The 106821-nt window shown below is 45.3% G+C and overlaps 4 protein-coding genes across 6 annotated transcripts; 2 read left to right on the top strand and 2 right to left on the bottom strand.

Moving 5' to 3' along the window:
• Positions 1–7174: 7174 nt before the first annotated feature.
• IDH3B (isocitrate dehydrogenase (NAD(+)) 3 non-catalytic subunit beta) lies at positions 7175–12077 on the top strand (the record flags this gene model as incomplete). 2 transcript variants are annotated; one of them, XM_084248050.1, is made up of 12 exons in its annotated part: positions 7175–7210; positions 7344–7424; positions 7548–7646; positions 7747–7867; positions 9576–9636; positions 9714–9846; positions 9951–10084; positions 10176–10278; positions 10364–10510; positions 10724–10818; positions 10924–10984; positions 11948–12077. In XM_084248050.1, the coding sequence occupies 12 exons, from the start codon at positions 7175–7177 to the stop codon at positions 12026–12028; spliced, it is 1152 nt and encodes a 383-aa protein (XP_084104176.1). In that variant the 3' UTR covers positions 12029–12077. The 2 variants fall into 2 exon arrangements, with proteins under 2 accessions (XP_084104176.1, XP_084104175.1); XM_084248049.1 differs by having other exon boundaries at positions 11641–12059.
• Positions 12078–12132: 55 nt separating this feature from the next.
• NOP56 (NOP56 ribonucleoprotein) lies at positions 12133–18168 on the bottom strand (the record flags this gene model as incomplete). Its single annotated transcript, XM_084246633.1, has 13 exons — positions 12133–12545; positions 13241–13378; positions 13570–13691; positions 13925–14073; positions 14426–14526; positions 14681–14832; positions 14916–15103; positions 15481–15679; positions 15830–15991; positions 16636–16750; positions 17107–17196; positions 17298–17622; positions 18119–18168. 13 exons carry the CDS (start codon positions 18166–18168, stop codon positions 12174–12176), a joined length of 2163 nt encoding a protein of 720 aa, XP_084102759.1. The 3' UTR covers positions 12133–12173.
• A 9231-nt stretch (positions 18169–27399) lies between these two features.
• Positions 27400–73590, bottom strand: TMC2 (transmembrane channel like 2; the record flags this gene model as incomplete). The annotated part of the gene is made up of 20 exons (XM_084246806.1): positions 73434–73590; positions 72805–72852; positions 68099–68411; positions 65820–65972; positions 63220–63310; positions 58025–58106; positions 57572–57678; positions 54445–54543; positions 53480–53622; positions 46906–47053; positions 44538–44726; positions 41543–41722; positions 40054–40203; positions 37643–37771; positions 36114–36181; positions 35161–35400; positions 29429–29554; positions 28864–28942; positions 27923–28040; positions 27400–27617 (listed from the first exon to the last, which is right to left on the bottom strand). The coding sequence occupies exons 1-20, from the start codon at positions 73465–73467 to the stop codon at positions 27400–27402; spliced, it is 2715 nt and encodes a 904-aa protein (XP_084102932.1). The 5' UTR covers positions 73468–73590.
• A 23029-nt stretch (positions 73591–96619) lies between these two features.
• On the top strand, positions 96620–102004 carry SNRPB (small nuclear ribonucleoprotein polypeptides B and B1; the record flags this gene model as incomplete). Of its 2 annotated transcripts, none has more annotated exons than XM_084247533.1 (6): positions 96620–96771; positions 98534–98645; positions 99863–100015; positions 100555–100693; positions 101011–101136; positions 101967–102004. In XM_084247533.1, 6 exons carry the CDS (start codon positions 96641–96643, stop codon positions 102002–102004), a joined length of 699 nt encoding a protein of 232 aa, XP_084103659.1. The 2 variants fall into 2 exon arrangements, with proteins under 2 accessions (XP_084103659.1, XP_084103658.1); XM_084247532.1 differs by having other exon boundaries at positions 96641–96771; positions 101820–101969.
• Between the last annotated feature and the right edge of the window lie 4817 nt (positions 102005–106821).

Consider the following 106821-nt stretch of genomic DNA (forward strand, 5'->3'; position numbering starts at 1 on the left):
TAAATTATGGCACAACACAGTAAAGTACATGAGTACCACATGTGGATCTCAAGAATCTGGCTCACACATATACATCCATGTAACCCCGTCCAGATGAAAAGAAAAGCCATTTCCAGAATTCCAGCAGCATCTCTGCTCCCTCCTCGCCATCATTACATGTGCTCAGGGTAACTCTGATACTGACTTCTGGCACCAAAAAATAGTATCTTCCGTTCCTGGAGTTCATAGCTTCCTGGGGTTCATGGCTTCATGCACTAGGTCATTTTTTGTATCTGGCTTTTAGTCACCATTATCTCTGTGACATTTACCTACGTTGTGTGTGAGATTATTTATCAGTTCATTTATTATTTTTATTTCTATTTAGTATTTGTAGTGCTTATTTTTCACTTTAACTTAAATTTTTTTTTAATGTTTCTCATGCCTATTTTTGTCTCTCACCTGTGAAACTGTGGCTCCCACAGGGTGGCCCTCCTGGCCACATACTCAGGCATGTAGTGCTTGGTGTCTCCTTGGCCCTGATGCATCCTCCACCCTTCTCCACCGCCTCAAACATCTGTCTCACCCTTCAGAATCCCTTCTCCATGGTTAGCTAACTACCTCGTCTTCTCAGCATTTCTTTCAAAGGTTCTTTTCATCTCAAGCCATAACCAAGACCTGATGACACCTGTTATGACTGAATGCATGTATCCCCCTGAAAAATATACTCCAAAGCCCTCTCCTCCCATGTAACTGTATTTGGAGATAGGGCTGAGGAGACAATAAAAGTTAAATGAGGCTGGGGGCCCTTCCACAAATATACATGCAAATATTGGCAACTTGATTTTGTCCCACTTTCAAGCTAATAAATTCACCTGTTACTGTTTCATGGATGCTGGCAGAAGACATGAGATTCCTGCATCAGAGATGAGAAACTGCCTCACAGCACAGCAAGTTGCTAACAGCATCACTGTTGCATCAGTTCCCCCAGCCACTGAGTCCCACAGGGCAGTATGGAGGAGCCCCGTGGGTGCTGTGCACACAGGGGTCTGTGAAGTATCTGCAGAACAGGAGGCTGGGAAACCACCCCTTTTATAGAAGATGATAAGTGAGTTGTCATGGAGAGAGAGATGACTTTATTCCTTGCTTACTGCACACACAGGCCTGAGAAACAGCCCAAGCTGATGCCCATTGAAAACGTGAGGGATGCTCAGTGTCTCTGGCAACGTGCCTCCCCCAGCAATCAGCTCTCTGCATTCTTGGCCGAACTTGAATATTCACATGAGCAAGCCATTCCATCCACCACTCTGATTAATCTGATCGATGGCGACTGGAGGCCAATCTGTTCAGACTGTTTCATATAGAATTAAGGCTACTATCAGTAGAACTTCATTATTAATTAAGGCTACTATCAATAGAACTTCAAGCAGCAAGATGAGGTCAACCTGAGGTGTTAGTTTCAACCATTCGGCCCAGGGCCCAGACTTGGTCATCTGTTTGTGTAAGTCCCGTGGGGATCAGTAGGTCTCATTTCAGAGCCAGGTATAGTCTAAAGCCAGGCAGTCCCCACAGGCGATTTTTAGAATAGCCTGATAATCTTGGATGTCATTGTCAATAACCAGAGGGGGCAGTAGGATATGAGCCAAACAACTCCCATCCCTGATGGAGATGTTCCATGGCTTGGATACACATAACCTTGAGGATCATATTAGTCCAGTTTAAGGTCTGTTGTTAGCCAATTTGGATCATCCACCATTATGCTGGTCTGGTTGAGCCATAGGGATTGTCACCAAATAGTTGCAGCTTTGCTTGCCATATATGATCCAAGGCCACCCAGATGACAGGACAAGCACCTGCATTTGTGCTAGTCAGACTGGAACCAGACTGATGTTTGGACATGCGTGGGGGAGGGGAACGTACCACACTCAGGAGCTGCCATTTATGGCAAAGGGCGCAACCAAGTAGTGTGAGGTGAGGCACATCCACACGAGCCCCTCGGTTTCCACAGCTTGTGTCCTCTAGGAGGACAAATCTAGAGGGACCAGGTTCCAGCTGCAGCTACTGTGTGACTCGGATGAACTGGGGGGTGGTTTTGTTAGGCTGCAGGGCTGGATCTAAGGGACAAGGAGAACCTTAATCATCCCCCTCCTTGGGCCTGCTGGCATCCAAGGTGTCTTCTCCCTGGGTCTGCATTGCCACAAAAACAGTGTGATGATTTCTGTGGCTATAACTTCACCTCAGCTCCTGTCTTTCCTTACTCATACCTGGAGCTTGTGTCAGCAGGGGCAGGCTGTGAGCTGGACAAAGTTTACAGAGGCCCATTATATCGACTACCTTGACCTGTGTAGTCAGTGTAGAGGGACACGGCAAGTAGTGTACTCAGCAGCTGGTCACAACCTAAGGTGCTGTTAATCCATCAGAATTCAGGTGGCGCATCCGGCCCACTTCTGCCAGGCTGACACCAGGAGGTATGCCAGTGGGGTAGTTGAGGGTTGTTAGGAGGGGGAAAAGCAGCACCACACCCAGGAATACAATCCCCAAATTTCAACATAGATTCATATAACCCTCCACCCCTGTGGTCCTGACCACACCCTAGGAAACGAAGAGGAGATGCTCCTTGTCTGCGGACGGCTGCATCTGGTGACTACACTGCCTCGCGGAGATGTGCAGGCTCAAAGGAGATGAGCGAGGTGGTCAGAGCTTGTTAATTTTTGAGACCACTGCAGTGGCAGTCACACTGCATGTGTGCAGATGGTGGGGCACAGCATGGCCATCAGGTGCCTGGACTATTGGCCCATTGTTAGGTAACTTTTGCAATAAAAGGTGCATCTTTGTCAGACTGTAGATGGCCTGAAAAATCAAAAACTTGACATTGATTAGTTTCAGGGGTCACAGTAGTGTGACCAGAGTCTCCTGATTAGACTAGAATAGCAACACTACAACCTGAAAGTGCCCCACAGCAGTGGGGCACCAATGATAACCCAGGGAAGGGGTGAAAGTTCTGATCTAGTAATGATCTAGGAGCAGGTGAGAGCCATACCCCCTGCCCTGTGGCTTCTTTACAGAAAGACAACCAGTGCAACTTTGCAGAGGCAGCACAAGTCTGGTCTGTGGTGGTGGCTTCTGTACAAGAAACGTACAGTTCTTTGCTTTGCGTCCAGCCCGTGATATGGATGTGGTGCCATGTCTGGTGTGATGGACCCAGACAGAGGGGCTGCTTGTACAGGCAGTGCAGGCTGGCTCCGAAGCTTGATTCCAGTTCATCTTATTAGAGAAGATCCTTTACCATGGGCATCTCCATGAGTGACCCATATTGTTTGATTGGCAGTTGAATTTTTTTCTACAGTTTGCAGCTCCAAATGAGAATGTCTTTAATCTTCCAGTTTTGCAAACAAGACAGTGAAGCCATTGGCAGCGGCACAAAAGGTAGTAACAATCTAGAAAGTTCTGTTGGGGAGTATAGACCAGGACTGCACTGAGTTCTGCCCACAGAGTACAATGCCCACTCCTGCTTTTGATTCTGCAGAGCTGGTGTTGAGATGGAAGGTAGACACCACTGTACATCAGTGAACCGGGCAGGCACTAGGGGATCCGCTGTGAACTGAGGGCTCCATTGAGCTAGCAGTGTTGTTTCAGGTGAAGAAATGAGGAGTGAAGTTCCCCTGCAAAGATTTTGCTGCCTCTCTTTCATGTAAAGTCCAGATTAATGTTAGGGCTAGCCCAGCTGTGCTCTTGATATTGCATTTCCCTTTGATTAGTTAAGCCTTCTCTTGCTAGCACCCAATCAAGTTGCCCCATCCCTAAGTGGAGATCTTAGATTGGAGGCTCAAGGGCCTCTATGGATAAGTAAGAAATCAGTAAATTCTTCTTAAAAAAGGATGTACTTGGTGGATGTGTCCAGCAGGTGGCACTGTTGTGCAGGAGCATGCCCTTCCAGTAATCTGGCAGCCCTTGCGTATTTCTTTTCTCCTTGGAAGGAAACTTGTGTGGCCTAATATATATGTGGGCATTTAGTACTTGCTAAAGGAAGGATTAATTATATGGAGGAAAAGACTCTGGAATAAAGTTAGGTATTTATCTTTTAGCTCATTCCAAACTATAATTCTGATAAATTAATGACCTAAACCATAGAAACACACAAAACCATAATATTAGAAAAAAATACTGGAAAATGGGCCTCCCCAGGTGGCACAGGCAGTTGAGTGCAGCTCTGTGAAGCTGTCCGCAGCCTCTGCAGCACTGGTTTGATCCTGGCCCGCCAGCGAGGGTCCCACATGACGCAGCAGACCTCTCCTGTCTTGCCCAGCTGCTCCCCTCAGCAGTGTATTTTGTCAGTCAGTCTGTTCTGTTCCCCGCTCTGTCTCTGGTGAATCCTCTCACCCTCCCGCACATCTGGCCTGTACCCCGGTTCTTGTATAAATAAATAAATAAATAAATAAATCTTTAAAAAAAATACTGGAGAATATACTTACCATCTTATAAGGCCTTCTAAAAAGAAAATTGCTTTGAAGAAAAAGACACATTTCTATAGCACATGGGATATAAACAGAAATGGTGTGTGCAACTTTCAGAAAGTGTCATTCAAGGGCTGGGCACCTTCCCTGTCCTTCTTCTTGCTGACTGGAATGCACTGGAATAACTTTGAATTCTGAGTGACCTTGAGAATGAAGGCCTTGCAAGGTGGGTCAACAAGGTAATGGAGTCCAAACCTCTGGCACTATGGAAGGCCAATTCAGGCCTGAACCAACTGTCTTTGTCCCTTAATGTGAGCAGGAATTAAACCTGTCTCTTGTTGGAGCCCCCCTGGTGGCACAGGGGTTAAGACACAGTGCTATCAAGCTATGGCCAGCCACTGCAGCACTATTTCAATCCACGGCCAGGGACCTGACCCACATGGCAAGACAGACCTCTCCTGTCTTGCCCGCTGCTCCCCCCAGCAGTGTATTTCAGTAGATCTGCCTGTTCTGCTTCCCACTCTGTCTCTGGTGAATCCTCTTACCCTCCACACCTCTGGCCTACACCCCAGTTCTTGTATGCATAAATAAATAAATCTTAAAAAAAAATAAAACTGTCTCTTGGATAGGCAGGTGGAGTATGTGTTGCCACTCACAGCTGAACCTAATTGTGATATACATGCCCAGCCAGGATAAAGGATCACGACTGTGTAAACCACAGCGTTCTTAATGTGGTGAACTTTTAGAGCCATCTAAGGAGCTTTGAAAAAAAGCCAGTGTTTGGGCTCCAATCCAGATCAATTACATAAAAATCTCTGGGGTCTAGACATGGGTATTTCCTTTCTTTTTTTTTTTTAAGATTTATTTATTTATACAAGCACTGGGTACAGTCAGAAGCGCGGGAGGGTGAGAGGATTCACCAGAGCCAGAGCGGAGAGCAGAACAGGCAGACCGATGAAAGAGACCGCTGAGGGGAGCAGCGGGTGGCAGGAGAGGTCTGTGCGCCATGCAGGACTCTCGCCCGGTGGCCGGGGATTGAACCAGTGCTACAGAGGCTGCGAGCAGCCTCGCAGCCCAGCGCCCAAACGCTGTGCCACTGGGGAGGCCCTAGACATGGGTATTTTCAAAAAGGTCTCCAGATGATTCTAATATATAGCAAGGTGTAAAGAATTAGTTTAGGCCAATCAGGACAAATCTCCCTTCTTTCCCAGCTTCCTTTGCAGCAGGACTGGTCATTGACCTAGTACTGGCCATGACACTTACATGGAAATCTGCTTAGGGTGTCTCTGAGAAAGCTTTAAAATTTCTGATAAAAATAAGCAGATATGACTTTCCAGTCTGAAGGCAGAAGTGATGTCCGGAGCTGTGGTAGCTATATTGCGAGGATGAGGCACCAAAGCTGAGAATATCAGGCAAAACACTAAGATTGGCAGAGTGTAAGAATGCCTGGATCCAGGCGGTATCGCTAAGCAGCTAAACCAATCCCAGCGATTCTTTACCTTCAGAAGTGTATATGTGTGTGTGGGGGTGTGTGTGCAGGGGGGAAACCAAACCAACAACTCTTACTTGTAATGAGTTTTTTGTTAACTGCAGCAAAAACACATTTAAAACTGAAACATACACATGGGTTTGGGTGCTTTTGGGACACTTTGTGACATTTATCATGTGTACAAAATACACTGTATGGGGATACACATTACAATATTGATGGTAATGGCCCAAACCAGAAACCACTTAAAAATTCATCAACTCAAAAAACTCAATAAGTTTAGTTCATGTATCACTCTGCAGCAAACTAAAGAGTCTGCTTATCCTCTAAGACATGGTACCTTTCATCTCTAAGGCATAGTGCTGAGTAAAAAGAGTAAGAGGAGACTACAGGTGTGATTTTTGAATTTTTCTCATCCAAGTTCCTAGCACTAATTTCTATTCATGGACACTTAAGGTGCTGTGTGAACCCCCAGGGAAGGATCTCTGTAATGGAGGATTTTAAAGTCCAGGAAACTGCCGTTTAATTCACCCAGAATCACACTGAAACCTCACATATGATCCCTAACATTATAACCTCCCTCCTCTGCTCAAGAAACTGGTTAAGATTTCAAGTGCTCGGACTGACTTGCCCACTTCCAGACAGTATCAATGAGAGATACCTTCCACAAGGTCACGAAGGCCAGTAGAACTTGCCAGGCTTCTGGAGAGAGCACAACAGCTTCACACAATGATGGTCTCAGTTACTCATTCGAGTCAACTGATATCCTTCGTTAGTCTCTTTCGCCCTGCAGACAGTCACACTGCGTCGTATCCGCAGATGTGTTTTTGAGTGTCAGGGTAGGCTCAGATTTGTGCATAAATAGTTAAAAGAATAACAAACACGTAGATACGAAAACATGAAAAGACAGATCTGCCAGAAGTGCTTCTCAATTTATCATGTGTACATTAAACTCGGGTTATTAAGCTCGGGTCTTCGTCTGATAAACACGAAATCTCATATTGCCCGTGTTATTATGAAGTTTCAACGTAAATATGGTGAGTGCTACAAAGTAACAGAAATAAAGCAATAGTGTTACGTTAACGCCCAGGGGAAGGAGTGAGAGGACAGAAGAGCATACACGAAGTAAGGAGCAGTCGGTATATAGGTTGGAAATAGAAAAGAACGCGGCAGAGTCCCCAGAGACCTACAGGAAGTCAAGGTGCCTGGCCGCGCCCGCTTGACGTCACTTCCGCCGCGACTTCTTGGTGAGAAGATGGCTGCCCTCTGCGGTGTCCGCTGGCTGACCCGAGTGAGGCCAGGGGCAGGCCGGGCGGGGGAGGGCGCGGGCGCGGGAGCGGCGGGTTTGAACCAGGTTCACTGTAGTATTCAGGGTTTGGGAGGTCTCAGGCCCGACCTCACAGGCTTGTGTCTCATTGTTGCAGGCCCTGTTCGCCGCCCCGAACCCGGGGCCATGGAGGAGTCTGTGCACCTCCACCGTGGCGCACGCCACCTCGCGGACCCAGGTAAGTGCAAATTCGTTCTGGGCCAAGTCTCTGTCCTTAGCTCCCCTAGCATCTCCTTCCCGCCCCCCTCTCCTCCCACCCCAGCTCCCGCTTCAGCGGTAGCTCTACTGGGCCCTCTCGCAGGCAGAGGACATGAAGGTGGAGGGCGCCTTTCCTGTGACCATGCTGCCAGGAGACGGCGTGGGACCTGAACTGATGCACGCTGTCAAGGAAGTGTTCAAAGTGAGTGGGCTGGGGGAAATAAGCCAGCAGGGACCATGGGGTGAGTTAGAAGTATCTTACTTGGTCCTGACCCTCTGACTTTTGGACCCGGTCCCCGAAGGCTGCTTCTGTCCCAGTGGAGTTTCAGGAATATCACCTGAGCGAGGTGCAGAATATGGCATCTGAGGAGAAGCTGGAGCAGGTGTTGAATTCTATGAAGGAGAACAAGGTGGCCATCATTGGTATGTTTAGTCTGTTACCACCCATCCATATGTCATTTGGAATCAAATGAGCAAATGTTTAAGATTCCCTGTCTACATACTGATATATTAACTCCCTAGAGTGGCCATTTTTTTCCTCTGCCTCCTTGGGGACCCAGGAGTTGAGTCATGGGGCTCATTGTAGGTCATCAAGTCTTGTGTTTCTAGAATGCCACTTCTAGCTGTCTCTTTGGTCATCTCTTCTACTTTTTCTCCTTTTTTTTTTAAAGATTTATTTATGCATACAAGAACTGGAGTACAGGTGAGAGGTGTAGGGGGTGAAAGGATTCACCAGAGACAGTAGGGAACAGAACAGGCAGATTGATTGAAATATACTGCTGAGGGGAGCAGCGCAGCGAGTCCACATGCTGCGCCATGTGGATAGCTCCCTGGCCGGAGATCAAACTTGTGCTGCAGTGGCTGTATCTTTAACTCCTTGCGCCACAAGGGACCCTGCCCCTGCAGGCCATCTGTCACACCTCCTGTCTTGGAAGGACCAGTATTATTTTGTCACTCTCAGGCTTAGCACAGAAAAGTAAACCCATTATAAGCATACCCTCAGTTTTTCTGCCTTTGTTTCCACAACACTCGTGGTCACATGACACTCTTAGTCCCCAAATATATTGCCTTAATTATGCTTTTCTTAGTTTCCTTTTCCACAGAATTATCATTGGATTTAGATCTCACCCTAATCCAGGATGTTTCCATTCAAGATCTTTATTTTATTATTTTTTAAAGATTTATTTATTTATGCATACAAGAACTGGGGTACAGGTCAGAGGTATGGGGAGTGAGACAATTCACCAAAGACAGAGTGGGAAACAGGACAGGCAGATCTCCTGAAATACATTGCTGAGGGGAGCAGTGGGCAAGCCAGGAGAGGTCTTTTGCGCCATGTGGGTTTCTCCCTGGCTGGCTGGGATCGAACTCTTGCTGCAGTGGCTGCGGTCAGCTTCATAGGTTGCGTCTTAACCCCTTGCACCACCAGGAAGGCCCTCAAGATCTTTAAATTATATCTGCAATCATTATTTTCCTAATATTTACATATTAAGGAGACTAGGGCATGAGCATATTTTGGGGGTTACTACTCAATTTACTACACTTACTTAATCTAAGATCTGGCTGAAGTACCAGTTATTCTGTAACACTTTCTGATAGTGGCAGAGGGAATTTCTTGTCTCTGTTCCTGTGCACATCATTAATATCACTCTCATGGTATGTATCTTGTCTTTCTTATTGTTTGTCTTCTCCAATGCATTGTTTGTCTCTTGAGGGTGGGGTTTTATTTTTTGGTTGATATTCAGTAAGTGTAGGTTGGAAAAAATGTCAAAACCGAAACATCAAGAAAGGTTATAGATTCTCTGGCACCATTAATCAACCTTTTAAACCCAGGCTTTTTGATAATATGACATAATCTTTGTCTTTTTAGGTTATTTAAAGTTTCAGTATAAATATAGTGACTAGAAATAAAGCAATAGGCAAATATTTCTGGTTTTGACATTATTCTTCTTTGCTCCTGATCTCAACTGCTGCAGACTGTCTTTTCTCAGTATTTCTGGCCTGCCCCTCTCTCCAGGCATTTAGGGGTCACTGATTTGGGAGTGGGAGCTGGGAGTCTGGGTTGCATTATGTCCATGATGCAATGGGAACCTGTCATCTCACTTCCCCCACCCCCACTTTGTTTCTGCAGGAAAGATTCACACCCCGATGGAGTATAAGGGGGAACTAGCCTCCTATGATATGAGACTGAGGTAGGTGGTGGGGGTCATGGGTGAGAGGGGTGTTGGGGCACCAGGCACAATGCTGATGGCTCTTACCCCACCCCCAGGCGTAAGTTGGACTTGTTTGCTAATGTGGTCCATGTGAAGTCGCTTCCTGGGTACATGACTCGACACAACAATCTGGATCTGGTGATCATTCGGGAGCAGACGGAAGGCGAATATAGCTCTCTGGAACACGAGGTAAGGCCCCAGAAACTGGGAACTGCAGGGGTGGAGGTAGGTACGAGGCTTAGTTTCTTCCCTTCTTTCCCAATGTTACCGGGCTGCTGCTTTATTCTTCCCAGAGTGCAAGGGGCGTGATTGAGTGCTTGAAGATCGTCACTCGAACCAAATCTCAGCGGATTGCAAAGTTTGCTTTTGACTATGCCACTAAGAAGGGGCGGGGCAAAGTCACAGCTGTCCACAAGGCCAACATCATGTGAGGGACTTGGCTTTTCATGTGGTAGGCTCCTGGGAAGGTAGCCTGTTTCTACTGTTTACTGAATCTGTTCCCTTTGTTCCTTGGACAGGAAACTTGGGGATGGGCTGTTCCTGCAGTGCTGTGAGGAAGTTGCTGAACTGTACCCAAAAATTAAGTTTGAGACAATGATCATAGACAACTGCTGCATGCAGGTGAGGCCCTCATGTCTGCACTCTCATGGTGCACAGGGAGGGTGGGGAGTCGAGTTCATGTCTCATGTCTGCCTCTTGCCCCTAGCTGGTGCAGAATCCTTACCAGTTTGATGTTCTTGTGATGCCCAATTTGTATGGGAATATTATTGACAATCTTGCTGCTGGCCTGGTTGGGGGAGCTGGTGTGGTCCCTGGTGAGAGCTACAGCGCAGAGTATGCAGTCTTTGAGACGGTGAGTGACGCCATCACCTCCCTCAGCCTTCTCTGTGTGCCCTTCTGACCTCAGCGCTCCCCTGAGAGTTCCCCCAAATCTTCCTTTGTGACCTTGGCCTGTTTCTGTTTCCCCACCTTTTCTCAGTGACTCTGACCTGCCTTCCCTCCCATAATGCTCTGTCCTGCATAATGTCTGCTCCCAGTGACTCTGGCTTGCCTCTTCTTTCCACAGGGCGCCCGACACCCATTTGCCCAGGCGGTGGGCAGGAATATTGCCAACCCCACAGCCATGCTGCTGTCAGCTTCCAACATGCTGCGGCATCTCAAGTAGGTCATGGCTGGGGAGGAGGTCAGACACTAAAGGGGAAAGCACAAGATGGAGGAGTGAGAAGGTGTGAGGGGAACCTTAGTTTCTTCTGTTCACGTTCACAGTCTCGAGTATCACTCCAACATGATTGCAGATGCTGTGAAGAAGGTGATCAAAGTTGGCAAGGTGAGTTTGGAAAGGCTCTGGATTCAGGGCCTTGGAACTCTCTGAGAACCTGAGTTGGGGCCTCCTTCCATCCAGGTCCTCACCCATCTGCTCGTTGATTGTCCCTTGGCTTTCTGGGCTGTTCATCTTCCTCTTGGCTGTTCCTCCCCTTCATCGCCTTTGCATTTTACTTCCCATCTGCTCTTCCCTTTCCTGCTCCATTCTTTGGCCCTTTTTTGGGTGGTCTTATTGAAGAAATTGCAATTCTCTGTGTGGGGGGATAGGGAGCAGTACTGGGGAGTGGAGCAGAGGGAGATAGCAGGCTGAGGCATTGGTATCACCTTTTCCCCACCTGGAAGCCATTCCCATATGTACCCCTCTCCCCCATCTACTTCATCCCATCTGGCTCTTACTTCCTCAAAGTCCTCTTCATCCTGTCTCAGATCACTTCGTGCTGTCTGCCATCCTGCCCAGGCTGCAGCGTAGCTTGGACAGTGGCTGTGGCTCAGTAACAGGAGTGGATGTCTGTCTTCCCAACCTGGCCACCTCCTTGCATCTCTGCTGTCTCTTCTGGTCTCACCAGCTGTCCTGGATTCCATTGCCTCCATTATTGCTGTCCTGCCTCCCTTCATGGGCTCTCTTTTCTTCCCCACCACTGTTGCCGGTGGCCGCTGTAGGTTCGGACTCGAGACATGGGCGGCTACAGCACCACAACCGACTTCATCAAGTCCGTCATCGGCCATCTGCACCCCCATGGGGGCTAGAGCCCTTTACCCCTTCCAACCTCACAAGGACCATACTACCTACACATCCCTTCAGTACAGTGGACCATCCAGAGAAGAGCCCTTAAACCTAAACCACAATCTCACCTGGGCAGAGCCTAGGTTGTCCTGGGGCTGGCTTCCTTAGGGGACTGTTGGTGGCTGGGGTGGGCATTAGGGAAGGGGCCTAGGCCACAGGGATGATGACAATTCTCCCCTACAGGTTCGAACTTCTGACATGGGTGGCTATGCCACCTGCAACGACTTCACTGAGGCCGTCATTCAGTCTGTGGCCCTCCCTTAGGTCCCACCCACACCTGTGTTAAGGTGTCAAATAAAACATGTCTATCAGCTCTTTTGGTCAAGTTTTTGGTTTTTATTGGGGTATAGGGAGGATAGGGTGGGAAACGTCACCATGGGCTACACCCCATAAGGGGAGAATGTCCCAGTTAATCTTCCTGGGATACTTTTGACAACTTTTTCTTTTTCTTGGAGCTATTGCTCTTGCTGCTAGTGGCCTCTTCAGGTCCACTGCTGAGTGGCTCCTCCTTGGAAGAGAATTTCCTCTTCTTCTTGGAGACAACCCTGTTTTCTGCCTCTTCCTGGTCACTAACAGGTTCCTCTTTGGAGCAAGATTTCTTCCTCTTGGGAAGATTTGCACTGCCAGCTGTCTCTTCAACATCACTACTAACTAGCTCCTCCTTGGAAAAATTTTTCTTTTTCTTGGGTTTGGAGGAGACAGATGTGTCTTCCATTCCATTCTCCTGAGGAGTCTCCTGGAGTTTTTGCTTTTTCTTCTTTTTGGGTCTTTCATTTGTCTCCTAGAGGGAGAAAGGGCACAAGAGCAGCATCACCCACTGTATGAGTCCTCCCCTCCTCCCTCAGACTCTAGCAACTTAAGTTGCCAGGGCAGAAAGGCTGGCGGAAATGCTGTCTAAAATGACCCAGTAGTTGGGAAAAATCTGTGATGCTTATGGCTGTAACTCTGGAAATCCATCCCACACGTGACTCCCACCTAATGGGTAGAACATGTAAGTTCATCTAAGCTCATTAACCCGAGAAGCCCACCAGGCCGGTCACAATTTGGTGTGGCCGGTCACCATGCCAAATCCACTATATGACAAGTCAAACACTGTGAAAAGTACAGGAAAGAGGATTCTGGCCTAGCACATCGCCCCATCCCCACTGTGAAGAGCTACCACATCTGGACACATGAACAAGCAGAGCGGGGATTTATACTACCCCCAGTTGAGGACTCCTGGGAAGCAGCCGAGGACAGAACACACTTGCCCGGGGAAAAAGGGTTGTGCTACAACCAGCTCTCTGGGCTCTTGAGCAAGTTCTCTCAGCTCCTACCTCCTTCCTACAGAATCAAGAGGTGGTTTAAGATGTTGCACATCCTCAATTCACTCCAGAAGCCTGGATAGGACATGACGGCTGGATGCAGCACATCCTTTTGTCCTGTTGAGAATCCCACAGCCTAGGCCCTTCACCCAGGGCTAACCTGCCTACTGACCTCCCACTCCTCTGGTGTGCTACTGCTGTTTTCTGGGGATGCGAGGGCCATCGCAGCCAGCCGTTTCTTTTCCTTCTTCAAGCGTTTCTTCTCTTGTTTCTCCAGCTTCCTAGTAATCTCAGCAGCCGCTTCCTCTGCCTGGCCAAAGAAAAGTACTGAAAAGGCTCTGAAGACCTCTGGCTCTCCAGACTTCCTTTCTGGCTTTATTGGATCAGGCTCATTAAATCAGTTTTTTTGCCTCCACGCCACAAAGTCAGGCTAAGATAGTTCATCATGTCCAACAAGCAGCTACCTGCTTTGCCCTCCCATCCAGCAAAGCCCAAACTGACCTGAACCATTGCCTCCTTCATGACATCTAGATTCTTGCGTGGAATCTCTCCAGTCTCATAGAAGGATAGACGCTCCTCAACTTGCTCTCGAAGCTTCTCCCCAAATACACTCGTGGGTACCTCTGGATGTGTGTGTAGGGATAGACAAAGCCTGTCAGCAGCCCCTAAAGGACAAACTAACCACTCCCCACAACCAGAATCCCTCTACCCTCAGCTTCACTCAGACCCAACATATCAACACTCACTAGGTGAACTGCTGTTGACGAAAAATACTGACATCATTGTAGAAGCCAAGGTACTCCACCTCCCCACTCTCACAGCCCCTTCTCACAAGTGCCAACACGCCCACCCATACCAGAGAAGCAATCGATTCGGGAGGCAATACTGCATTTGTTTGCCAGATATCGGGAGATGCGCCCTTTGTTCTTAGCAGCTGCTCGACCAATGAAAGTAGAGTGGAAAATGAGTCCGTATTTTGGGGTGTTACCCCTTGTCTTCAGAGCTCTGGGAGAAGAATATTCAGTGCAGAGTTTGAGATTAGAAATTTCGACCCAATAGCCTAGGCAGCTCCTTTCCCTCCCAGTCTCAAGTCAGTTATCAGGCCAGGCAGGGTGTCTACCCCACCTCATGCCAACCCACAGCACCCAGAGGCAGAGGGAAGGCATCCAATGTCGCTGACCTGGAAACTTGGTCCCTTTGCTGGGCCCTGGGAACCACTCAGACACCAGGACTGGCCATCACCCCATAGCAGAGGCCTGTATAGGTCAGGGAGCCCTGGTCAGCCATCACTGTGATCCCCAAACAAGCAGTGGGCACCAGAAGTGGCACCTGAATGGGCAGGTGCCCTCCCTGGTACCTGAACAGGGCCTTTTCAGCCCCAAGGATCTGCACTGTGGATGCTGGATACTTGGCGAGGTTGGTGAGACTGCCAGCATGAGCAATGAGACGCGCACCTACCTGGAGAGGGATTCAAAGAACAAATCAGAGAAGTGGACACTACCAACTCACAGGACCCTGCTTCATCTCTTCCCCACCAAACCCAAAGAGGAGACATGCTGGGCGAGGAAATAACAGTACAGAAAGGGAACACTCCTTAGTCCCCATGACGCACCGCTTCCCCAATTAGGGCCGACAGACTGGGGGCTACTTGGCTCATCTTGGATCGTAGGTAAGTATGCAGGCTCTGGCGATATTCTGACAAAGATACCACTCGACTGGAGAAGCTCTCGATGTTTATCAAGTCGATGGCGGATATGTCCATGCCTAGAAAATACGAAATGTGAACAAAGGAGAGCCAGGTATCCAGAGCTGCATGACTTATTTTGGCCGCTAAGTTCTGTACTCACCCATGGAGGACCGCGAGGCATCCAGAATAGCCTTAGCCTTGGCCCCATCCATTGTCAGCTCCTCCAGCTTCTCCAACTTTTCTTCATTCAGTTCCCTTCGGTTTCCAATGAATTGAGCAAGGCGGCAATATGTAGCATTGTCGTTGATGATCTTCACGAGCTCAGGAAAGTGGTATCCATACCACTCCCTGTAAAGAACCATGATCACCTCCTGGCACAACTGTCTTGGTTCAAATGCAACTACAGCCGCAGTGCTCAACACCTCCACACGTTGCCCATAGAAAATGGGAACAAGTAGATTTTCAACCTCCCCACAACTACATGTTCCCCCATTCACAATACAGACCAGGCAAGGGGCCTGGACTGAGGTGTATATGGGGTGAGATTACTTTGCCTCCTCTATCTATACAGTCAGTGTAAAAAACACAGCCTGTGGTAAGCACCAGGAGGCCTAGTCCCGCCCCACATGGCTCTACCCAAAGGAGCCACTCCTGAGCTCAGGATTCAAAATTTGCTAAACCACAGGTCAAAGAGCCTGCCCTGAGGACTCATCCCTGAACCTTACCTGACACGCATAGAGAAGGTATTGATGTCCTTGTCCAGCTGGTCCAGAAGGCTAATAGATTGGATGATCATATTATCTACTCGGTTCACATTAAACTTCACTTTGGCACGAGAATAGCTGTGTCCCAGGCCCAGTTGAGCTTTACAAGCAGAGAGATCAGTCAGGCCCTTTACCAGGTTGTGGAAGTGCAGTCGGACTCCTGAAGAAAGGGAGGACTGTGAGCAGGGAAGGCTGAGCTAGCTCCTGCACCCATGGGCACCAATCAAGCCAGATGGCTTCCCAGAAGCACCCTACCTAAAGTTCCCAGAAACCCCTGGAAGATGTCAAGAACATTAACAGATGATCTCACCTCGCAGGATCTCAGCTATGACACCACCAGTCTGGCAGTTGTACCCTAACTCCTCCTGTATAGCAGCACCAATCTTGGGGTCCCCAACCCCCAAGAGTACTTTTTTCTTTTTGGATGGCAGGTGAGTCTCCAGAAGTAGACGGAGGTCCTCATGAACAACACCTCAGGACAAAGAACAGAGGTCCCATTAACATGCTGAAGGATGCTTAAATCCTAAAAAATACCCTGTTCCCTCAACTGCTTACTAAGGTGACAAGTAAAAAATGGCCCTGCACAGCATGATGGGATGGCCTGCCCAGACCCCTCCCTCCAGGCTTTGCTCAGAGACATGGTGACATCAGAGACTGCACTCAGGGGATTGACAGAATCAAGTCATCACTGCAAAGCCTGCATCAACCATGGGAGGAATAGGTCTCCGGCCAGTAAGTTGTTTTTTAGGTGCAAACCTTTCTCTTGGCTTGCCTGTATCAAAACTTCCCTTTCTAACCAAGGGAACAGAGTAGCAGAGACACACATTTGATTTGGTTTAGCATAAACCCCCACCCCTTCACTTATGAATCACATCACTACATTGACTACAAGAAAATAAAGCCTACTCTCTGGATTGTACATTTGTAACATTTAGCCTCCCACAACCATGAACTCTGAAAACTATTTTATATTCTATTCTGTATGTATCAAATATCTCCCAACACATATCAGACTTTAAACAGAGTAGCTGAATAAAGGCAAATGCTACCCACAAGCTTCCTAGCAGGAACTAAATCTCTCCTCTCCCCTAAAACATGTGCGGGTAGCAGACTCACCTTCAGACACAGCATTGGCATTTTCTAAGGCAACCTGGGATGAGGCAAAAGGACAAAAGGCCACGAGACGAACGATGTTGTGGAACTTGCCCAAGCTGAGCACGCACTCCTCCACCTGGGGGACAGTAAGAGGATGAGCGGTTTCCTTCCCTGCCTCTTGCCTCTAGGGTGGAGTAAAGCAGTGGTTCTCGGCCCTGGACGCACCTGACCAACCGAACCACTGAAAAACGAACCAACGATGAGTCCTAGACTCATCAATACGGGCAGATCCTGGAGGCTTAATTCCAAACTCTCCGATGGCGATTCTAATTACGAATCCAGATGAAGGACCCCGGGCTCTGGAGCTTTCGGGTTCAGGGCACCCCCCCCCCCAACGCGCGGTCGGCCACGTGGGAGCGCGCGGTGCATGCTGGGGCCCGGGCGGTCCGAGGGGCTGCTGCGCGGCCGGGGGAGCCCACCGATCCCACCCACCTGCGGCAGCAGCAGACTGATCTCCTCCACCTCCTTCAGCGCCAGCAGCGCGTAGCCGACCGCGTGCTCGAACAGCACGTGCAGCAGCACCTGGAACGGGAGCCGGGGCGTGAGCGTAATTGAGATCCCTGCGTTCCCTTGACCCCGCTCCCAGGGCGGGCCGCGGACCGGGCGCAGGGCCCAGCCGGGGCCTCCACCGCGGCCTCGGCCTCCACCGCGGCCTTGGCCTGCTCCGCATCCCGCAACCTGCACTCACCATGGCGCCCGCTCCCAGCCCGACTCGCACTGCGGAGAGCGGGCTCTGGCGCGCGGAACCGGGCTCCGGAGGCCACGCCCCCGCGCCGCCAGCCAATCAGGGGCCGAGGACGGTACCATTCCGGGCCTCGAGAGGGGTCGGCCGGGGTGGTGTCGCCCGGAGAGCGCGCGGGTGGCGCGAGCGCCGCGCGCCGGCCTTTTCCGGCTCCCGCGGCGGCGTGGGCGGGCGCGGTTGCCGGGGACGCGCGGACGCGGCGGGGCCTGCGGGCCGAGGGTCGTCTGGAAAGGCGCCTTCGGGACAGTAGTCTTAGCCGCCTGCCTCCTTTATGTCTGTTCCGGGCGGCAGCGCCCGGTGACGCCCGGGGGTTCCGCGCGGGCCGCGGCCTCCATCTCAAACTGCTGCCGCGTCCGCTTTCCGCAGCCTCAGGCCCGCACCCCGCCCTTCGCCCCGGGGCCCCCGCCGCCCCCGCCGCCCGCGGCCACCATCCTCCCGGGAGCCCCGGGGGCGCGCCCGTCCCTCACCCGGACCCGAGCGGGGCCTGGGCGCGCTGGGCCGGCCCTCCCGGAAACGGGACCCCCCGGGTCTGGCTCGAGCCTTTAAGTTGTGTATTATTTTTTAAAAATGAGGGGGGCAGGCACTCAAGTGGAAAAGCAGTGCGAGCCCACCCCCCATGGCCGCTGCTGCCCGCCCGCCCCAGCCGCGCGCCTGCGGGGCCACGTGTTGCGCGCCCTGGTGAGTGGCCCCAAGTTCTGGCACCCGCTTAGCTCCTGGGGCGCTGAGCCGCTCCCCGCGCGGGAGGGCGGCATTTGGGCGCCCTGGCGACTGTTTTGAAATAGCTTTTCGAAACTTAAAATTCATCATAGAATTTTAAGCCCCAAACGAGTATTTTTAAGTAGTACATATCCTGGTAAAATTTTAAAACTCATTTAAAGGAGATTTTTATAACTAAAATCCAGATAAGCACATATATTTATTCTTAGTCACTGGACAAAATCAAGTACTGAGCTCGCTCTTAAAACTTGGTATGTGACACTTAATCTTAAAATCTCATAATCTCAATATTGCGTACTAAAGTGGTCGAATTCTGCTATGTGAACTCGGCCTCCCTGGTGGCCTAGGAATTATGTCTCAGTGCTGGGTCACCTGTCACCTGGGTTCCAACCCAGGCTAGGGAGCTGACCCACATAGCGCAGCAGACCTCTCCTGTGTTCCCTGCCGCTCCCCTCAGCCACATATTTCAGCAGATCTGTCTGTTCTGCTTCCCACTCTGTCTCTGGTGAATCGTCTTGTAACTGGAAGATGGGAGTTCAGGCCACCTGTCACCACTAAATGACAATAAAGTAGAGACAGGAGTTGAATCTTTAAAGTGCGCTTTAATCAAATAGCTGGCAATCTGGAAGGGGGTGGGCTGTTAACATCCTAAAGAAATCGCCTTAACATTTCATTTCCAGCTGCCATTTTTGGGGAAAAAACCCAAAAGATTTATTTATTTATGTATACAATAACTGGGGTACAGGTCAAAGGTGGGGGGTGTGCGGGAGAGGATTCACCAGAGATAGTGGGGAACAGAACAGGTGGATTGACTGAAATAAACTGCTGAGGGGAACAGCCAGTGAGACAGGAGGGGTCTGCTGCGCCACCTGGGTCAGCTCCCAGGCGGGCAGGGGACCCAACTCACTGGTGCTGAACTGTCTAGTTCAGCAGTGAGCAGGCCTTCACTGCTGCCAGGAGACTGTGATGTCCAGGCCCTGGTGCTCCTTTTTGCCCTTCTGGACACCTGGCCTCAGGCTCCTCCCAGTGTGCTGAGGCTGATCTTCAGATCGCACTGGCTCTCCACACTCCTCCAGATGGGCTGGAAAATTGATGTAGAGCAGACAGGCCGTAAATAATATGTGTGTGCAGATTTCCTGCTATACTAGCTCACTCCCTCCCTGGCCATGTCACTCTCACCCCCTGCATCTCTGGCCTACACTCCAGTTCTGCACATAAATAAATAAATCTTAAAAAACAAAGACAAAAACCCACTTATCCTGAGTCTGAATCAGTTACTCCTCATTTTAAAATGGAACTGCAAAATTCATCTATTCAGCATGTGAAATTCTCTTAAACATTATAAACATTAAAAATGCTAAAATGGATGATTCCAGATGAGTCATACTTTGGATAGACTTGAGTCCTCTGGGTATAAAGAAGCTCTGCAGAAGCAGTTTGCTACTTTATAGAAGCAGCTGAAGAACATGTTCAACTGGTGAGATAAAAACTTATGATTAGATGGGGGATATAGTTGAAACATTAAAAATATTCCCTTGGCTTCGGTACCTCCATCTTTTTACTAAAATAGCCTCCCCTGATACTTCATAATTCTGACTGAAATGGGCATCTCTGCAGTGTTAGAGACTGTCCTTTCCTTCCTCCTGGGCTATTTTCTGGCTTCATTGCTCCTGCCTAGCCTCAGATCTTCACCAACAAAGTGGTCTTTCCCAAAACTTTTGATTTTCCATTTTTCCAAACTGACTTCTCCACTGCCAGGATTACCCACCTAAGGCAGAATATTCAGTCATATATCTGTGGTTGCTCATTATGACGTGAAGTAATGGGAAGATTGTAAGGGTTTGGTGTCTCAGGATCACCTGCAGTAGCTAGTCTGTAAAGGTGACCAATGGTCCATGCTTCCCGATAGTAAGTCTTTAGTCCCCACCCACCATGAACTGGGCTTGAGACTCATTTTAGCTAATGGAATGCTGCAGAAGTGATTCTGTGCCAGTTCCAGCCCTCAGCCTTTTGCATTCTTGGGGTCCTTGAGTAGCCTTCTAAGTTCTGCTACTCTGATGGAGAGTCCGTATGAAGAGGGAGAGGCCCTGAGGCTTCATGAAGAGGAGTAGGCTGCCTTCCCAGCAGCCCAACTGAGTCGAACCTTCTAGCTGTCCCTCCACACAAGTTAACAAGTCAATGAAGCCATTTTGTGTGTTCCACCCTGTAATATTGGGATGTAATATTGGGATGAGGCCAGAGGGGCAGGGGTGAAAGATTTTACCAGAGATAGTAGAGAACAGAAAAGGCAGATTTATTGAAATACCCTGCTAAGAGAAGTAGTAGGTGAGACAAAAGTCTGCGCCTGAAGGAGTTTTTTTTTTGGTTAAAGATTTATTTATTTATTTATACAAGCACTGGGTATAGTCAGAAGCGCGGGAGGGTGAGAGAATTCACCAGAGCCAGAGCGGGGAGCAGAGCAGGCAGAAGGACCGAAGTACACTGCTGAGGGGAGCAGCGGGCGGCAGGAGAGGTCTGCGTGCCATGTGGGACCCTCCTCTGGTGGCCGGGGAGCAGCTGGGGATCAAACTGGCGCTGCAGAGGCCGAGGGCAGCTTTGCAACCCAGCGTTCAACCGCTGTGCCACCGGGGAGGCCCTGAAGGAGTATTTGAGGCTGTCTTTTATACTTGGTTTTCGTAGACTTTCTAACTTGGGGCACCAGTTTGCACCAATTATCTGCTGGGATTTCTGGTCTCTTGCACCGGCCTTTGATACAGAAACATGTCCTGGCCTCTGCTTCTGCATTCCTGGAGCTGGGCTGGTTTTTCTGGTCATGGTGGTCAGTTTTTCAGTCTTGGCCCCAAGGTAACCTTATCAATTCCCTTAGCTATTCAAGCCTCCCAAACCTGTCTGCTAGGCATGGAGGGGAGGACTAGTTTTCAACCATATTATGGTGTCACCTCCTGACACCATTTGACGTGACTACATGAAACACTTCAAATGAGATGAGTGGAAGAACCACCTAGTTGAGCCCCATAAACCCAAAGAGTCATGAGAAAGAACATATTGTGGTTTTCAGTTAATTTGGGGATGATTTGTTATGCAGCAATAAATATGTATTAGTTAGCGAACCTGGATTCGGACTGCAGCTCTGCTACTTATAGTGTGTCCTTAAGTCCAAATCATCGAACCTTCCTTCCTGAACTTTCATTGCTTCTGCAGAGTGAAGATTCATTCATCCCTTCAACAAACATCTATTGGACATCTGGACAATAGGCCAGGGGTGACACTTATGTGGTACCTGGCACATAGTAGGGATTCAACCAATGCTAGTGGTCTTTCATCTTGTTGTCTCCTTTGTTGATAGACAGCACAACAGCAGTTGATATTACCTGCTCTCAGTTAAGTCCAATTCTCCTGTCACTTTACATAGACTCTACCAAATTTATATATATACTACCCATTTATATATATATATATATATATATATTCTCTACTCATTTATATATATACTCTCTTCACCTGATTGATTACTATCTCTTCAGTCATTAACTTATACATGTAGGCAGATGATCTGAAAACAGTTAAATTTTTCCTGGTGAAACCGTTCTACATCCACTTTCTAACTTCCATTGGCAGCAGGTGAACAGCTTATTGTCAGGTTGATTAAATGTTATTGGAAACTGCCAAAGATGTTCAGTGTATGAACTTGAGATTATTGGTATCTTGGTAATTTTTTATTTTATTTTATTTTTATTATTTATTTATTTTTTATTTAAATGTTATTTTTATATTCCCCATACAATTACAATATCTTGGTAATTTTGGGTGTAAACAGTCTTCAGATTCCCTTTCTTCTTCAGCTTTGTTCAAAATGGCAGTTGGGTTCAGGGGCCTAGTTGCAGGGGAGGTCCTTGGGTCTTGGGCTCAGGTTCCAGTGCTGTGTGCTGGGACCATATTAATCCCTGATGTAACGTGACCACGTTGGGCCTGTGCACTCTGACCTCAGAGATGTGCTAATGCCAGCCAGATGCTCAAAACCTCTGAGCTCTGGGTGTCCCTCCCCCGGGTAATGCCATGTGGCACCCTTGTATTCCCTCCAGTGAAGCATGCATGGTCTTTGGGATTATCTGCTTGCCATGTTTAGATGGGGGTGGGGTTGGGGTGTCCGGGATCATTACTAGAGAGACTTTTATTCTAACATCTCCCTTATGAGCGCTTGTGTCAGCTTTCTTGTGCTGTATTGACTTGCTTTGGATCATGTGTGGGGCTTCTGGTGCAGGGTTCAGCAAAATGACCCAGGGGTCAAGAGCTAAGACTGATTTTTCACATATTTTTCAAGAGTTGTAAATAAATTAATATGCAACAGAGGCTGTACATGGCCCACAAGTCCAAAATATTTACTATCTGACCCTCTATAGAAAAAGATCACTGCCCTTATCTTTAGACTCACAGCGTCACCTGTGCCATGGCCAGGGGAGCAGGGCAGAAATGAACGGATGTGCTACTTGTAGAGTGAAAAACTTTGAGATTTAAAAGAAATGCAATGACTCAATAGTAAATGAGGTACAACTGAAGAGAGTATTTATTATGTCCTTCCTTTTACTCATTTGACCTTATTTTGCTTTTCTCTGTTTTACTTCTTAATATTGCTGTTTGGCTCATTAAACTTTTTTTCCTTAAGCATGCATTTCCTGTAAATACTGCTTTAGCCATATGCTACAAATTTTCATGTGCAATATAATTCAATCCCAAATTTATTCTAGTTTCTATTATGATTGCTTCTATGACTCACACCTTGTTTACATCGATGATAAAAGTTGATGAATTGCCTCCTTGCTTCCAATTGCTGCTTTTAAAGCATTATTTCCTTCTCTTTCTTTTTGAAAACCCACGGCCACCCATCATTGCCTGGTAACATCTGATTTTGCACTAGGAAGCACATTATTTATGTTTTGGAAGAGGCAAAATGCTATTGATCAAAACAATTTTGGGCTGACTCAAGCTGTCGAGCCTGCTAACCCCAGATTTATTGTTCTGATGTGTCTTCACAGCTTCTACCAACTTCAGCTCAATTCTGTAAGTGCTGGTGTGGCCTTGGCAGCTGGCACCATGCATGTGCATTAGGTGTAGGGGGCTAATTTTAATTTGTAGATACTTAACAGACGTGAAGATTGGAGCATCAGTGGGTAACTGGAGGAGTGAGCAGACAAAGGAGACCATAGCTACAGATATTCATGTCAGAACCTAAATTAAGCATATCAGTTCAACTGTTCTTTCTTGAGTCACTGAGAACAGAGGTTAAGTTTTGAGTGGAAGGCAACTTAGAGACTGTATGATCCAACATTTTCTTTTACAGTTGAGGATTCAGTTGTCAATGCTTGCTGTTCAGGAAGCTATAAAATCAATCAATTCCATTCATTAAAAAAAAAAAAAAAGGTTGGGGCCTCCCTGGTGGTGCAAGGGGTTAAACACAGCATTATGAAGCAATCAGTAGCTGCTGCAGCCCAAGTTTTATCCCCAACCTAGCCAAGAAGCTACCCACATGGCGCAGCAGACCTCTCCTGTGTCCCCTGCTGCTCCCCTCAATAGCATATTTCAGCCAGTCTGCCTTTTCTGTTTTGCACTCTGTCTCTGGTGAATCCTCTCACCCCCCGCACCTTGGCCTGTGCCCCAGCTCTTGTATGCATAAATAAATAAATCTTAAAAAAAAAAAAAGCTTTTGTGTGCCTCTTGTATGCTAGGTATCTAAGTGCTGGGGATACCATATTAAGTAAACCAGGTATTTGCCATGATGGAGTTTACATCCTAGGGACAGATAGAAAATCAGGTAAATATATAGTGCCTTAGCTGTTGATGATTGTTAAGGAATATTGCACTGTTTTATAGAGGCTCTCAAGGAAGAGGTGATATTTGAGCAGGGATCTCCCTGAGGGGAGTAGGCTGTGCAGAGAGCGGGGAGACTAATAAACAATGGCAATACTAACTCATGGTCTCTGACTTCAGAGATGTTACACTCCTGGGAGACTGAACATAATGCTATGCAGAAATGCCCTAGTGTGGGAGGCTGACCTGAGGACCATGTGGACCAGCTTCATTGGTAGAGGGATTTTGGGTATTCATAGAAGGATGTGTGAGTGGAAGCAACTTCCAGAATAGAAGACATGCTGGAGGTGTAAGGTCCATCTTGGTCAGTAACTGGAGAAAAGACAGAAGGATCTAGCTAGAATATAAGAAGCCTTCAGTGGAAGCAAATGGATGAATGGCTTGGATCTGATGAGACTCTGTCAATGAAGCAGTGTTTGATTGGAGATTAGTTTGGAGGTGATGTGCAGGACAGGTTCTCCAAAGAGTTCCAAATGAGAAGACGCCCTGGGCAGCAGTTCTGAGGAGGAGCTTCAGCCTCGGGCTTTAAAGCCAATTGCAGTGGGGCCTTTTCTCTCAGCAGATTCACACTGTTTGCCTGTGGCAAGGATCACACACTGTAGCATCTATTCCTTTTTTATTTAGCTCTGCCCATGGTGCACTGTGTCATTTTGGTGTAAATTAAGCCAGTAGGTTTTACTCAGGGCAACGTTAATGAACCTGTGGAAATTGAATGTGCTATTTAAATTTGGGGGACTAGAGAGAGCTCCAGGACAGGAGATTTCAAGAAACCACCACAAGATGGCGGCGCTGCACAGTCCTGTAATGAATGAAGACCTCTTGTAGAAGTGGAGACTCAACCCTCTTCTCAAATGTGGAAAGAAGCCCTGTGACAGCCTTTGGTAGTGAGCTACATGTGCACGCAACACTTCTTTACATAGACACTGAAGACCGAAATGCATCTGAGGAAGACTGCCCTTATCTTTTGGGTGTTGCTTCTGAAGCTCGAAGTTCATTAGGATTATGGGGGACAAGTTTTGTTCAGTCGATGCCCTTGCTATTTATGTTCATAACCTGAGCCCCAGAATGTTTGATTGGATCCATCCCTGTGCTAGTACACACACACACACACACACACACACAATTTTATTGAGCACTCAGTACAATGCTTGGCACTTAGTCTTACCTGCATCTTCCCAACAGAATTTGGAGGTTGGGTTTAGACAGGGTAAGATGATAGAGATTTCCATATCCTCTGCACACCTTATCTGCCCCAATTATGAACTTGGGCCTGTCTTCACGTTTTGCAAACTAATGGTGCATCGAAGAATAAATTCTCTGCACAGGATCTGGGAGCCACCAATAACTAATCTTTTGCCAGATTCTCAAAAAAGTTTTAAGAGTTTTCTTGGTCGAGTCTTATAACTATTTGAATTAGGAAATTTCCCATTAAACTATGTCCAAATAGTTCTTTGATACCCCTCCTTTCAAAAGATGAAGCCTAATTTCCTGCCCTCCACATAGTGACTCTGATGTAATGACTCAGTTCTAATGAATAGAAAGTGATAGAATAGGGCCTCCCCTGGTGGCGCAGCGATTGAGCGCTGGGTTGCAAAGCTGCCCGCAGCCTCTGCAGCACCGGTTCGATCCCTGGCTGTTCCCCAGCCACGGGAGGAGGGTCCCACATGGCGCACAGACCTCTCCTGCCGCCCGCTGCTCCCCTCAGCAGTGTACTTCGGTCCTTCTGCCTGCTCTGCTCCCCGCTCTGGCTCTGGTGAATTCTCTCACCCTCCCGCGCTTCTGACTGTACCCAGTGCTTGTATAAATAAATAAATCAATCTTTAGGGCCTCCCCTGGTGGCGCAGTGGTTGAGCACTGGGCTGCGAAGCTGCCCGCGGCGAGGGTCCCACATGGCATGACAGACCTCTCCTGCCGCCCGCTGCTCCCCTCAGCAGTGTATTTCTTCGTCAGTCTGCCTGTTCTGTTCACCGCTCTGGCTCTGGTGAATTCTCTCACCCTCCCGCGCTTCTGACTGTACCCAGTGCTTGTATAAACAAACAAACAAACAAACAAACAAATAAATAAATAAATCTTTTAAAAAAATCAATCTTAAAAAAACAAAACAAAATAAAACGCACTCAAAAATGTTAAAAAAAAAAAAGAAAGTGATAGAATGGATGGATGGTATAACTCCTGAGACTAGGTCTTAAAACGTATGTGGCTTCCTCCTTGCCTTCTGGCTGTGTTGGGAGGACACCCAGCAGCCCCAGGGAGAGGTCCACATTGGGAGTAATCAAATTCTCCTGGAAATATTCAGCAAGGAGCCGCTGCCCTCTCCCCAATTCGAGATGGCAGCCCCTCCCAAGCGCCTCCCAAGCTGCCCCACCTCAGATCTTGACTACAATGCCCAGAACAAGAACTGCCCAGCTAAGCCACTCCCAGATTCCTGACTCAAAGACACTGTATGATGTAGTAGATGTATTGTTTCAAGTTGTTCAGTTTTGGGGATAATTTGTTGCTTCATATATTATTATGTTTCAACAGAAGAGGACAGGTAGTGTTTGTGGTGGGTGTTTACATTTATTGGTGATCCTGAGAAACCTGACAGTACTGGGGGCAGGGGGTAGTGATGACTCCGGCCCTTCCCCAGGGGTGGCATGTCCCCAGGCAGGATGACTTTGAAGACCAGGTGGCAGCTTGGTGGCCGTCTTTGGGCCTTCCAGTCCTGATGGTTGGTTAGATTGCCTGGGCAGCTGCATTAAGGTCTCAGGGAGGGTCAGCTCCCCTACTGCTAGATGACCCCAATACTTTTTTGGTGCCTAAAGGTATCTGCTCCCCTTGGCCTGACTTCTGGACTGTTGCCATCTCCCACTCACCATGGCTGGACATTGGTTCATTTACCTTGACTTTCACAGGCTTCTTGTATCTTTTATTTAAACTGCCTCACCTCCTTTGGGTAAAGTGCTGGTCAGAGGCATGGGCCCCTTGCATCCGCCTCCCAGTTGGTGGAGCTGCCAAAAACCTGGATCCCAACATGGGCACTGTGAAAAGGCATGGCCCTGCCTTCCCCTGCCCCCCAAATATGGAGTCAAGGGAAACCACTCTGAGTTCAAGGTCCAGAGCTGCCTGATCCAAGAGACTGGGAAGGGTGGCAAGTGGGAGGGAACCCAGCTCTCCTAAAGGGCAAATGAAGCCACTGTCCTCCCTTTTCGGTAGCCAGCAAGGGCCTGAGACCACGTAGTCAGTTTCCACAAAAAATGAGAGCAGAGAGAACATGTGTGTGTGTGTGTGTGTGTGTGTGTGTGTGTGTGTGTGAAAGAGAGAGAGAGAGAGAGAGAGAATGAGGAAAGGAAAACAACAATTTGAGGGTGTCAATCTGTGAGGCTATCAGCCCCAGGATGGGGCTCCTGTGAGTCCAGCTGTCAGTGGGGAGTTCTCTGAGCATTTTTTCCAGAGCCTGACCTCCAGGGTTGAGACTGAGGCTGGGCTTGACCAGAATCTGGACTGACGCCAGGGGCCCGAGATACAGGGAGGTGCTGGGAGACCCGCAGTGCCATGCCGCCAACAGAACTCGAGGTCCCAGGGCTCGGTGCTTTCTTGCCCAGGGTCTGGCTTTGGTTGGCAGAGTGAGGTGTGGCCCCTGGAAAAAGAACCAAGATAAGAATGAGAACGGAGGATTTTGCTCCAGTCTCATTTGATGATGTGACGAGGTCAGGTCACTTGTGCACATCTAGGGGCACCTTGGCTCGGCCTTTGATCAGCAGATCAGCACCATGGGTTGGTGCCTGATTTATTCTTTTTTTAACATGTCCCACTTCCCATAGCTGAGAAAGGTCAGCATTCTGACTCCCATTCTGCCTCTGAAGAGCCATCTGATTTCATGACATGCCCTGTTTATGCTTCTCTGTATCACCTTGTAAAAAGTAACCATGGAATTGGATTTACCTTCTTTGGTGAGTTGGAGCTGGGTGACATTTTTTGAGCTGCCTTTACTTGTGTCCTCGGAATCTCTGCCTGTGGCTCTGCCTTTGACAGATTTGTGGTTCTTCTCATCTTCACGGAGCTGTAGTAAAAAATGAACTGTTGGCCTGGGTGAGGGAAATGGGTGAGTCTCACAGCCAGGAATGGTCAGGTTCTTGGCAATTACCTTAAATACCCTGTTTTTGTCCTCCTGACTGATCAGAGTGGGCAATCCAAGTCTCAGCTTTGCACAGCATTTTAAAGTCCCTCTGACCAGTGGAGATAGAAACCGTATAATCCTCTGTTCTAATGCTTTTTGTGATCTGGGGAGGAGCTCAGGGAGAGTAACAGAGGACATGCCAATGGGATCTGTCAGTGAGGCAGATGAGATTAGTTCCCGAAGAAGGGGTGAGGACGCAAGAAAGACAGGGCTTGGAGAGGGATAGGGTCTGCCCTGTATCTCAAGTGAGGTGGGGGTGGGAGAGAGCAGTCAGAAATCAGGGGACCAGCTGATGTTGAGAGAGGCTGCTGTGTGTGAGGGGGACTTAGATAACTTCTTTGGCCATGGAGCACTAGCAATATATTGTTTTGACAATACTATTTTCTTTTAGTATTTTAGTATTAGTTTTAATCTATAGGGCTTATTGTGGGTGCTGGCTTTATTATGTCTGAACATGGGAGAATCCTTTGAATGTCTCCTGTTCTTTGGCAAATCCCTCAACATTTAAGCCATTATTGTTAGGTACCTGCAAATACCCTGAGAATATAAATGCAAGGCTCCTTCCTGTAATACAGGTCTTTTTGGATTTGGTTTAGAAGACAAAGCCATTAAAGAGTACAATGGTGTTCACAGAGCAGATTAGCTAACAAAAAGCCCAGGACATCCTTTTACCCTCTAGAGTGAAACTCTTGACAAACTGACTCACCGCTTGGATTTTCTTTCTCAGCTGTGCATTAGCTCGGGAGAGGCTTTTGGAAACTGAGTTCAGGTAGTAGATGGCCAGGCTGCAAGAGAAAAGGGGACCCTGTGGACCAGGACTTCGGAAAATGACAAGGGCTGAAGGGTTTTCCCCAGGCATCAAGGGAGGCTGCTTGGAGAGGCATCGAGGGTTTGCCTGTGGGCAGGTGGGGTAGGAAGGGGTCCCTACTTCATGGGAGAAGGCCCTGGATATCCCTGTTCTCTCTGTATTATACTGGACTTGGAAATGATGGACTCATTTCTAGCTCTGAGTGCTTAGCAAAGCTTGTCTAACGGAACCAGTGTCTATGGGAAATCAGAGGGAGGGGGCGTGGCAGGGCCTCCAGGCTACAGAAGCAGCTGCTGCTTCCTGGGCACCTGCCTTACAGATCGGTATCCTGGACTTCAGATAGGTTAAGTGATTTCCCCAAGGTCACCCGATCCGTCAGCACTCCTTGGAGACCACACTGGAAGCCAAAGCTCCATAGTCTCCAAGTGCCAAGAGAAGCTAGTGCCGTCCCCAGCTAACTCACAACATCAGCAGGATGGCTGGAATGATCAGGCCTGGGTTGGCGAGGAAAGCAAAGATCTTGCCCAGGAAGGTCGGGAAATCATTTTCAATGGTCTCATAGATGACGTCATACATTCTGTTTTTCCCACTGGAAAGAGGAGGGGACAGGTTACCACAGACTGAAGCTCATGTGACACATACAATGCTCTAAAGCTGTCACCTGACACTGCTTTCCTGGAAGCCCCAAGCTCTGTTCCAAATCGAGTGCCAGTAAAATCTGCCCCGCGAGGGGCTGCCACTTTGGCCAGGCCTGATAGGTGGGTCAGCAGCTTGGCTGGCCAGTTTCATGGCCTTCACTACACTGGTCTCTTGTGCCTGGCATCTTCCTTAGCAAGAGGGAACTGGGCTTTCTCCTATAGGGTCTTGGAAGGAAACTGTTGGGTGTGGCTATAAGAACAACATGGGGCTTGTCCCCACCAGAGAAAGAGTTGATGGGATGGACAACCTCAGGGTGCCCCTCAAAATACTCCACTTAGTCTTCAGATTCTAATTCCAGGAAACTGGATGGCCTACGACAGGCTCCCGGACGGTTCACAAGAGTGACTTTGATTTTCTTTGGATACCATCATGCAGGCTGACTTCCACAGAAGCCCACAAACTACTGGCTGTTGCTACCCTTTGCTTAACAGTTTTGGTGCCAAGACGTGGCCTCTGGGGTTTGAAATTCCTGCTTCAAACACTTGCTTCTCCATTTATTAGCTGTGGGACACCATGAACAATTTACCTGTTCTTTTTCTACCTGTATTCATCCCATCCCTCTCCCTACCAGCACTGCATTGCACAATGTAGCGTTAGAAATAAAATAAAAATTATGGGCCTCCCCGGTGGCGCAGCAGGTTGAGCTCTGTGCTGTGAAGCTGTCTGCAGCCTCTGCAGTGCGGGTTTGATCCCGGCCGGCCGGCGAGAATCCCACATGGTGAGGCAGTCCTCTCCTGTCGCGCCTGCTGCTCCCCTCAGCAGTGTATTTCTGTCATCTGCCTGTTCTGTTCCCCACTCTATCTCTGGTGAATCCTCTCACCCTCCCACGCCTCTGGCCTGTACCCCAGCTCTTGTATAAAAATAAATAAATCTTAAAAAAAAAGAAATAAAATAAAAATTAAATAAAATTAAAAATTCAATTTCTTTGCCACATATTTCAAGTGCTCACTAGTCATGGGATGAGTAGTTACTGTACTTGAAGGGCAAATACAGAGTTTTTTAAAATCATATGGAAAGTTCAATTGGGCTGCAGAGTTTTGATACCTCTGTGCCAGATACTAAAAATTTCTCTGCCCGATTCCCCACACCTGTAAAATATAGTATAATAATAATAATATAGAGCAATATAGTATTATAGGAATAATACTAACATTTGCTTTAGAAGATGTTTTGAGACACAGACGTGAGTTCATGTAAAACATTGCATGGGGGCTATCAAATGATAAGCGCTTCCCAAAATGTTGCAGCTGGGAGCTGCATGGCCCGAGGCCAGATTTGACTTGCTACTTGTTTTCACATGGTTTGTGAGCTAAGAATGACTTTTACATTTTATTTTTTATTTTTTTAATTTATCTTTTTTTTAATTATTTATTTATACAAAAACTGGGGTATAGGCCAGAGGTACAGGAGGGTTAGAGAATTCACCAGAGACAGAGCAGGGAGCAGAACAGGCAGACAGACTGAAAACACTGCTGAGTGGAGCAGCAGGCGAGACAGGAGAGATCTGTCGCGCCATGTGGGTATCTCCCTGTGCCGCCAGGAACCGAACCTGCGCTGCAGAGGCTGTGGATAGCTTCACGGAGCTACTCAATCCGCTGTGCCACCGGGGAAGTCCGACTTTTACATTTTTAAATGGGTGGAAAATATCAAAAGAAAAGCAATACTTTGTGGCACATACACATTGAAGTATGAAATTCCAACTCGTGTCCATGAAGCTTTACAGGAACGTGACCACGCTCACTTACTTCTGCACTGTCCATGGTTGATTCCATACTTTCAGGCAGAGATGAGCAGTTGTGTCAGAGACCACTGTGGTCATGGCAAGCTCAGTGCAGCCATGCAGCATGTGGCAATGACAGTCACAGCACAACAGCATTCCAGCTGCCATGCATATAATGTATTGTGGCATTTAATTTATTTTAAAAATGATCTGTGTGGTCCCATCACGTAAAAACAAGTAAAGAAAGGTGAACTTTGTTATGCTTTTAAGTCACAGCGGTGTGTGGAGCATTTTGTGACTGAAGTATTAGATGACGTTTCAGTTTCCAGTGCCTGCTGTAACAAATGACCACATTGGTGGCTTAAAACTGTACAAATTTACTCTTTCACCGCATTGGAGGCAAAAAGTCTGAAATGGTTTCACTGGGTTGAACCCAAGATGTTAGCAGGGCCGCGCTCCCTTCAGAGGGAGAGAATCTAGCAGAGAATCTCTTCCCCTGCCTTTTCTTGAATTTTTAGAACTACTTTCCTTGTATTGCTGGGCTCACGGCTCCTCCCTCCCTCCTCAAAACCAGCAGCATAGAATCTTCAAATCTCTCCCCGCTTCCATGGTTACATCACTTTCTGTTCTTTTATAGTCAGATCTCCCTCTGGCTCCCTCTTACAAATTCACTTGGGATTTAGAGCCCTAATCACAGGATAATCTCCCCATCTCAAGATCTGAACTGAATCACATTGGTGGAGACCTTTCTGCTATGTAATTAACATCCATAGGTTCCAGGAGTCAGGATCGGGGTAGCCTGGGGAGCCATTATTCAGCATACCACAGCCTGCTCTCCGGTTCCCAAGGATTCACAGTCATCTCACCTGTAAAATACCTTCATCCCCACTCCCGAGATTCTCAACCCACTGCAGTATCAACTGAAAGTCCCAAATCTCACCATCTAAATCAGATACAGACGAGACTCTGGTATGATCCATCTTGGGGCTCTATGCTATTTCCATCCCATGTAGGCAACAACCTACACTGTACACAGGAAATGAAGTAATTTGCCCAGGGTGACCCAGCTGGCAAACGACAGCTGTCTCTAGAGTCAGTGCTCTAAATCAGGGGGCTGGCCAATTTTATCTGAAAAGGGACAGATAATAAATATTTTAGACTTTGTGGGCCAGATGGTCTCTGTTGGGTACTACTCAATTCTGCTACTGTGGCTAGAAAGCAGCCATAGATTATATGTAAGTAAATGGGCATGACCGTCTTCCAATAAAACTTTAATTACAAAAAAAGGTGGTGGTCTGGATTTGGTCCATGGGCATAATTTACCGACCCCAACTTTTAACTGTATGGTCCAACCCTCCCCCCCCCCCAGACATATGTTCCGAGACCCCCCGTGGATGCCTGAAGCTGGGGATAGTATTGAGCCCCACATACACTATGATTTTCCTATGCATACATATCTATGATAAAGTTTAATTTAACAATTAGGCACAATAAGAGATGAACAATTATCTTGCTTGCAATCTACAATATACTGTGATAAAAGTTATGGGAATGTGACCAATTATATGTAATATTTTGAAACCGTGGCTGACCACAGGGAACTAAAAGTGTGGAAAGCAAAACCGCAGTCCTGGGAGGGGATGCTGTCTGCTGTGCTGTGCTGTCCCCCTTAATCGTGCTGCCTGCCTGGCCCCTGCAGGCACATGATCTGGGCCAAACCCTGAGTTCCCTCCCTGTAAATGTCAGTTTCTGTGAGATGAAGGATCTGATCTGAGCACCCACCGTAAACCAGGTGTTCTCTTCTAGACTCTGGGTATAAAGCAGGAAAAAAGGAAGCAAAAACCGTAACAGCAAGCTTGTGTCTTGGTGGAGGAGACAGACAACAAACAAGATAAATAAGCCAAAGGAATGGTGTGCTGGGTGGTGACAGGTAGAACAAGCAGAAACAATAATACTGCGTGTGCATGTGTGTGTCTGAGTGTGCGACGTTTTAGTTAGGGTTTCCAGGGAAGACCTCACGGGAAGGTAAATGTTGAGTCAAGACCACCTCCCCTGCCATCTGGGGGTCGGCTGCCAGGGCCTCTCAGGAGTGGGTGGAGCAAGGGTAGGCCAGGCAGGGCCTGGGCGACTCGTTGACCTGCCTGAGGACAGGTGAGCAGCCAGAACAGAGGGGCACAGGCATTGGCACGAGAGCCTAGCCTCAACCCTCACTAAGGAAGAAGCCCAAAGGGGCTCCCACCACTTCTGCCATGTGGTTTTCCCTTCAGCCCAGGGTCCTGCATCTTCCATGCTGAATCTAGCCTCCACTCTTTTCCCTCTGTCAGAACCCTGTTCACCAGGTAACACTCTGCCCTGTGCATTCTTGCTAGCGTCTCCCCTAGCTCCCAAGGCATTTGCCCTGATTAAACCTCAGGGCTTTCACTTCCTAAGTCTCCTGTAAATGGTGAAGTACCAGATGCACATTTCCCAGAGTGGACCGACTACACTGGTCGGCAGGGCTGCCCTGGAGCGAGGTGAGTGCTTTCCCCGGACAGGGTCGGGCAAGTGCTTAATCGCCTCACCCAATCCTGGTCTGGATGGATGTTACACACTGAGAAGGTGTGTGGTCACTAAGGCAGGGAATACGTGCTCACTTATGGCCTCTTATTGCACAGTTCTTCCAAGCCGTTCATAAAGGAGTGTGCATCAAGCATTTTAAAGTGAGAAGGGCAGATACGAGGGGCAGCAGGTTCCAAACTGCCTTAATCACAGAACCTCTTTTTACAGAGTAAGTGGAGGGCTTTGTTTTCAGAGGGTCTCGCATTTGGAAAGAGCAGTAGATGCAGAGTTCCTTAGTCTACCCCCTGACATAACTACTTATCTCTCTGCAATGTCCAGTCTCCCGAACTGTTCTGCTTACACCCTGAACGCCAGTGCTGGCAAATGCCCTGTAGAGTATGGGGCTGTAGTCAAGGGTCTCAGTAGCTGTTTTATATCCAAATGGCACTGGATAATCACCTACAGTCATTTCATCTTCAGATTACCTCCCCCCCATTACTCACCTACACAGGGCTGTAGACTATTCATATGTAAAAGGTGTGCTGTCCAATATGGTAGCCATTAACCACTTGTGGTTATTAAAATTAAAATTAATTAAAATAAATAAAATTAGAAATGCAATTTCATAATTCTTTTTTAATTTTTTTTTACAATATTTGCTTTCTTTTTAGTTTCACAATTCTTTTTCTCTTTCTTTTTTAGATTTATTTTATTTATACAAGAGCTGGGGTACAGGCCAGATGCACAGGAGGGTGAGAAGATTCACCAGAGACAGAGTGGGGAACAGAACAGGCAGACTGACGAAACACACTGCTGAGGGGAGCAGCAGGTGAGACAAGAGAGGCCTGCCGCACCATGTGGGATTCTCGCCGGCTGGCTGGGATCGAACCCACACTACAGAGGCTCTGAACAGCTTCACAGTGCTGCGCTCAACCGCCTGCACCACCAGGGAGGACCAGTTTCACAGTTCTTATGTCACGTACTCAACAGACTCTTGATCTGGTAGCTACCATATTGGATGCTTAACAACCACATGGCTGGTGGCTACCATATTGGATAGCACAGCACAGGACATTTCTGTCCTCACAGGAAACTCCACTGAACAGTGCTAATGATTTGCCCAAATCTCTACAGCCTTTTGTAGATCAAATGACATCAGATCCCCAATCCCAAACCTGTGCTCTCTGAGCAGACAGCCCCCCAAAGAGAACCTTCTCCACGTGACCAAGACTGTGCACCTGAATGGCCCGCAGTCAAAGGAGGGTGGGAGGGACATGATAGTGTAGGCCACCGGCAGCAGGCTGAGGAAGAGGACCAGCAGCAGGAGGCCCATGTAGAAGTTGTTGGAGCGGGAGGCTTTGAACACACGCTCATGGGGGACGTTGCTGCTCATCACTGCCCAGCACTGGAAGTACATGGAGGTCAGCAGGCGCAGCACGTTGATGCCCACGAGTCCTGGGGCGTAGAACGAGCCCATCCTGGGAGGACAGAAACCACATGTGTGGTTGGCCCAAGGCAGGAGAAGCCAGAGACAGTATGACAGAAGGAAAGGGGGCTGATGGGTTAGGGGCTTGAGGTCCAGCTGCCTTCTATGCGGACCCCAAGGAAAGGGGCCTCCATCGAACCCGGATGTTTATCACCCAGCCATAATCATCCTCTCTGAGCAATAGTGCCTTAGATTCTGGCCAGGCTTTTATCACTGCCTCACCATCAGGCTTCTAAGCAAATTACGTGGCCTCCTGCCTGTTTCTCAGTGTTCTCCAGAAGACAGTAATGCTGCTCAGAAAAGTATTTGAAGTCCTTGAATTAAGAGAATCGGACAATGGCTTGCATGGCGTCCTGCTCGGCATCTTGAAAGCCTTTGCCTGTGGCGATGCAGCCTCCTCTAACTCCTGTCTTCTTTCACTTAGCATCCTCCACGCCTCCTTCTTTCTCTTTCCTTTCCAGCCCCCCTTCCTTCCCTGGCCCTTTCTTTCTCCTCCATTGTTTTCCACTCTTCTTTCTTCCTCCCTCCTTTTGGTCCTCTCTTCCTCTCTGAGTTCATGACAGGCTCTGCCCCACCTCTTATCTCGCCCTGCCTTCTATTTTTTCATGGGATAGAAGGAGCTCAGAGAGGTCAGATGATTGTCCAGCTTTCCCCCAGACACTTGACAGGCAAAGCCTGGGATTCCAGACAAAATAGATAACTCACCAGATCATTCCTTGGTTGAAGATCAAGCCAAGGACATTTCCACTAATATCAAACTCTGCGTATGAGGGCTGGGGTTGGGCGGGTGGGGTGGGGGGAGGTAGGGGGAGGAGAAAGAGGGAGAGGGAGGGAGGAGGAGACTTGTGTTAGGTGGTGTGACAGCAGAGCCCTCCTCTCACTGACAAAGCCAGGCCCATCCTGTTCTAAGAAGCCTGCTCCAGTGGCCAGAGAGGAGCTTTAGATTTAGATTCTGTTTCTTTAGCATGTTTTCAGCTTTTAATAAAAAGGTATGAAGTTCTTAAATTTGCAACTTTTTTTAATTAAAAAAAAGTGTGGTTTTAACCTTTCAAGGCTGAAGTTTCCCTTGCTGCTAAGATGAGTTGAGGAGGCTTGTGTAAAACTGTGTAGTGACTAAAAGAAAAATAAAAGGATGGAAATATGTACTGGGGTTCTGCCTGGGCCACATCGCCTACAGCTGGCCAGGGTAAGGACCACACAGGGGAACAAGACTTATAGGGGAGACCCTCCCCAAACACCAATGAATATTGGGTGGATGCATCATGTATGGTAGAAATACACATGGGACAGATGAGGCCAACGTTTCTGCCAAGTGATAGAAGGTCACCATGGAGAGGAAATGACACCATTCAGGACAAGCATTTTAGCAGGGAGGTGAAGAAGAGGCGTATCCTAGGTGGAGGAAATAGGAGTGAAGAAGTTTCTCAAAGCAGAATCCAGAACACAGGACTGTGGTTTTGTGCTGCTGGTGTGCTCCAGCACTTACTGAAACTTTCACATCCACATCTGCTCTCCCCCACCCAGGATTCATTAATGTCTAAAAAATTAAGAACTACCATGTTTCTTTGTCCATTTTTACATGGCTCCTGTGGCTTGCACAGCATGGACCTCAAAGACTCGTAGTCTTTGCTTTCCCTAATGAGAGCTGATGCTGCTGTGGCATTGTTATACCTACCATCTACACACTGAATTGTGTGGTCCACGATTCCCAAGACCAAACACTTCCATTTACCAGAAAAGAAGGTTGCCTTGTTAGTTACATTGGAAAAAGGCAGAATTTTCTCTAGAAGGCAAATAGGACAGTTAAAGGAAACACTGATGGGTTACTACTTCACAGGGCAGAGACGGGCATTAAGCATCTAAAGAAATGCACAGGGGCCTCCCTGGTGGCACATGGTTTAAGATGCAACCTATGAAGCCATCCGCATCCACTGCAGCATGAGTTTGATTCTTGGCTAGCTGGGGAGCAACCCACATGGTGCAGCAGACTTCTGACTCGCCTGCTGCTCCCCTCAGCAGTGTGTTTCAGTCAATCTGCCCATTCTGTTCCCCACTTTGTCTCTGGTAAATCCTCTCACTAACCCCCCACCCCCCACCTCTGGCCTGTACCCCAGCTCTTGTATGCATAAATAAATCTTTAAAAAAATAAAGAAATGCACAGGAAGGCATCTGATTATATCAAAAAGGATGGTTGAAATGCCTTTCCGTGCAATGCCCACCAAGCGGTGACCTACAAATCCAGCCTCCAGGTCCCAGCACCAGCAGTAGTTCATGAACCGGACAAAACATGCCCGCAGGAAGTCCCCCAGCAGGATGGTGATGTACGTAACCAGCATGTCAGACACAGTCAGCCTCATGAATTCCTGCCAGGAGGAACACAGGAAAAGAGAGGGGTCAGGCTCTGACTCTGTCCACATCTCCCGACTGCCTGCAGTCACGCAAATATCCCTCCCCACTACAATTCTTCTCTGTGACCCCCTGATTCTTGGTGGCAGGATGGTTGTGCAGAGAAAGAGCCCTGGGCTTAGGAAAATGCTTCATTAGATCTCAACTCTACACATCACTAATTGTAGGGCTTTGGAATCATCTCTGAACTTGTCGAAACTGATAATGATGTTAACTCTGCAGGGTAATTGGGAAGCTTAATGCTCATGTATGCAAATTGTCCAGCACATCGGAATGCCCAGTGCTGGGTTATCGGGTCTATTGCTCAGATCCGGGATCTGGGCTCACCTTTCCTTCCTGCAACTTCTCGAAGTGCCAGCTTCCTAGCTATGACCATCATCACTGGGGACAGCAGTTATCTTCTGCTACTTGAACTTTTTCCTTGGTATATAGATAAAATAAAGCAGCATTTCCATTGAGGTACACAGCACAAGAGCCCAAAGGAAAGCTTTCTTTGCTTTTTAGAGTATACCTCATTTCTTTATTTTTCTTGAAAATGTGAGAAGACCTGTCAGACATCACAATCTTTAAGACACCTCATAGACTTGGAGCTTCCAAAGTTCAGAGAGATTGCGTTGTTCATTTTTCTGTCCTCCAAGATGATTAATAAATGTTTGCTGGATGAACAGCTGGTGAGTTTTCATAGTTATTCCTCAATAAGAATTCATGTCAATGCTCCTAAGCAGTGGACAAACCGACAGCTCTCCACTCTGCAAAGTGATTCTCTGGGACTGCGGGTGGAGCTCAAGGGGGTGATGAGTGAGCAGGACATAACACCTCAAACCCCTCATTATTTTCAAGCCCAGAAAGAAACAAGCTTTCACCAGTGATAGGAACAGTGATGGGCACTCAGGGAGGAGGGCAAGAGAAATGTCTGCCAAGGATTCTAGTGGGCAATGAGAAAGCCCATAGCAGAATACACCAAGAGAATCCTAGAGCTCACAGACTCTCTTCCACCTGCTAAAGGGGGGGGCGTTTAGTGACTTAAAGACTCTGTTACTCACTGTGACGAGTTCCCCAGGAGCTGGGAAAGCCCAGTTGCCCCGCACGTCAAATCAAGGAAGATTTGGAGAGCATGGAAGAAGCAGGTTTGGGGCAGTCTGAGCCCTTCATGAAGGAAGTGGGGTCCTTCCTCTGTGGTACTCATCTTCCTCAACTAAAAACACCATTGTCTAACGTTCCAGCTGAGTGGATTCTTCAGGGAACCCAGGGAGAGCTAATAAGCACAGCACATCAGCGGAGCTGCAGGTGAATCTAAACCCTATGCAAAGAGATGCAGTGGGGCAAAAGAGGGCAGCTGACCCTTGTGCTGTCCATGAATATTGCCCGTGTCTGTCTAGGGCAGCAAAGGGCCCTGGGCACCAAAGGGCCCTGGGCACCGAGCCACACTGTAGAAGCTGCAGAAATGGTGGTGAGAGTGGGTAAGGGGAGGTGGTAGTTTTCTTTTTGAGATTCTAATGAAAACCAATCATTATCTTTATTAAAAAATACACAGATGCATTGTAGGGTAAAGAAAATGTCAGGTTTTTCTGCCCTCCCGCCATCAGGATAGATGATGGATCCTTGAGGTCCTGAATACATGCAGGCAGGCACCTGGAGTAGGGTGTGGGCATAGGTAGATGGGATTCAGCTGGGCTAAGACTGTGCTTTTTAAGGGCGGTGTCACGGGGATGCCAGCAGAAGCCGAAGAGAAGCCAAGAGAGAAGCAAAGAAGCAGAAGCAGAGAACGCCAGAGAGCCCAGAGAGAGGGAGGATTTGCTGGGGGCTGGGAGGACGGCCAGCCTCCCGGCCCCCCAGCACCCCTGCCTGCTGTGTACCTGGTAATCCCAATAAAAACCTGCAAAAAAACCACTGAGGACTCTGATTCCTCCTTTACCCGGTCTGCATGGGATCAGAAAACCTGCACTGTGTCATTCCTGCCTCCTACATGCATATATCTACAAAATTCTGCATCCCATTTTCTGGAATATTCACTCATGATTTCCAGTGACATCTGCAGTAAAACTCTACACCTGGTGGTATTAGGTTGATATACAGGGCATAGAGAGAAATATGTGGGACACTGAAAAAAATAAAAGGTGGAAGTTTTAAAAGAAATTTTAGCATGATATTTTGGTGGTTTAAAAATGAAAACATCTAGGAAGGAATGATAAAGAGCTGAGAACAGGGATCACCTTTGCAGGAGACGGAAACTACTCACAATGCCCACGGCTGTCTCCCAGCAAGAACCCCGGGGCACATCTGCCGGGTGCAGGGGTGGCCGGGGGACACTCTCGTTCCAACCCGAGGAGTTGTAATAGTTAAACAGAGTCCAGTGAGTGATGTTTCTTATGGTCTCTTCATTTGACAGCTAGAATGGAAGACAGGCATGTGGGATTGGAAGGAGCCGGGACAGTTCAGCTATTTGCACAGAAACAGTTAGTCAGCATAAGCCACATCCTTACCCAATAGCCTCTGCCCTGCCCTGCAACACAGTCTGTCCAGAAATGTCTTCCTCACTCTTTATCCTATGCAGGAGGGGGGGGGGCATTCTTCTCTTGAGAATATTTATTCAGGATCTATTCTGGGCATATAAAGTGAGGGTCATACTGAAAAAGAGATGGGGCTTCCCTCAGAAAGTTCATAGTCTAGCAAGTGACAAAAATGAACAGACAGAATTACAGACCAGAATGATCAGAGCTGTAGGGAGTTTTCTCCGGGAGCCTGAGAACAGCCGCCTCAGACGATGGGGGCCACAAAGCATTCCTGGAGGCAGCGCCATAGAAGCCAAGGCCTCAGGGAGGTTGAGTCAACTGGTTAAACCTGAGGAGAAGGGTGAGAGGGAGGCAAGGGAGCATTTTGCCCCTTGGGGAAAATGTGAGGCCCAGGAGGCTGGAACAGTGACTGGAGTCAGAGGGAAGCCAGAGGGGGAGGTGGGGAGGTAGGCAAGAGCCAGCTCCAGTCACCGCCATGCTTAGAACCTTCTGATGGCCTCCTGTTAACCTCAGGAAACAGTTCATGCAGCTCACTTAGGGGGAGGGAGGTGTGGGGCCGGGGAAGAGGGGCATCCTGCCGAGGTTCTTCCCGGTTTCATTTCCCCTTCTTTCCCTGCGCTGTAATGGTCAGCCACCCAGCTCCCTTCTTGCAGCAGCGATTCCCTCGCTTTCTCCAGGGTCTGCTAAGATTTTGCAGGGGGCTCTGGAGCCCCCTATGCACCTCCATGCTGCCCCCATTGTAGCACGAGTGCTCTCCCTGCCCACAGTGCATATACCCTGGGAACAGGACTGTGTCTTGCTCTCTGCTGCACCCCAGGGCCACACATTGTGGGAGCTCCACAACCACCTTAAATGGTGGCAAAATATTAAGTCAACCACGATGCATTGTCTCAGTGGACACTTCTTCAGCTGGTACATATTTATGGCAGCTATGAAACCAGACAGGAAAGGATGCAGATAAAATATGGATACCCAGTAACATGTACATGATGTGAGAAAAGACAACTTAAAAAAAAGATAATCAAGAATTGCAGCAAAATGTTAACAATGGCTGTCTCTGGGGTATAGGATTCTAGGGATTTTTTTCCTTCATTTTATCTTTCTGAACTTTCTAAAATGTATTTAATTAAGAAGAATTATGCCTAAGGAAATTGCTATATTTAGAAAACGATATATGGGGAACACCAGGGGCTGGGGTGGCCTTGTGGTCTTTACCTTGAGGTGGACATCATCCATCAGGGCCAAGAGAAATGTGTAGAGGTTTCCCAGAAAGAGTGCAAAGATGCGTCCCAGCTGCCACTTGAGTCCAATGCGTGGGTGATAATTCTCCAGGGCAGCAATGGTTTCAAACAAAGGGGGACAAAACATTCCAAGCAGGGACATCACAATTTCTACCTGAGAAATCAGGAAAGCCCAGGTTACTTGTGTGATCACTATCACTTGCTTGGCCCCACGTCTGCATCCCTAGGTCCACACAGCCCCTTGTTGTCCCCTCCTCTGCCACTTGCTGTGTGACCCTGGGTAAGACACTAACACACCCTGAACAGGCAGCATGTCCCAGCCATTGTAACTGCTCTGCACCTGGTTGCTGTCATGGTAGAGATACTATTAGTGTTGATAAGAAACCGCACTTTCTTTGAGAAGTGAGTGAGTTAACCCTGGGGCAGAGCTTCTTGTTCTGTGTAGTTGGGAGCTAGGTAAGAGTCCCCATGATAATCCCTATCTCAGGAGCCTGGAGCATGGGCAACTCAGATCACAGATGGGAAGAAACAGGAGAGGGACACAGTGATGAGTGTGGCATCTGGAATGGGCTCTCTGAGTTGGAGATCCAGCTCCATCACTCGAAGGCTTTGTAACTTACAACTTCTCTAAGCTTCTTGTTTCTTCACATGTAAAACAGTGTTGTGAGAGTCAAAAGAGATAATGGACATCAATCCACTAGTCCAGAGACTGGCTGTAAGCATTTAATTCTGTCTCCAATTTTGGGAGAATCCTAACTAAACCTGACCTCAGTAGACATTCTCTCTGCAACTAAAATGACCCACCCAGTGGAGAGTAAATTCTTGAACTACTGACCAAATTGCAAGATGGTCAACACTTCTGGGCTGGTCCTGACTCCCACAGCCTCTCACTCTGCCCATCAGTCTGGCTTCTCATTACCTTCATACCTCCATACCTGCACACATAGTTCTTCCACCATCACTACACCAAACTCTACCACTGCCCTTCTTTACATGATTGTCTAATACTCAGACTAATTCCTGCCTTTGCCACAAAATCCTTGCCTCTCTAACTCACGTGACAGTTGCACCTGCAACACATCTATAACCCAAAGCATTTCATCTGAGCATGTTATTCCTGCCAATTGTTGTTTGTGCTTTGTTTTATTCTTGGCAAGTCTGCTTCCAAGGAAACTGCAATTTGCCTAAGGGCAGAATCCATCTTGGGCATCTTTTGTATCCTGCTTATAATTTACTGACCTGATGTTATAGGTGAATTCATTGCAAATTGCATGCATCAAAAAAATTCATTATTATTATTGCCTTAAAACTATAGTTTTAATCTATTTATATTTATTATAATCAGTGATATATTTAGATTTAAATCTAACTCCTTTTGTGTTTTATATTTGTCCTACCAGTTCCATATTTCTTTTCTATCATTTCTTGCTTTGTGGGAGGAGACAGATTCTTTCTTATGATTTGGCTCATGATTCTGTGGTTCAATATATATTTTTTAAAGATTCATTTATTTATGCATACAAGAACTGTGATATAGGCCAGAGGTGTGGGGGTGGGAGGATTCATCAGAGACAGAGTGGGGAGCAGAACAGGCAGATGTACTGAAATACACTGCTGATGGGAGTAGCAGGCTAGACAGGAGAGGTCTGCTGTGCCATATGGGTTAGCTTCCTGGCCAGGGATCAAACCAATGTTGTAGTGGCTGGCAATAGCTTGATAGCACACCACCAGGAAGGCCCTATGATTCAGTATTTTTATCTGGGATTATCTTGGTGGTTCTTTTGTAGTCTTACCTGAATTCATTCATTTATCTATGGTCAGCAGATGGTTGATGGCTTCATTCACAAGCTTATTGGCTGTCACCTAGAAATGATGAGCTAACTGGGCCATGAGTCTCTCATCATTCAGCAGGCTAGACTGGGATTGTTCTCATGGTGGAGGTCTCAGGGTTCCCAAGAACAAATTCCTATATACAAGCAACTTTCAAGTTTCCTTGTAGCACAGTTATCCCACTGGCTAAAGCAAGTCATATGTTCAAACCCAGCTGGATTCAAGGGATGGGAAGCAGATCCTACCTCCTATATGCAAAGAAATGTGCATACAAGGATGGGAAGAATTTGTAGCCATTTTTGTAAACAACCACAGATGTCAACTTCCCAGAAGAGATTTATGGATCCAATACAATTACAATAAAACCTTAATGAGTTTTATTGTGCATCACAATGAGAGAAATAACAGATATCAAGACATACTATGATGACATAGTATATACATCAGTGTGTTGTTAGTGCTGGAGTAGACAAATAGACCAATGGAACAGAAGAGAGTCCAGAATCACATCCATGCATTAATGGACCCTGGATTTACAATGTATGGCACTGTACAGCTATAAGGAAAAAATTCACCATGTTAATAAGGGATGTTAGGATAACTGGTTATTCAGTTGACTTATATGCTAATTAGGCCCAACTTTATCAAGCTATGAAAGCCCATTAACAGGTGACTCTTTGCTCAAGATGCTCATGCCACTTAACTGGAAAGGGATGGAACTTGACTTTCTAAAACCAGACTTCTGGCCTCCCTGGTGGCGCAGCGGTTGAGCACTAGGTTGTGAAGCTGCCCGCAGCCTCTGCGGCGCCGGTTCGATCCCCGGCTGCTCCCCGGCCACCGGAGGAGGGTCCCACATGGCGCGCAGACCTCTCCTGCCTCCCGCTGCTCCCCTCAGCAGTGTACTTCGGTCCTTCTGCCTGCTCTGCTCCCCGCTCTGGCTCTGGTGAATTCTCTCACCCTCCCGTGCTTCTGACTGTACCCAGTGCATGTATAAATAAATAAATAAATCTTAAAAAAAAACAAAAACCAAACCAGACTTCTAATCCAGACTTTCAATAATTCAGCTAAATGACGCAGGGACCAGTGTGATGGCAGTATTTGCCCGAAATATTCTCTTCAGCAGAGGATGCTGTGCTTACCTCATTCCTTTCATACCAGCTGACGTTCTGCATTTTGGAGAACTCCTGGGATCGCTTCACAACAAAGTAAATGAGGTACCCACTTCCACACAAACAGCAAATGATGAGAAAGTTGGCCAGAACACGGAGAAATCTTGTCAGATGGATGTTTTCTTCTTTGTTACTCTCTTGCTCATCCACTATGGATTCCTTGGTGTGTGAAAATGAGATGTGAATAATGACAGGCCAAGCACCCACAGGAGCCACGGCTGCTGGATCCCAAGGTGACCACTTTCTATGTTTCCACAGATGAAATAATGCAGAGGAAGTGAAGAGCGCACTGCTGCCCTACAGAGATTCGTTCTTTTCTTTAAGAAAGTATATTTTTTGTTATTGTTATTTCAGCACATGGAACAACAACAGCTGAGACTTAATCAAATACTCACTATGTGCCAGATGTGGTGCTAGGCACTGGCCATGGGCTACCTCTCTTATCCCCATAACAAGCCAGTCAGGTAACTACTATTATTTCCTACATCACAGATGCTAAGGCCCAGAGAGATTTCAGTAACTGACTAGGATGGTTTTAAATCTATAAATCAAACAGATTAAAATTGAATCTTAACAGTAGTGAGTCTTCTCATCCAAGGGCTGGCAAACTTTTTCTATAAAAATATCAGATAGTAAATATTTTTGCCTTTGTAGGGGTCACACACAACGGTCTCTTGTCTTTGTGCCATTGTTGCAAGGAAGCAACCACAGACAATATGAAAATAAGTGCGCGTGGCTTTCTTCCAATGTAATCTGATTTATAAACGTAGGCAGCAGGCCAAATTTGGACTGTGGACTATAGTTCTAATCCATGAACATGGAATAGCGCTCCATTTATTCTGGGTTTCTCAGTTTCTTTCAACACTGCTGTGTATTTTTTGGTGTAACTGCCTTGCACTTTTTTTTGCAGGGGGGGCTTAAATTTACTTCTAGGAATGTCAAGTAATTTATGTAACTTTATTATGAGTGGAATTAAAAATTATTTTCTAACTTGCTACAAACTTATAATGCAACAGATTTTTATTCATAATTCCTGTCTTCTGCATCAGTAATCTCTGTGAAGACTAAATAGCATATGGCGGAGCCAGGATGGAAAGTGAGGTCTCCCAGACAGCATAGCACCTGGAAGGAGACTGAATATAGTGACCACCTTCAGGTTCTGGTTTAGCTAACGCGGCTGGCAGTTAACAATGACAAATGCACCCAGTTCTCCCGACATGTGCCTGCTCTGTAAGGGGATTCTCTGTTTTAAACAGACTTATAGGAGCTGTTTCTCCTTCCCAGATGTTCAAAGTGCTTTCTAGTCATTGACTTTGTCTCTCTCTGGGTCTGGAGGAAGAACCAAAGTCTCCACTGATGCTCCCACTCTGTCCTTGGATGCTGAGCCAGAGTCCCCCTGCTGTAAGAAGGAAGCAGGAAGAGGATGGAGTCAGCTTCCTGTTCCATCCACTGCCTCTCCGGCGACAGTGGGTTCATGCAGCCCAGGGAGAGCTGCTGAGTCCACGCCCTGTTCCTGGTGGGCGTGCCTCCCCCTGCAGGCCGTGGTCAGCGGGCAGCAGCCCACTTCTCCAGGAAGGACTGGGGGAGGGGAGGGGATAGAAGACAAGACAGCAAGCACAGCTAGGCTGCTAATCTGATCTGCTAGATCCTAGGGGAAACAAAGTCTGGCTTATCAGACAGGAGAAATACTGAACTATCAAGAACTTTGGAGAGTTTTTACAGTCATGGAGGAAAAAAATCAGATTGGTAATGCTTCTCTGTTGCAGGCTCCATCTCCATTCATCTACTTTCCCTCCAGTTATTTTATATTCTGTAGGTCACCTCTTTTGTGATCTAATGCATAAGTAAGTGTTTACTTAATTGAGTCCTCTATTCCCCCAAACTGGGGCGGGGGGTCCTCAACTTTTTCTGGGTAATCTAATTACTTAGGACACTTCAAACCAAACCAAACCAAACCAATGCCAAGACCCTACGCAGACCAATTATGCCAGAATCTCTGGGGGTGGGGTCTGGAAGATTTTGAAAGTTCCTTAGGTGATTCAAGCATACATAGACAGCTGAGAACTGCTGTTGCAAATGAGTCCTTCCACTTCCTTCTGCAGAAAACAACTCTACAGGGATGCAGGCAGGGCCTGGCCCGGCATTCCTGGGTGTCTGCACCTTAAGAAACAGATGGCGGGGGCAGCCCATGAGCATTTCTTCCCAGAGGCTTGAGAGCCAGGTTCCCGTTTCTGGTAAAGCTCTTGCTACAAATTATATGGGGATCTTATATCCCATGCCCCAGCTGGGAGAATGACTAGTGACCTCACTTTGACGGGAACTGCCCTGGGGTGACTACCTTGAAGCTGGTGGTGATAGAGGCATATTTGTTGTCTGCCGTCTCCGAGTTCCCGATCAGGTAGTCCCAGCTGGTGAACATCTTGAAGCTGAACGTGAAGTTATCACTCTCCCCTTCGCTTGTGGTGCCCTGGGTGTTGCTGGCCATCCTGCAGGGCACATAAGGCTATTCTGTGTGCCCAGCTTCTGCTGTGGCAGCCCCAGGGAATCTTGGTCTGAGCTGGTCTCCGGCATAGATCTCAGACATCCAGTGAGGGGCATGAGCCAGCAGGGAGGTGAGCCAAGACAGACTTGAGTCGGTTGACAACCAGAGCGCCATCCCCTTCCCACAGCTAATCACAGCTGCCTTCATTTATTTAGGCTTATTGTTTGTATCTTGCTAAGTGCCAGACTCAGTTCTTCCACACAAGCTGAGGTTATACAGGAGCACAAGAGTTTTCGTGAGGAAGATGAGCTCTGGGGAAGGCAGAAGCAGGCCTCACAAACTTCTCCAGCCCTGCATTACGAAGTGCCTTGCCCCACCTTAAGTCATACTGACCTTCTGATAGCAAATACTCACTAGGGCATCTATGCCCTAGGGCCCTTGTACATGCTTTTCTTGGTCTAAAATACTATGCCCAATCCCTGTCCCACGGGGTGGAAAATCAGCTCCCCAAGGGCTCTAGGAGAGATCTCTGGTGCCACCTAGCGACTTGACCCCAGCACAGGCTCCTGAAGGAGCGAGTGGCCAGCTGGGGAGTTAGCCCACACCGGGCCCCTTCTGAACAAGTAGTCTGAGCCCACAGGGAGAGCGAGCACCCACAGCCGGGGCAGACCAGGCGCGCAGAAGAGTGTGCCTGAGACCAGAAGCGCAGGGAGTGTGTCCCACATCACCATTTTAGAACAGGGACATTTCTTCAGTAAAGACTACCTGCAGAAGGCTTCCTCAGGAGCCAGAGGTGAGCGGGGGAAGTTCGCCCACGCCAGACCCCCTCTGGCCTGCAGTCCAAGCCCAGAGGGGAGCAGGAACCCACCGCCGGGGCAGACCAGGCGCACAGGGGAGTGTGTCCCCACATCGGCATTTTAGAACAGGGACCTTTCTCCAGTAAAGGCTGCTTGAAACTGACAGATGACTCCTGGAAGAACCAGAGGGGAACAGAGAAGCCCACCCAAGATGCCGGCAAGTCCCAACAACACAGTGTCCCAACGCATACGGCAAATTAGAAAACAGACAGTAGGGAGGAGAAGAACCACACGCAACCTAGCAACTCTCCAGAGAAAAAGCACACCACAAAAAGAAAACCAGCCCCCAGATTGCAACGACAATAACTTGGAAGAATTTCTGAGCCTTCCAGAAAGAGAATTTAAAATTGCCGTGATTAAAAAACTGACAGAAGTCATAAAGGAAAACAATGATAAGGGAAAAATAATCAACGATCAGAAGAATGCAATTGAGTCCCTAGAGAGGGAAAACAATGGTCAGAAGAAAGAAATTGAGTCCCTAAAGAGGGAAGTAAAAGCAATGCAGGAGATCAAAGAATTAATGGAAGAACTAAAGAATTCTGGGAAAAGCAATGAAAGCAGAATAGATGAAATGGAAGAACGAATAAGTAATCTTGAAGACACAGAAATAAAAAGAACCAAAACAGAAAAGGAAAGAGAAGTACGAAGGAAAAAGAACGAAGAAAGACTTCGGGAACTATCTGACTCCATGAGGAAAGGAAATATAAGAGTTATAGGAATACCAGAAGGAGAGGAGAGAGATGTAGGAACAGAGAAAATATTCAAAGAGATAATTGAAGAGAACTTCCCAAATGTGAAGAAGGAGCTGAAAATTGATATACAAGAAGCAAGAAGAACACCAAACTTCCACGACGAAAGGAAAAATACAGCAAGACACATAATAGTAAAGCTCCCAAGAATCCAGGACAAGGAAAAAATAATGAAGCTGGCAAGAGGGAAGAAACAGATAACATTCAAAGGAAAACCAATCAGGCTGACATCAGACTTCTCCGAAGAAACACTACGGGCAAGGAGAGAGTGGAGGGACATAGTCAACAGACTCCAAGAAAACAGATGCCAACCAAGAATACTCTATCCCGCAAAGCTCTCCTTCCTCTTTGAAGAAAGAATATGGACCTTCCCAGACAAACAGAAACTCCGGAATTTCATTGCAACTAAACCCCCACTCCAAAAAATACTACAAGGAGTCCTAAAGCCAGAACCTCAGAGCGACGAATAACAATGAAAGAAGGCCAAAAAAAAAAAGTTATTAAAAGAATAAATAAATAAAATCAAAGGAAAGACAAACACAATGGCAAATACAGATGTTAACATATCAATATTAACTCTAAATGTAAATGGACTAAACTCTTCAATAAAAAGACACAGAGTTGCAGCCTGGATTAAGAAACAAAACCCAACCTTTTGCTGTCTCCAGGAAACACACTTAGCTACAAAAGATAAAAATAGGCTCAAAGTTCAAGGATGGAAAACAATCCTACAAGCAAATGGACCAAAAAAGAAAGCAGGAACAGCTATACTTATATCAGATAAAACAGATTTCAAACTCAAAAAGATAAAAAGAGACCCCAATGGTCACTACATTATGATCAAGGGGACAATACTTCAAGAAGAAATAACACTCATTAACATATACTCACCAAACGAAGGAGCACCAAAATATATCAGACAACTGTTGTCCTCTCTGAAAACAGACATCAGAGAAAACACATACGTAGTGGGAGACTTCAACACACCACTATCAACAATGGATAGATCAACAAGACAAAAAATAAGTAAAGAAACCAAAGCTCTAAATAAAGACCTAGAGCAATTGGGCTTAACAGACATCTATAGAACACTAAACCCCAAAAAAATGGAGTACACATTTTTCTCAAGCGCACACGGATCATTCTCCAGGATCGATCACATACTGGGGCACAAGACAAACATCAACAGATACACCAAGATTGAAATCATATCAACCATCTTTTCTGACCATGAAGGCATCAAACTAGAAATAAACCATAAAAAGAAGGCAAGGAACTTTCCTACCTCATGGAGATTAAAAACCACACTACTGGAAGACCATTGGACTAATGAGGAGATCAAAGAAGAAATTAAAAAATTTTTTGAATTGAACGACAAGGAGGACACCAATATCCTAAATGTATGGGATGCAGCAAAAGCAGTAATAAGAGGAAAATATATAGCAATAGAAGCTCACATCAAGAACCAAGAAAGAACGCAAAGAAACAACCTAATCTCGAAGCTCAAAGATCTAGAAAAAGAACAACAAAAAAACCCCAAAACCAGTAGAAGAAAAGAAATAATAAAAACCAAAGCAGAAATAAATGAAATTGAAACTAAAAAAACAATCCAAAAGATCAATGAAACCAAGAGCTGGTTCTTTGAAAAAATCAATAAAATAGACAAACCCCTAGCCAGGCTCACAAAGGAAAAAAGGGAGAAAGCACAAATAAACAGGATCATCAATGAAAGAGGAGAAATCACAACGGACACAGCAGAAATCAAAAGAATAATCAGTAACTACTATGAACAGTTATATGGAAACAAGTTTAACAATCTAGAGGAGATGGACAAATTCCTACAACTCTACAATCACCCAAAGCTAGATAAAGAAGAAATAGAACACCTAAACAGACCAATTACAATTAGCGAAATTGAAATGGTAATCAAAAACCTCCCCAAAAACAAAAGCCCAGGACCTGATGGATTTACAAATGAATTCTACCAAACATTCAGAGACGAATTAGTGCCTATCCTTCACAAACTCTTCCAAAAAATTGAGAAGGAAGGGACAATACCAAACACGTTCTATGAAGCCAACATTACACTAATACCAAAACCGAATAAGGACAACACAAAAAAGGAAAACTACAGGCCAATCTCCCTAATGAACACTGATGCAAAAATCCTCAATAAAATTTTAGCTATCAGAATCCAACAATGTATCCATAAGATAATTCACCACGACCAAGTTGGATTCATTCCAGGGGCACAAGGATGGTTTAACATCCGAAAATCAATCAACGTTATCCAACACATCAACAAAAAGAAATATAAAAACCATATGATAATATCAATAGATGCTGAGAAAGCTTTCGACAAAGTGCAACACCCATTCATGATAAAAGCCCTTGAAATTCTTGGGATACAAGGAACATACCTCAACATCATAAAGGCCATCTATGACAAGCCAACAGCCAGTATCATTCTCAATGGTGAAAAGCTGAAAGCAATTCCATTAAGATCTGGAACAAGACAAGGATGTCCACTCTCACCATTGCTTTTCAATATAATACTGGAAGTCCTAGCCAGGGCAATAAGACAAGAGAAAGACATCCAAGGAATCCAAATAGGAAAAGAAGAAGTCAAACTATCACTATTTGCAGACGATATGATATTATACATAGAGAACCCCAAAAACTCCACAGAAAAGCTAATTCAACTCATCAATCAGTTCAGTAAAGTGGCAGGATACAAAATCAACACGCAAAAGTCAGTAGCCTTCCTATACACAAACAATAAATCTGAAGAAGAAGAAATCAAAAAGACCATCCCTTTTGTTATTGAAACAAAAAAAATCAAATATTTGGGAATAAATCTAACAAAAGAGGTAAAGGACCTATACAAAGAAAACTATAAAACACTGTTAAAAGAAATAGAAGAAGACACAAAGAAATGGAGAGACATCCCCTGCTCGTGGATTGGAAGAATAAACATTATTAAAATGGCCATCCTTCCAAAAGCAATATACAGATTCAATGCTATTCCAATCAAAATTTCAATGTCATTCTTCAAAGAAATAGAACAATTATTGATGAAATTCATATGGAATCACAAAAAACCCCGAATAGCCAAAGCTCTCCTGAAAAAAAAAGAAGGGAATGGAGGCATCAGACTCCCAGACTTCAAACTATACTACAAAGCCATAATCATCAAAACCGCATGGTATTGGAACAAGAACAGACATACAGACCAATGGAATCGAATAGAAAATCCAGAAATAAACCCACAGGTTTATGGTCAACTAATCTTTGACAAAGGAGCAAAGACTATGCATTGGAGCAAAGAAAGTTTGTTCAATAAATGGTGCTGGGAAAACTGGGTCGCTACATGCAAAAGAATGAAGCTTGACCACCACCTCACACCATACACAAAAATCAACTCAAAATGGATTAAAGAACTAGACATAAGACCTGAAACCATAAAATATATAGAAGGAAATATAGGCGAAACACTACGTGATTTGCACATCAAAGACATCTTTACAGACACATCACCCAAAGCAGTGATAGTGAAGGCAAAGATAAACAGCTGGGACTATATCAAATTAAAGAGCTTTTGCACAGCAAAAGAGACAATAACAAAAACAAAGAGAAACCCCACCAACTGGGAGAACATTTTTGCACCCAACACTAATGATAAAGGACTGATCACAAAAATCTGCAAAGAGCTGATGAGTCTCAACAACAACAAAGAAAATAATCCAGTCAAAAAATGGGCAGAAGAGCTAAAAAGAAACTTCTCTGAAGAGGAAATGCAAATGGCCAACAGGCATATGAAAAAATGTTCAACATCACTTGTCATCAGGGAAATGCAAATCAAAACTACCATGAGATACCATCTTACACCAGTGAGAATGGCACATATTAAAAAAACTAGCAACAACAAATGTTGGCGAGGGTGTGGAGAAAAAGGAACTCTTCTGCACTGTTGGTGGGAGTGCAAACTGGTCCAACCACTGTGGAAAGCTGTGTGGAGATTTCTGGACCTACTAAACATAGAGCTTCCATATGATCCAGCAATTCCACTCCTAGGTATTTACCCAAAGGACACAGAAACATCAATTCCAAAGAACACCTGCACCCCTATGTTTATAGCAGCACTGTTTACAATAGCTAAGCTTTGGAAACAACCCAAATGCCCAAAAATAGATGACTGGATCAAGAAGATGTGGTACATATATACCATGGAATATTACTCAGCATTCAAAAAAGATAAACACATGCAATTTGCTGCAACATGGATGGCGCTGGAAGGGATCATGCTCAGCGAAATAAGCCAAAAAGAAAAAGAAAAATACCGGATGGTCTCACTCATAGCAGGAATCTAGAAAACTTAAATAAGGGACCAGGAAAATGAATAACTATAAGAAAGTGAAAATCAAAACCAACAAAAAAACTATGAACCAGAGACACTTTTAGGGGGGCGGGGGCGGGAGGGGAGGGATTGGGGTCAGAATGGGGGGCTGCAATTGTATGGGGAATATAACAATAAAATTTATAAAAAAAAAAAAAAATACTATGCCCAAGACTTTTAGTATGGCTGGCAGTCCTCAGCCTCAGCAAAAGGAGTTTCTATTCCACTTCCCTGAATTTACCATATTAGCCTGTTTACATACCTTACGCCACATAATACAATCCACATTTGCTTTGTTTCCTTCCTTTCTCTCTAAATCCCTCCTCCCCACCCCCATCTCTCTCTTCTATCTCCCAGGAAGATTAGCAGGCACACAGTAGCCCTGGGAAGAAAAGGAAAAAGCCTGTAAGTCAGATAGTAATACTTACGATCTAATGACAATCATCAGGCTGTAGCCGAACACACTGACCCCCACCATAAAGTAGGCCATGGGCAACCTGTACCTCAGCCACCCGATGGCCCTCTGGTTGTTGTAGTAGCCGTAGAAGAGAGCAGAATACTTGATGTAGCCCTGTGGGACAGCAAAGGCAAATGCTCTGGGTTTGTAAGTTCAGCACAAACTTCAGACACTTTCATGCTACCAGGATATCCTTCTCGGGGCTTTAATGGCAGTCTGAGCGGGGAAGGAAGAGTCCTGGATATCCTCCTTCTTTTGTTTGTGTCCTCCATATCTCCATGTCTCCCTCTCTTTCTTTCTACATTTTCGAGTTTTCCATTATGCAGAGTGTATCGAGATACAGGACAGAGAGGAGAGTGTTGTGAACACTCAGGATAAAATGTGGGATGCGAGGTGTGTGGGCGCCTGCAGGTACACGCACCTATAGCTCCTAATTCTTTTGGATGTGGAGTGATGGGATTGAGCAAGAGGATGACGTCCAGGTTTCAGACCTGGATAACAGTGGCTCCAGGGCAGAAGGTGGGAAAAGGAGATGTGGGCTTGGCAGGATAGATGCTGAATCTGAGGGCCAGGTAGAACATTTCATTGAAGATGAAAAACTGGGGAAAGGTTAGAGTGGCGATAGTCCTGGGGGCTTATGGTAGATGTGGGGAGAGAAAACCACCTGGCGAGATCACCTTGTCAGAGCTGGCAGAATGGGGGGAGCCGTGGCCTTATGGGGGACTCGTGTCCTTCAGAGCCTGTGGCTGGAGAGAGATCACACCCAGAAGGGAACCGAGGACGACTACCAGGAGACAGGTTGGCTAACTCACTCTGCAGAGTGCTCCCATCCTATGGATGCTTTTTCATCATTAAATGAGACATCTCACACCTATCTGTGCAATCTTTAGGTCTCATAATCACGACATGGAAGCGGCTGGCATGCTGGAGTGGTACCTCAAAATCCCACAGGACAGAAAAATCCATGGCTTTTTCTTCCTCAGCCCGAGGCACTGTCTTTCTGGGGATACTTCCATAGGGCACACCCATCAGGACCTGGCGAGGGCAGAGCCGCACAATTTCACATGAGAAAGTACAAATGCACCAGATGTTCTGGATTAAACACTTTTCTCCCCAGAGGAAGACACACTCATTTCTTCTTTAAATAACATCAATCACTTTTCTGATTTTATTTTTTATTTTAAAAGATTTATTTATTTGTTTATTTATATATGCACTGGGGTGCAGGCCAGAGGTGTGGAGGGTGAGAGGATTCACCAGAGACAGAGTGGGGAACAGAAAAGGCAGATTGACTGAAATACACTGCTGAGGGGAGCAGCGGGCCAGACAGGAGAGGTCTGCTGAGCCATGTGGGTCAGCTCCTTGGCTAGGGATCGAACTCATGCTGCTGTAGCTGCGGATTGCTCCATAGTGCTGACGCTTAACCCCTTGTACCACCAGGGAGGCCTCTTTCCTGATTTTGAAAGTATCACATTCATTGTAAAAATGTGAACTAGTACAGAAGAACACTAAAAAAAAAAATTTCCATCTCCGTATCCAGTGATAGGGCTGTTAGGTATTCATATCTTTTCTTTCTGTTGTTTCTGAGTTTTATAAATATGTGTATATTTAACCTGGTTATTTTGCTTAATATTTTATTACCAATTCCCTATGTCATATGCTATTTTTCAAAATGAAATGACTTCAAAATATCTAATCACATATGTGTACAATAAACTTGCTTAACAAATCCCACCTATGGTTGAACATTATTTCTATTTCTTCACATGACATAATTTTGTTATTCTTTATATGCCTTTATTCACATTTTTTCTCACTAAAGTAGGAATTGTATTAAATTTACATATTGATTTCAGAAGGATTGGCTTTTTTATGTTAAGTTTTCCTTTCTGAGAATGTGTCCTTCCATTTATTCAGTCTTAATTTTGTCCTGGAATTGACCAACAGGGAATCTCCTCCACTTTATTTGCAATGAATTTGGATGTGTCTCATTCCTATGTGGTCAATTTCCCATTATCCTATTTAAGAAGGCATCTAGGGATACTCCACATCCTCCACTGCTGTCATCCAAACTGTCACCAAGTATTGTCTCTTCTCTCTCTCTCTTCACTTCTATCTCCTCTCTATTTATACATTTCCATTGCTAATACCCCGAGCTACTGCAACAGGCTCCTAACTGACTTTTGCTTCTTCCCTTCTCTGCCCAGCTGTCCCACCTTCCAGCCAGCACCCCCTGCCCTCTCAGATCTCCCCACGCTGCTCCAATCACTAATTCTTCCATGTTTCCATATTCCCTGATATAAAAATGTCTATAAATCATATCAATTTATAAATATATACAATTTAATGCTTCCCTTAAGGAAAAAAGTCAGTCCTTAAAATTATTCAACTTCCCCAAATGACTGCCTTTCTGGACCACTGTATAGCAAAATTTTAGCAATGTCCCACAGCTTTCAGCCTTTAAATATGTCTTCTTCTCATGGAAATAAATCCATTTGGAATCAAAACTCTCAGGAAGAAAGAAAAGAGCTCTGTGAAGGTAAATTTCCCAGTGGCTACTGGGGAAAATGCATACTTCCTTAACTATGGAGGGAAGAATGAAACTTGCAGTTAGCTTCTGATAATATTTCCCCCTTGAGGAGAACAGACCTGGTGCAAGAATGTTTGTGCACACTTGCCAGAAGTTTTAAAATTCTTATATCTGTGCCCCAGAGTAATAACGGTTTAAGAATTTCTATCAGACTAAATGGAATCATACGTCTTGATTTCCAGGCATGTATATAAAGGAGTACAAAGTCTAGTTAATGCCATATTTATAAGTACTCTTTTTAGGTAATGCAGAAAAGAATTCAATGGTTTAATAACAACACAACACTCCTTTGCTACAAGTGCTATTATAATATACCATCAATCTCTTCAACTAATCTGATTTAATTCACATTCTATGGAAGTCTCAATTTCCTGAAAAGTGGATATGCAGAAAGTTTCTCAAGGATGTCACTATAGGTGGATTCCAATATGCTCACAGGTCCATTTATAGTAAAGTGGAATCAGCAAGCTATTACAGAACCAAGTAATAAAACCGAATGGAGGAAATGCAGGGGCATCATTCCCTTAGAAGCTGCTGAAGTAAATCCTCTGGGCACTGAACACCAGCACCAAACAGCGCAGGGCAGGGCTGTGGCAATTACTGTGCTCAGAGCCTAGTGAGCCACAGGTGCCTTTGAAAATCCCAGGTCAACACTCTGCAGACCTGGATCTCAGCTGCTATAAATTTACTGGGTAACTTTGCACTCATTACCTTTTTTTTTTTTTTTAAGAGGCATGTTATTTATTTGTTTGTTTGTTTGTTTGTTTTGTTTATACATGCACTGGGTACAGTCAGAAGCGCGGGAGGGTGAGAGAATTCACCAGAGCCAGAGCGGGGAGCAGAACAGGCAGAAGGACCGAAGTACACTGCTGAGGGGAGCAGCGGGCGGCAGGAGAGGTCTGTGCGCCATGTGGGACCCTCCTCCGGTGGCCGGGGAGCAGCCGGGGATCGAACCGGCGCTGCAGAGGCTGTGGGCAGCTTCGCAACCCAGCGCTCAACCGCTGCGCCACCAGGGAGGCCCTGCACTCATTACTTATTCCTTTTTATCTCTCAATCTACTCACCTATAGTGAAGATTATATCCATACCCATAATAAGATTATATCTGGGACAATAATGAGGAGTGATATTCAAGTGTAAGTGTTTTTTTTCGGGTAATAATTATGATATAATACTTTCTGTCTCTTTCTTTTTTCTTCCCCCCACAAGGGTAAAAGAACAAAAAAAGCACTGAGATACTTATTTCTCCACTGATCTTAAAGAAAATGAATGGTAGAAAAATGTGGGATTCATTTCTTGATTCAGAAATGCAAGGATTTTGGCTCCATTCTTTATACTGAACTACCTGGGCCATTGATGTAAGTATAGAATTTTAAATGAGTGACTGATTCGATGTATTTGACAGAGATAAATTAAGACGGGGGTCATGATAAGTCTCAACACTATCCAAAAATATCGGAGTTTCTTTTCTTACCTCTGGGATTATGACCAGACCAAATATTAAGCCAAAAAGGACAAGGTTAACTCCATACATCCACCGGAGAAAGATGAAATATGACGCCACTGAAGAACCAAAGTGACCTGGAGAGAGGAGATGGCGGATTTAAGCGTTGCAGGAGGAAGCACCTTATGCGTGTGACGGATTCAATTTTCACATCAGTTGGTGGAACAGACACCCTGATGCCCATTTTCTTTTTCCAGATAAATAACCTGAAGCTCCGTAGCATTACCTGACCTGCTGAGGCTCCCACAATCAGAAACTGAAGCAGCACAATATTAACCTTGGCCTGACCAGCCCAAAGTCTGTATTTTCTTTCTCATGCAACAGAATCTACGAAATAATCTGGTCAATTGTTCAAGAATACTCCGCAAGCTCTTGGAAAACTTTTCAGTAAACCCAATAAAAATAATGACAAAAAATACTTACTTTCAATGTCCTTGATCTTCATTTCCCAGGGAATACACTGGGTCTTGAAATTATCAAAATCTCTCTTAAATTTGACCCATTTCTGAAATTAAACAAGTAATACCTTCAGTTCATTAATTGCTGCTTTGGGGCCTGGAGGGGCATGTTGAGGGCACATGGATGTTGATGCATCAATAGGAGGTCGACATGTGGGTGTGGCTGCCATCTGGGGGTCCTTGAACCTAGACTGCTAGACGTGGACTTCCAAGTCTTCATTTTCCAAAGACAGGTGTGAAGTGAAAGAAAAGCCAAGGTAACATAGTACCTTGCATTTGGCTACAGTGTTGTTGGAATTTCAGATGAGGGCAATTTATATAATAATTTAGAAATTTGGTGTATAATTAGGGCTTGGAGGATCGAATTGGATCAGCAACTTCTGATACAATTTACTTTATCTTAAACCAAAATTCAAGGGAAAAGGAAATCTCACAATTTTCATGGTCACATTTAGTAGACAGCTAAGTGCCGGAATTGGATTTGAATTGGTGCTAAACTCTGATGCTGGTGGAACTGATCGACAGGCCTCAGTCCTTTGCTTCCCAATCTGCTCCTGTTTTTTCTGAAAGGCGTTAGGAAGGTGTTTTGCCTTTTCCCACACAAGGATCCCCACTCCAACACTCAGAGTTTGTACCAATCAGAAACCTGAGTGGTGGTCTGTCTGACGGGTGGAAATTTGTCAGCTCTTCAAGGGACTGGTTGCCAGAGGCTCCACCCTACATTCATTTGGTATTGAAAACACAGGGAAAAAAAAAAAAGGCCAAGAGGCAGTATGGAGACATTTTAAGATCAGCTTTTAGTATCACAAAGGTCTTCTAAGAACTTGCTCATGAAGGGGCCTCCCCGGTGGTACAGAGGTTTGAGCGCAGCATTGTGAAGCTTTCCACAGCCTCTGTAGCGCCGGTTCGATTCCCGGCCAGCCAGGTAGATACCCACATGGCGCAGAAGACCTCTCTTATCTCACCCGCTGCTCCCCTCAGCAGTGTATTTCTGTCAGTCTGCCTGTTCTATGTTACATGAAAGAATGAAATAGGCCTCCAGACCTGAGCACAGATTATATCTGGATCAGGAAATTACTATTTAAGGAAGGAAACCTGGTAGAAGAGGGAGCTTATCACAGATGTGGGGAAGAGGGAACCATAAGCAAAATGCTAGTTGACAATAATGGCAGATGTCCCTAGGACAGAAAGGGAAGGGTGTGGGGAATGACAGATGCTGGACACTAGATATTCTAGTCCCATGGCCTCATCTGCCTTTCCTGAGTTCTGATTCTGGTCTCAAAAGTCACCTTTGACTAATTTGGCCTAAGACGTAGGACTGTCTATAAGGAAAGCAGTTACCTGTCCCCTGAACTGTGATTATTTTGGTTTTAGTGGCAGTGAGTTTTCATTTCAAATAAATGGATTGGAATTGGGTTTATGGTTTAGCTTCCCATTGTAAGTAATTTACTGTCAAAAACAAAAGGATTACAGATGTGGACTTCAAACTTTCCTCTTTTTGCATAAGTTACTTCTCCTTGTAAATTAATAATCTAGCATTTGGTTTTATATGTCAGTTTCATAAGGTTTATTAATGTGAGTCCTCCCCCGAGGGATGAACCTCCTGATGGGATGCTGATAAAATCGGTACAAAATATAGGCTTGTATGACTAAGGGCCAGCAGGGGTAATGAGTGTTGCTAAGTGAGGCCCTTGGAGACATAGCCTGCCAAATGGTTGCTTAGCAACCACTCAACAGCTCTTCAAGGCTGTGGGCACCTGGACAATGATGCTCTGGAGGTGGGGGCAGGAGCAGAGAGAGGCCTGGGAGAAGCTCTGCATTGAAGTTCTTATCGCTTGATTCACAGAATCAGAATGCTGGGCTGGGGTGTGTGTGGCCAGAAGACCTCTATCCCTTCCTTGGAGCTGTGTGACATGTAGCTATTGATCTGGGACTGGGTTATCAGTTCTGTCTTTCTCTCCAGTTATATATAGAAAAAAATATTTCAACCAGTAGTCTAATGAAACATAGGCAATCTACACATTCTGTCTGTGGATAAGATCTGCATCTGAATGACTAAAAGCAAACTGTGACGCCTTAGAAACAGTGCCACTGAACGAGGGAAAGAGGACACCATTCTTAGAAAGTTTTGGAAAGCATTTCGCCTGGGACATAGAAATTCTGGGTACTGGTTTAGCATTTTTTTTTTAAGAAGTTTCTTTTTTAAAAAAAAAAAAAGATTTATTTTTATTTATTTATGCATAAAGAACTGGAGTGTAGGCCAGAGGTGGGGAGGGGAGGAGAGTGAGATGTTTCACCAGCTACAGAGTGGGGAGCAGAACAGGCAGACTGACTGAAATACACTGCTGAGGGGAGCAGTGGGCAAGACAGGAGAGGTCTGCTGTGCCATGTGAGTTAGATCCTTGGCTGGGGATGGAACTCATGCCACAGAGACTGGTGATAGCTTGATATTGCTGAGGCTTTAACCCCTGTGCCACCAGGGAAGCCCCAAGTTTAGCGGTAGTCTTAATAGGATATGAAATATAAGGTTTCTATTGTAAAGAATAATAAGGTAACATTTAAAAAAGAATATAGGAGAAATACAGGATGGTAAGATGGCTAAAAGTTCAGTTATAGGATGAAAATAAACATTATACATAATAAAGACTATAAATGAAACAGAAGAAATTGATTCAGGATATTGAGAATAAACCTGAGAATTTCTGAGATGCAAAGAGAAAGAAAGCAAAGCATTAAAAACAACGAGGGAAAGTAAATACAGAAGACAGAGAATAGGCAACCAGCCACATTTTTCCTAAAGAAGAAGCTAGAACTGTCTGACTAAAACATTAGTGAACAGAATCATTTATCAATATGTATTTGAAGAGCACATTCTTCAGTTGGGAAAAAAGCCCTGAGTGTACATTTGTTAGGTGGTAAATAGTTTCTAGATAAAATTAACAAAATGACCCATAGGTAGGTGTCGAGCATTACAACCCCCCCCCCAAAAAAAAGGTGAAAAAACATTAGGAATAAAAGATTCAAATCCAACACATATAGAAAGTAATTACAAAAATGGGACCACCACATGCAGCTTTCTGGAACTCCATTTGAAAATCTAGTTGAAACAATCAAGTTGTGGGAAGAATGTGAAATGCCAAAATGGCCCCAACAAATAGTCAAAACATGATATATGCTAAATAGGAAAAACATTAAAAAATTATCAAGGCAGTCTACAAAAATGGTGCCTGACCTATAAAGTTTTAAGGGTGTCCTCTTTCAAATTTCCCAGATAATAATAGTTATTCTTTATAAACTGATTTATAGCATAAAGAGGAGCCAATCCTATCCTTTTAACAATCGAAAGCAAATGCAACCCTAGTATTAAAATCTGCCAGAATAGCACAGGTACACGTGTGCACACATGCAAATTCAAAGGAATCTTAAAAGCCATAAATGAAATTTTGGAAAATCAAATGTGGGGCTAGAAATAATGACTGAGGTTATCCCAGAAATAAAAGGAAGCTTAATAATAGAAAGGGAAACATGTTTAATAAAATCAAATATCTATTTCCAATAAAATGGAAGATTGCTGAAGGACATTTTCTTATTTTGAGAAAGAAAATCTATTTCAAGTCAACAACTCCCATTAACTTAATGTGAAACACTAGAGTTATTCTCAGAAAGAGACACGTGATCACCACTCAACTGAAATTGTTCTAGTATTGTTAACCCACACTTGAGAATAAGATGAGAGATCACATTTAGAAGAGCCCAACAAAATTTCTTTATATATATATAGCCAGATGAAATGACTAGAATAAATAAGAGAATAAAGGAAGCAGATAAAAAATGACTACACAAATCTTCAGCTTTCATACATACCAACAATAACTAGTTACTAAATAAATGGGAAAATGACCCCATTCACAAAAGTAATGAAAACAAAAACACTGTAGACATAAACTTAAGACACAGAAAAGATCTATATGAAGAAAATGACAAATTTTGCTCAAGGATGTAAAATGAGGCGTGAGAAATGGATAGTATCATTAGATGCAAAGACTGAATAGTGTATCGATAAATTTTCCCAAGTTAAATCAAGGTCAAAAGCAATCCCAAACAAAATCCATGTGGGCTATACTGGAATGTGGCAAAGTGATTTTAAAAATGCACAGGAAAACACAGACCAAGCCAAAACATTTTTGAAAAACAGTGGTAAAAAAGAGGAAGTCAGCGCTACAGACATGAGATGGTGAATTCAAATAAAAGTTCCCAAACAGGCCCAATATAAGAATTAAGAGAATGAGGGCCTCCCCGGTGGCGCAGCGGTTGAGCGCTGGGTTGCGAAGCTGCCTGCGGCCTCTGCGGTGCCGGTTCGATCCCCGGCTGCTCCCCGGCCACCGGAGGAGGGTCCCACATGGTGCGCAGACCTCTCCTGCCGGCCGCTGTTCCCCTCAGCAGTGTACTTCGGTCCTTCTGCCTGCTCTGCTCCCCACCCTGGCTCTGGTGAATTCTCTCACCCTCCCGCGCTTCTGACTGTACCCAGTGCATGTGTAAACAGAACAAACAAAACAAACAAACAAATAAATAAATAAACAAACAAACAAAAAAAAGAATTAAGAAAATGAAAAGAATAGTTTTTCAAGCAGTAGATAAAGGACAGAGACTTTAGTAAGTTCCACAACGAATCAGTCTTAGAACATGCCCAGAGCCTGAATCCAAAGCCCAGGTGATGATGTAGTTCAGGAGAGCAGAGCTGCCCCTCCCCGAGGTGACTGCTGGTTATTCCCTGTGTGACCATGATCACATCATAGCACTTTAGGGTTTCTAACAAATCAAACAATGTGTCCTGATTTAGGTTTGGAAAAAAAAAATCCCAGTGGTTTTAACATCATCAATTCTGTGATTTTAGTTCTTTACTGATGAGGAAACAAATGTTAAGTACATTGAAGACCTCACAGTAAGTGAGTGAAGCAGGCAGGATACAGTTGGCTTCCATACCTGCATGAATGGGAATGGTCAGTCAGAGCTCAGGCTCAGAATTCTGGGGTAGTGGGCACCAATGGTGAGGCCAGGCAAGTGCCTGCAGAGGTCACGCAGATCCAACAGCCCAGCCATCCCTTCCCAGATCCAACAGCCCAGCTATCCCTCCCCAGATTCGCAGCCTCTGACACGCACCTTAGCCATCAGCATCCTGTAGGCATAGAGCCTCTTGCCTTTCCCCTTCCCCAAAGCGCCTTCATACTTCTCCACAAATTCTTGGGCCTCCCTGGTTAGGAAAAAAAAAGGGCAGGAATTCAATTAACCCCTAAACAAAAGAAATCTGAACTGTGGGGTGTATATGTGGCCAAAAGCCTTCAGTGTTTTATAACCTTAGTTAGAATGTAAAGTCCACGAAGCAGGGCCTTCTGCCTCTTATTGAAGTTTGCTAAATACAGAGAATATTGCTTAATACATAGTAGATATCTGCAGGCAGAATTTTGCTCCCCATGACCTCTGCCCCTGGAGGTAAATCCCTGAATGGCAAAGGGATTTTGCAAATGTAATTAAAATCCCTGACTTTACAATAGGGAGATTATCCTGGATTATTTGAAGGGTCCAGTGCAACCACACAAACCTTTAAAAACAAAAGAGGAAGACAGAAGAGAGCGATGTGATAGACTGACACAAATCAGAGAAATTTGAAGCCCGAGATTTCTCAACCCTCTGTTGCTGTTTCTCAACCCTCGATACACTATTCAAAATTTATCGATACACTATCCTTGTGAGAACCACAAGGATCAGTTTGTCTAGTAGATATTGTCCAGGAAGGTGCTGGAGCCGGTGGGGACTGGCTCCTAAGAAAGTAGCCAACCAGCTGGTAAACTTTGGCAGCTTGAAATTGGTCATGATGGAAGTATCTAGAACACGACATCAACAAATGCTCTGAATCAGAATATCTAATAGACCCATCTCAGCAAACAAGAGCATCCAGTCAAGGGAGAGGGCAGTGCCTTGGAGTTTGAAGGGGCAGTAAATATCTCAGCCTGGAGGCAGGGGAGAGAGCACTGGGAACTTTCCTGTGGAGGGGACACTCGGGCATGAGCCTTATAGGGTGTGTAGGAATTAGGCAGGTGGGCCAGCAGGTAGCAATGAACATCCGGCAGAAGCACGGGCTAGAGAGAAGACCTAGCAGCTGGAGAGCCACAGAGCTGATTCTGGGATGAGACGTCTTGGGAGAGCCAAGAGGAAAGAGTTGGCCAGGAGGGAAGAGACCACTGCGTGCCCAGAGGACCTGCTCCAGGGAGCGAAGCAGGGGGCAGCAGAGTGAGTTTTATTTACCAGAACCCCGGGGGAGGGTCCGCAGTGTGTGTGCTGCCAGCATCGGTGGCAAAAAAAGGCTGTCAAGTTGTCCTACACAATGAGGGGTGCTGCGTTTGACCTGAGCAAGGAGGAAATTCAGGTGAGACAGGAGTCAGGAAAAAAATGGCTTTATAGAGGGAAGGTGAAAGGAAGTGACACTATTGTGAACATTAATGCCATTTACATGAGGCCGGGAGCCTAAAAGAAGAGTTGTGTCACACACACACACACACACACACACACACACACACACACACACGCTCCACGCACAGTGCAGAGTCTACCCTGGAGAGCCAGGCCATGCATCTCCCGCTGGACGTGCAGCCCCCGCGGGAGGAAAGAGAGGCTCCGCCCCCTCCCTGCCCAGCAACAGCTCAGCCAATGAGAACGCGCTGTATCCCAGCCAATGAAAAGCCACCACACTTCCCGCTCCCAGTTCCCTCCAATGGACTCTTGGATTATAAAACCCCTCTGAAATCTATATAGGAATGCTTCTTTCTTTTGTTTTGGGAGGTGGGGGGTGTTCATGTTGAGACCCCGGGTTCAGAATTGCTTTTATTGTTGTTTCTGAATAAATGTATCTCACCGGTGAAATAACTGGCTGATTGCTTGCTTGTTTGAGGTCAACAAGTCTAGCCCTATGGGTGAAGGACTTGGGGTGGGGCGGTGGTAATGTTGCATGGGAATTGTTCAGCAGAAAAGCAGAAGTTAAGCAATGTGCCACCTGCCCTTTTTTCAAAACAGCAGTTCATTCAAATATCATAAAATGCTTGGCATGCCAGCCTTCGGTGGGAAAACAAGAGAAGGGATCAAGCTGACAATGGGAACCAGTGGCTTCGGTGTGGGCCTCCTTATTCACAGAACAGTATTCACAGAGCATCGTTGCAAGCTTAGGCAGTGGGGACATCAGGGTAGCTAAGGCAGACCCTTTCTCAGCCCTCTGCACTGCAAGTGTGAGTGTGCTACATGGAGCTAGATTCTGGTGCTTAAAGAACCCAAGAGTTCTGAAATTGTTGAGGTGTGTGTGGGGGGTTGGGAGCATACTTGTGTAGGGTGTGGGAGCATACTTGTGTAGGGTGTGAGGGAGTACAGAAGGGCCAGATGAGGTAGGATGCAGGACAGAAGGGGATGCAGGACAGAAGGTAGGATGCAGCCAGATCACGGAAGGTGTAGGTCTGAGTGGAGCCTCAGACCTCTGTCCCCCTAGCCCTGCTTGGTGCTGGTTGGTAGCAGGCCCTTGGTCAGCTGTCACAGCTCAACCTCTCATGCCTATTGGCTCTCACATCCCCTCAGCGCTGTGGTTGTTCTGGGGACAAAGAAGGACCAAAGCAGAGGCTGAATCCCCTTTTCTGTCAAATCCCAAGGGGGCAGAGAGGAGGAAAAGATTCAGGTGCCCACCAGAAGAAGCTGAGCCTTGGCTGACCACCACCTCTCACCTGAGTTCCCTAAGCTTCTTGGTCATGGGCCACGGCTTATTCCGCATGGTAGCAATGAGCTTCTTCTTGTCTTCTACCTGCTCCAGGATCTGGGCTAGCTCCTCTTCTGACAGAGACTCCCCACCAGAGGCACTGGAGGCCAAGGAGGACGATCTGGAGGTAGAGACAGAAGAAATGGAGAGTGAAAAGGAAGAGAGTGTCCTCAGGTTCTCTTTGAAATGCAGAGATGCCCATCAGCAAGACAAGTGGCTGTGCTCCCCTGATGCGTGTAGTCCTGACTGCCCCCATAGGCCTGCTCCTCTAGCAATCCCTCACCGACTGCCATCACCTCAGAGCAGGCCACAGTTTTGTCCAGTAGCCCAGACTGCCGCTCTCCAAACTCCATTTCTCTGAGTCTTCCCCCACACCACACTCGATTCAATTGCTGCCTAACAGAAATGTAAAGTGAGGTATGTATTGTAATTTAAAATTTTCCAGGAGCCACAAAGTGAGGGGCTGGTGGTGGGGGCGGGGAACCTGAGTTGGGGAGGGTTCAGGCTGTGCTGCTTTCTTAGCAAATTTCATAGATGAAAATATCAGGGTGTAGGCTTGAGTTACTCCAGGCTTTACAGACCAATCTGCAGCAGCCTCCATAAGTTTTAGCTTGTAGAGAGCAAAGGAGAAGTTAGGATGGAGGTGAAGAGGCAGAGGCCCTGGCTGGGAAAGCCTAGAGCACAGGAAATTTTTTGCCATAATACACACACACACACACACACACCATGATATCTGCTTTTGAGTCTTTTCATAGAGTGTTTCTGAATCTAGGGGGCAGTCAGTCATTGTTCAAATTCTTCCTGTTCTTCAAAACCTTATTGAACTGCTGACCTTTTCAGTGGAGGAACTCTGATGCCCCAGCACCCCACCAATAAGGAGCTTCCTCAAATCCTTTGTCATATACATATTGCTTTCTGCCTTGCCCTATAACTGATATCCCTGTCCTTTCTCCCAAGGTGGACTGTCAGCATCTGGGGGACAGATGCTTTTTCATCTGTCTGTGCCTGCCACTGCACTCAGCATGCCATTTACTCAATGGTGCGAGTAAATCCTTGTCTCAACCCTTTACTTTGCATCTACTATCCATGGTCCATTTAGGGTGGTGCAGCCTCCTGTAAAGTTTGGGCCACTCCAGGACTCATAAATCATACATTTAAGTTCTTAAATGTATCATAAGTGCACTATGCATCCTTTGTTCTGTTAGCTCATGTCCAGGGACAACCAGAGAGTCAACCTAAGTCCTAAGGATATGGCCGGCATGGGTCATAGAATAAATCAGTGGCCCATTTTGAGGGCTTTAGTTTCCTCTCTGTAAAGGTAGAGAGATTTGGTGAAACACTCAAAAGAGGATGTGAGCAAAGAAGGCTTGTTAAACCTAGTGGGAAATACCACAACTCTGCCATAATCTTGATACCTCCAGCTGCTTCCAAAGCGCCCCTACCCATTATGGAAGGGGACTCTTCGAACACCCTAAGAAGGGAGTAAAGCAGAAAAGAGAAGCAAAGAGAAGATGATGTCTCATCCAAATTAGTAACAAAAATTGGAATTAAAATCCCGACTTGCTAATTCCATAAGCTAACTCTGTCCACTGCCCCACGTGTGCAAGAGCTAATGGATCAAAGAAAACAATCAAACCCCCAAATCCTAGAGTTTCAGAGCTGGTAGAGTCTCTGATGTTTTCCTAGATCAATGCCCCATTTCAAAGAGAAGGACACAGGACCAGATTTGAAAAATGGCAGACTTCAGTCTTCCTAGGAGTCCCAAATCCAATGTTGTTCATGTCTCTCAGCTTCTCTGCAAGAGCCATGGTGAATCATCAGCGGAAATTCAGGAGACTTGGAATCTTTTCCACTAGCCGCCAAGTCACCACCTCCCTCGGCACTTCCAGCTGCACCCATGAGACATGAGGCGTTGGAGTTGAGAGGAACCAGTGGCTGCTCCTCCTGTGATGGTCATGGGCCTCTTCCCGGTCCTGCCCCACAGGCCCGAGAGTTGGGCAGTGGCAAAGCAAACAGAAGCAGGAGGAGAGAGTGGGGGCGGCCTGCACAAGGGAGGGAGACATGGCCCCTCATCAGGGGGAGGGAGAGGGCTGGAAAGAGGAAGAACATAGATTGAAAACAACGGGAATATAACCAAGATGAAAATGCATACATTGTGCAAAAATGAAAAATGATGTAAAAAATATACAAAATAAAATAAAATTTAAAAAAAAGAAAAAAAACTCCTGAGCCCAGCTCACAACACACCTGTGTTTCTTCGGCTGCTTCCACATCTCCTCCTTCCTCAGCACCGCCTTTTCCTTGCTTGGAGGTGCTCGCTGCTCTTTGAAGGAAGCCCTCTCATCCCTCTTCTTCCTCCCCTCGAGGGGGCTCCGCCCCTGTTTCCCTGGCTCCTCTTGTCCTCTCCTGCTGCTGCGCTCTGTCTGCTTCCTCCTGGGAGACCCTGGCCGTGGGCTGCCCCTGGCTTGCTCCTTCTGGTCATGCTGGGCCCTCTGTCTGCCCCGCGCACCATGGGCCTTGGGTGCCTGCTTCTTAGAGGGTTTCCTTCCCGACCTGTCACCTGTGGAGACGTGAAAAGGCAGTTCTGGCCTCACCTCCTCCACCTCCAGCTCCACCACCGAGAAATTAGAAGTCCAGGATGCTTCCTGGAGCTTGTTGGCTGGTTACCTCATTTGGAGCCTCTGTCTGGGATGAGAATTAAGATGCCCTCTCCTCCCCTCTTCCAAACACAGGTAGAGACCTAGTCACATTGGATGATGAGAGCTTATGAATAAAGGCGAATGAAGGGGGGATGCTAATGGGATGGGAAGGAGAACTTGGGAAACTCTGTTATAAAACACCTGCAGTGCCCATGAAGTGGAATGGTGTTATTTGAAAGTAGACTTGGATTAGTTGTAAATGAATATAGCAAACTCTAGTGCAATAACTAAAAAAAAAGTAGAAAAAGAAATATACTTGATATGTTAAGAAAGGAAACTGGAATCCCATAAAATCTCAACCAAAACCACACAAGGCAGAAGAACATAAAAATAACAAATATGATAAATGCTAATCCAATTACACGAATAATCATCTTAAAAGCAAGTAATCTGAATGCATTAATTTAAGATGAAGATTGTCAAAGTGTATACAAAGACAAGACTCAACTATATATTATTTACAAGAAATAGACTTTAACTATAAATAGATATCTATTAAATGTAAAGAAATGGAGAAACACATACCATGCTAACATTAACCAAGAGAAAGCTAGATTGATTATTATTATTATTTTTTAAAGGTTTATATATTTAGGATTACAAGAACTGTAGTACAGGCCAGAGATGTGGGAGGTGAGAGGATTCACCAGAGACAGAGCAGGGAACAGAACAGAAAGATACACCGAAGTACACTGATGAGGGGAGCAGTGGGCAAGACAGGAGAGGTCTGCAGGGCCATGTGGGTAGCTTCCCAGCCAGGGATCGAACACATGCTGCAGAGGTTGCAGACAGCTTCACAGCCCTGCGCTCAACCCCTTGTGCCACTAGGGAGGCCCTAGATTAAATATTAATTTCAGACAAAGCAGGTTTGAGAGCAAATAAACTTGTCAGGGATAAAATAGGGTATTTGGTCATGTTAGGAGGTCAATTCCTCAAGAAAATACAGTGATCCTTATTGTGTGTGTCTAATAACAGAGCGCCAAAAAAAGTGAGGGAAAAACTGATGGAACTGCAAGGAGAAAGATATATTGCAGATGGAGACTCTAATACTTTAGTATCAGTAATTGACAAATCCAGCAAGCAGATCATCTGTAAGGATAGTGGGACTGAATCTCACCATCAACCAACTGGATCTGAATGATATTTATAGAACACTTCATCCACTAGTATAGACTCTACATTCTTTTTGAGCTCACATGGAACATTCACCAAGATACACCACATTCTGACCCATAAAATGTTAATAAATTTAAAAGAATAGAAATCAAACAAAATATGCTCTTAGATCATCATGAAATACATTATTATTATTTTTTTGCATAGAAGAAACGGGGCTGTAGGCCAGAGGTCTGGGAGGTAAGACGATTCATCAGAGACAGAGTGGGTAGCAGAACAGGCAGATTTACTAAAATACACTGCTGAGGGGAGCAGCGGGCAAGACAGGAAAGGTCTGCACCATATGTGGGTCAGCTCCCTGGCCACGGGTCCAACTCAGGCCCTAGCAGTGATAGTGCTGAGACTTAACTCCTAGGTCATCAGAGAAGCCCCAATGACCATGAAATTAAACTGGCAATCTATAACAGAAAGATAGGTGTAAAATAGCAAAATATTTGGAGATGAAAGAATTTATTTTTCTATAATAGGGCAAAGAAATCTTAAGAGAAATTAAAAAATACTTGGAGTGAAAATAGAATGTAAAATTTGTAGGACGCAGTAAAATAGTGTTCTACCTTAGAAAACTAGAAAGGAAGATCAAATTAAGTCCAGAGGAAGCAGAAGAAAAGAAATAATAATGACCAGAGCAGAAATGGAGGAACTGAAAACAGGAAAACAATGAGAAAATGTGAAAACAAAATTGGGTCTTTGAAAAGATCAATAATATTGTTTCAAGTTTTGTTGATTTGCACTGGGTTTCCTAACTATCATTTTGGGAGTATAACTCCACCCCTCCATATCTGCACATGCTTCACTCACCCTCCACCAACTGGCAAATCCACAACCCTATGCCCAAGGGAAGGACTGTGAGAAAGCACATGGACGCAAGCTGTGTCCCTAGGAGAGCCCTCAACTGAGCTAGAGCTGGAGAGAGAGGGTCAAGGAGCAGAGGGAGGGCGCAAAGGAGTAAGGAGAGGGTCTCCATACACAAGCTCCATATTGCTTGAAGGGACTGGACAGGAACGTCAATGTGTTCGCATCTTCTTCTGAACTCTGAGTGTCCTCAATCAGCTAATACAGGGTTTTTTGGGGGGGGAATGAATTGTATCAAACGTTATAGATATAAACTGGGGGATTTAGAATTCCCCCAAAGGTAATTCCTGTTGTAAGCTCATTTTCTAACTGAATAAAATCAACGTAGAAGGCGAAGACAAGCCAGAATTCTGTGCAGAAAACAAGCTGCTTTTTCAGTTTCTCTTTCATGGACAGTCTTCAGTGGACTCTGCACATGCATAATTTAGGAGTTAGAAAGCAGCTGTTGTACTAGGAAGAACTCCAAACCCAGGGAGTGCTCGCTCACATGTGACAGGTCTCCAAATGTCTACACACCTGGCTGGTCAGGGAACCCGAGTGGCAGACAGGCTGGGGAAGCTGGAGGCCTGAGGCTGGCTTGCTCACCAACCTGGCCCTCTTAACACTGAGTGCAGTTACCAAGTGACCCAGGAGCAGTGGGGGGTGGGGGCGGGAGTGGGGGGGTCCTGACAGTCCTTCCCAATGAGTGGAATAGCAAATTGTAATTACTGTGTAGAAAGAACTGCCCCTCTGTGGCACGGGGCAGGCACAGGAGAGCAGTTCTCCCAGGCGACTCCAGAGGCCATTTAAAATGGAAATCGTTATGTAATTGGGTTTCGGTTCATTTCATGGATTCCCAATACTTCGCTGCTTCTCATGAGCACTTGGATGCTTGCAGTGAAAATTGTGACCCATTTCTTCTTTTCTAGGGGGAAGGGAAAATGCAAGGGGTGGGCAGGGTGTGTGTGTGGCATATTTTAGTAAGAAAAGGTTTGTGTTTTAGACAAAATGACTTCCATTTAGTCCTGCTCAGGGGGCTCTTTGCCTGCAGGGACGCTCACAGGGGTGGAGGGGAGCCAGACTGGGAGCAGCAGGGATGGCAACTGGAAGACAGCGGGGCAGCAGACTGTGGACACCCCAGTATCCTACAGACAGCTGTTACCAGAGAGTGCTGTTGACTCTCCCTGAGGAAGGGGTTTCTCGGCCGGCTAACCTGGGGCATCCACACTTTCTCAACATGGCTCCCCTGTTTCTGGAGGGAGGTAAGGACTCGATGGGGACATGGGTAGGGTAGGAAGGAGGGACAGTGGTCAAGGGGAAGCTCTGGGGGTATCTGGATGTCAAGACAACAGTGGTGGTTCCACAGCTCCTTCCTCCTGCCCAGAACTGTGGGGCTTGAATCCCTCCCCTCCCCTTGCCACGGAACTGCCTCACCAAGAACCCCGGCCCCCAGCAGTGGGGAGCAGTGAATACCCAGAGGGAAGGAGAGAAGGGCTTGAGAAAGGAGGTGATGAGGTGGATCCTGGCACCAGCCCTTCCATATGCCACTTGCCAGGTGGGTGAGCCAGGATAAGTTCTCTCCTTATCCTGAATTGGGTGAGAGGGGATCTCCTCAGAAGCCCAGAAGTACAACATCCTTTGAGATTCTGCTTCTCACCTACAAGCAGGGCCCTGCACGGGATTCAAGAGGAGACAGCACATCCCACCCACAGTGCGTCCCAGAGCCTGAAGTGTAGGGCACCAGTCTCGGGTGTGCGTCCACCTCAGTACAGCAGCAGACGGTCTTCTCTCCTGCCTGCCACTTGCTCTGTCTCCTGCTGCAGGTGGCCCCCCCATCTTGGTGAAGTCCCCAGGGGCTCACAAAAGAGCTGTGGCCACATTCCCAGAGCCCCTAACCATAACTGCTGCTGCTTTATGGTGCTTCCCGGAGTCAGGTGCCCTCGGTGTGAGTCCTGGTTCCTTTCCAGCCATCTGGAATGCAGTCTCCTCCCTGCCCCACCCCCCACTAGTGAATGTCCGCCACTTCCCCAGGCTCGACTCCAAGGGTCACTAATTCTGGGGTCTCTCCTGATGCCCAGGGCTGGCGTGGGCCTTCTCAACCCATTTGAACTGCCAGCCTGGGGAGGCTGCTTGCCTCTGGGTGAGTGCTAGGGAGGGCAGGAGAAGGGTGAAAGAGAACACCTGGTGGTGGCTGGACAGTGGGACTGAGTGGCATGGCAGGCTCCCCCCAACACGCACCCCTCTCACCTGTGCCTGGAGAGCCACTCCGCATGCGCCCTCTCACTCCACCTCCTGCTGAAAGAGATGGAATAGAATGAACAGTGGCCATTTGCAAAGTCCTCCTCCTTGCACCACCCCATTTCAATGTGGGACCCCCTCAGCGGGTTTATAGCTGGGTCAGACTGGATCATGCTGGGATGCCGGAGGCCCGGGTCCTGACACTTCCCTCTTACCTGGAACAGTCATGAGGTCAGAAAATCCCCATAGCCCTCTGCCCTAGACAGGCAGACACAGACAGACAGACAGACAGACAGACTTCCCCTCTTAATCAAGGGTATTGCTAAGGAAAGGTGATTCTAAGACAGCAAGAAGCTGAAAGACCCTGCTGGGCTCTGCTGGATGCTGACACTCCCTGTTGCTTAAAGTCCCCCCAGGCTTGTATTTTGCTGTGTGGTCAGTTGATGATCCCTCCAATGGCACAGAGAGTCAGTGATGGCTGCCTTGGTCTCGTGGATGAGGCAGGGAGAGGTTGGATAAACAGATTGAGGTTGCTCAGTGAGCCAGTGGTGAGCTGTGGATGCAAAGCCAGGCCCTGTGTCTTGCTGCTGCCAGGGAACCCCTGTGGGTGGGCCCCACGGAGACCAGGATGGACTTACCTTCTTCCCTCAAACCCTTTGGTTGGTGGCTCATAGTCAGCTGGGCTCCCCTGGGCCCCACCCAGGCTCAGGACGCTTGCTGGCCCACGTACACCTTCAGCCTGCGGTGCTCTGCGGCCGTCATGGTGCCTGGCTTCCCTCCAGGGCCCCAGAGGCAGCCAAAGCTCCTTGGATCGTTTGAGGTTCGAGGTGGAGGTGGTAAAGTTTGGGAGAGAGGTAGGGAAGGAGGCAAGGTGGCGAGTCCCCAGTCCTTCAATCCTGCCTCACACTCCTCTGCTCCGGTTTCCTGGTGAAGAGGCGGCGTGGCCTCACGTTTCAGGCATCACTTACTCGGAGAGGCCCTGGAGGGGCCGGGAGTGCGGCTCATCTCCTGGTAGTGATCCAAGGGAGGTGTGTGGGCATCCCAGGCCCTTCACCTTCTTCCGAGTCCCTGCCTGCGACAGGTACCAGGAGAGTTCTAGGATGTATATGAGAGTTGTCACGTGGACTCTGCTTAAAATGCAGATTCTCAGGACTAACGCTGGGCATTTGAGTCAGTAGGACTGAGCAGGGCCCTGGGATGCTGCATACCATGTCCTGAGCCAGCTTGGATGAACTGCCCCTGCTCTGGTCCCTGTTCACACCCTGCTTCAAAAAGCAGGTTTCACCGCTTTGCAAACCTTACCTGGAGATTCAAGTTGACCCTCCGGGAGGCCACCCAGGCATTCAGAGTGAGGAGCCCTAATCTGGGATCCCCTCCACTCTTAAGTCATGGGTAGAATCTTGTGGGTCTGTGAGAAGGACGGACCTTACATCTCCATTAGCCTTTAACTGCACTTTAGTATTTCCCTCTATTATGAATGTAGACAAAGAGTCTGTTGTTTGTCTCTAGCAGAAGCCACAGATATTTTCATAGCACACAAAGCTGGTGGGGAGATCTCAAAATATCATTTATGTTTGTCACTACTTTGAAATAATGGTACTTATAGACCTGCCGCTAGATATTGTTATTTAGTTGTTAGGAAGCACCTGTGTCATTATAGGAAAGATTTATAAACCTGTTTTGACACCTATTTCAGGATCATTGGTTTTCTTTGCAGTCCTGGTATTTTATCTTATAGATTTAAGATCAGTGTTCTGAGAAGGGGGTTTGGGGGGGGGTCTGTGGGCCTCATCAGATTCTCCAAATTGAGAACAAAGTTGTTAAATGGAGTGGGCTTAGCCGGAGAAATGTGGACTTGGCTGAAATTGGCTAGTTACAGGGCACTTCAGCTCCGTGAACAAGGTGAATTGTTCTGTAACTAGTTTATCTCCTGCCTGCGGGCCCTGACCTTCCTAGACCCCTGTGAATCTCCATTTCAGTGCAGCCATTCCAACCCACTGATTGAGCTTGCTCGGCTTCTGGTAAGATTATTTTCCATTGCCTTTGCTTCCGTTGTCCTTTCTGCCCGAGGCACAACTCTAAAGGATGCGGTCTTCAAAACTCGTGACCTTGCACACACTGGCCATTCAACATTTTAGAATATGTCTTGGAATAATGTTTCCTAACAGAGTTCTCTGGGTCCCCAGCAAGGCCAGCATATGGAAGCGATTCAGAACATGGGCTTGGAGGTCAGACAGGTCCACTCTTGCATGACCCGATGCACATTATTGATTCTTCCTGAGTCTCTGTTTTCTCATTTGGAAAATGGGGATAGGATGATCCCTCCAAGATCAAGAAACTCTGCTCACCTGTCAGTGGGGAGCCACCTGGACTCAAGCCAAGTCTGAGTCTAAGAACAGCTCCTCCAGGAGCTGTGACTGGGCAGGTGAATCCATCCACGCTGGCTTTTCTACTTTGAAATGATGTTTCTTAGGCATCCTTCCCAGCCAGGGGAGAATCCCAGCCAGGCAGGGATCGCCATGCCTGGGTGTCTTGAGGCTCACCGCATTCCCAGCTCCTGCTGTTTCTCCTGTGCTGATGTGTCTGGAGCCGTCCGGAGTATGTGCCGTGTTGCATATGCGTGCCATGAGTTCGCTTTACCGTTTCGCCTTCGGAGAACCACAGGCTTTTCCTGTAAAGCACATGAGACTGGGAGGTACGGGGGGAGGAGCTACGAGGGTATAAGAGGAGAACGCGGGAGAGAGAGGAGAAGAAAAAGAGATTTAAGAGGAGAACCATGAGAGAGGAGAGTACTGTGAGAGGAGCAGAGAGAAGGCCAGGGAAGTAAGAAAGACAGGGAAAAGAAAGACATGGAAAAGTAAAAGAAAAGGATAAAGGAAAAATAAAGAAGCAAACGCTAGCGGCAAGTTGTCAAGCCCCTCATTTCAATCCTCAGCCCTTCTCTTTTCGTGCCTCCGAATCCCACGGGTCGGGACACTGATGTCAGGTACCTCCACAGGGTGCCGACTTCTCCTAGTCTACCTCCTACTGGAGGATCTGAGGCTTTCACAGGCATGAACCCAATGGTTCCAGAACGGGGAGTCCATGCCCTCTTGAAGCTGCTCTTCTCACTGTCATCCATGCTGGCTTTTGTGATAATTCATTCTGGTGCCTATTTATGAAAGTTTGACAAGCACCAGGGGAAGTGCCCAGAGCTCTCATTTGCCCATGGCTGGCCACACACACAAGGCCTGGTTGTGTGGATCCAGGGAACTCAAACCTGCCCCACCCCTTCCCCACATATCTGATTATCTTGACCACACTTGGCAACGTGAATCCCTCTCTCTCCCTCTTCTGTGTTCTCCCAAGTATGAGGCCAGCCCTGAGCCTCCACAATGCCAGTCATGTTTGTGGGGAGGGTTTGGGAGACTTCCAGGAAGCAGTACACTGAGTTGAGTTTTAAAAGATGAGAAGGGGCCAGAGGAGGGCCTTTTGGGCTGAGGTGAAGGCATGAATGGAGCAAGAAGCCCAGCAAATGTTCTTGGGTGTTGCTGGCGGGTAGGTGAGAGGGAGGCCAGGAGAAGGGTGATGGTCAGGCTGGGAAGACAGGAGGAGACTGCAATTATCTTTCCAGGATACAGAACACTCAAGGATTTTGATGGCGGGCTGACCTGGAGACAGCAGATTGGACCATGGCTGTGGACTTCAGCACAGTCATCAACATGGTTGTTTAAGCAATTCCCATCTACCTCAAGTTGTAAATGCTTGTCTTCTCCCTACAACCCTGAAATAAAAGGGTCACTAACTTAAAATATATATGCTGTCTATATTCTTTTTTTTTTTTTTTAAAGATTTATTTATTTATTTATTCATAGAAGCATTGGGTACAGTCAGAAGCGCAGGAGGGTGAGAGAACTCACCAGAGCCAGAGTGGGGAGCAGAATAGGCAGACTGACGAAATACACTCCTGATGGAAGCAGTAGGCACGGCAGGAGAGGTCTGTCATGCCATGTGTAACCCTCGCTGGCGGCCGGGGATCAAACCAGCGCTGCTGAAGCCGCAGGCAGCTTCACAGCCCAGTGCTCAATCGCTGCGCCACAAGGGTAGGCCCTGCTGTCTATATTCTTTATCTAGTTTCCCTATGGAGCTTCTAAGCCCATGTGGGCTTAGAGAAATGTCCACTTTGAGAAATGTCTGATTCAGGTTTATGACCTCGGGGCATTGTCATTTGCTCCAGGGACCCAGACACACAACATGCCATGGGGCAGGAGGAGGATTCCTTCAGAGGGTGAGGAGGTGGGTTGTGAGAATTCCTGTTTGGAGACAAGGATCTGCCTTTGGGGGGATATAGCTTGGTATAGTCAATAGTCTATTCCTGAGAATAAATCACATGCCAAATAATTGTCAGGTGGGATCTGAGATCGCTTAAGCGCTTGGGAATACTCCTTTTCTGCTTTGTATCATAAAAATTTGCATTTTCTTTGTGGTAATGTCACCATGTCTGTAATGTGAAATCTCTTCCTTTGTGCCAGCCATACGCAAATTTTAAGAAAAATAATTTGCTTTGTGCCAAAATCAGTTGGCACAAAAACATGTCTTTTATCTTTTCTTTGTATTATGCCTCAACATAAAGGCTTTAGCTAATTAATGCAGGAGCTACATTTATTGGGCTTTTCACACAACACAAATAATATTCTGAAGAGTAGTACCATGGAGTGGGGTGCTCCTAAAATTTTATCAGGATGGAGAACATTTCTATTGCTAGGGTTAAGGATGGTAAGATTTGTAGTTATTCTCCTTCATGGGTGCAGGATGGTCAGAGAAAATAAACCCTTAAAATCCAATACAACAACAAATGTAGCATGAGCAATTTCAACCAGAAGTCACAGGATGTCTGAAGTCAGTGGCTCTTATGTCATAAAGCCCTTTGTTCATGGGGAAGCTTCCTGAACCACATTGTTAACTTATCTCTCTGATTAAAAAAATATATAAATATATATATAATTAGCTATGGGTATCTGCTTACAAAACATCCAGTGTCACTCACCAAACGTAGTAAACCAGCACAATGGAGAGGATCCAGTGACGGGTAACACCCTAGCTGGATAACGTGAGCTGGCGCTGTGACCAGGCCAGTGCCCTCTGCCCACTAGCCTGCACCAAGGGCTCACTGCTGGCTTAGCGTGTGGGGAAGGCAGCAGAGGGCCATGCAGACCCGGACTTGGCCATTGCCCAGCAAGCTTTCAGGTTCGTATTATGAACAGGACGTTTCTAAGGCTCCTTTCGGCAGCGCGTTGGCTCTTTGACTTTTTTCCTTAGCACTGCACTGAAGGGGGCTCAGGAGTCTTCTCTACCAGGCACTGCTTGCATTGTCGCTGCCATTTCCAGTTCTTAGGAAGGGGGAACCACACACAGGTATTTGGGACCTGAAGGACCATTACTCCCAGGGCAGGGACCCATTCTCGCCAGAAAAAAAATCAGACAGACCCAGAGACCTGCCTGGGCGTGTCCTCCACAGCCCACAGGATGTAGCAGCCTGGCTCAAAATCACACATTTTTTTCCCATTACAAGCATTGGTTGTGAGTTAGAGCAATTTCAGATGCATCTGAGCATTATAATTTAAAAGAGATTAAGATCTTTGATTTCAAGTAACTTTAAGCTTAATTTTTTTATTCTCGACATTAGATTTTCTCAACAAAGAAGTAGAATAATTGACATTAGCAGAAATTGAAATTAATATTAGATACTGTAGTCGATGGTTATTTATTTTGGCTGAAATTTTATGGACCAGGTATTCCCAAAGAAATCTAATTCCTTGGACATATTTTCCTTAAAATTCTCATGAAAACAGAAAGAATCTGAAATAGTAATGGTTGTGGTTATGAATAAAAACACAGGACAGGCTCTTATAGGAAGAAGTTGTATCAAACAGGCAGAACTGTATTTTGTTTTGTGGTACAAGTGACTTCTGCTTATGAGCTGGAGTAAATCTAAGTGTAACTAAGCAGTTTATGTTAAAATTAAAGCTAAGCTTTACCGACTTATTGTGAGCAGTGCACATTAGCTCAGAAAGACGCATCTCAAACTAAATATCTTACTGCAGATTGAACAAAGTAGTATTCCTAAACCTAATGTCCTCTGGGAAATTAGAACAAATTACATCTACATGAAATCAAGCTCAAAATCATTCATTTAACATAAAATATGTGAGCATTAAAGTGGTATATGAATTTTTATGTGCAAATTAGCCCAGAAACACAGTCACCTCAAAAATGCTATCCTAGTGCAGTGTAGCGCAGATTAAATAGGTTAAGTAAAAACAATGTTGACAACATTATACATTTATGTATAAAGTAAGTCAGAAGTATCTTATTATGCTGAGTTAGTGAAAATGAAGACACTAAGTTATGTGTCTGTGGCTGTATAAGGAAACAGTATTCTACAAACAAGCAGTATGTAAAGAAGCTTAAAATTAGACATTCTTCTCTAAGGAGATGTCTCAATGTGTGAAAGACCAAACAGAAATGGGTTAGAACGAAGTTAGATAGAGTATATCATTATTCCTTAATCTACCTTGTTATAAGACATTAGAGTAAATATAGTCAACGCTAAATGTTTTAGATGAAATCAAACTCAAAATCACTCATTATTTCAACTGCAACTTCTTATTGCTCCTTAGAGATAATTCGTATGCAACAGTTGATATTAAATCAAGTGCAGACTCAATTCTTCTCCTAAGGACCTTATCAGGGTAACTTAGAGTGTGATTGGTATGTGAAATCAAGCTCAAAATCACTCATTTCAAACAAATCTTATAAGCCTATAAGTACTCTGTAAACTTTAAATGTGTAAACAAGCTCAGAAACACACACCTCAAAATTTCCTGCCTCCCTTACTGGCCAGGGGGAGTGCCTCAGGCCAGGCACAAAGGCCCTATCTATTACTGAGACCACCACCAACTGTCTCCCTCTCCAGAGGCCAAGTCCAGATCTTGGCTCTATAACAAACTCAACGGGTCCATTCACTTGGTGGACACGTGGGTTGAATAAAAGACACCATCAAAATGGAGTGCACAGGACAAGTATTCATTTCCTTTGTGACAAGAAGAGGAGACAGTGAAACTGCCATTTCCAAAGAAACTGTGTCCTCAAGGGGACCGTAAGGTGAAGTAATCAAGAGCTGTTAGTGTGGGAGGGGCCTTCAGGAATATGCTGGCTGCTTCTGACCTCCACTGCTAGTAATCAACCCTGTCAACCATTCCTTATCTCCCGAGGAAACGTATCATATATACCTCATCTAGGTTTTTATACATGGGCAAAAAACTAGGTGTTCAGGGTGACCTATGTCAACAGGGACAATTCCTTAACTCTCATTAAACCTGTGCTCACCAGAAGCTAAGCTCTCATCTCCCATTTCAGACCCCACTTTTCCATGCAGAGGTTAAGTCCCCACACATGGCCCAGTGGCTAGTCCATGCTTGCAGAGGCTTGGTCTCAATTTTGGCTGCAGAGATCTTGTCTCAGAGGCTACATTTCGCTTTCTGCAACACAGCCTAAGTCTCTGCTTCTTGACCCAGAAGTTCTCAGAGCCTCCCCAGATTGGGTCCACACTCCCTCTTTCAGAGGCTGGTCTGGATTTCGAATCCCATAGGCAGTCTGTACCTCCCACTCCATGGGTAACATAGATAAAATCAATATGAAGTTTAGCAGAGTAGTTGAAAACAGGCAGGAAATCACACTTGCAACTAAGGTCTAGGTTCAGGGTGAGGAACATTCAAACAAAATATCTTATTGGGAGTTTGGATGTGTTTAGATGAAACCAAGCAGTTTGTTCAAACAAGTTCAGAATCTGCCATCCATCTTCAGAGAAATAAAATCAAAACGAATGTGGGTTTGTGTGTAGTCCAAGTCCAGGGTGAAAGTCAAGGTTACAGGGTCAACAAAGATCCTCTGAAGGCAACATTCCTCTTAACACTGCTTAGCCCTTCTTAATAAAACTAGTGAGAACTAGTGACTAGTAGAGATGGGATCACCCAGCGTCAGTAGATAACTAGACATAATTAGAGTAACCAGAGTATGTAAAAGAGAAGCTTCAAAATATACATGTGCCTCAAATTACCACTATTTTATCTGGTTATCCAGTTAGCAGTAGTAATTTTTAAAAAATTTTTTTAAAGATTTATTTATTTATTCATACAAGCACTCAGAAGCGCGGTACAGTCAGAAGCGTGGGAGGGTGAGAGAATTCACCAGAGCCAGAACGGAGGGTAGAACAGGCAGAAGGACCGAAGTACACTGCTGAGGGGAGCAGCAGGCGGCAGGAGAGGTCTGCACGCCATGTGGGACCCTCCTCCGGTGACCAGAGATCGAACCGGCGCTGCAGACGCTGCGGGCAGCTTCGCAACCCAGTGCTCAACCGCTGCGCCATTGGGGAGGCCCAGCAGTAGTAATTTCAACAAGAAAAAAAGAACTAAAGAATTTCAGGGCTTTTGAATACTTTCGTATTTTTGAGTACTTTTGAATGGTTTGAATAAGTGAATCTGTGCTGATTTCAGAAGTACTCAGTGTCAGTTTGTCTTAACTCTCAATAAAAAGGGTCTTTTAAAATAGTGTGTGATTATGGATTTGTTTACACGAAGCCTGCTCTGGTTCATTAGAATTCCTCCATACCTCAATAAGAAATCTTTGGCATGCTTTTGATTACCTCTGAAAATTAAGAACAATATTTGATTCATTTTTATAAATGTCATAACAAATTTTGGAACACAGTATGAAAGTGTACTTGTGATGAGTGTGTGTTTCTCATTTTGTTTGCTTAGATACAGTTTATGTAAATCTCAGTTTATTCTAATCAGAAATATCTTATTAGCTTATTCAAAATTGAGTTGAATGAGCTTGTATTTACAAACACGGCTTCTTTAAAAATACATATGATATTGATTTTCCTTACATTAGGCTGCTTAATTTTTTTCAATACTACCTAGATTCATATTACTTTGATTTGACTAGGAGCAAGAAGGTTATTTTTTGAATACCTGTGTGATTATGGACTCACGTACACTGCTTTGATTCACTGTAATTGCTTTGAACTTCCAATAAGAGAAATTTTGACATCTGAGAAGTTTGAGGACTTTCATGTACTTTGGAATCCTTTGGAAGGTTCTTTTGAGATCAGCATTTGATTCAAACTCTTTCTCATAAAAACTGCTTAGTTACATTTCATTTACTCTCATAAGAAGAAAGTGCATTTGAGGTTAATGAGTGTTCTGCGGCTTTGTAAAAATGTAAAAATGGTGTTTATCTTGATTGATTCTAACAGAAGCAACGAGCTTTCTTTTTCATCATCTTAAGTTGTACCATTCAGTGGCATTTGGTACATTCACAATGTTGTGTGACCACCATTTCTATCTAATTCCAGGATGTTTTTATCACCCTGATGGAAAGGAGTGGGTATTTCTCCCTTCTCCTCTGGGGTCTTCTCAGACTGGTCAAGCAATCCAAATAACACAAGAGATATTAGGAGGAAAAAAAAAACAAATTTAATTACATATGTGTGCGAATTGATATAGACATGTGGATTCCAAAGCCACTGAAGTGAAGTGAGGATCTATATCCTGAGCTCAGGAATGCCAGGGGGCTGGGCTTCAAGTCAGGTGGGGTCTCACAGGACCAGGAGAGGGTGACTCAACAGGACAAATGCCAGATGTTTTGTAATTAGGTGTTTGCCTGAGTGTATACTTAGTTTTTTTGACATAAAGGTAATTTCTGATAATAAATCTAATTTCTGAGTATCCACATTTTACTCTTTCTGTCTGAATTGCCTTTCCACTCTGAAGAGACTATTAGCTTTTAAACACCAATAGAAATAACTCAGATGAAGTAGCCGATCTGCTCCATAGGCAAGCCATTTAGGCTGACTTTATGAAGATATTCACTTGCGGAATAAGCTTATAACCCAGGTTGTGGTAAATGCTGTGGTTTAGGGGATCCCTTTCCTACTGGCACCCTATATACTTGTTGCCAAATCAAAACTTAGTTTGGGAAGCATTATTGAATTTCCTTTCTCATCACCCTCTCTTCCGATGACTTTTTTTTTTTCCCAAAGATTTATTTATTTATTTATACAAACACTGGGTACAGTCAGAAGCACGGGAGGGTGAGAGAATTCACCAGAGCCAGAGCGGGGAGCAGAGCAGGCAGAAGGACCGAAGTACACTGCTGAGGGGAACAGCGGCCGGCAGGAGAGGTCTGCGCGCCATGTGGGACCCTCCTCCTGTGGCCGGGAGCAGCCGGGGATCGAACCAGCGCTGCAGAGGCTGCGGGCAGCTTTGCAACCCAGCGCTCAACCGCTGCGCCACCAGGGAGGCCCTAAAACAGAGTTTTAATACATCACTACCAAGTGGACCAAAAAGACCCAAATATTAAAAGATCCCAAACAATTTTTCTCTTTCAACCCCCATTTGAGGAAGCTAAAAAAAGCTGGAAAGCAAAAATTGCAATGAGAAACCTGATCAGAAAATGCTTGGGTCAGTAGTTGTACCAAAATTGAGATAAAGATCACCTGTTGGTGAGGTCATGATGGAGACTACAGTTATGAATGTAAAGGTTGATGGGTTTGAGGCAAAATGTTTGCACAGGCTTTATATGAAGTGCTTGTGTATTTACCTGATGGTATTCGGGGAATGGAAATTGTATTTGACTGGGGAAAATTTCCTCTACCTACTATTATGAAACAGAGGCATGTAATCTGCCCTTTAAGCAATATTTTTTCTTTTCTGTAAGCAATATTAATTGAACATGCTCTTGTGAGATTGCCCGAGTCACACAGTGGAATAGAAGCTAGAACGTAGTGGAATAGAAGCTAGACTTTGGACTGGAGAATTTCCACTTGAGGAAGTCTACCACCTTGCTAGCTGACAATATTAATTGAAGCTTCCTTAAAGTCTGAAGGACATAAAAATCATCTTGAAGACTGAAATACCCACAATGACTTGCGTGATGTCAGAGAAACACTCAGATGGGAATGACAGTGCCTGGAAGAGTTCTCTGGTAAAAATGGAAATGGTTTATACAAGGGCATGCTGCCTGGGGAATCCAAGCAGGAGATTGTTGGAGAGGAAGTTAATCTTCCTCTACCCTTCTAGGTCTGTAAGGATGGAAAATAATTAAATTGACATAAGAGAGATGAGCAAGAGAAAAGGCAAACTTTAATTAGGTGCATACAGAGGTCCACACATATAACAATGGAATCTATCATCTCCTCTTTCTAGTGAGATTATATTGTCTCTAGAAAGGGGGGGTTAATAAATTTAAGAGGCAAAGACAGAACAAAGAATTTTGCAGTTTAAAGAAAATGGAATTTTGCAGGGCTTATCTACAAATGCATTGAAAACAGATCTTGCAAGCTCTAGTTTGGGGCGATAAGGTGTCCCTCACCTCCCAGGACACCACAGAAGATTTATTTCCTGACTTTAGGGAGATAATTAGGCAAAGCCATTATTCTTGGATCTTCTGTCTCTTAATTTCTTTCAGTTTGAAATAATCAGCATGCTGCTTAGGCATCTACTGGGGCAGCCTGTCTTTGGCCCTCTCAAGGAGAGGGACATGCACAGACACTTACATGCTCTGAAGTACATCATGAGTTTTGTCAGCATTTACCAACCGTGTGGTATGGGGAAGGCAGGTGGGGGTGGGTGTGGGAAGACTCTGGGCAAAACCCCCGCAGTTGTCTTTGCTGCCCAGCCGGTACAGGCTGATGAATTGGGAGGGTGCACTGAAGTAGACGGCAAGGTGTGCCTGGCAAGGTGTGTCAGGAGGGGTGATGTCAGTGATGAGCCTGAAATCAACCATGGGTGATAAAAGGGCTAGTTTTGCCAAAGAGATGGCTCAGGAGAGAAGGAGCAGGTCAGGAGGAGAAGGAAAGGAAACTTGGCACCTGCCCACTGTGTTCAGCTCCACTTACTGACAGCTCCACTTACTGACGGCTGAGGGCCCCGCTGGGCGTCTACCCCTCGGATGGGCTAATGAGTTGCATCCCTGGAGCTTATCATGTTCCTCGGGTGTCGGTGGAGCTCAGCCTGTGGCCAACTCAGCAGATGTTCAGTGTTTGCAGAAGTGAGGCATCCAGCAGGCTGGCGCAAACATAGGCGCGGAGCTGTGTGGAGTGTTCTAGGAAATTCCACACGGCTCCACAGTGTTTCTAGTGTCCTAGAAATAACATCCACAACAAGATGATTCATATAGAAAGTCAGTTGTAGTGTAGCTGACTTTTCATTTTTGTGCTACAGTGTATTCCAGCTTTCTGAAGCCGTTTCAGAGCTTCAGTACAAGTAGTGGTCAGGAAAGTTCTAGTGTCCCTCCAAGGGACTTATTGCAGACAGGGTTTCTCTATTTGTCACCTCTGATGGAGGTGTTACACTGTCAGTTTATTCAACACATCTTTGGAACATGTAATTGCTGCGTGAGGGCTTCCATTTTAAGGTAAAAATATAAAAACAAAATTACATAATTAATGCCTATGCCTTTTAAAAACAAAAAAAGATTTATGTATTTTCACAAGAACCGGAGCACAGGCCAGATGTGCGGGAGGGTGAGAGCACTCACCAGAGACAGAATGGGGAACAGAACAGGCAGACTGACTGAAATACACTGCTGAGGGGAGTAGAGGGCGAGACAGGAGAGGTCTGCCCCGCCATGTGGGCATCTCCGTGGCCGGCCAGGATCCAACTGGCACTGCAGAGGCTCCAGACAGCCCCACAGAGCTGTGATCAACCGCCTGCGCCACCAGGGAGGCCCTGTCTATGCCTTTTTTTTTTGGTGGTAAATTCTGCATAATGGAATTTCACATAAGGTTTCAAATATAAACTGTGAAGCCACCTCTTCCAGCAGCAAGGAAAAATTAACTCAAGTTCAAGGTTGTTTTACAGACCAGCCCACCCACCACCTCTTTATGCCAGAGCTTTAAACTATTTCTAGACATCATGTCATTTTACTCATAAATACTTCATTAGAAGGGTCCTCCCTAGTGTCACAGGGGTTAAGCACCACACTATGAAGCAATCGGCAGCCTCTGCAGTGTCAATTTGATCCCATGCTGGCCAGGGATCTACCCACATGGCGCAGCAGACCTCTCCTGTCTCACCTGCTGCTCCCTTCAGCAGTGTAGTTTGGTCAGTCTGCCTGTTCTGTTCCCCACTCTGTCTCTGGTGAATTCTCTCACCCCCCTGCATCTCTGGCCTGTGCCCCACCGCTTGTATGCTAAAATAAATAAATCTTTAAAAAAATACTTCATTAGAAGGACTTTTAATTTACCCTTAAACAAACAAAAACAACTGAGGTATAATTTACATATAATAAAACACACACGTCTTAAACATTTATTTCATTTTGACTTATGTCCTCCTTTATAACCACCACCCCAAACAATATATAGAACTTTTCTATCACCCCAAGAACTCTCTTTATGCCCCTGAACTCTTCTCCACCCTCTGAAGTAACCACTATTCTGATTTCTACCACTACAAAATACTCTTTCCTGTTCTAGAATTTCATAAAAGTAGAATATTTTGAGATTCATGCATGTAATTTTATCTGTATTGGTATTTTATTTATTTTTACTACTTTGTGTCTTCCAACTAATGAAATTGTTTATCTTTCTCTTGTTGCTAGACTTTTGAATTGTTTTCAGTTTGGAACTGTTATGAATAAAATTGCTGTGAACATTCTTGCCCAATTTATTGGGTGTATACATTCTGTTTTGGTAAATGCCTTGGAGTAGGATTGCTGAGTCACAAGGTAAGTACAATTCACTTAGGAAATAACTTTATAAGTAATTGCCTGCTCTAAGGGGTTACACCATTCTACACTCAGTTCCTGTCAAATCCTTCTTGTCATGATTAGATGCTGTCACTCATTGTTTTGACTCTTTTAATGTGCATGTGTAATGGGATCCATAGTGGTTTCAATTTTCACTTTGCTAAAGATCATTGATGTTAATCGTCTTTTTATGTACTTGCTGGCTATTTGCATGTCTTCTTTTCTAAAGTGTCTATCCAAATCTTTAGCCTGGTTTTAACTGGATTTTCATATCATGCTTAATCTTTGTCAAACATATGTTTTGCAAATATTTTCTGCTAATCTAAGGCTTGCCTTCTCATTTTCTTAATGGAGACTTTCAGAGAACTAAAATGAAATCGCTTTCATTTATAGTTGCTGGAACTTGTGTTCTGCTTCAGAATTTGTTGTCTACACCAAAGTCATAACGATATTCTTCCATGATTTTTTCTAGAAGTTTAAAGATGTTTTTCTTTTTCTAGAAGTTAGAAGTTTTGTCCTTTCATTTAGATTTATGATCCATCTTAAGTTAATTTTTGTATATGGTTTGAGGTTTGAGGTAGTACTTGCTGTAGTACCATTTGTTAGAATGACTCTCTTTTTATCATGTTATTGTTTTGCTGCCTTTTGGAATATGTATTAGTCATATAAGAGTGAGTCTGCTTCTGGGCAGTCTCTTCTGTTCCATTAATGTGTTTGTTTGTACTTTGATTAACACCACATAGTCTTGATAAGCGCAGCGTTATACTAAGTCTTGAAGTCATGTATTGTAAGGCCTTCAGCTTTATTCTTCTTTCTCAAGCTTGCTTTGATGATTCAAAGTTCTTTTCATTTCCAATTACTTTTTATTTTTTGAAATCAGTTAGCTTTGATCAACAAAGTCTTCTAGGATTTTGATTGGGATTGTGTTGAATCTATAGATCAGTCTGACTAGGATGCAAGAATGTTGATTTTTCCAACTCACAAACTTGATGTATCTCTGTTTATTTGTAGTTCTCAGTGTAGAGTGTTTACACATCTCTCTTTAATATATTCCTATGCGTCTTATGTTCTTGATGCTTTTGGAAATGTTTCTTCATTTCATTCTGAGGGCCCTATCTTCAGGTTAAAATTTCAACCCTATGGACATAAGCTTATTCTTTGTTTTTTCATTTAGTCATTGTTGAGCTGGGCATTATTTTAGATAGTGGTGAAGAAAAAGGTTTTGGGATGAGAATTTTGGAGTCTAGGCTTGGTTCTATATTTGGCAACTGTGATATCAAGGACAGATAAACTCACTTTTTAGTGCCTTAGTCTTCTCTGTGGGATGGGACATACAGCAGTGTCTACCTCTTGGTGAGTTGTGAAGATGCACGGAACTCTTGCACTTAGCACAGTGCTTGTTTATAAACATCAGCTGCTGCACCAGCAGTAGGAGGAGGAAGAGGACTGTGTTTATCAGCTTTGACTGATGTATACTTCAGTATAACACGTGACTTTCAAATATCAAGGACTCACACAGCAATCTAGCCTTAATTACAGTCTTATTCTTCCTCCTTTATACGTGGGCCTTAGTACTGACCTTGAACGGTAGAACCAAAGACCCTTTTGGGAACATTCTGCTGTTAAAACACAAGAGATGATGAATCATACAATGCTTACAAGTGACGCTGTCCCTTTTATCCACATTTCATTATTTAAGGCAAGTCACAAGACCCTGGTGTCAGGGCAAGGAAGTACAATCATTTTACAAATAATTGGGACAAATAACTGGGAACAAAGATAAAAAAAGAAAAACCTATGACAAAAGCTTATATATATTTGAAGGTCTACAGGCCAGACAAGAATGAGGTAAAAAAAAAAAAAAATCCAAGGAAGCTGTCAACGGAGAGTATGTTTGTTGAGAAAGGAGGGTGTGGGAGGACAGGCTTCTGAAGAGGCATAGGCGTAGGGCCCACAATACAGTCAAATGTCAAACTGCTTCTCCATCTCACAGATCCTGGCTTCATGGAAACAAGATGGGTTTTTACAAGCGAGGTTCAGAGAAATCTTAGGAGCAAAAATTGATCTTGAGATGAAATAACTTCTGCCTGGCCCTCTGGCAGAATTTCAAAGCAAACTCTGGGCTGATTCTGGAACCATGATATCGCCTAATCCTCTGATTGGGGAGAGCAAAACTGGGTGGAGATTTTGCCTTTGGAGGCTCTGAAGATATGGAGACCAGGACGAAATTGACTTGAAATCACAAGGCAAAAGGAGACGGCTATCCAGGATCTGAAGATGGGAAAGGGAAAGCCTGGCTCCAGGTTTAGCTGAGAATGCTTTTGTGATCACAGCTGAGTCCAGGGCTACTTCTCCCATCCCAGACTTGGAGGAGCTGCTTAGAGCATTCTGGGTAGCCGTGTTTCTCAAAGCTTCCATTAGGTTCCACTGACTGGTTCCAAGAAAAGGAGGGAAAGGCCCAAAGACTAGTGAGTTGGGGCTGCATTTTTTTTTTCCCCTGAATCACTAACTTATTTTCCAGAGACTACATTTATATTCTCTTCCTTGAATAGAATAGGGAATTGGCAACTGACATTTAGGTAGTTCACGTCTGGGTCAGACAGTGTTAGGCACTTTGTACTGGTTCCAGCATTTGCGTATTTAACTTTCCTTATGGAAGACCATACCCAAGATTAATATTGAGTCCAGGAAATGTAAAAACATAAGTAATATTTTTGAAAAAAGATTATTAAATATTTTAAACATGTTATTAAATTCTACACTACCTAATAGTGTCTTTTACACTGGACATCTTTTAATTTTTTAAAATATTTAGAAATACAGAGAATAGTAATAATGGCCCTCAGATACCATCAACCAGCTTTAACAGTCATTTCTAATGGCCAGTCTTGTTTCATATCTGTTCCTCGCAGGTCACTCAGACATTATGACATTTTTCTATAATTTCCTTTCTTCCTTTCTTCCTTTCTTTCTCTTTCTTTCCTTCCTTCCTTCCTTCCTTCCTTCCTTCCTTCCTTCCTTCCTTCCTTCCTTCCTTCCTTCCTTCCTTCCTTCCTTCCTTCCTTCCTTCCTTCCTTCCTTCTTTCTTCTTTCTTTCTTTCTTTCTTTCTTTCTTTCTTTCTACAAGAACCGGGGTACAGGCCAAATGCGCAGGAGGTTGAGAGGATTCACCAGAGACAGAGCAGGGAACAGAACAGGCAGACTGAGGAAATACACTGCTGAGGGGAGCAGCGGGAGAGATAGGAGAGGTCTGCTGCGCCATGTGGGACCCTCGCTGGCTGGCCAGGATGGAACCAGCGCTGCAGAGGCTGCATGCGGACAGCTTCATAGTGCTGTGCTCAACCACCTGCGCTACCAGAGGAGGCCCTCTATAATTTCTTAACAGCTGAAAGAGGGTAGTGGTGGAAGGCACTACTATTTATTCAGAGGGAAAGTCTGGCCTAAACGGGTTTGTGATTTGTGCTTGGTCACATTTACGTAATCCATACAGAATAAGGATTTGAGCTCACTTTTCTCTCTCAAGTTCCTGCATCTTGTATTGCCTTCTTTGCTCCTCTGACACATAAATCTCCATTTAAAAAAAGTGGGAGCATATTTTCCAACTCTTGGGATGGGGTTTATATTACTGGATATATAATTCACTTAGATACAGTGCTTCACTCCCTCTGCAATCTTCTCTAGCATAAATTTGGTGTATTCTTTCATATGAATGGTGTGTGTGAGATTCTGCAAACCAAACCAATAAGTTTATAAACATATCATCCCTATCCTCAAATGGCTTACAAATTCTTTGGGAAAATATAAAAGCAAATGTTGATAACCATAGTAGTTTTTATTGTAATGGTTGAAATGTTTATATAACAGTGTAGTAAAGTCATTACAAAGTGCTAACCTAAAGCTTTCAAACCAATGTGTAACCACTCACAGTGCATTCATTACAAGACAGGCCCCTTGGATCTAGACATTTCTTGCCTAAACTTCCTGTTATTGAGCCCCCAGGCTAATAGGCTTGGCTAACCAATCACCAATGAGAAACAAGCACTCCATTCTGCAGAGGCTTCCTGTCTTTAGGCAAAGGCCCCATAACCAGCTGAAACCTGATGGCCCTCAAGACTCAGGTGGCAGAAGGTCACCAGACCTGGGAGGGGGCCTGGGGCCTCTCAGTCTGATCCCACCCTCCAACACCTCAGGCAGATAAGCTGGGAACAAAACAGCTGTTGTCCCTTGCTCCACCTGCTGGGACTCAGAGGGAAGGACCCAAGAGCCCCTGCTCCCTGGTTCATGAAAGGGCTCTGGAGACCCTGTGAAGACTGAGAAAAGGACTCCACACATGCAGACAAGGGTGGGCGAGGATTCAGACTTCATGGCAGATGTCATCTGACTTGATACTAGGACACTATAGAAGGATCCCTCTGGCTGCTGTGAGAATAAGAGAGGAAGTGAAGAAAACAGTTAGGGGCTTGTTCAATGATCCAAGATAGAGATGATGGGGGTTAGGACTACAGTGGAGCAGTGGAGCAGGTGACAGTGGTCAGATTCAAGATACTTTGAAGGTGGGGTCCGCAGGACTTGATGATGGGTTGATTTTGAGATGGGAGAGAGAGAGGAATCAAAGACACTTCCAAGTTTGCCATTTTGTTTTTGCTTTTTCATGAGACTTCTGAGATGGGGGACATTGATAAGACATGGTTTGAGGAAGAAGAATGAGTTGAATCAAGAATTCAATCTTCAATTGTTGTTTAATTTTTATTTTGCATAGAAAACTGGGGTGTAGGCCAAAGGTGAGGGGGGCATTTGAGAGGATTCACCAGGGACAGAATAGGGAGCAGAACAAGTGGATCTACTGAAATATAATCCTGAGGTGAGCAGCAGGGGAGACAAGATAGGCCTGCTGTGCCATGTGGTTCAGCTCCCAGGAGGGGATTGAACTCAGACTATAGTGGTGATAGCTCTGAGACTTAACCCCTAGCCCATCAGGGAGGCCCCTCAAATCCTCAATGGATTAAATTTAGTATTCCTATGAAGACATCCATGTTAAGCAGACCGCTGTATATAAAAGGCCAAGAAATAAACCAAGAGACTAGTGTTGCAGGAATAAATCTGAAATTTGAGCATATAGGCAATGTTTAAAAGTCATGGGGCTGGATGGGATGGGTTGATTGATTCATTCAAAATTTATTGAGTCCTCAATGGTGAAAAGCTGAAAGCAATTCCATTAAGATCTGGAACAAGACAAGGATGTCCACTCTCACCATTGCTTTTCAATATAATACTGGAAGTCCTAGCCAGGGCAATAAGACAAGAGAAAGACATCCAAGGAATCCAAATAGGAAAAGAAGAAGTCAAACTATCACTATTTGCAGACGATATGATATTATACATAGAGAACCCCAAAAACTCCACAGAAAAGCTAATTCAACTCATCAATCAGTTCAGTAAAGTGGCAGGATACAAAATCAACACGCAAAAGTCAGTAGCCTTCCTATACACAAACAATAAATCTGAAGAAGAAGAAATCAAAAAGACCATCCCTTTTGTTATTGAAACAAAAAAAATCAAATATTTGGGAATAAATCTAACAAAAGAGGTAAAGGACCTATACAAAGAAAACTATAAAACACTGTTAAAAGAAATAGAAGAAGACACAAAGAAATGGAGAGACATCCCCTGCTCATGGATTGGAAGAATAAACATTATTAAAATGGCCATCCTTCCAAAAGCAATATACAGATTCAATGCTATTCCAATCAAAATTTCAATGTCATTCTTCAAAGAAATAGAACAATTATTGATGAAATTCATATGGAATCACAAAAAACCCCGAATATCCAAAGCTCTCCTGAAAAAAAAAGAAGGGAATGGAGGCATCAGACTCCCAGACTTCAAACTATACTACAAAGCCATAATCATCAAAACTGCATGGTATTGGAACAAGAACAGACATACAGACCAATGGAATCGAATAGAAAATCCAGAAATAAACCCACAGATTTATGGTCAACTAATCTTTGACAAAGGAGCAAAGAATATGCATTGGAGCAAAGAAAGTTTGTTCAATAAATGGTGCTGGGAAAACTGGGTCGCTACATGCAAAAGAATGAAGCTTGACCACCACCTCACACCATACACAAAAATCAACTCAAAATGGATTAAAGAACTAGACATAAGACCTGAAACCATAAAATATATAGAAGGAAATATAGGCGAAACACTACGTGATTTGCACATCAAAGACATCTTTACAGACACATCACCCAAAGCAGTGATAGTGAAGGCAAAGATAAACAGCTGGGACTACATCAAATTAAAGAGCTTTTGCACAGCAAAAGAGACAATAACAAAAACAAAGAGAAACCCCACCAACTGGGAGAACATTTTTGCACCCAACACTAATGATAAAGGACTGATCACAAAAATCTGCAAAGAGCTGATGAGACTCAACAACAACAAAGAAAATAATCCAGTCAAAAAATGGGCAGAAGAGCTTAAAAGAAACTTCTCTGAAGAGGAAATGCAAATGGCCAACAGGCATATGAAAAAATGTTCAACATCACTTGTCATCAGGGAAATGCAAATCAAAACTACCATGAGATACCATCTTACACCAGTGAGAATGGCACATATTAAAAAAACTAGCAACAACAAATGTTGGCGAGGGTGTGGAGAAAAAGGAACTCTTCTGCACTGTTGGTGGGAGTGCAAACTGGTCCAACCACTGTGGAAAGCTGTGTGGAGATTTCTGGACCTACTAAACATAGAGCTTCCATATGATCCAGCAATTCCACTCCTAGGTATTTACCCAAAGGACACAGAAACATCAATTCCAAAGAACACCTGCACCCCTATGTTTATAGAAGCACTGTTTACAATAGCTAAGCTTTGGAAACAACCCAAATGCCCAAAAATAGATGACTGGATCAAGAAGATGTGGTACATATATACCATGGAATATTACTCAGCATTCAAAAAGGATAAACACATGCAATTTGCTGCAACATGGATGGCGCTGGAAGGGATCATGCTCAGCGAAATAAGCCAAAAAGAAAAAGAAAAATACCGGATGGTCTCACTCATAGCAGGAATCTAGAAAATTTAAATAAGGGACCAGGAAAATGAATAACTATAAGAAAGTGAAAATCAAAATCAACAAAAAACTATGAACCAGAGACACTTTTAGGGGGGCGGGGGCGGGAGGGGAGGGATTGGGGTCAGAATGGGGGGCTGCAATTGTATGGGGAATATAACAATAAAATTTATAAAAAAAATTTATTGAGTCCTTGTTTTGTTTTAAATCCATTCTAACACGGAAGGATAAGGAAATAAACATACATAGTATGTTAGAGATCAATGTTATGGAGAAAAATAAATGTTGCTGTTTTAAACAGGATGATCAGGAAAGTCCTCAGTGGGAAAATGAGCTTCAGTCTTGAAAGAGGTGAGGGCTTGAGCTGCGTTTATGCCTCGACTGCCTGGACTAGCACTCCAGGTAGAGGCAACAGCAAATAGAAAGGCACTAGACTGGAGCATCTTGAGCAAGTCAATGGAAAAGCAAGAACAGTGGCTGTAGAGGAGCGAGGGTGTATGTAGTGACTGGAGATAGGTACCTAGAGGTTAAGGTGCTGGGGCTGGGACTGGGGAAGTAGGGCGAGCGGAAGCAGCTTATTAACGTACTTAAACTATTCAGTGGGACAGGACTGAAAGCGCAGCCTAAACCACTGTGGGAAGTTCAAGTTGGATGTTAGCTCCGCCCAACCCCGCCCCGCTCTGAGCGCAAAGCCTTGCCCCGGGCCGGAACTTAAGGTCCCTGCGTTGTGCCGGAAGTAGCGTTCTACCCGGCCCCATTTTACCAGAGGTCGGACTTCCGGTGGCGGCGGCGGGAATCCGGCTGCTGGCGGGCTTCTAGGCCTCTGAGGAGGCGAATCCGTCGGGAATCGGGGCCATCAAAACCGCCACCATGGTGAGGAGCTGCAGCCCGGCGGCGCGAAAGCCGAGCTTGTTGTGTAGGGGGGGTTCGTGACTGATCGGGGAGGGGGCCGTGGTTTGGAGCGGCTCTTGGCCATGAAGGCCCGGGCCGAGCCCCTGCGTCCCGCTAGGGGCTACCCGGACCTTGGTCGTTCGGGGTGGTGGGGGAGGGGAAGGGTGGATTTGAGGGACGGAGGCTTGGGGCGCTCGATGGGGTGAGTGAGGAACCGCGGCTCTTCGGGCCGCTTGAGCCATAGTGGTTGGGATCCGGCAGGCAATAAGAAACTTTTACTGAATAATGTACGTTTGGAGTTTCGGAGGTGGCATTGGAGCCGCAGGAGGAGGGGGGAATGTCCGGTAAGAGGCTCAGACTTGGCGGGGGGGGGGGAGGGTCTGAGGAGTTGCGGAAAGAAGCGCCAGAACTTTTGGCCGAAACTTGAGAGCGTTCCTGGAGGAGGGAACGGCGGGAGGGCGAGGGAGGGTGTTCGGAGGAAGAACTCAGCTCACTTCAGCCTAAGAGGTGTGGGTACGTCTGACTGAGCAGCAGCTGGGGCCACACAATGAAATGTTTCCTGCCTTCACCGCGTTCACGGTGTAGACGGGCCGACGGACACTCCAATTCCGTGTGGTAACGGCGTCAAGTCAGAGTAACGGTGGGGGCGGGTCAGTGTTTTCTGGAGTAGGTGGTTCCTGAACAGAGCCCTGGCGGATTTGCCAGGCGTTTTGCAAACGAAAATGAGAAGCAAATGTTATAAACCCGAAGAACAAGAGCAAAGCACGAAGGATATAGCATGATTGGAAGCTCCTGGAGGGGTAACGGGAAGAAGAGGTGGAAGCTTTGATGAAGGAATTGGCAGGAGCCAGGGTACTGAAGGCCTTGTGTGCTGCTTAGGCTGCTGGGGATGGGCTTGCCATTGAAGGATTTTAATCGGCAAAATGACATGAATTTCGTTGTATTTAGAAAGATCATTCCATTCTGTAGCTGCTAAGTTTCGCGTCATCTGGAAGCAGGACACCTGGAGAATTGGTTAAAAAAGTAGACTCAGGCCAACTAGATTCGAACACAGCTTCCTATCTATGAGACTGGGCAAGCTTTCCCAGGCTCTCGGACCTTCTCTGTAAAATAGGAATAGCAATGGGCCTGATTATGAGGAAAATGGTGCTTATCACAGTACTTTATAAACTGTGCACTAAATGTAACTGGAGACCAGGTGTGGACCCATAAGTGTTGCCTTAAAGGCTGGAAGCTGTGTGACAACAAGGCCATTCAAGTCTGAGGCAGACTGGACCATGTAACTCGGGTCTCAAACCTACATGCTTGCAGGTTCAGAAATCTGTTCTGGCCTAAACTCACAGATGAACAGACAGCAAGCAGAGTGCTGTGCACAGGGCACTTCAGTGAGTTGACTGACCCACGCCAGTCAGACTGATGAAAGGCTTGTAAACAAACTACGTGCTGTTTATTTCTAGAGAGAAATATAAAACTCTGACGGGCACCCAACAGTTCGCATTGTCTCCATTTTAATAAACTTACATTGGATGACAGGCTGCAAAGCAGAAAAGATTGTTGGGTTAAGTAAGTAAATATTATGTGGCCATCAGAAACTTTCCTCCTAGAGGTGGTTTTGGAGACACAAATTCTTAATTTGGGAATTCAGTTTTCACATTTCTCATAATAAAATTCTCATTGATTGGATTTGTAGTGCTAATCCCATTCCAACGCTTATGCTTTGCTCAGCTTTTTTAATGGGGACGCGGGTGTTCCACAGCACTGAGCCACACACCTGCAGTCTGCACAGTGGCACAGGCCTCAGTCTCAGGTGTGGGTGATTGGGTTAAGTGGAGACGCCCTACCCTCTCACCCTGAAAGCCACACTGCATAGATAAGGCAGTTGTTATATGAGAAAGGTGACTGGGTGACTTGGGAGAACTCCTGACGAAGGGCTGTGACAAATCTATTGAGACAGAAAAACATGGAAAAGATGATCATGGTGGAAGTTTCTAGGAAGGACAAGGGTTGTGATGATCCGACGGTGCTCTGTCTCAACTCGTTGCTCTCTCCTTGCAGACTGTGGGCAAGAGCAGCAAGATGCTGCAACACATCGACTACAGGATGAGGTGCATCCTGCAAGATGGCCGGATCTTCATTGGCACCTTCAAGGCTTTCGACAAGCATATGAATTTGATCCTCTGTGACTGTGACGAGTTCAGAAAGATCAAGTGAGGAGTGGGCTGTGGGGGGTGGGGCATAGGAATTTGGGTGAGGGGAAGTGGATTGGGTGGGTGGGTCAAGCGATAGGTGGTAACTAGCTGGTTCCTCGGTTTGCTTTCCTGTTTGAGGGGAGATTTAATGGGGACATTGGACACTAAGAAATTTCTTTCCTTAGTCCAACAAGGCTTGTTTTCTAGTTCTAGTATAAGTTTTAAGGAAGACTGCTAGGCTTTTTGTTTCTCTGACTTTGTGTGCCCCTGGGTATTGGGGTAAAGGGCTCTCATGTTCTCCCCACAGGTGTGTAAGGGGGGAGAACTTGATTTTCTGGCCTCATTGCCTAATTGTAAAGCTGTAGCCTAGAGGGCTCTCCCAGTGCAGCCTGGTCTGAAACTGCTTTAAGAAGCCTCTGACCCTCTTCAGGGTAAGTGCTCAGCTCCCCATGTGGGTTTGGGGCCAGTGATTTTTGTTGACTTAAATAGAAACAGTTAGAGGTATTTTCTACTTTCCTACAATTCCATAAGTTACTGGATAACTCTTAAAAGACTTACAGATCTTAAGCTTCTGGCCTATTAAAAGATGTGGTCTAGCTTTTCATCCTATTTTACATTCAAGGTATTTTGAGGCCCAATGAATTTACATGACTTCCATAATCATCCGACTCTCTTTTTGCAACATGTAGTGTCCATTATGTTGTCAGTGGCTGTGAATTCCCATTGATTCCTTTCGGGGCTGTTGTTTTCTTTGTGCAAGTCAAGAAGTACAGGGCGAAGAAAATGTGATAGGGAAGGTGGAATGGCGGGTACACATTAGAGGGGCCAACAGATCAGAGTTGGGCTATTCCAAATGGTTCTCTTGCTTTTCTTAATGAATCTAACTTTATTCTGATAGTTAAAAAACATTTAATAGGAAATAGTCCTTAAAAATACAGAAAAAGTATATGCAAAAAATTTAGATTTAGATATCTAAATTTCGATATCTTGTTTGTTTTTATTAAATGGTTGACAAGCCATTGTTGTATTATGGTTGATAATATAATTGGTAAGTCAGAAAAGAAAAAATGTTCACCCACAGAAAAATCACCATTAATGTAAAAGATCATTGAAACAAAACATTTGTTTTTGAAAATCAGGGTATTTTGTCTTTATTTTTAGGATGTTTGTTTTGGTTTTTCATTGTGTTTATTTTCTGTTTATATTTTGTTCATCCTTTTGTGGTGCTTGGTATTTGGAGATATGGTTTTGTGCTTTGAGGACAGAGGTGTAATTTCTAGGTAGTTAAAGTGCTTACCATTTCCTCTGTAGCTTCTATTTCTGATGTGAGGCAAGGGAGGGAATTACAGGCCTGTGGGGTTGCATTGGTGCCAAAGGGACACCACCTGTCAGTGGGGTGAGTGGGATTCACTTGACTTGAGGAATTGTTTAGGTTGTCTCCTGACACTGATGAGGCCTTCAGCTGCAAGGAGGGAACTCTTATAGCTAAAAACTTGATTGAGAGAAGGCGTTCACGGTGCTTATGGAATAACGTGAGTTAGAGCTAGGCTTTCCTGACTCTAGTCCTATCTCTTTGTCTGTGCATCCTCTTGGCATTGGTGACAGGCACTTAAGGGTTTACAAATGCAGCCTGTGAAGACTATCTAGAGGAGCCATGTTAGGAAGAGTTTATCATTTTTCAGTATAAAGCAGATCTTGGAAGCCCCTAGACAGGTGATCATGTACTTTACCCTATTTTTAATGCTTGCTTTTTTTTTCTTCCTCCTAAACCTTTCTTTAGGCCAAAGAACTCAAAACAAGCAGAAAGAGAGGAGAAGCGAGTCCTTGGCCTGGTGCTACTTCGAGGGGAGAACCTGGTCTCAATGACAGTAGAGGGGCCACCTCCCAAAGATGTAAGTTGAGCAGAGTGCCAGGGCAAGGCCAGGAATCCTTCTAGAAGTGAGGCCTACCATGAATCAGGCTCAGGGTTAAGATTTCTTGTATTCCACCCCAGGCGTCCTTTGGTTTGGTCCCCCCTTTCATAGATAAATAAACAGAACATTAAAGAGATTGCCCTGTAAGTTAGAATAGAGATAGTGAACTAGAATTTGAGGGTTTCTAACTTAAAAAGCCCCACCTTTTTCCTAAGTTGATTTACATAGTGAGTTAGGCAAAGAGGTAGCTAAAACCTCCTGGATCACTTCTTAATGTAATGACTGTCTAACTGGACTTTAGAGTCATAACTCCAAACAGTAAAATATTGTATATTTTATGTAGCTGTTGAGTGATAGTTAAATTTATTGAGCATCTGTTGTGTGCCAAGCACTTCAGTATTTTATTTAAACCTTATGATAATTGTTTGAGATAAATAATTCTCATTTTATAAACTGGTTTAGTTAGCTTACCATGATGTCACAGCTAGTAAGTGACTAAACTGACTTTTGATGTGATTCAATTGTGATTCCAAATTTGATTCCAAATCCCAGTCTACATCTAGAAACAGAAGAGGCTTTAGAGACACTAACCGTTTATTTTCCCTTTTTTATTTCAAAACATTGCCCCCCAAGCCCCCAATACTTCTAACTTATTTTTATCCACATATGGTTTTTTTGGTACTTAACACATATGTAATGTTTTGTTCTGCCAATAACAGTAAATGTTTTTCCAGTTGTATACTTTCAAAAGTAATGTTAATGACTTTAAAGATCTTCTCAAGTGAGTACAGGGTTACTTATTTGGGACTCTGATATTGAAGCTTTTTCCAGTTAGAAATATCTGCAAGGGATGTGATATTTATTGTTCGGAGAATATGTACATAGTCATAACTCTTGGCATCTATTTCCAGTAGAATTTGCTACTCTGATGTAGCCCACTGTATGTCTTCATGACCACAACAGTTTTGTCATAACCCTGTTCTTTGCAGATGAAGAAACAGTCCCAGATTGTGGGATTACTTGATGCTAGGTGAGAAGCAGAGCATACCTGGTCTTTTTGATGCTAGGTCAAGTCCTCGTATTTACTACACCCTATAAATCTGAGGGACTCTCTTGGCAGTGGTATTTGAAAGTGTGCTTCTGATTAAGTAGTCTACAGGTATTTTAGCTTTTTTTTTTTTTTTTTTTATGTTTAGACTGGCATTGCCCGAGTGCCACTTGCTGGAGCTGCTGGAGGCCCAGGGATTGGCAGGGCTGCTGGCAGAGGCATCCCAGCTGGTGTTCCCATGCCCCAGGCTCCTGCAGGGCTTGCTGGACCAGTCCGTGGCGTTGGTGGGCCATCCCAACAGGTGAGTTGGGGAAGGGCACTAACTTCTGGTTTAAAATAGAAGGTAGAGCATCCATGGTATGAGGAAGATATGGACTGCCCAGCCTGTGACTGCCAAGCTATTGGTGTTTCATTGTGCTTTGTGTGTGGTCCGAGACTCAGTGAAAAAGAAAACTTGCCATTTTAAGTTGTATGTTGATGCTGTTAGAGATTCATAAAAAACACATTAGCCAACTGTATTGGAGTAAAATCTTTCCATGACAGCATTTCAGATGCATTCTCTTACAGCCTCTTGTTATTAAAAAATGCAGGGGGCTTCTCTAATAACCTTCACTCAGGCCTGGAGGAAGGGAATTGGGCATTCAGACTGATGTTCTCTTGCAGATGGCTACAACTTGCAGAGTTGTAGCTTAGGGGATTTGCTGCCTGCCCTCTCTCAGGCCATGAGTTGTGGCTTTAGGGGATTTGCTTCCCGCCATTTCTTTACCAGGTTGGGGGAGGGAGTGGGATACTGCATTGCATTATACTCTTCTGCCTAACTCCTTTCATGTGTCCTCTTAGGTGATGACCCCACAAGGAAGAGGCACTGTTGCAGCTGCTGCAGCTGCTGCCACAGCCAGTATTGCAGGGGCTCCAACCCAGTATCCACCTGGCCGTGCGGGTCCTCCCCCACCTATGGGCAGAGGGGCACCCCCTCCAGGTGAGGATCCTGCAAGGAAATTGCTAATTGATAAAAGATGCCTGAGCTGGATTCATGATGAGACATAACTGTGACTGAAACTGATGATGAATTTGTGTAATTAAGCAGGATTACTCTGAGATCCAGCCTGGCTGACTGACCGTGGAACAAGCTGGACAAGAGCCATTGGGAGCCTTACTTTGGCTCAAAATCCCAGCTTGCTAGAAGAGACTGGGAGGCTGAAATGGTCCATCTGTCTCAGAACTTGATGGACAGCTTTGTTTCCTGTTACCTTTTCAAGGCAATTGAGTTGTATTCTTGGGGTTTTTCTCCTGTAGGCATGATGGGCCCACCTCCTGGTATGAGGCCTCCCATGGGTCCCCCAATGGGGATACCTCCTGGACGAGGAACTCCAATGGGCATGCCCCCTCCGGGGATGCGGCCCCCTCCTCCAGGGATGAGAGGTAAGTATTGGCTTTGGCTTCCTTCCCTAGAGCAATGTTGGGGTGAGAATGGGAAGGAATATTGTATTTTGAGCATACCTTCTGGACTCCTAGGCCTTAAGCCTTGGGAAGAAAATTCTTGTCCAGAAAGGAAAGTGAGAACAGGCACCTCCCTTTTAGAACAGAGCCAGCCCTACCTTCAGGGACTTACCAGTGTCCAGCAGGGCACTGTGAATAGTGCATCTTGAGAGTTCCCAACAGTGGTCATGGAATTGTTTTATGCCCTTTAGTTTGACAAGTGTCTAGTAGTTAAAGGGGCCTCTTGGCTTGGCTATACTATTGATAATGTATAGCTGTTTAATTCTAGTTTGAGAAATGCTGACATAGATCAGCTCTTGCATTTTTTAGATGGGGCCCAGAGAGAGCTCCCAGTCCTGACTCCCAGACCAGTGTTCTTTCCACCAAACTGCAGAGGCCTCTAAGATAACCATGGCCACACTTAATGATCCCCCCGTGTCCCTAGTTTGGGTTTTCCTTCTATGGGTTTTCTAAGAGTAGAGACCCAGTCATTCCCCGGGAAGTCCTGAGTTAGCACCTAACATCCCTCTGGTTGCTTGGTAACTGCAGGGTGTGGGAGGCTGGGGCAGGGCTGGGGATTTGAGTTGCAGATCAGGCACTGACTAAACTTCTTACTCTTACTTCAGGCCTTCTTTGACCCTTGGCCACAGAGTTATGGAAGTAGCTCCACAGAAGCGTGGGCCCGATTCCCCAGGGCCACGTTACCACAGACCTGTTTGTTTGTTATGCCGTTGTTCGCGGAGTCTCACCGGGTTGTCTGGTTTCCCTTACAGGGCCCCCTCCCCCGGGAATGCGCCCACCAAGGCCCTAGACTCATCTTGGCCCTCCTCAGCTCCCTGCCAGTTTCCCGTAAGGCTGTACATAGTCCTTTTATTTCCTTGTGGCCTGTGAAACTAGTTTATAATAAACTCTTAAGAGACTATCTTCACACCTGGTGTGTCTGTTCACTTTAGGAAAATCTTTGAACCATAGTGTCAGGAAGGGTTGTCTTGGAAAAATTAGCCCTAATCTTAGCTGCTTCCCTTTAAAAAAGAATGCTGTGGGCCTCCCCGGTGGCGCAGCGGTTGAGCCCTGGGTTGCGAAGCTGCCTGCAGCCTCTGCAGTGCCGGTTCGATCCCCAGCTGCTCCCGGCCACCGGAGGAGAGTCCCACATGGCGCGCAGACCTCTCCTGCCACCCACTGCTCCCCTCAGCAGTGTACTTCGGTCCTTCTGCCTGTTCTGCTCCCCGCTCTGGCTCTGGTGAATTCTCTCACCCTCCCACGCTTCTGACTATACCCAGTGCATGTATAAACAAAACAAACAAACAAATAAATAAATAAAAACATGCCTCTATTTAAAAAAAAAATAAATCTTAAAAAAAAATAAAATAATAAAGAATGCTGCTTATTTGCAGAGATGCATAGCTGCTCAGAGCAAGAAAGTCACAAAATTGAATGACAATGAGACATTTTGATTATCAAACTGGCCAAGATCATTTTGTTGAAATAAATACTCATATACTGTTGGTGAGTGAGAGTGTGAACTGGTACATCGTTTTGGAAGACACTCGTTTAGACAGCTTCTTGAGCAGTACTTTAGATGATTATATTCGAAGATGAAAATTAATCCCATTGAGAGAGGAACAGTTTTGGCATGACTCCCAGGAGCATAAACATACATATAACCTAGTCCAACTCTGCAGTAATTTTTTTTCCACTTTCACAGTCTTTGTTCAGTCACTAAGCAGTATTTCAGTACTTAGCACATCAAGTTTCAAGGATGCCAAAATAAGGTAGGTACTATTCTTAAGTTACTGTTTAGGGGGAGTACAGTTCTAAATGCAAAGGAGATCTTAAAAAAAGTGTGCTACAGAAGGTAAGATTTTCTCCAGGAATGCAAGGGTGGTTTAACAAAACAATGCTATACTCTAGTAGATTGAAATAAAAAAAGTGTGGGATAAGTGTGATAGTTTTTTTTTAAAAAAAGATTTATTTATTTATGCATACAAGAGCTGGGGCACAGGCCAGAGATGCGGGAGGTGAGAGAATTCACCAGAGACAGTGGGGAACAGAAGAGGCAGACTGACCGAAATACACTGCTGAGGGGAGCAGCGGGCGAGACAGGAGAGGTCTGCTGCGCCATGTGGATAGCTCCCTGGCCAGCCTGGGATCGAACTCATGCTGCAGAAGCTGCTGATTGCTTCATTGTGCAGTGCTTAACCCCTTGTGCCACCAGGGAGGCCCCAAGTGTGATAGTTCTGACACACTTTTATGATGAAAATACCCAACAAGTTGGGAGTAGGGGACTTACTAAACATGAAGGGGTTTATGAAAAAGATACAACTGACAGGCAAAACATCTCAAAATCAGGGCTAAGATAAAGGTCTCTGCACCTATTTAGTGTTATACACAAAGTTGTAGTCAGAACAATTAAGCAAGAAAAAGACTATAGTAGAAAGGAACATGTAAAACATAAAAGTATATAGAAAAAATCTCAAAGAACCCATAGAGAATGAGCTGAAAAGCAGGACTCTTAAGCACATAAATAACCATAATCAAGGAAAGACAACAAGGAAAGTAAAAATGCTTGGTGCTCAGAACTTTTGAAAATCGAAATCTTTACATACTGTCTATGGTTCTGTGTACACAATGCTGTAGGGAAATAAGTGCAGTTGTTTTGAGAACCATTGACTAAGAACTAGTGGAAAATCTAATCAGACATCTGGGCACTGTATTTTACATCATTGTTCATTCTTTTTTTTTTAAGTTTTTTTTTTTTTTTTATAGAGGCATGCTTTATTTATTTGTTTGCTGGTTTGTTTGTTTGTTTTGTTTTTATACATGCACTGGGTACAGTCAGAAGCGCGGGAGGGTGAGAGAATTCACCAGAGCCAGAGCGGGGAGCAGAGCAGGCAGAAGGACTGAAGTACACTGCTGAGGGGAGCAACGGGCGGCAGGAGAGGTCTGCGCGCCATGTGGGACCCTCCTCTGGTGGCCGGGGAGCAGCCGGGGATCGAACCGGCGCCGCAGAGGCCGCGCGCAGTTTCGCAACCCAGCGCTCAACCGCTGCGCCACCGGGGAGGCCCCATTGTTCATTCTTAAACAATGTTTGCTTCCTGCCCCGCTCTCAGGTGTAGTCCCCATAGAGTTTCCTTCCCCAGTGCACCTCTGCACCATCACCTCAGTCCCCTGTGCTCCTCGCTCCCTCCCTCCTATCCCTCTCCCTCTCCATACTCCTCCCCTGCAGGATGTCTCTGGTTTATAATTGTCTGTTTTTGTTTTGTTGTGTTTTGAATTGTTTTTTTCCTCTGGTGCCTTACTTGCTTCCCCTATATTCCTCCTATAAATGAAACCATCTGATGGTTTTTTTTTTTTTTTCCTTCTGACTTATTTCACTGAGCATAATTCCTTCTAGCTCCATCCTTGTTGCTGTGAATGGTATGAGTTTATCTTTTTTGATTGCTAAATAATATTCCATTGTGTGTCTGTATCACATCTTGATCCAGTCATCTATTTTTGGGCATTTGGGTTGTTTTCAGGTTTTACCTATTAAAAAGAGTGGGCACTCTATTTTATCTTTAATATAACTCCTTAAGCACCAGGTGGTGAAGGAGGTCTAGGTAAAGAATTCTTTTTTGATTTTTTAATCAATGAAGTACCATTGTTTTACAACCTCATTAATATTTTGACAATATAGGGTCTCTTCCCCTCAAATGTCACCACAGCTCTAGGCAGGGAATTCTTAGGTACTGGGGATCTACCTGTATGTAGTCTGTGTCATTCCAGTTTTCATATTGAGCCTCAGGTAGCAAATTGGTCTGAGGCTGAGGACTAAATGAGAAAATAGAGTAAAGGCACTAGGTTTAAACCTACATAATTGGTCAGACCCTTGTGCAGACTTTTCCATAGTTGATGTGGTCTTGTTTCTTTTAGACATTACATAAACATACTCATGAAAGAATGATAGGAGGCTTTATCTACTTGTTGGGTTTTATGATCTTACTATCTACTCAACTTTCATTTCTTTTAATCTCAAAATCATCTAAATCTTTGCAATGTTAATGACACTAAGTGAACATACCACTATTAAATTCTCTACACTTTTAGATTTGTTTCACTAACCATGCTATGACTATATTTTTGCATGAACATTCCATATTTAGATAATTAAAAAGTGTTACAGGATGTAAATATTTAATCTTTTTAAAACTTGCGTCCAGTTGTCCTGTTTACAAAATAGACACAAGTACACTACACGTCATAATATGCCTCAGAAGAAATACACATTTTCAGTTGGGCAGCTGAAAAATGAAAACTCATCATCTCAAAGGAGGGATTTGTTTTCATTTTTAGGGTATTTATTTACTCTTGTGTATTCTAAAATTTTTTCTGATACTTTTCCACATTACTACATAAGTTTCATAAATGATTACTGGATGACTACTGAGTGTAACACAACTTGGTCTTTCTTCCACTTGGGATTTCATATTAGCTCTGATGTTTCATGACTGTAGGCCAGGCAGTAATGTTTTTTCTTTGGATTTTCTAAGGTTTTTTTTAAAAAGCCACAGTCATGATTCAAAAGCAGGTGGATGCACAAATTATCTCTGGAAGTTATATACAAGGGATTAGTGAATTTGGTTACCTGTGTGGGAAGGAACCTAGCTTAAGGGGAACAAGGATGGATGGGAGAGCTTGTACTCTTTACCATTTAGAAACTTGAATGTTGAGCCTTGTGAGTGCATTACCTACATTAAGTACATATTAAAAATGAAAAGTGGTGAACAATGAATGTACTTTAAAAACTCCACCGGGAGGCAGCATTGCTCTGTCAGGAGAAAGGAAGTGGCAAATGTGTGGGCTCAGTCTCCTGCACAGGTGCTGGGGTTGTGAGTTGATTTTTTTTTCATTTTCTGTATCGTTTTAAGCTTTTACGAAGACCTATACAGAAATAAAATACTCTTTCTTTAAGGAAGTGTCAAGCCCTGCCCCTCTAGCTGTGGGGCAACACCTGTTTATGTAATTACTGAGGAAGAGGGTGATTACATTTAAAATACTGATAGACATGGCAGATAGTCCTCTAATTGTGTTATCCTGCACCATTAATAACTGTGCAGATGCCTGTTTCTCATAAGGGGCAGCTAGGGTGCTGTGAAGGACACCTGCTTTCACTGGGAGACCGGCACCATTCAAGGGGGTTTGAGCAATGTTATAATGTGGCTTCGATTTTGGAAGGTTTCCTCTGGCTGCTTAGAGAAGGGACAGAGGGGAGGCAGGAGCAGAAGCAGAGCAGCCAGTAAGGAGGCTACTGCGATACTCTAAATGAAAGATGATTACTTGGATCAGAGTGGGATGGGTGGGAGGCAGATGGATTCTGGGCCTCCTTTTTGGGGGGCGGGAGGGGTGGGGAGCAGTGGGGGAGATAGGAGAGGTCTGCCGATTCTGGGCCTCTTTTGAAGACAGAACTGACAGGATTTGCCGTTAAATTCAATGAGATGAGAGAGAACAACAGGTGTAAAGAACGATTCCAAGGTTTTTGAACTGAAGATCTAAAAGGAGAGAGTTAACATTTAACTCCCTAGAGCTAAATGGGAGAGTGCAAGAATTGGATTCAGTTTTGGAACATGGTTAGAACAATTTGAGAAGCAC

Source organism: Talpa europaea (genome assembly GCF_964194135.1).
Source record: "Talpa europaea genome assembly, chromosome: 11".
In the NCBI taxonomy this organism is placed as follows: domain Eukaryota; kingdom Metazoa; phylum Chordata; class Mammalia; order Eulipotyphla; family Talpidae; genus Talpa; species Talpa europaea.